Here is a 143394-nt window from a genome sequence, read left to right on the forward strand (position 1 = left end):
CACCCCAGACCCACACAATCTCGCTCTACAGGGGTGGGCCTGAGTACCCGCATTTAACATGCTCCACAGGAGATTCTTACGATCCCGATCCCGGAAGTTAGGTGTTTCCCTTGCATGGGGCCTTCTGAGGTCATCTGGGGCAAACTCAAGGCTTGGGGTTCTCAACCTGGCTTGCCAGAAGTCACTTGGAAGCTGAAATACCTTGATGCCTTGCTGGACCAGCGAATCAGCATCACTGGAGGTGGGCCCATGAACTGGTGTTTGTACAAACCTCCCCAGGTGATTGGGAACACTCAGGATGAGAGGTAGAGGTGGTGGACACTGCACTCTGCCCTCCCCACCCCTCACCCTCACAGGCTGGTCTCTGCCAAAGTCACGTGTGGGGGGTCTCCCGTCAAGGTAGAGGCCCTCTTGTCTCCACCAGTCTCACAGGCTGAATGCACCAGGATTCTTCCCCTTTGTGGAGCAAAGGTGGAGGGCAATAAAGCCCAGGGGATGGTCAGTGGGAGATGGGGAATAGAGGCCAGGCTGTGTCATTTCCTCCCTGGGGTCACTTTCTGCTACTAGAAGATGAGTCTCTCACTCATCCCCCTCCTCATGCTAAAGGAAGATGCTGAGTGCAGAAAGCCCTCTGTGGAGACGTACATATATCAATGGAATCATTCAAGGGCACAAGCCCCAGATGGGTCAGGTTCAGAGGTCTGCTGGTCTGGGAGAGGGGAACAGACCAGATCAGGGCCCCTGACAAGGCAGCAATGAAGCTTTAATGATTGGGGAAGGGTGCCCTTGGCACCGCTTCTAAGGAGTCACTTCTAAAGTGTTCACCTGGACCAACTGTATCAGCGCTGCAAAACCAGCCGATGTGTGTGCCAAGAAGGGGTGAAGCCGGGCTGAGCCCAGGGGACTTGGGGGGCAAAGGCAGGGCTGCGAGGGCAGAGGCTCGGCGGCTGCGGGGTCTTCGGGGGCACACCACCCCCAGGTGTGGGCTGGGTGCAGCTCTGCCTTCAAGGAGGAGGTGAAGGCGGGGCCAGGGGGGGTGTCACCAGTTGCTTACACTGAGCACCCCTCAGGGGTCCCCTTTCATTCCCGCGATGCTGACGGGGCTCACAGGAGCCGGGTCATTAGTGGCGGCAGCTGACAGAAATGGTACATGAAGAGCAGGCAGCCCTCCCCTCCTCCCGCCAGCTCCAAGGCTGCTCCCCTCTGGCCCCGTAATGATGTGACATCTACACGCTGAGAACAATGAGGGGGAAGCAAAAGAAACTGCTCCCGGCTGTCTGCTTTGCCAAAAAGTGTAATTGGCACGGCTGGGTGGGAAGTGAACGAGCTCCGGCCACAGTGCTCCCCGGAGGTGAGAGCAGGCCTGGGAGCAAGAGCGCAGCCTCAGCCGGGCTGGCTGCCTGACACCCCCCAATGTCCTCAGGGCCCAGCGACAGATGAGCGGATGTGGGGCACCCCAGCCACCAGCTAGGCAAAGCCCAGTCCTGTCCGCCACCTCCAACTTCTCCAGGCCGAGGAGCTCAGAGCTCAGTGTCCTGGAGCAGCAGAAACAAGCAGTTTCCTCTGGAAAGGATGGCAGATTTGCGATCAAGACAGAACCCCCCCACCCCAGCCTGCAGTGGGGGGGAGGGACGGGGGACACACATGTGCTCAAAGCCTCACCAGGAAGCGTGCTTGATCTCTTCCAGTTTCCTTTCCCCTCCCTCCCCGCTTGCTTCCTTCCTTCCTTCCTTCCTTCCTTCCTTCCTTCCTTCCTTCCTTTCCTCTCTCCCTCCGTGGCTCCTCTTCCTTTTTCTCTCTCTTCTTCCTGCAACTTCTAACTATTCGCTACAACTTCCTTGAGCAGTCCTTTAAGATCTAGCAGCACTGACGTCGCCCAGGCTCTTGAGCTGAGCCCGTCTGTGCTGGCACTGTCCCTCTTGCTCCTGCTGCCGGGCACTGGGACCGGCCGCTCGCCAGGCCCCCCAGGGCCCCGTGTCTGGCCCGGCCTGGGCTGAGACCCACAGGCACGGCAGGAGGGGCTGCGGCAAGTCGGCAAGTCGGCAAGTCGGTGACAGCACCAGCCTCCGAGCAAGAGAAGGCTGCGCAGCTGTTGGAGGGAAGGGGGCCGCGCTCCAGAGCCGCGGGGGCAAGCTCTCCAAATGCATTAGGTCACAGAGTGAAGGCCTGAGTATGAATACTATGTTACTCCTTGGGTAAAAATAAAAAAGTGGGGGTGGCAAGGGGATTAAGCAGCCAAGGCAGTGTTTTCTTTCTTAAAAATAGATCTGAAATAAATATTGTAAACTGTCAGCGTTTGTCAAACTCGGGCTGTGAGTTCACAGTTACTGTTACGGTTTCCTGTTTCAAACCTTGTTTGAAATATTGGATAAAATAACAAAACGGGCCAGGGGAGCGAGGAATGGGTGGAGCACAGAAGATTTTTAGGGCAGTGCAAATACTTTGTATGATATTATAACGATGGGTATGTCGTTAGCTATTTGCCCAAACACATAGAATGTCCAACACCAAGAGGGAACCTTGAGGCAAACTATGGACTTTGGGTCATTACAATGGGTTCCCCCACAGGTTCACCCTTGGCAAAAAATGGTACCATTCTGCTGAGATGTTGATGATGGGGGAGGCTGTGCATGCATGGGGTGAGGAGTGTGTGGGAAATCTCTGTATCTTCCCCCCGATTTTGTTGTAAACCTAAAACTGCTCTGAAACAAGCCTTTTCAAAGAATTCAAAATTTAAGCAGGGAGGAATCTTACAGACATGCACTTATTCCTATAAATAATGGCAGCTACCATTTCTGTGGTGCTCCCCTGGTCTGGGCATATGTTAACTCAGCAACAACCCTATGGGGTAGGTCTCTTATGATCCCTCTTTACAAAGGGGAAACAGAGATTTGAGAAGTTCCACGTATCCCTTGGAGCACAGAGCACTGAGGAAGTCGGAATTTGAACCCAGGCAGCCTGGGCCCAAAGTCTGTGCTCACAACCACCGAGCCTCACCGGATGGCCCGGGAGGGGGTCAGGGAAGGCTAGAGTCTGGGGATTCCAGAAGAAAGCGTACTTCTTCCTGCATGCCCATTCTGTATTCTCTGAATCTTTAACATGTGCACAGGCTACGATTTTTCAAAATGGTATTTTAAATAAATCCCAGTCCCTAAGAAATAACTGCATCCCGGCAGACGTGGGGTGGGAGGGATGGCCTGGGACCCCCTCTCAGAGGCTGAGGGGATGCTCTAAAGCCACAGCAGAGAGACTCCCTGTGTGGACCCAATCCCTGGTTCCTTTCCACCTTGCAGCAATTCTAGTCCTGGCTTCCGGCCCCTTTCTTCCCGCAGACTCTGCCCCCTTGCCACCCCTAGCAGAAGACCTTTTCCTGTCTGGCCGTGGGGCTCAGAGAGTCAGCAGCACCCATAGAGTGGCGGAGCTCCTGGAGGTAGAAGCATAAACCCAGAGAGGGAGAGGCAGCACCCCGCACGTCTCCGCTTCATTCACACCCTGGCTCCTAGCCTCTCAAAGCCAGCTCCCTCCTGCCTTGGTTACATTCCCAGCCGTTTGAGTTGGATGCTGAGTGATAGAAACCCACAGCTCAAAACAAGGGAAGTGCTGACTGAGTGGTGAAGCCCTCCAGGGATTAAGGGGGTCACAGGGAAGACTAGAATCCCAGCTCTGCACCTGCTGTGTGATCTCAAGCGAATTAGCTAACCTCTCTGAGCTAGATGCATTTCCTGAGCTCACTATCAGAAAAAACTCCTTACCAGCCATATTAGACCCAAACCAGAGGCTCTGCCAAAGGGGATGCCAGCTGGCAGCCAGGCAGCAGAGAGGCAGGCAGTTGGCCACTCCTTCTTGTGTCCCGCCACTCACTCTCTGCCTGAAAGAACAGCCATGTGGCCCTCAACAACAGCTCCCTGGCCCTGTGGCTCCCTCTGGCTCCCAGGGGCTCCAGCCAATGGGGTCTCAGCAGGATGCAGGGCAGGAAGGAATGAGGGCAGGATATGGATTTCCCTGTAGGGTCCCCACAAGGCTGGATGCATCCCCGCGTGACGGCCACTCACAGCCCCTTCAGGTGGCTCCCCTAGCCCCACCACTCTGTCTGCTGAAGATGACTCCCACCCTCTTTGCACCACACACCGCTAGCCCCAGATCCTGTATTCTTGCGGAGGCTTTGCCCACACTTTGTAAGCATTCCCTCAAATTACCCAACTGCAGTGTGTGTTAAGTTTTTCATGGGACCCCGCCTGGTGGACAGTGGTCCTTTTCCTAGTCTCCCCAGGCCTCCATCAGATAAAATCGCACTCTGTGGAGGACGCTGCTCCGGGGCCCCACCTCTGGCCACTGTCCCCATGGCCCTCCTAGCTTCTAGACTCCAGCAGGTCTCTCCAAATCTGTCAGACCCTAAGTCCCAAAAAAGAGGTTTGAAAAAAACTGCCAATGAGAGGCAAGTGCCTATTCGCATCTGATGGACCGTGGTCTGAACAGGAGGCACACAAGGTGACATCTGGGCTCAGGAAGTGTCTAGAGAAGCAAGCCACTGACTTCTGTACACTGGAAAAAGTACCTGAGAGTGTATATTTATAGAAAGATACATCGAAACGGACAGCTGGCGCCTAGCTATAGATACAGGAAGCTCTGTTAGAGAACCATGTAGGTACGTATATATTTGCCAACGGTAGAGAACAGGAGGTTTCCACATCTTCGGCCACAACCAACAACACACGAATGCCCGTTCTTGGAAAACCACGCTTGTTTGTGTGGTTGGGTTCCCTCTCCAGAGGTTTCCCAAAATGAGAAGGCTGGTTTCAGGGGGCAGTCCTTAAATATGTGTGTGTCTTTCTAAAAAGAGAGAAAAAGGGAAGGGAGGAGGAGAAGCGTATTTTCATGTGGTGCACGGCAGAAAAGATGGGACTGGCTTTGGGCAGGGACGTGATCCCACTGGAAAGGCCTGAAGGGGAACTCCAGAAGGAACAGGGGTTTCGAGGTTGGGACATGAAAACACAACAGCCAGGAAGGTCACGCGTCCGCAGTCCGCTGAAATCCCTTGTAGCACATTACAATCAGTTAAGGGCAAAACAAAATCAGAATAATACTAAGAGGTAGCAGCTGTTTATCTTCTCGGAGATTTTCGAGGGTCTCTGGAAGCGGGCCAGGTAAGGGTGTTCTCCTGGAAGAGACTAGGGGTAGGGCACAGTTCTGGCCGAGGGCTCCCCCAGAGCCGGCAAGGGTGCGGACCAGCCTGCGTGGAAACTGCAGCTCGGGAGCCCGAGCGAGCCTCCACCGTCAACAGGCCACTTCCAAACCCAGAGTCATTTCTTGGGTAAGTTATGCAGTCCTCACAACATATAAATAAAAGTTTAGTTCTGTGTTTCCATATATCTTCTACATGGAGGCTAGCTGAATATTAGTGGAGTAACAATAATTATTAATAACAATAATCGTCATAATAACAATAATTAATAGAATAATAATGCCTTGGGGGCGCGGGGGAGGAGGGGTCCTTCATATGGCAGGGCTGGGGGTTTCTGGGGAGGGGTCTATGTCTGGTAGAAGTGGTGGTAATGGTGGTGGTGTTCGTGATGGTGGTGGTGTTCGTGTCTCTGGACCGCCTGGCCGGCCGGGCTCTCATACACCACCACAGCGGGCAGGTCCCTCCCGCGGTCCCGCCCCACGACACTGCCGCCCACCGCCAGGGGCGCCTGCAGACCCCGGCCCCCCTGCTGGCTCTCCTTGGCTCGGTGCTTCTGCTTCTTGTGCCCGAGGGGCGCCAGCGTGGGGAGGAGGGCGGGGCTGGCGGCCAGGTGGGCGGCCGGGGACACCGCGGGGACGGCGGGTCCCACGGGGGGTTTGCTTCTTGCCCCTCTGGCCACGTGGCCCACACCCACGCTCTTGCCCTGGGCCTTGGGGGACCTCACAAAGTGCTTGCTCCCGTCCTGGGTGCCCCGGAGCCGCTGCTGGACCTCCGAGACCTTGGCGAATGGGGTGTCAAGGAAGTGGAAGGAGCCCGGGTCCGCGCCTTGGGGCTTTCGGTGTGGGACGTGGATGGCTTCTGGCTCATGGGAGCGAGACCGAGTGGGGTTGGAGGTGCGGGGGGGCAGCTCTGACTTCTGGGCCACTGATGGGGAGCCTAGGAACCAATTTAACAGATATTTAATGAGCACCTACTGTGTGCCCGTGCTGCCCTGTGCCCCAGAAACCACCTCCACCCCCCGGGCTCCGAGTGGTAACTGTTCTTTCTCCCCACCCCGACGGCTGCTCCCCACTGCCTCGGAGGAACCTCTCTGGAAGGGAACGTGGCCATATACGAAGGGGGAAGATCTGCTTCCTTGTTAGGTCCTTAAAAATAAGTAATTGCCTTTCCAGGAGAGAGAGGAGGAAGAGAGAGAGGCGGGTAGCTGTCTGAGGTCATGGGATCGGAAGGAAATCTAGAGGTGCGCTCCTTCACTTTGGAGGTAACCAGCACGCGAGGTAGGAGGAGGCGGAGGAAGGAGTTGGGCGTGTGAAATTAAGTAGGCTACCTCTTCATTTATCTCAGCCAGGGGTCAACAGAGGTCAGCAGCTGATGAGGGCAGAGAGCGGTATTTTGCTTGGAACAGGGGAGCGGGCAGGAGCGGCCTGGGGGTGGGGGGCGCAGAGCTGTTGTTCTCACTGTATGATAGACCCTATTGATACTATTTGATTTTGTTCAACCTGGGGCATGTTAGTTTTTAAAACGTTTTTAACGTCATCTCTTCCGAGAAGTCACTTTAACCCATCCAATGAAAGCTGTACCTTCTCCCAGCCCGGGGTGGGGATGCAGTGAAAGCCACCCCGCATGGCCCACCCAGCTGTCCCCTCGCCCCCCCTCCCAGATGTAGGAGCTCCCTTACCAGGCCCAAACTGGGACGTGTAGTTCTCTATCCCGGCGAGATCTAAGTAGTGGTTTCTCCTCTCAATATTCTCATCCACGCAGTGGTGGTAGCAGCCAGACTGTTCCAGACGGCTGTCACCCTGGAACCTAGGGCAAGAAGGCAAGTGAGTGGGTGGGCCCTGGCCCTCTGTGGGGGTAGCCCCATGTCTACCGGGAAGCCACTAGGACAAAGCCTTCTGGACCCTTCATTCATTTCCTTCTGGGTCTTTGGAAGGGGCTGGGGTGGGGGAGGGTGGGGAGAGGGAGTGGTCATCTCAGCCACCTGTGTTTCCAGTTCCTTCCCTGACAGCAGAGATGCAGACCTTTGCTGGCCTCCCTGGGCCTTCTGGGGAGGACTGGAGAGGCATTTGCTTTGGACAGGTCCAAAGTAAAGTTGAGAGGTTACTGGTCAAAACTTAGGGAACCTCAAAGTCAGGCTTCAAACCACGTGTGCCCACGGTGGACAGGACACCTAAGCCCTGGGCTGGTTCCCCAGAGAGCATGGGCAGCAGAAGACCCCAGGCCACTGCGGCTGAAGGGGGCAGGCTCTGTAACCTGCCCCAAAGCGAAGAACGGGCCTTACGAATGTGTATGTAAGGAGGGAGTCTGAGCTTCCTGCTTCTCCCTTGCAAGGCTCTCCCATCTGCCAGTCCCACCTCCCTCATTACTCCCCGACCCCCTGCTCCCTGCACCTTCACACACCAAGCTGGGGCCCCTGCTGGGACCACCTCCCAGCTTGCCCCTATGGGTGGGTGCTTCCCACAATCCAGTTATGTCCTTTCCCTTCCATGCAGGTATTCCCATCTCCCCCCTGACTTCAGGGCCGCTAATGCCTCCTACGTCCTCCTGCCTCCTAGGCTGCTGTTACTTTATATTCCTGTTTACTCAGTGACTCAATGTTTTTCTTTAAACACACTCTCTCTTTGCGTCCCTCCCTCCATCCCCCCTTGCAGTTAAAAGAAATAACAGGTGGAAGAGAACCGCAGCCTCACGATCCCTTAGCCACAATTCTGACACCCAAAAAAGCCTGAAGACAAAGATTTTCTCATTACCTATGGGGCAGCCCAGACTGCCCTAAATGGATGTGATGGGAGCTACAGCCTTTATATCACTTTGTGTGGATATTCATATGTCTCCGTGCAGAAATTTCAGTGTGCTAAATCCCAGGGTGCTGCCCAGATGCCAAATAGAATACATGAGAAATACACCAGGAACATCTTTTCTAAAATCCAACAGATGCTGGATTCCAAAACATTTCTGGCCCAAAGAGTTTTGGACAAAGGAATGTGGACCTACATTTAGTTATTTTTTTAAAAATTGATTTGTGAGCCTATCCTCCGAAATCACTTGCCTCCAGCTCAGTCCCTCAGGTGCAGGTACACAGCTGGTGTTCAATATGTGGTCAGGTGCATTGGGCTGCTAGCCACCCCCCCCACACACACACACTTTACCTGAGTGGGGCTCGCTGCTTCTTCTCCCAGCTTCGGAGCTCCTCGGCAGGCTTGGTCTCCGCTCTGGGCCTCGTGCCCTGCAGGTCTGAGTCCCACCCGAGAAACAGTCAGGTGAGCGGCTTGCACCTGTGCCCACCAGCTTCCTGGCTTTGCTGAGGTTTTCTGAGCTCCCTGGCATGTCGCCCTTGATAAATGGTCCACAACTGCTCACAATGGCTCTGTGGTAAGGGTTCTCCAAGCCAGGACCCGACAGAGGGGTCTCACATCTACATGGCCCCTTACCTCCTGCCCCCCCACCCTCCCAGACTCACCTCCTCCCCAGACTCCTTGGCTAGCCTGCATTATAGCTGCATCCATGCCCATGCCCACCTCCAGCTTTGCCTACCCAGGGTCTCCCACCCGCAATTCCTTTCTTATCCAAATCCTGCTTTTTCAAGGATCTGCTCAAATTCCACCTGTCCACAAAGTCACTCCCAGTCAAAGGGGCTCCTTTCCACTCCTCCCAGGTAGGGTGGTGATCCTTCCTGAGATCTGGGAGTGGACTGGCCCCTGTGGCCTGGGCAGCCCTCCAGCCCCTCACCAGGGTGATTGAGAAGGATGCCCTTCTTGCCCTGGCTTCCATCAGGGGCCACTGTGAGCTTCACCCGCAGCGTCTTGCTCGAGGTCGGGGAATGGTTGACAGAGGAGTCAACCACCTCGTAGATGGTGTGCAGCAGGCTGGTGATGTCCTGTAGGGGAGCAAAGCAGAAACCCACAGGGGGCCTTTAGCCACCATGCATGCACAATACAGGAATCAGAGGGCTTATGAAACCTGAGAAAGCGAAAACCCCCTGGCTCCCTCTCTTCTGCCCTTGAGCTTCTCTGCACCCACCCCCAGTTTGCCCCCTCCTCTTTCCATCTTAGGAAGCCCATGAAGGAGGTGCCAGTATACCCATTTTACAGATAAGTAAAGTCAGGTCCACTAACATCATCCACCCAAGTGTCTTCTCCCAAGCTGGGGGGGGGGGGCTTCCAGCTCTAAATGATGTAGGAAACCTGTGGAAAAGGTATTTGCTCTTTATAGGTCGGGGCCCCAGATAGCCAATTACCCACCCTTATGGCTCTTCCTACACAGATAGAGCCCTCACCTTACTCCCCACCCACAAGCCCTTCAGGCAGAGGTAGCAGAGGTGACACCAAGCACTGCCATGGCTAGGCAGGGATATGGATGAGTGACTTGGAGTGGGGAAGCACCCACAGATGTAGCACCCACTCAGCACAGCTGATATGCCCTGTGGCAATGGGGACAGGCATCTCAGAAATCCAGAATCTTCTGCTAAATCTTCAGAACCTTTGATACTGGAAACTCATCTAATTTTTGTCAACTCCCCATTTCTCCGTCTCCCCAGCCGCTGGCACTCTACTTTCTATGTCTACAAATCTGACTATTCCAGGGACCTCAAAGAAGTATTATCGCACAGCATCTGCCTTTTTGTGACCGGCTTGTTTCACTCAGCACAACATCCTGGAGGTTCATCCATATTGTGGCACCTGTTAAAATTTCCTTTCTTGGGGTCCCTGGGTGGCTCAGTGGTTGAGTGTCTGCCTTCAGCTCTGGTCATAATCCCAGGGTCCTGGGATTGAGTTCCACATCAGGCTCCCTGCAGGAAGCCTGCTTTTCCCTCTGCCTGTGTCTCTGCCTCTCTCTGTGTGTCTCATGAATAAATAAATATCTTTAAAAAAAAAAAAAAGAATTTCCTTTCTTTTCAAAGCTAATACCACACTGTATGTCTATGTTTATCCACTCATCTGCTGACGGACACTTGGGTGGCTTCTGTCTTTTGGCTCTTGGGAGAAATGCTGCCGTGAATGTGGGTGTACAAGTATCTTGAGACTCTGCTTCGGGGGGTACATACTCAGCAGTGGAGATCATATGGTAATTCTGTTTAGCTTTCTGAGGGCCCTCCATGCTGTCTTCCACAGCAGCCACACCATCTGACATCCCCACTGATAGTGCAGGGGTTCTGATTTTATCACTTCCTTGGGGACACTTGTCATTGTTGGTCAGTTTGGTTTTTTTGTTTGTTTTTTTGTTTTTAGTAGCCATCTTACGGCATATAAGGTAGGATCCCCACTGTGGTTTGGATTTGCATTTCCTAAGTGATGTTTAGCACCTCTTCCTATGCTTATTGGCCATTAATTTATGTATCTTCTTTGGAGAAATTATCAAGTTCTTTGACCATTTTTTAACTGGGTTGTTTGTTTTCCCGCTGTTGAGTTGCAGTTCTTTTTTATATTCTGTATATTAATCTTTCATCAGATACGTGATTTGCAAATATTTTCTCCCATTCTGTAGGTTGCCTTCCACTCTGCTGTGTCCTTTGATGCACAGAACTTTTTAATTTTGATGTAGTCAATTCATCTATTTTTGCTTTTGCTGCCTGTGATAATTTTTAACAAAAACTTCTGGGGGGCTGGGTTGGAACATCTCGGGGCTACATCAGGAGTGTGGAGGCTGCCAGTTTGAGACTCAGGCTCTCTGGCTCACTCAGCAATCTAGCTCCTCTGGCAGGGCCCACAGAGGACTCCTTTTCTCCTCTCTTCTGCCCTTGAGCTTCTCTGCACCCACCCCCAGTTTGCCCCCTCCTCTTTCCATCTTAGGAAGCCCATGAAGGAGGTGCCAGTATATACATTTTACAGATAAGTAAAGTCAGGTCCACTAACATCATCCACCCAAGTGTCCTCTCCCAAGCTGGGGGGGGGGGGGTAGGCGGGGGCAGTGATTTGGGGTCTAGGAACAGGCATGCTCCTGCAATCCCAGCTGAAGAATCAACTCCTGCCTGTGCATGGCCCAGCATACAGAAGTGGGTGCCTGTGAATATTTATTGCACAAATGAACAGGTACTTTCTTCTGAGTTGGGAAGTGAGCCCAGAGCCGGCTCTGGGCTGTAGCTGCAGCGAGGAGGGAGCCTGTCTGCCCTAGCACAGAGAAACATGCCCGCAGACGGCCGGGAGCATGGAGGGGACTGGTATTTATAGCCAACTTTGAGGAGTGGCCTTGAGGCTAAAAATAGACCAAGGGGAAACACGAGGCTGGGTTCTCCCTGGACTGGAAGCCAGCCTCCTTGCTCCTCCTCGGCAGGAGGAAGACACAATGCAGGGATGGCCTTCTGTAGGCCAGGCTGCGGCACCCTCCTTGGGAAATCTCCCTTCCCGGCTCTTCCTCTTGTAAAGGAAAGCAAGATGCAGAGCCAGATGGCAGTGTCTGGCCGCGGGTTTCTGCAAGGCCTCCGAGGTGGGGGGCAAGCCCTCTCCTGGTCAGCCTTTCTGAACCAGCAAGGAATGAAGAGGGCAGCTAGCAGGGGCAGGCGGCAAGCAGGGGCAGCATGGTCTTCGTCCCCACATGCATCAGAAGAGAAGGCAATGCCACCGAGAAGCCCAGGCTGGCTGCCTGCGTGGCCTGGACAGCCAGCCAGGGCCACGGCCATTCAGCTCAGTGACCAGGCATCCAGGCTGCAGTGTGCTGCCCCGTGAAGGTAATTACACCGCAGCTGCCATTCCCAAACAGGACTGGGAGGAAAGGCGGCTCTCGCTCCAGGAAAACCATAACCCCTCACACAAAACATCCCAGCTGGAGGGACGGGGGTTCACCTAAGCCCTCCCCTTGGCCTTCCACAAGATCTCCAACCAGGAAGCATTTCCACTGCTTCCCAAGTCCCCAGGCCCCTTCTCAGGGCTTTGCCTGCCCAGAATCCATTCCCCCACCCCCTGAGGACAATACCTTGATTTTATTTTGGGAGCCATTTTACACGCCCCCCTCTCACTTTTAGTCTTTGTGGCTCATGCATCGAATAACATCCTCCGGCTCCAGGATGTGGAACAGGGCCATCTGAAGCATTGCAAACCCACAGCAAAAATGACTGGATCAGGGCCATTCATGTGAGGCCGTGGGAGCCAGTGAGGTTCGGTTCTGGAATTTCTGAACTGGAAGGGTTGCTGAAAGCCCCGGACAGAGGAGGAAAAATATTAGCCATCACCTTGCTCCTGGCCAGAGGGAACTCTACCATGGAGCCTCTGGATCCAGCCATGCCTGAAGTCAGGCTCCTGGACCACATTTCAATTACATGAACCAATATATTCCTTTTTTTTTTTTTTTTTTTTTACCTATAGCAGTTTGCTGGGAGTCTGTCACTTATATGCCAAGGAGTCCTGAAGGACTGAGAGTCACTCACAGCTTCTTCCTCTACCCTGTTCTAATATTCCTTAAGCCACAGGCTGAGGAAGAGGTGCCCTATTTTCACCCAGGTGTCCCCTCTGGCAGCTTCTCCTGTACCAGCCACAGAGAAGAAAATCCATAGCTCTGAATCAGGCAGGGAGAGAAGACAGCAAAGCTTCCCTGGGAACACACCTGGCACCCTTGAGAGCCAGATGGCAGGCACGTGTGGCCCCCGCCAAGCTACTCTCAGAGCCCTAGGCAGATCTGTAGTAGGTCACACATCTGAAAACCAGGGCCTCCAGGGGAGGGGGAGGATGTTGCAGAGGGTCAGTGGGGAGAGAAAGGAGCCGGATGGGATAAGGGTGAGGCCCAGGGTACGCGGGAGGCAGAGACCCTGCAGTAGTTCAGACCAGTTCATGCCCCTGCTTAAACCAGCCCACCACCAGTGCTTCCCCGAGCACCAGGAACCAAAGCCAGGGCCTGCCCTGCTGGCTCCGGCCAAAGCCACGTCTCCTGTGAGCAGCCACACCAGTCTCCTCCAGTGCCTTGAACACCAGAGCGCCCGGCATCTGTCTCCCGGCTCCGCACGTCATGCTTGGCTCCACATCACCTCCTGCAGGAGGCTTCCCTAGACACGGGGACCCTTCCCTTCACTGGACCCATCAGACTGTGCAATTGTCCCATAATTGTTTGGGATTTGCCCCCTCAGGTGGCTGGATGCTGTGTCTGTGCTGTCCTTCGCCTTGTCCCCACACCTAGGGCATAGTGAATGCACACAGTGGGTGCTCAGTATTCAGACAGATGCAGGGAAGGAGGGTGAGGGGCACATGGAGGAGAGAGAGAGGTGTGGCAGGACGGCCGAGGGGAGAGACGCAGGTGTTCAGAGGGAGAAGGGCGGTGAAGAGCAGGCTGGGACAAGGCCATGCGTAGAGCCACTGGCAGAGCTCTCAGGGCCCGGGGGTGCTCATTTCGGGATCGGCAGAGGGAGGCACCGCCTGGCCTTCATGTGCCCACCCGGCCCCAGCTCCTGGGCAGCCTGGCTGAGGTGGGAAGCGGCCTGGGTGGTCCCAAGCCTGCCCCAGCCAGAGCTCCCCAATCTCAGAGTGGAGGACGCAGGACAGGTCTCTGTGGGGACTCGGGGTCCTCCTCTGGGGAGACCTCGGGGCTCCACGCCTGCCTCCCACCCTCCCCCTTCCCCAGTGGGAGCAGTGCCTCACCTGGGTGCAGGGAGCCCAGCTGTCCCTTCCTCTGTTGCCACTGCCCACTCACCAGGCAGCTCTGGGATACTCTTCCAGGTCCCCCTGGAGCTCCAGCAGCCTTGCTCCCCCTGACACACCTCCCTGCCACCTGTTAGCCTGCCCTCAGGAGGAGGACCAACACGGAAGGTGCAGAAGTGCCCAAGGAGGTGGCCCGTGGCAGCAGGTCTGGCGGGTGCACTCACCTCACGGGTGACCTTGCCATTGTTGTCAAAGTCATACAGGGTGAAGGTCCACTCCTGCCGGCTATCCTCCTCCACAGACACGTCACATTGGAGCTCCTAGACATGAACATACAACACACAGGCATGGCTGGAGTACCCAGAGGCCAGGTCGCAGGCCTGCTGCCTTCCCACTGCCCTCCCCAGACCTTGTGCAAAGGGAGAGCACGATGACCACAACATGGAGGGCCAGGGGAGTGGGGGGAGAGGTCCGCCGGGCAGGGGAGGTCCAGGGAGAGATGCCGGCAGGGGTGCCAGACAGCCTCTGGACCTTTGAGGGCAAAGGAAACACTAGAGGCATGAATTGGAGGTTGGAGGAGAGGCTTTGTGAGCCTGGATGGAGGGACAGAAGTTACTAGAAGACACAGGGAGCAGTAATAAGGAGCAGGCAGGACTCCTTGGCAGGACTCCCAAGGTGGCCACCTGGCCTGGGAGGCAGGAGAGGGTGAGCAAGCATTAAAAGGTAAAGCTCAAGGGCAACCTGGGTGGCTCAGTGGTTTAGCGCCGCCTTCGGCCCAGGATGTAATCCTGGAGACCCGGGATCGAGTCCCACGTCGGGCTCCCTGCATGGAGCCCGCTTCTCCCTCTGCCTGTGTCTCTGCCTCTCTCTCTCTCTCTCTCTCTCTCTCTCTCTCTGTGTGTGTCTTATGAATAAATAAATAAAATCTTAAAAAAAAAAAAAAAAAAAAAGGTAAGGCTCCAGGTACCTGGCCCTTCAGAGCTGTGTGGCCCTAGGCATGGCTGCTCTGTGCCTTGGTTTCCCCCCATATAAATTATGGAAAAGACCAGTACTGATCTCCTAAGGCTATTGGGAGCATGAACTGCCCCCTGCCCGTGTCCCCTCAGTGCTCCTGGGCCAGTTCCTGACCTCCCACCTTGAGCATCCAGCTCCTATGTCCACGAAGACCTGAAAAGCCGGGGATTGTAAGCCCAGGACACCCCAAGGCGTTCGGCATGGCCCTTCTTGGGGGAAGGGGGTTCCCAGTGGGACTGAGCCCCCGCTGCCCTGGCAGTGATCCTGTTAACCTACTGGTTTGGGCTTCCCTCCTTTGCTGCTCCCTGGGATCACCTGCCAAGTCCTTGCCTCTGGCTCTGCGATGGGGAAACTGGAAAAAGCGTGGAACTGTTTGGCACTGAGAGAAGTCCAATTAATAATAGTAACTGCCATTGTCTTTGCTGCAATGTTAACATATGAGGTACGTAATGTTAACAATGGCTTCATTATCATCACTCACAGGACCCGACATGTCTAACCACAGGAACCTGCACTGGGAAGTGATGAGCTCTGTCCCTGGCAGTGTGTGTGCAGGAGCCAGCAGAACACCAGAAAGTTCTAGAAAGGCTGGCTGTTTTGGGAAAGAGATTCACAAGATTCTATAAAAACAAGCAAAGATGCTTCCAGGCCATTCTGTTTCACGTCTTGCCTCAGGTCCCCTCTCCTTTTGCAGGAAGACAGGTTCAGCCCCCGAGAGAGGGGTGGTACCTGGCCTCTGAACGCTGGCAGGGATGTGCCCGAGCGCGGCGTCCCTGCCCCCAGCCTCTGCAGCTCGAAGCCAGTTCCCTCCAGCAGTCCTCGGGCGGCCCACGCGGAGTTCAAAGTCAGCCTTCCCTCAGTTGTGACATGCCCGTCTGATACCTGCCAAGTGCCCGCTCTGCTCTGCAAGGCACCGTTTCATGTAGCACAGCACTCGCCCCGCACACATGTGCGCGCACACACACACACACACACACACACACACACACACACACACTCAGAGCGTTTACCCGATTCCTTCTCTCTGGCCCTTCTGCTCGGCTCCAAAGACAGCTAAAGCCTCAGTAACTATCCCTCCCTCTCTCAACTTCTGTCATATGTGTCTTCTGTCCGCCCCCACCCCTCACCTGGACTTCTCAGGTGAGTCGTCCTCATGGGCCATGGACGAGTCCCAGGCATTAGCCAGGCCCTTTCCAGAAATCAGCCCACTCAGGCCTCCAGGGAAGTGAGACATCTAGGTCTGAGGCTTCCCTCTGCTGCTGCACTTGGCCCTCAGCTCGGCCAGCCACCCCAGAAGACATGCAGGGACCCCAGCGCACTCCAGGAAGAAGCTAGCAACCCCAGCTCCCCAGGTGCATGCTGCCTGCACCCCTCAGCTCGTGCATTCAGGGCCCAGTGTGACCATCTCACACCCTTTCCCGAGTCATCTTCCCGCACCACCGCCATCCCTCTGCAATATAATGCAGCTTGTTTGCACAGAACGGGCGGCACTGGCAGGCCTCTGGGCCTTGCTCCTACTGTTCCCTCCACCTAAAGTGCTCCTTATCCCAAAGGCTCCATGTCATCACCTCTCCCAACTCCTAGTCCCACACTCAGAGGCTCACTTCAGACTCACTCATCCTCCCAACCTCCGCTTGCAGCCACGGCACTGCATGTAGTCTGGAACCGCCACATGTCCGTCACTCTGCAGGCCTCCAGACTCGGGTGGCCACCCCCTCCGCATACTTCCAGATCTCCCTCACATCCCCAACAGTGCAGTTACTGGGTCTGGGTCACTCTCCCAGGCTCCTCACCACACTGTGGTCCATGAGGCAGGAGCCATGCCCAGTTCACTTGGGGTCCCCAGGGAACCAGCAGGTGTGTCGATCAAGTGTGGTTGGAAGGGAGAGGAAAGTGCTTACGTGATAGTGGACAGGCACCCCTTTGAGCACGTTAGATGTATTAACTCCTCATGCTTACAATACCCAAAACAAGATAGATGCTGTTGCTATCCCCATTTCCCAGGTGAGGCCAGCAGGGCTGTGGCAGAGCTAGGACTTGAACCCTAGCCTGCTGGTTCCAGAGTGATGGCCTAGTGGTCTCACGGAGGGAAGCAGAGAAGGAAGGAGAGTGAGGGCAGGGCAGAAAGAGCGTAAGCTCCATGCCAGATAGGCTGGGTTCTGCTCTCCCGGCAGGGAAGGCCATCACCCGGTACAGTGATAGCAGCGCCAGGGCCAGCCGTCACTCCTCTCATGTCCTCTCCCAGACCTCTGGGCCACAGCCCAGTGGCCACAGCCCAGCTGCCACCCCACATTGCAAGGCTGGGTAGCCCGGGCCAAGAGGGGTGGCTGCACACGTCCTTAGGACCTGCATGGAGCTGGGGCAGCCCCAGACATGACGGGACTGTACTGTCATGCCCCACTGCAGGCAGCTGTTCACACAGGAGGTATAAGGCCCTCACATCTGCATAGGCCTCAGTTTACCTCCTAGAAGAGCACTGCTAGGGGGACAGAAACCCTCCTCTCTAGAGCCCAGTGCCAGGAAAGGGAACTTACTTCAAATTTCAGCTGCTTTTTGGAGCCAGGGCAAGATTCGCTCGCCTTCTCCCTCCTCTTATCATCTCCGCTGGTCAGCCCATCTGTCTTCTCTGGAGGCAGGGCCACTGCAGGGAGGACAAGTGAGACAGCATGAGGACAGTCCCCAGCTGGGCCTCGGGGCCACCACACCCACTGTGGCTTTGTTCTGGGGACCGTGTGGAGGAGCGCTGGGGTGCTAGGCCTCTTTCTTCCCTGTGTGCTCAAGTCAAAATCACTTCGCTCGGGGCCTCTGGGTAGCTCAGGGGTTGAGCATCTGCCTTCAGCTCAGAGTGTAATCCTGGGGTCTTGGGATCAAGTCCCACATCGGGCTCCCTGCAGGGAGCCTGCTTCTCCCTCTGCCTATGTCTCTCATGAATAAATAAATAACATCTTAAAAAATTGCTTCACTCTCTGGCCTTTGGTAATGTCCAGGGTTCACATGTGCTGGCCACTCAACTTACCTCCAGGGTGCATCTGAGGCCTCAGAGGCCTCCATTCTCCGCCCCTTATAAGTTCGGACAAGCAGCCTGTGGCCAGCCAGGGCTATGTCAGACCAGGGGCAGGTGGCCAGGGAGCTTGTGGCCCGTGACCATGGTTGGCACAGCCTCACTGCCTTTCCTGCTGACATTTGGGCTTCCTCCAAGATGCCGCCAGCCCGGGGCCCAGCATACGGCACACTGGTGGGTGGTCAGGAGGACTGAGGGAAACGGAGGCGTGGTACCTCTCTCAGCTAGCCTGGGAAGGTTTAGTTTCTGCTTGGATCCGGATCCTTCTGATACTGTGTGTTACCCAGGGTGGGGCATGTAACTTCTCCAGATATCTCAACTAGTTTCTGCAGTGATAAAACAAGGATCAGAACAGCCCCCTCCCCACAGGATCCTTGTGTGGATTCAGTGAGCTACGACCGACTGTCAAGGCCAAGAGCCCAGGGCCAGCACACAGGGTCCCCACCATTGGTAGTCACAGTCAGGGGAATGATGTCCCCTCCCCACTCAATCTTGGGCATCAGCATAGTTGGTAGCTAAGTTTTCTCAAAACGAAGGCTTCGGGGATACAAAAGGGACACGCAAGGATCATATCAAACACAGGCAGTCCAGGATAGGGAACAGGACGGGGAGGGAAGAGCTGAAGATAAGGATGCTCCGGTCACCAGCCCAGACGGGTGAGGACAGGAAGGCCACGGTGGCAACAGACTGACCTGGCTCCTTCCACAGCTCCCCTCCCAGCTGGGCCTGAGTGCCCCCTTCTTTCTCTTCACCCCGGGTACACCCAGAGGGATGCAGAGGGGTAGGGAGGGCCCCACCCTCGATGCCCACATCTCAAGGCAACAACTCCCTAGGGATCCAGCTGGAGACCCTGTCTCAGCCACAGATCCCAGTTCCCTCCCAGTGCTTTCACAGGGAGGCAGATAAGGACAAACCTCAAAGGAGATCCAGCTCCTTGGAGGCCATGGGGCGGGGGCGGGGGGCAGGGACTGATGCTGACCACTTCTGATATAGTGGATAAATCCAGGTCCTGCCTTCCCTGCTCCTCCAAAGCAAACAGTGTAATGGCCAGGAGGTGCGCCACTCCCATGCAATGCTGAGCCCTGGGGCAGGTAAGCGGGCGATTAGCCAGTGACCCAAGGACAGCTGAGCACACAGCCTGGGCCACCCCGATCCCCCACCCCAAATCTGCTGGCATCCTGCTAGTCCGGACCAGCTGCCATCATGGGACCAGACAGGGTGCAATGCAAAGCCACTTTTATCCAGGCCACAAAGCGGTGGGTGCTGCTGTCACCCCATTTAGAAGAAAGCAAAAAGGTCTGGAGGCTTAACAGAGCGAGTGAGGGAACAGGGGCTCTCTCCATTCCCAGCCCTCAGCTGTAGGAACCCCCAGCATCCAGTGGGTGCAGCTGAGCTTGGCGAGAGTGTCCTAATTAAGACAGTCTGGTCTGGGTCCATCTCCTGGTCCTGCTGCTGACTGGCCTGGGCAACCTTGGGTAAGGCACTACTGATATAGGCACTAGACTTCTCTGGATCTCAGTCTCCTCCTGTGGAATATGGGGATGAAATGGGTTCTTCTTCACAGGGTTACTGGAGTGGTGGGGGGAGGCAATGAGGAAGGTACCTACTTAGCACTGTGGCCTACATGTAATAGGTACTCGATAAATGCTGGCTTTGCAAAAGATGGTCCATGGTCCCAGCTGATAGCCCAGATCGAGGTGATGCCTGTCACCCCCAAACCGCCCCACTGGAGAAACCAGGGTGCTCTCCTGGCCTGCAATACTCTCTATTCAGCCCCCCTGTGGGGTGTGGGGAGTCGGGTGGGAGCGGAGAAGAAAGGAAAACAAAGCCCAGCTCCATCTTCAAAGCTGCAGCCTCCCTCCACAGAGGTCCTGGCTGGAGATGTAAGCCAGCCAGGCTTATCGAAACCAAACTTCAAGTTCAAAGAGAAGTTATCAGAAAACCACCTTCAGGTTCAACATTGCCTTTCAAGTTCCACTTGATAAAACCCAAAGAAAAGAAAGCTCTGTCCCTGTTCCCTCCTTCTCTGGAGCACCCCTCCCCACATGTGGGTCCTCCCTACGTAGCTCCCCTCCTTTCTCCTCACCCACGGCAGGTGGAAAACATCCCCCTCGACCACTCACCCTCATCCTGTGTCTTCTCCAAAGGCCAGCGTGGTCTGGATTGCCTTCTCTTCACCAAGGGGTCCCTCATCACCACCCCATCCCCATTCAGAAAACCGCCCCAGGCACCTGTGGCACTGGCCACTGATGGGTCATAGGACTGGGAGCCCTCCTGCCCCAGAGCCCTGGGGGCCAGAAACAGGGAAAGTCAGCACCTTCTGCCCCCGCCAAAGTCCCTTCACCCTGTCACTGTCCCTTCTGCTCCCCAGTGACCAGAGGAGATGTCACAGAGCTGATGGGAAAGCCTAGCAGGCCCTGAGTGCCAGGGGCAGGGGCCGGGACACAGGGCCCTGCTCCTACACCCACATGTGAACCCTCTCAAACCAGACATTAACCAATTCCGGCCCCACCACCCCTGCACAGAACAAACCTCTCTCCCTCCATCCATCATTGGGCTCGTGGGCAGGCATACGAAGGGTAAAGGGTGCTCACTTGGGACACCAAGGTCCCACCAACCAGCAAAGAGAATGGCATGTTTGTCACAATGGGCTTTGGGGTCAGATTCCGAGCCCAATCTCTGTCCATTCTCTGTCTCCTACTCCTGCTCAACCCAGAGATTTTTTTCTCCCAGAGATGATCTTCTGGGGGGGGAGGGGGAGGCGGTACATAATGTCAAAGGGACTCTGATCACTCTTTAATCACTCATGGTAACAACAGGAGATACTGCTAATTTGAAAGAAGAAAGGAAAGCTGGAGCAAAGGTAGGAAAAGGAAGGGAAGAGATGGAGTAAGGAGGAAGCAAAGCCTTCAAATTCAAAGACTCGTATTCTGGGTTTACGTCCTGCGTTCACATCACTGTGACGTACCTTTGGATGACTAAGAGCAGGGGCTGGCAAGCTACGCCCTGTCCACCCACCGCCTGCTTTTGTAAATAAAGTTTTATTGGGACACAGTCATGCTCATAGGCACTGTGTATGGCTGCTTGGCTCTACACTGGCAAAGTTCGGTCGTCACAACAGAGACTATATGGCCCACAAGGCCTAAATGATGCACTCTCCTGGCCCTTTGTAGAAAAGTTTATGAACTGCTCTTAGGTAAATGCAGCCCTCCCTTCCCGCCAGGGTACCCTGATAAGCAGGATGCAGGCTGGATTTCACCTTACTGCTCACCTGCTTCACTGGAAACTCTTGTGCAGTACACAACCTGCCCAACCATGCACAGTACACATGGAAGAAAGAAAACATCAACTCTGCTTTCTTGAAACCAATTCTCAGCTCAGATGAGTCTGGGGGCGGTGTGTGGAGCTCCTTCTCTTTGGAAACTGCTCCCTGTCGCTCCTCACACCACGGCTGCAAGGAGCCTGCTGGCTGTGTTTACCAGATGATGGATCTCTCCCACATTAGCTCCCAACCTGGCATCTCTCCACCCCCAGCAACTGCCAGATTAAATGCATTACTTGACCATCTTCACCGGGCTCCCTTTGATGTTCCCTTCTCAAGCTTCAAAATACCTTTTGGAGGGAGATCAGACAGCATTAAACAGAATTACTAATTAATTAAGCAAAGTTAAATTTTAAACACTGTTTGTTGTGTTCGCCAAAAGCCTGAACAGAACAGACTTTTTTCCTCCACTGAGATCAAAGACAGTCTCTTCCCTGTCCCTCCCCCAGTTTAAAAGAAGAGGGGGCTGGGGAGGGAGAGAGGGAAAGGAGAAAGTCAGAGGAGCACCAGCGAGTGAGGAAAGACCCGAGTGGGGATGGTTGTTGGCGATGATCATGGGGCCAGCTCCCGGCCCCCACCCCACAGCCACAGCCCCAACAGAAGGTATCAACAGCTCATTTGGGACCACATGCTGGGAGAGCCCCGGTCACCTTCTCCAGCCTCTTTAGCCTGGCAAATAGCAGTGACCCCAGGAGCAGGATGGCACAGCCCACCCAGCCCGAGCTGCTGACAGCTGGCACCACCCAAACAGCATGAGAAGACGGCTACGAAATAAAACAGATCCGCCCTCTCGCAGCCCCACCTTCCCTGGCACCCAGGCAGGACCAGCACCTCAGGGCTCTTCCCTGCAGTGGGGGTGGCTGGGGGGGGGTTGGGGGTGGTGGTGGTACTCGGGGTCATCTGGGAAACAGGTTGGGTTGTGCCGTGTAGCACTCTAGGGGGCGCCATTCATAGTCTGGGCCTCATTTTGGACAGATGGCAGAAAGGTGTCTTGCGGGGGTGTGTGGGGGGGTGCTCCTTCCTCTAATTTGCACAAATGAATTTGTCGTGAGCAGAGCGTGGTCTATCCCCATCCGGCCCAGCACTTCATTCTGAGCAATCTGATCTGGGATCTTCCGATTCCTTCACAAGAGCCTGCCACATCCTGGCAGCCAGACTGCAAGTCTCATGGGAGTCCGGACCCTGCCGGCTAGTGCCCCTGGGATGCCCACAGTGCACAGCATGCAGCACGTACCACGCACATGCACGGAGCACTGTTCCAGCCCAGAATGTTAAACTGCACCAAATCCCATAGGCGGACACAAGGAAGGCACATAACGAATGCACCACAAATTCTGGCTTGATGGAGTTTGGGAACCGGCGTGAGAAAGGGGGTGTGCGAAAGAGGTAGGTCTGTTCTTGAACCCCATACTTAGGCTAAAATCCAAACCCTGGATGATAGCAGCAAACGCCAGCTTATTTTAACACAATCCAGAAAGGCCTGGTTGATAATAAACTTAGGAAGTAGGGACAAATTTGAAACACCATTACAACTATTATCAGCCCCCTCCTGCTCTGCCCAGAGACCAGAAATTACTAACACTCAGACAGGCTCTCTCTGTCCGGTTACCTACCACGTTCTCAGTTGATACGACATAAGATCTAACACAAGCCAGAGCTTCCTTGCTGGAGTTTGGACGCCCGCCCTGATGTCCCCACAGGCCCTTCTCAATTGTCCACGTACAGATTATCTGCTGCAAATATTTTAGTGGCCCTGAGGGTGGCTGGCCAGGATGTTTCTGACTCCCCAATCCTCCAGCAGCAGCTGTTAGAGGGAATGCAGATGAATTTTAATATTAGCCTATGCCAAATATAATTAGGCGGGTAAATCTGCTGCCAGTAAAAAGAGAAAGATATCATATGTGCATTCCAGGCCAAATGGTTTCTCGCATCATTTGTGCGAGACTCTCCTCAGGGAGCCAGGGTCCGAAAGACACGCAAATCTGTTTGTCAACGAGCACAAGGGCAGGCTGGTGAAGGTAGTAGGTACGTGAAGTATTCTATTAGGGCCTCTCAAGAGCACCAGGTTGGGTAGGCTACTGTTTGCATTTTACCAAAGAGGAAACCAAACTTGAGAAGTGAAATGGATCAAGCCATTTATTTCTCCGCTGAAAATGATCTCTGGGCTCTGTATCTCCCCGGAACTGCTTTTCAGGTTTTGACTCAGCGGTGCTCTCATGCTGTTATCCCTGCCAAGAACACTTGTCCTGGCTCTCCAGCTCCAGCTCATCCTTCAGGTCCTCAGCTTAGGCCCTCCACCCTCTGAGCAGGTGCCCGCACACCCCCAGGGGCAAGACTAGGGTTCTCTGCTCAGGGAGTCTGTCTTATAACTGCTATTATCACTACTTGGTTTATTCCATCTTCTTACTATAGCCCCAACATATAGCATAGTGCCCATCACACCCCATTGAGGCACATCGATACTGTCACCATCATCATCATCATCATCACCGTCATCATCAACAACAAAAAAAACAACAACAGTAAGTCACACTACCAGGATTTGAACCCAGAAGGTGGAGATATAGAACAAAAATCCCCTTTTCCTGACTCCCCCCACATACACTGATCTCTCTATTCTGTCACACAATAGTTGACACCTGCTCCTGCATGTTCTACGACCATCCTCCCTCTTCTGAGAATAGCATCTGGGTTTCCTCTGACAGGCCACCCCTCTCCCATCTCAATCCACATGGTTTAAGGAGAGCTGATCCCATGCCAGCTTCCGGGATGCACCCAGAACCTAGACCCGACACCATGAATTTCAGCCTGACGGCCAATGTGGCTGCTCCTAGGTCAGTACCAAGGGACAGGTCATCCTGAAGTCAGCAAAGCTGAGCCTGTGAGCCTCTCACTTGCACGGACCCTAGCAATGTGTTCACATGGTCATTCTGTTTCCAGATACTCTCAAAATTAGCTATTTTAACCTCAATTGGCTACAAACACTGTCTCTTTCCATTCTGACTCCCATAGGTCCTCTTGTGTCATGTGATGTCAGAGTGAACACAGGTATTTCTGGAATTGAGCTAAGGGAAAAGATGAGTTGACAGTATAGTTATTAATGTTTAGCAGAATAGACCTATCATCTGGTTCAAAGTTATAAAAGAATGGCATAAAACATAGATTAATAAAAGGATCCTATATTCTTCTTAAAGATGGCCCCAAAACTGGATAAACTTCAGGTGCCACACAACCTAGATCCACCTGGGCCAGTAAAGTGAGACCCAAACTTTTGCAAGAAGTAGTGAGACTTTGCATGGGGGGCAGGAGGCTCTTTCACTTGAGGTGGCTGAGCTCATAGGATGTGAGCGCCCAGAGCTGGGTAGCCACCCTTGCCATTTTAGTGGGAGAGACCAACACAGGGGCATAGGGAGAGGTGACTGGAGAGTCAGGGAGAGAGGGAGGGAGCAGGAGAGGGAGCATGTGTGTGTGTGGATGACGTGGTTTGAGCTCCTGGATCCAGCTGGCCCCTTTTAGGCAAGATCCACCCTAGATTTTTCAATATTGTCAGCCAAAGCTTCAGTAATTTCTATTGAGTGTCAAAAAGAACCTAAAGCATCCCAACTTAACTCTGAGCCCCTGCTTATCAGGAAAAAACCACCACCACCAAAAGAGGCATGGACCCAATGCAGGATTCTCCAAAGCAGTTTCTGGCACTTTCCACTGGTGGGTGTCTACCCCTTCCTGAAACCAGAAATGCCAGCCTTGGTCTTTTGCTCCAAAACCATGCCTCCCTGGACTGTGTCTTACTATAGGGAGATTTTCTTTAAGGACAAGTTGTAGGGGCAGCCTGGGTGGCTCAGTAGTTTGGCGCCTGCCTTCAGCCCAGGGCAGGATCCTGGAAACCCAGGATCAAATCCCACGTCAGGCTCCATGCATGGAGCCTGCTCCTCCCTCTGCCTGTGTGTCTGCCTCTCTCTCTCTCTCTCTCTCTCTCTCTCTCTCTGTGTGTGTGTGTGTGTGTGTGTGTGTCTCACGAATAAATAAATAAAATCTTTAAAAAAAAAAAAAAGGACATATTGTGACTGAGGGGAAAGAGGACAGGAAAAAAGAGAAAGAAAGAAAGAAAGAAAGAAAGAAATCTCCCCAACAAATAGCGTTCTGGCCTTTTCCGTCATCAGAGCAGAAGGTTGATGGCCACTCTGCTTTGAGGTCTGAATAGGGTTGAGACGAGAAACATCTGTTCGGGGAGGGAGGGGAGAATGCTGAGAGAGGGAGAGGGAAAGAGAAAAAAGCCTTTTTGGGCTAAAAATACCATGTCCCTTCCACTCTTCCTCCATCCCCACCCAAGTTAAAACATGTGATGAAATTCAACTTTTAAAATCTAACCCCGAGCTACTTGAAACTACTAAAGCCTCCTCGGTATCTGACACAAGTCAGAATTTCCACTGTTCCAGCTGAGCTTTTATGAAGAACAGACTCGAGAGAAGCTGCTGTCACCCGGGCTTCTGGGGAGGACTGCCGCCGAGCGGAGTCGGGCCTCACTGACACTCACAGGAGGGCAGGCTCTGAACTGAGAGAGCACAGCCAGCGGGGTGTGGCCCGCCTGCCCTCCGTCGGGGGGGTCCCCGCGGCTCCCCAGTCATCTCCTCCTCCTCTCGGACTTGCAGGGAACCACCGGCCAGCCCCCGTGATTGACCGGCCTGTGTCGGGGAGGTGTGCAGGGCCATCTGCAGAGACGCCCTCAGAAGTCCTCCCTCTCTCCCCCTCTCTGGCTGTCTCCCCCTTAGCTGCTCCCTGACCTCCAGACTCCGTGTCCAACTGTCTGTCTACTTGGCAGCTCTACTTGGATGTCCAACAGCCATCTGGAGCCCACCATGCCCCCCAACAAGCAGCCCTCACCATCACCTGCCCAAAGCTCCGCCTCAGAGGTGACCCCACCCTGGGGCACTGGGTGGCTCAGTGATTGAGCATCTGCCTTCGGCTCAGGGTGTGATCCTGGGGTCCTGGGATCAAGTCCTGCATGGAGCTCCCTGCAGGGAGCCTGCTTCTCCCTCTGCCTGTGTCTCTGCCTCCCTCTCTCTCTCTCTGTCTCTCTCTCTCTCTGTCTCTCATGAATGGATAAATAAAATCTTTAAAAAAAAAAAAAAAAGATGGGGCCCCACCCTTGCCTTTGGTCTTATGCCAGAAGTCCAAGGTGGGGCCCCAGGATCCCTCTCTTTCCCTCATCCACCTCCTCACCCCACCTCCCTCTTCCCACCCTACCCCCAGGCCCTCCCACTTATCTCCAACCCCACAGCCCCCACATTAGGCTCACCCATCACCCTTGCCCACACTACTGGAATCATGTCCCATCATTGTCATTGTCTCCTGCCTCCCCCCACGTGGCCCATCCTTCCCAGAAGCTACAAGCACCTGGTTAAAATGGAAGTCAGAAGCTGGCACTCACCTGCCTAAAATTTTCCAATGCTTTCTCTTCAAAAGCAGCATAAAAGCCAAGCACGAGGTCTCACCCTTGTCCCTGGTATCTCCTCCTGCTGCATGGGGCTCCCTTTGGTTCTTCCCTAAACCCCAAGTTCCTTCCACCTTGGGGTTCTGCTTGCTTCTCCTGGCTGCTCTCCCTTTACATCCTCCCATGGCCAGCTCCTTCCTGGCACCTGCATCTCAGCTGAGATGTCACCTCCTCTGAGAGGCTTGGCACACTCTACCCTTCACTGGCTTTCACCTCTTGGCAGGGCACCACTACTGGAAACTTGCATGGTTATCCCCACATCCCTCGTGTGAACACCCTGCCAGCGGGGCCCCATACCTGCAGCAGGTGCTCAGTAAATACTTCCTGAATGAGAAGGCCTTGGAGGCCTGACTTCCATTCTCAGTGTGCTGTGTGGCCTTGGACACTCTCTGGGCCTTGGCTTCCCAACCCAAATGAAGGGGACCAATGGCCCCCGGGTCTGTGAGTGGCCCCGGGCTCCTCGGGTCTGTGAGTGGCTGCCATGTCACACCTGGGTGCTGGGACAAACCGACCAGGGCCGAGGGGGAGTACACGGGACCTGCCTGGGTGGCCCAAGGGAGGGGGCCACCTGACTTCAGTGATTTCATGCTGTTGACGTCATCTTCCAGTGAGTATTTATTGAGCACTTATAGCATGCCAGACTCTATGTCATGCACTGGGAGTAGAAGGAGAAATTCTAATAGGATTAAAGAAGCTTTGAAAATAGGTCTTCTTTGATCTGGACTAGTAAATAATTATAAACACCAGTTGGCTCCTCTTCAAGAAAGGACCCATGAAACAATAAGACTCCTAACAGCTCACATACACTGGGCACTTACTCTGTACCGGGGCTGTTCTCCATGCTTACGTTAATGACCTCACTGTCATCATGGGAACCCTACAGAAGCACTCTGATTACCCCCAACAAGGAAAATGAAAAACAGAGACATGATGTGAATGCACCCAAGGTCACCCAGAGAGTTGTGGTAGAGCCAGGCTGGATCTGGCTTGCAAATTCCCAAAAGAGCCCGAGTAAAGGTAAGAAGGTGCCTCTCACAGATTCTGAGGCAGTGGCGGTGAGACAAGTTTCAGAGTTCATGCGGAGTCAGGTCCTGAGCTCGTAGTGGGGCTACTAAGACCCCCAGGGCCTCAGGCCCAACACCACTGCCCTGCATGGCAGGACCAGCTAGTCTAACACATCCATCCTTGGGCCAGGGAAGCAGGGACCCTGGAGGCCCTGTCAAGCCAAACCTTGGGGGCTTGGAGGGAGGGCCTGGGCCCCCAAGGGGAGGGTCCGCCTGACTTCAACCTTTCTAAGGGTTCCTTTATGGGCGTTCTGTGGCGTCCACTTTTTAGAGATGCCAGGCAGACTGTACTATGCCTGCTTTCAGCCCCGAGTGGAGGTCAGAAGACGGGACACAGACACGGTGTTGGGGGTCAGTGGGCAAGGCTGGAAGTCAAATCACTGGGAGGGATGGGACATCCCTAGGTGGAAGGGAGAGAGGGGACCCAGAGAGAAGGCGCCCGTGACCATTTATAGGTCTTTCCCTTCTGAAGGGCACAGAGCAGAAGTAGCACCCCATGCCCAGTGGGGATGAGGCCCCCAAACACAGTGCTCTGAGAGGCCATTCAGGGCGATGGGGGTCTGCCAAACAGGTGTGGCACCAATTTGCAACTCAGGCCACAAGCCACAGGCTGCCACCACCTGTCGTGTGGCCCAACAGAGCTAAGGAGGTGGGGCAGCCAGGTGGGGACAGGAGTAAAGTGTGGGGTTGGGCCTCCCCTGCGCTCAGACCCCTGCGGGGTCAGCAGACGGAGGGTCCCTGTCCCCTTCTCCCCTGGAAAGCCAGCCCTGTATCCCGCCCCTGCCACGCCCAGCCAGCTCATGGAGCTTGGGACTTTTGATGTTTACTTTGTTCTCGCCACAGTTCAAAAGGAGCTCCGCAGCCCTCGCAGCCCTCGCACCAAGCCCAGACTTAATCTGCCATCCCGCGAGCTCCCAGCTGGCCAGTTAAGGCGGTTAAGATGCTGGATTAGGGCCGGCTTTACATAACAACGCAAGAGCTAAAGCCGTCCTCTCCTGGGATGGCTAAAAGACTTCTTTTTATCTTCACGCCTCAGATGGCCTTTTTTCTCCCTTAAACAGCCCTCCAACCCGCCAAGAGGCAATGAACTTGGCCAACAGGAAGACAAAGGAGAGATTCAGGATTCGGCTGCTCGCCCTGGGCCGGGAGCACAGAGGGACGCTGGCCCAGCGCCCGCCCGCCCCCGCCAGGTGGATGCTCCCCCAGGGGCTGCGGCGCACCAGTAGGGGACCAGGGAGCCACAGACTGTCACGGGTCCAGCATACCCCCGGAGTGTCAGGACCATGCAGGCCGGCCAGCGGTGGCGGGGGGGGGAGGGGGGACCAGAGCAGCCTCAATCTTCCAGCCCCGTCTACGCATGGTTTTCACTTTCTTAATTCTGCTGTGAGTCTTTCCATTCACTCTTCTTGTGAAAGTTAAAACATTCATCCCAGTTAATACTACAGTCCTCTTGGTGAGCTCTTTCAAGTTTTAGTAGCCTCCTCCTAGGTCCAAGAGGAGCGTGTGTTTTTGACCATCAAGGCCTCCGGCTACACAGCAATACACACATGGTCTGTACTCACACAAGCAAGGAACTACGGGGCAGCGTCTCATGCCCCTTTTAACATAAAACACACCGGCCATGACGTACTGCATCTCTCTACAACCTGATCTGTTTTATATTTTCTACTTCTGTGTAAGCTTTTGTTTGAAGAAGGAGGCTGAAAAGCTGGACCACCAACAATGTAGTCCAACCCCTAGTTGGGAAACTGAGGCAGGACAGTGATTCCCAACCCCCTCTCTCATGAGTGGTGGTGCCGACGTGCCTGGACATTGCCAGCATCTAGCAAGGTGCTAGGGCTGCCCTTCAAGTCCAGCATGAAGCTGGTGGGCCATGGGGTCAGATCGAGTGCTGCCAACCTGACACCCTCTCCCCAACAGGAGCCAGGACCCTCGGGCACCTCGTCTTCATCTCCCATCCATCAGCCAACGTCAGTAAGTGCTGCCTGGCCCGGGCCACAGGGCTTCATTCTCCCTGCAAGGAGCCCACATCCTCTGAGCACCACTGGGTCCAGCTCCATGTCCCCACTCATCAGGTTACAGGGGGCAAAGGGACCCAGAGTCTATGGGACCTAGCCGTGATCCACAGCGGGTGGCTACCAGAGCCAGGAGGGGAGCTAGTCTATGTGCTCCTCGGCCAGCATTCCTTCTGTTCATTACAACATGATTCATGCTCTGAAGGGAGACACTGAACAAAGTAACCCTCCCCTCCAGAGGGAAGTGGATTCCATGAGTAGGCTGTTTCGTGTCTCTTTGCAGGGAAAGACATCTCATTTGAAATCAATTATGTGGTTTTAAACTGAGCCTCAATGGACAGAGGAGTGCCTCGTTTAGGAAAAATAACTAGGAGTTTAAAACATGATGGATAGACAGATGGTGATTGGAAGATGGGGTCAATGGATGAAGGGATGAAGGATGGGTGATGAACACATGGGTAGACAATGAAGTATGTGCAGGCTGCCGGTAGATGGGTGGCAGGAGGGTAGGGAGAACAATGGATGGGATGGATGGATGGATGGATGGATAGAGCACGGCCAGTGGGTGGCTGGGTGATGGGATGATAAGGAGTGAGGGATCAGTGAATGAAGGGACACTCAGAGGAGTGGACTGGTGGGTGGCTGGATGGAGCAGGTGGAAGGATGGACAAATGGAAGGATAGACAAACAAGAGAATGGCCTTGCTAATGGGCTACAGGGCGACTGAGTGGGAAATGAATACATAGCTGGAATGAGAGCCAAAGCCTATGGAACCGATGTCTGGGGTCACTCAATCCCCAGGATTTACATCCTGCACATCTTTACCTGACTTCCCAGATCTCAAATCACCAACTCCTGGCATCTCTCCCTGAAGCCAAAGATGACAGCTGACGCTTGGGGGAGCCCAGGGGAATAAAGAATCAAAGTTGCAGAGCCCCTGAGTGCCATCACCAGTTCTGCAGGCAAACATGCTCAAGGAAAACAGGCTGCACAAAGCCTTCCATCCATGGGACTCCATACTTGATTTAGGACCTATTTGAGCAAAGTTTGATAGATCCTTGGGTCCCAACCCACCTCTAACTCCTGGGCTACCAAGTGAATCTCTTAAAACAGGGCTTCTCAAAGTGCGGTGGGCACACAAGCCACCAGGGGAGCCTCTCAAAGTGCAGATGGCCTGGGGCTGAGCAGGACCCAATGTTTCTGACAGCTCTCAGGCTGGATGTGGCCATAGCCGTCAGGTCTGGCCCATGCATCCCTCGAGAAACTCTTGGCACTGTCTGGTCTCCTCTCAAAGCCCCAAGGCCTAGATCCCCTGAGACCCTTGGCCCTCTGGCTGTCCTGCAAGCTGCCTGTCCTCAACTCAACAGCAAGGTCCCTACTATCCTAAGCTCCCGCAGTTCAGTGATTTTCTTCTCTGAGTATAAAATGGGAAACATGATCCCACATAGCAAATGCTTTCCAATGCCATCTGTGCTTTGTGCCAACTCAGAGAGTCAAGCAGGGGGAGGGCTCTCATTCCCATTCTGTAAGTGTGGAAACTAAGGCTCTTCTAGAAAGGTGGTGTGCCCTGCCCGAAGTCAGGTGAGGGCACCAGTGGCCAGCCGGCCCTCTACTCCGGCGTCCTCATCCTTCCTACAACAGGTGCCTCCCCTCAAACAAAGGCAAGAGTGAGAGCTACAGAAGCGAGAACAGAAGAGCCAGTGGGGGGGGGGGGGGCTATTTGGAGGTGTGCTTGGGCTCCAGATGAGTTCCATGTGAACAGCTAAATGGGGAAATACAACAGCTACTTTATATAGTGCTTACTACAGGCCTAACACAGTTTGCAGGGGGCTAGGAGCTCCTATGGTCACCCCCAAGTGGAAACAGTGAACTTAAACAACCTGTCCAACGTTCCCCAGCCAATATAGAGCAGGGCTAGGACACGAGCCTCAGGACCCTAGCTCCACTCTGGGCTTGGACTATGAAACGCTACACTCCCTGCTCCCTTCTGGCTTCTCACCCCTACCCCCATTCCCATCGACAGTCAGGGTCCTGTCATCCACCTGGCCTGCAGATTTTCTGGAGGGTACACAGAGCACATGGTAGACCCAATGCCCCTTCCCCATCTCACTGCACCCTGGGAAGAGGGTGATGGATTCCCATACCTTCTAGCCGAAAGTCTTCCTCTTCCTCCTCACTGAGTGTTTCTCTGAAAACTTCCCCCACGAGCTCCTAGAGGAAGACAAAGCAGGGATGTTAAGGAAGTATTGGACAAAGTCAGGTAGGCAACCGGCATCTAGACGTAAAGGCGGTGTCACGAACACATGCCTGGCTGGTCACAAGGATGCAGGGATCCTGGTCTGGTTCTTCTGATGGGAATTTAGATCAATTAAGGTGGATCCTATGACTTGAAAAGTGAATTGTCACCATGCTTTTTAGGAAGTAACTTTTTCTCAGTTACAGCCCACTGTCAAATACTGCACTCCTCTCCCTCAGAAAGGAAATTCCACCCTCTGCCCCTGAAAAGAGAGACAAGATGAGAAAATGTCCCTCATCTATCCCTTGGAGTCAGCTTGATGGACTCAGGACCTCCCAGGTGGGCTTCAGGAAAGGATCTCAGTGTGAATCCTTCCTCCAGCAGGGGAGCGCAGGTGGGCTGGCTCCATGGGTTTACAAAGAGTGCCTGGTGTGCACGAGATTAGGTCTCTCCTGCCCTAACATAAACCCCCAACTCTTCAGCATAACATTCAGAAACCTGCATGCTCTGGCTCCGCTGATCTTCAAACACGCCTGCCGCCTCTCCCCAGCGCACACACCTTCCGGAAACTAGCCTGATCCTTACACATGCCTGGCCTGGTGCCCCATGTGTGGATTCAGGATGCCTGGTGGCTTATCCCATTTGGCAGAGCTGTTCCCAACCAGCCTGGTCAGGCTGCCCCTCGGGTGTTGTCAGGTTGGCAAGGGGAGTTTGGTTGGCCCACAGGCTGGGAAATTTCTGGAACGTCACCAAAGCTACCACCTATCCCGCCCCACCCCAGCAGGATGACTCTAGATATGGAAGAAGCAAGACCAGCACTCGTCAGACTGGCTTCTGCATTTATCGGTTTTCCGCCAATAAGAGTTCTGTGATCAAAAGAGATTGTTTTCAAGTTAGACAAGATCCCTTACTGAAGAACTGACTATGGTAACAGCAGACACTGTGAATATCCAAGTAGTAACTTAGGCTGCATTCCTCAAACCTATTGAGACCACGGAGTTTTGTGTTTAGAAAGCAACACATGAGATTCATATTCTGAGGAACCCACTTTGGGAAATGCTCCTTTTCTGGGAGAGAGACAAAGTTTGGGAGTGTTACATCGCCTTATCGCTTTTGATGCCACAACAGTGCTGTGGCAGCGCTTCTCGAACCACAAAATGACAAGCAATAAAAAAGCCCAAACTCAGCAGCTGTCACCAACTTCTCTTTTTGAAAAAAAAAAAGTGCAAAGCGAAAGAAAAAGAGAATGCACCCTCTCCTTGAAACATTAGAAAGGAAGAAAAAAATCCCACACCTCAGATACTTAACAGAAACACCAGTGCTTGTCTTGATTAACAAAACAAACTCATGTTTTCTAGATCTGATCTTATGAACTGGACACAGCTGGAGAGAAGTCTCTTGTTTTTTTATTGTTTTGTTTTGAAAAGATCAACAGCTAGCATTTTATGGATTAGGGCTGGTGTTCTCCATCCTCCCTCTTCTTCAAATCGTCCTGGGGCATCATCATACACGCTTTCCCTGCTTGTTGTGAAAATGTGGTCATTCAGACTCCTAGCGTCCCACTGACTTCAAAACCAGGCTTCTCCATTCCTGGAGTCAGGACGGCTTCTCCTTCCTCCTCTGCCAATTATCATAATCACCGAACACTTCCTGCACTTGTAAACTGGCTGTTTGTGTTAACAGGGCTGGAGTTGACAGGGAAGCCGGGAGCTGGTGACAGGGAAGGCGCACACTCAGGCGGCATCATTAGATGGCTGGGACACTCCGGCAGCCAATTAGAGCCCATCTTTCATGCCAGAGGAAGACGGATGCCGCCTCCCCCAGACAGGCTGGCAGGCAGCACTTCCTCACAGAGCAGGCGACCAGCTTCAAGGGATCACGCTGAGGTCTTCTGGAAAGCGGGCGCTCAGTGCTGACCTCGGCCCACCACCCTGACCGCTCCCGGCCAGGCAGCCAGGACCTGCCAGGCACATACTTTTGAGCGCTCGCATCTTCTTGCTGGCACACTTGGAGCAGTTTAGAGACTGCAAGTGTCACCCCCAACAAAGCAGCCGTCTGGAACCCCGAGAACAATGCCTCACAGTGTGTATCACACACTCTGAGAACTGTCTGTGGGGAGGACCAAGCTCCCTGACACAGTAAAGACATGTCTCTGCATATTAAAGCAGAGTTCTGGCAAGTTCTGGGGTTGGCCTCTTCGTGCTAAACCTTACCCTGCTGTGTAGAACTGTGAAGGCTCCCCAGCACCACGGTCCGCTGACACGCTGGGTGGCACAAGTGCTTGATGCTGGCAAAAACCCATTTCATCTGGGGCACCTGGGTGGCTCAAGTCAGTTGAGCATCCAACTCTTGGTTTCAGCTCAGGTCGTGATCTCATAGGTCATGAGCCCAGCATTGGGCTCTGTGCTCAGCAGAAAATCTACCTGAGATTCTCTCTCTCCTGGTGCCCCTCCCCCAACTTGCTCACTCACTTGCTCTCTCACTCTCTCCCTCTAAAATAAATAAATAAATCTTAAAAAAATTTCATTTCATCAGTCAAGCTAGGGTGGCCCAGGGCATGGAGTGCAGTGTCTGTGGTCCTCAAGCTTTGAATCACCTAAACAAGAGGCAATGCAGTGTTGAACCAAACACAGGATCACATCCTGGCTCCAGAGCCCCCCTGCCCCTTGGACACGGGGTCAGCCACCACTTTCTTGGGGTCCTCAGTCTATCTCTCTATAAAATGGGCATGATCACAAACCACAGCAATGACAGGACAGCTGACCTTACTGGGCATCTCCTAAGTGCCAGGCACCATGCCAGGAGCCCTGTAAGTATATTTATTATCTCCCTCCATCTTCACCATAGCCCCACGTGTTCCATCTCTCCAGGAATAAACGCTCATAAAAATGATCTGCAATTTGTAAAGTAAGTTATAACTGTTAACCCTTTTTTTTCCCTACAAAGAAAGTGTTGTCAGTCCTCAAGGGATATAGGAGGCAGGAAATAATGGTACCAACTGCCACTTGCATCATTGACCAAGTGCCTGTGGTACACGAGGTACTGACCAAGGGAATCCCCATAAGAATTTCTGGGGAATGAGGTTCCCAAGCCCTGTATTTAAATGAGGAGGAGGCTTTAAGAGGCCAGGCAACAGCTGGGTTGTCAACAGAGCCAAGATTTGAGCCGTTTCTTGCAGAAGCCTGACCTGAGCTTGTACAGTAGAATCAAGGCTCCTGTGGGCATGGGGACAGGGACAACCAAGAGTCCTGGCACACCTGCCGGGAACCGGGGATCACAGAGAAGTGCAAGAAGAACAGGCCTGCCAACAGCTCCAGGGGTGGGGGTCAAGTACTCCAGCTTCTGTGACAGGACTCAAGGGGCCCACAGCCTCTCCCCACTAGGCTGGGGACTCAGCAGAGCCCTGCTGGGAGGCCCACGGGCAAGGTCTGGGGACCTTGGGCTCTCAGTACCATCCTGCAGGTAGAGGCTCAGACCCCTTGACAGCTGCAAGTCCCTCCATGAGGAGCCTCATGCACAAGGTTTGGGGCACAGAACTGGAATGGGCCAGACCTTGGTTCAAATCCCAGCTCTGCTTCATATATGCATCACGTGGGTGAAGGAACTTTCTCAGCCTCCCATCTGCATATAGGGACGATAGTATGCATGTCTCAGGGTGGCTGTGAAGATTAAGGAAGTCGTTGCATGAACAGTGCTTAATATTACACCTGATACCACGGCTGGGGCTTCAAAGACCAGTAGTTACTGTTTATTATTTCTTCCACTCTGGCTACTAGGTGACTCCTAGGTGACTACTAGAACATTGCTTGGAGAAGCTCAAAGGTTCACCAGCCCCAAGGCGCCGTCAAAGACACTCTCTTACCTGGCACGATGTTTTTAATGCTTCATATTTAATCCTCATGGCAATCCTTTGAGGTAGTGCCACTATTAGCAGTTTATCATCAGTTTGCAGATGAGCAAACTGAGGCACAGAGAGATTAAGTGACTTGCCTAAGGTCACACAGCCAGTGAGTGCCAGAGCCAGGCTAGAAAGCAGGCTCCTGGCTCCAGAGTGCGTATCCTTCACCACTGCCCTGTAAGAAGCTCAAGTGTGGAGCTTGGTATGACTGCCCTTCACTGCTCCTTTACTCAGCCATCACTCTGGCCCCGGTCCCAGGCCCCCTCTCCTCTGGCCTTCAGGATAGTTGGCCTCAGACTAGGCTGTAAGTTGTAATCAAAGCCTTCCTGGATCCCCAGACTTCTTGCTGCCCCCAGCCTGATGCCCAGTGGCCAGGCTCAGCAGCCTCTCAGGCCACAGGGCCCGGGCCTCCCTGCCTCCCTCCCTGCCTTCCTCCCATGTCCCGGCACTGCCGCTCCTCTGCCCCACGCTGGGCCCCAGGAAGAGAGGCCAGCTCCTCCGGGCGCTGAGTGTGCAGCCAGCGCCAACCCAGAGCACAGAATTGCAGGCATAAGGCCTTATAAGGCCTCCGGGGACGGGAAACCACATCAAAGCGGGGCTTGGGAGCGGGCTGGAGTTCGGTTAGGGTTTTTCCTCTTTGTCTTTGAGACTCCTACTCCTGAGCTTAATATCTTCCCCCCACCGCCTGCCCAGCAGTTCTTTGTCAATGTCTCTGTTCTCTAAGAGCTAACAGATGTTGGTGCCACGGGGTTTCAAAGAACACTCCTGGTGCCCATAGAACACGGCACAACTCGCAGATTCCAAGAATGCACAGGGCTGGGGACACGCTGGGGAAAGAGAGGGTGGGAGGCACAACCGAGCCACCCTGTCACCCTTAGATGCAAGCAGGCTGCCCCTGGAGCCGCCCCAGGAAATTCCTGGCGAGCTCCCTCTTCCCAGCGCACTGTGCAGAGCAGCCGGGCCGGGCGTGCCTGGGGAACCGGCGCCGCTGTGGGCAGGCCCCGCCGAGAGCAAGCTCTGGCTGTTCCGGGCAGGGATGCTCCATTCCCATTCCCAACACCCGGCCGGACCCGGGAGTCAGGTGCCCGCCCTTGGCTGCTGAGTGACAGCAGACGCCTTACTTAACCATCCCAGCTCCCGTTTTGCTCTGCTGTGACACGGAGATTTCAATGTCAAGAAAGAGTGAGAAAACATAGACAAAATACACATCATGAGAAACACCGAGTATGAGCTTCTGTCCTTCTGGAGCGCCCTGCTTCTGCCGCGTGCTTGGAACATTCTCACATCCTATTCCTGCAAAAACCTAACGTCCAGTGATTTAACACCTCCGTGTCCGTAGCACCAGGGAGGCATGTTCAAGTTCACCAACAGTCGGAAACAGGCGAAATGCCCAGGAAAGGAAAGTGTGCTGGTTCCACACTGTGAAATGCTACACAGTGACTCTGAAGAACAGGGCAGATCCATAAAATCTGTAAATCCCAGCAGGAGGAGCGCCACGCCACATGGAAGACACAAGTAGAGCATGACTTGTACATCTAAGAAAACACCAGACACACACATACCGTGAGCGCACCCAACGTACAGGTGTCCCCCTGGTTACCGCCAGGGAGATGAAGGACAAGAGAGGTGGATGGGAAGTGAGAAACTTCAACTCTCTCTGAAGTGTTCTAGTACATTCATGTCTCACTTGGGCCACTGAAATCTAGTTTCATAAAAACCCACACAATAACCTACTTTATGAGAGGAACCTGAGGCTCAGCCAAAAGGTTAAGTGACTGGCCTTAAGATCGCTCAAGGAGAACAAGTAGCAGAGCTGGGTTAGAACCACCCAGGCTCTGGGGTTCCTTGCCTCTAGAATGGGGCGGCGGGCCAGGATGATACTCCTGGTCCCCTTGATAAGAGGCCTTCTGGGGCTTCAGCTCCCTGACCCAGCAAAAACCAAGAGTGGGAGGAGAGTCAGGGCCATTCACCTTCCGGGCCTCAAAGTCCCCATCTCCAATGTGTACCTCAACCTGGGGCTTTTGTGACTTCTGCTCCTGAGAACCACTCTACGCATGCATGTGGCAGGCCAAAAGTGCAAGGAATTACCCATTCCACCCCCAAACTGTGCAACATGAAAGTCAGGGCTGAAAGACAGCCACTGGCAAAGGGCCGGGGTGGGGAGGCTCCTGGGGGCCCTGGCTCTAGTGACAGTCCAGGAGGGGCTGGGGACTCCCTTCTTCCCGGGGGGTGGGAGAGAAACAGACTCATTCCTCCTGGATGTCAGCAGACCTTACATCTGGTTCCAGAAAAAAATGTCCCCTCTTCTCAAACAAGTGATGCATGGGGCAGATGCCTCAGATACTCCCATGAGGCCACTGCAGCCTCCTCTGGCCATGCAGCCCGCAGGGAGGGCCACGGGTTCTGCTTACCCAGCATCTGCCCCACCCCCTCCGCTAATAAGCAAATTGGAGTCCTCCCTCAATCGTCCTCACAGGAGCTGGCAAGGGAGGTGTCTTCTTCGTGCCAAGGCTGTGTCCAATCCCATCCACAGCTGCTTGAGACCCCACACCCCAGGTAAGTCCAATCCCATCCACAGCTGCTTGAGACCCCACACCCCAGGTAAGAGCTCACAAACAGATGGAGACACAAGCCAGTGCCCAGGAGAGCATGACCATTCGACGAGGCCTTGGACCAACTGGTTTCTAGAAGTCAGCTCCTGAGGGCAGGCACCTGGGTCTGTTCTGCTCTAGAATAGTGTCTGATATATAGTAAATAATAAGTGTCTGTTGGATGAACCTTGGAGCCAGACCCACCCTCACCTGCCTTTCCTGGGGATGGGACAGTTATGGAAGCCACTTGACTGCCCTCTTGGTTTCTGGCAATTTGTGTTGGGCTTCTCCTACTTGCAGCTGAAAGCTCTGACAACCTCCCCTCCCCCCGCCACAGAACCTTCAGAACCAAGTTATAGTCCCCTAAAACCAGAGCCAAGATTCCAGCCAACTTGGAAGCCAGAGGGAGGAAGCTGCTGCCACCTGCTAAGCAGTGGGCACCTCCACAGGTATCCCCCTTGCTGGAGGAGGGGGGACGCTGAGCAGAAGAGGGAAGGCGGCTCTGAGGGCTTCAGTTTGCAGAGCTGGCCTGCGTGTCTGGCCTACGAGGACCAGGCCTTCAGGACTCCAAAGATGTGTAGCAGTAATTAAAATTCCTTGGATTTCTCCCCGACTGTTTTTATCTGCTCAAGATGTAATCCCTCTGCTCCCATTGGCACTTCCCAGCCTCTGCCCCCCACATCTCGGGGCTCCAGCCTGAGTTGACTTTCTGGATTTGAGGTAATGTTTATCAGGCAGGTATACTTTAGCAGGATCCAGAGCCACCACATACCCTTCCTCCAACCCTCAGGCCTTCCACCCTCCAGGGTGTAAATAACTCCCGAAGATGGCTTTGCCCAGTCCTAGAGACACAGCCGGCCATTGGCAGCAGTGGGCCAGAAGAGTCCACTTCCTGGGCTGTTGTCACCCCAAACCAGCTGCTGGTATCCACATACCATCGTCCCAACTACCCCCAGAACTGGCTCTCAATTGGGCTGCCATGAGTAATTCACATTTTTCTTTAAATTGGCTCTCTTTCCCTTTTTCTTTCTGTTTAAAATCTGGTCTTGCCAATAATATCAGTGAAATCATGGGTGTGATGTCCTAGTTACCATTGGGGTTCTCAAAAAATATAATTCAAATGAAACAAAGGCAGAACCATTAAAATACAAGCTGTCCACCACTTATCTCAAGCCCCACCTCTAGCTCCAGCAGAATGTATGGATCATGCTTTGGGAACTGCAAGGTTTAAAGAGCTCAAGCTGCAAGCGCCTGGGTGGCTCAGTGGTTGAGCCTCTGCCTTTGACTCAGGTCCTGATCCTGGGGTCTTAGGACCGAGTCCTGCATCGGGCTCCCTGCATGGAACCTGCTTCTCCTTCTGCCTGTGTCTCTGCCTCTCTCTGTGTCTCCCATGAATAAATAAATAAATAAATAAATAAATAAATAAATAAATAAATAAATAAATAAATAAATAAAATCTTTTATAAATAAATAGCCTGAGCTAGGGGCACCTGAGTGGCTCAGTCAGTTGGGCTGCCTTCAGCTCAGGTCATGATTTTGGAGTCCCAGGATCAAGCCCTACATCGGGCTCTCCGCAGAATGGGGAGCCTGCTTTTCCCGCTCCCTCTGCCCCTCCCCCTGCTTCTTCTCTTCTTCTCTCTCTCTCTCTAATAAATAAATAAAATCTTTAAAAAAATACAAAAGAGACCAAGCTGAAGTCCTCTGCTCCCTCCTCCACCTGGAGGATCCCTCGGACAGGTGGGAAAGGGTGTGAAGGGGAAGAAGGAAGACACCAGGGAAGCAGCTCAGTGGATGCTCCTCCCACCCGGTCACAGGCCCTCCTCTAGGGCTCATGCTTTGGGAATAGGGATCCCAGGCTTGGGGAAAAACCGCTAATGCCAAGAGAAAACAGCAGAGTTGGGCATTACCCAGACCCTGCCTTCATCTCCAGCCTTCGGGACTTGAGAGCTCGCAGGAGGATGACCCAACACAAGGCAGGTTGTCCGGGGCTGGGTGGGACACGGGGCCCGAGGGCTGCTCTGCCGGCGTGATGGGAACTTTCCTACTAGACGGCAGTTCAAAGGAGTTTCTACAGTGGAAACCAGGATCCAATGGGCTTGTCGGGGCGTGGGAGTAACTGAGGTCACGCACACAGAGGACTCAGTGATAATAATTACCAGCATTTCTTTTGCAAGCGCCTAACGTGGGCCAAGTGCTCTGTTGAGCACGGTAGGTGCCCAGCTAAAGGCTCCGAGCAGCCCTGTGAGCCTGGCGCCGCCGCTGTCACCCCGTAGCCAGGAGGGAGCTGAGGCTTAGGGAAGTAAGTGATTCCCACGAGGGTCCGCCCTGAGCCCTGGCTCCTCCGCTCTATGCCGTGCCACCATGTACAAATGATTTCCCTGTTTGTGCCTCAGTTTCTTCACCTGAACATGGGAATGACAGCTGCCGCCTGGCAGGCCCACTCGGAAGGAGAAATGAGACTGGATGTCAAGTGCCCAGCACACCCAGCAGGCAGTCAGCAGGCCATAATGCAGCCGGTCCCTCTCTGCTGTGCGTGAGGGGGGTGCCCTGTCTGTCACCCTCTGCCATCTCGTCTCCTCGCCGACGCCCCCGCTGCCTTCAGAGATGCCCCACAGCTGATCAGAGCTGGACCCAGGAGCACCCTGGGTCCAGCCATCCCACAGGCCCCAAGCTCCAGAAGGCCACCAGCCCTCAGTGCCCCTCCCGCCTGGCCCGAGGCCTGCCTCCCTGCTGACCCTGCTACGCCATGGACCCGCCACGCCACCAGCCTGCCACACCGCATGCTGATAACGGCAGAGGCCACAGGGGCGGTGGTGTGCCTCTGATCACTGGGCAGCTGGGGCTGCCTCTGCCAGCAGCTCCTGGCTCTGGGACAGGCCCCGGTCCATTGGCAGGTCCAGCGGGTGTGCCCTGTGGAGCGGGGTGGCTGTGAGCCAGGCTGCTCATGACTGACAACACGTCACCCATCAGCCAGAGAACTGTGCTCCCGTAGCCCAGGGGCCATCTTGTTGGGGGGAAAGGAGGTGCTCCCTGCCCAGGGCAGAGGCTAGCCCAGCGGGGGACCCTGTGTGGTCTGGGGAGCCAGGGGAGCATGATGTTCCTCTCAGCCTCAGGCCTCCTGTTTGTCCTCACCTAACTAAACAGACAGAATAAGGTGCTCTCATTTTGTATATCCAAGGAGTCTTCATTTTTATGAGAGAATAAGAGACCAATGGTTTGGACCAGATTCTGGGACCCTCCTCCTAGACAGGCAGACACACACACACACACACACACACACACACACACACACACACACACACGTACACACTCGGTCCACCCCATCTGGCCCTAAAGCTCTTAAAAAGGCCATCTTCCTGCCTCTCCGATGCCTGTCCATGCCGGGCCTGCCTCTGTCCCGGCCTCCTTTTCCTGCCCTATAGGCCAGCTCCCAGAACCTCTCTCCAGCCCCCTCACTGGCCAGGCCCCACCTCAGGGCCTCCCAACAGCCCCCCCACAAACACCCCCCCGCCCCGGTGCTGCTTCCTCTGCCTGGAGAGCCCTTTGCCCTCAACAGCTGACTGCCTGCTGCTAAAGTCTTGTGCCCCCCACTGCCGACAAGTGTGACTACTGACTTCCAACATCCTCACCTCATTGCATTTGGGCAGAATCAAGGGTGGCACATCTGGACTCCCAGATGACTCAGTTCCGAATCTTAGCCATTTATGAGCCACCAGATCTGTGCCTGTAAGTCTCAGTGTCCACACCTACCAAATGGGCCTGTGACACAGGCATGCCTTGAGGTCACATAAAAAGGCAGACACGGATGAACAGAAGGGTTAGCAGCACTGCTCACGAACCGGGGCTCCCAGGGTCCCAGGTGCCCACAGGGGGATAGCAGGTGAGGACAGCCTAGAGGCCGGTCCCCGTTGTGCTCATAAACAAGAGGCTTCCTCTCCAGAACGTTTCTGGAAGGGCACACTACCTGTCGGTAATAGTGCTGCTCCCCTTGGGGAGCGGGGATGGGCCACAGGGACTTGTCCCCTTCAGCTGCCCAGCTTTCTGTGCAATCTGGATTTGTGCTGTCTCTCCCCCCCCTCCCCTCATTCTCTCCGTCTTTTAAAACCCAGAACACACAATGCTTTTATGCTCAAACGACACTACGCTTTCTTAAGCACTGTTCCATTAAAGGCAGTGCTGTGGCTCCCCACGCACTGGCCATATGCACCGAGCTTCTGCGGGCCTCTGTGACTTCATGCATCCAAACAGACTCCCATTTGCCCCAAACCCGTCTTCCCAGATTGCCTCCCTGCACCCAACCAGGGCTGTTCCCTCCTTCCTGTCCCTCAGGCCAGCAACCCGGGAGTCAGTCTACCACTGCCCTGTCAACGCTTCCAACCAATCCCACTACATCCTGCTGGCTCATACCTCCAAAATGTACCTCAAAACCAGCACGTCCTCACCTCCTCCACACCCACAGTGCGCTCCAGGACGCCAAGAGAGGTCATCCTCTCCCATCAGGGCAATGCCTACCATCTCCTTTTCTCTGTCCTGGTACTCTCTAGTCCATTCTCCAAAGTCCTATGAATGCCCTACAGAGCCCCACCCGGCCCGTCTGCCCCATCATTGTCCTGCCCTGCTGTTACTCCCCTGCACATACTCTGCCCTGGCCACCCTCACCTCACCCCCTCATCTCCTGATTACAAACACACTGCCACCTCAGGGCCTTTGTACATGCTGTTCCTGCTGCCTAAAACTCTCTCCATATATCCCCTCCACTTCCCCTCCTTCAAGCTTTGGCTCACCTCATCACCTGGGTGATGATCTAAACCCATTTATCTATCTATCTATCTAAAGATTTTATTTATTTATTCATGAGAGACACAGAGAGAGAGGCAGAGACACAGGCAGAAGGAGAAGCAGGCTTCATGCAGGGAGCCTGATGCATGACTCGATCCCAGGACCCCGGGATCACGCCCTGAGCCAAAGGCTGACACTCAACCACTGAGCTACCCAGGCATCCCTAAACACTTCTATTTAAACTACAGCACTGATCCCACCCCCCCTCACCCCTTCTCTGCCTCAGTTTCTTCTATGGCACTCAGCACCATCTGACACACCACATATTGCCTGACAGAGGAGGCACTCGATGAACACGTGCTAAACAACTAAATGCAGCTCTGACTAAATTTACAGACTCAGAAAAACATTCTCCGTATTTTCCTCAAAGAGAAAAGCAAGTCGCCAGAGAACAGAGAGAAGCGATTACATCTGCTAAAATTATCTACACGTGTTTCCGTGCACTGTGGTCAGAGAGGCCTGTCTGGAGAGGGCGGCCGCAAAATGCTCCCAGAGGTGGTGCCTGGGCGCCGGAGCCAGGGGTGTCAGACGGCTTGCTGTGAACACGCACGATTCCTTCCACGATCAGAAATAATGGCAAAGCATTTTGAAGAAAACATGAAAACACACAGCCACAGGCCACGTTGATTCGAGATCTCACCCACAGAAGTCTGCTAGAAGGGTCTTGGCCCTAGCAGGTGGTGTGGTCTGCAACTTTCCAGTGAAATGGGGTGGTTTTCAGATCCCACCTGGGAGGGAAGGAGGCGGCAAGGGGCCTTTCTGCACCCCAGAGCCCTGCTCCCTCCCATGCCCTGCACACAGGCCACAAAGAGAACCCACCAGAACCTGCCTGCTCCCCAGTGCTCCTGGCTGTGGGTGCAGAGGAAGCCGGAGAGGGAGGCTGGCAAGACCCCCCTTTGTGGTCATGTAACGCAGACAGACTTGGCTTCCAGAAATGGCATGAGGCCAGCTGAGCATGTGAACAGGGGCTATCGCTGGGAGTGGAGGAGGGTGGTAGCTCTCTCGCCCGACCTCAGACCCCATTGGCTGCACATCAAATTTTCATTCTTGGGCAAACCAAAAATCCTTGTTTTTGTTTTGTCTTTTTAGTTGGGGAGGGGGAGCATTGTAAGAATCTGAAAGGTGGCTGCCGGCCCCCACAGGTCCTGCCGGGACCCCTGTTGCAACCATGATCCCCTGGGAAGCCCACGGAGGCCTACAAGATGCTGCGTGGCTGGCACCCAAGGTCAGAGGACATACCTGGTCTGAGGGCAAGAAGGCATTAATAGCAGCGCCCCGTGTCTGTCAGTCCCTGGGTCGTCTGACTCACCCACAATCCTAGAGGTCAAGAGGGAATCCTCACCCACTCCTAAACACAAGGAGGGAGGCTCTGAGCAGGGAGGCAGGAACACACGGTGTAGTTGGGAGGGACCGAGCCCCCCACCCCACCCCAAGAGAAGGCCAGGGCTCCTGAGACACGACCCCGGCATGTTTCTGGATGTTGAGGAAGAAAAGCCTGCAGACACGCAGTCCTCCAGGCACAGGCATCCAGGCCAGAGCAGAGCCCTCAGGCAGAGGTTCTGACCTGGGGGAAGGCCCAGAACCCCCTGAGAATGTGTCCCGGTAAAATGCCACACAAATAAGACTGTACGTCGAACCCTTTCTGTGGACTTCAGGTTAAGGCCCTCTTGGAGAACAGATGGGGAGACTAAGGCCCCAAGAAGAGACTCCACTCCACCAGAAGCCAGGGAGCAGGTGCTCCGCTGAGTCAGCAAGCTCACTCTCAGACCTGTGTCCCCACAAGCAGGGTTCTGTGGCCCGTGCAGTTTGGAGAAGATGCCAGGTTCTTCACTGTGGGACTTTTCGAACCTTATTGTTGATCTCCATCAGGAGCCCCTGAAAGTGCTCACAGCATATGCAGGTTTCTCCGACTTCTCTAGGCCCTTTGCTAACAGCTTTCACTTCCATCTCTTGCCGTTTCTGCAGGGCCCTCGCCCCCACCTTTGGTAAGCTTTCCACACCAGCAGCCCACACTTGTGAGGTGTCTTCAGAGGCCTTCAGACAACTGCAAGCCTCCCCTCCCCACCCTCTGCCAGGTGGTCCTGAGCCCAGCTTCCTCGCCTCCCATGGGGACCAATCCTGAGACAGAAGTCATACTCCAGAGCTCCTGCAGGGAGCTTCCCTTCCTGTCTGTTCTGGAAGACTGTCCTTCATGGATCACTTGTACATAATCCTTGTCTCAGGCACTGCTTCTGTGGTATACAGGATGGCTCTCCCCTGAATACCTGGTTTGTTAGAGGAATCCCAACACATTTTGGTAAATTCACATGGGGCAGACAGGCTGACCAGCAAGCTGGCTAGTCTCAGACAAAGGTATGGGTCACCCCAAGGCCAGTCCAGAAAGGTGACAGGCCAGGGGCCCTATGCCAGGGTTCAGGTCTGATTGGCAGACAGAAATGGACATTTTCTCCCACCTATCACTCACCCCACCCCCATTTCAATATATGCCTCTCCCCATCTCTGGGGCCTAATTCAAGTACAGGGAGCACCTCATGGTCCAGTGACTTCTCTCACTGAATATCCACAACTCTCAGGGCTGACTTCATAGACTGTACCTTCAGGAGGAATTCAAGGCTGAAGGAAAGCTTTTTATCCCTCCCCCTGCCTCTGTAGTGGGCACCTCCTGTGATCTGGAAAAACAACTCCCTACCCCACAGCATCCATTCCTCCTTCTTCTGGTAACATTTTGATTTTCCCTGCAGAGCCACCCCTCTGGCTTGCCAGACTTCACAAATAAAAACACAGGACACTCCATTAAATGTGGATCTCAGATTTAATCACCGCTTAATCGAAGTGTCTCACACAGTATTTGGGATATACTTATAGAAAAAATATGTGTTATTTATCTGAAATAAAATGGGCTGTCCTGTATGGTATCTAGAAACCCTATGCCTCTACCACTTTCATCCATGAGGCATGGACAGGGCTGATTTCTGCCCCATAACCACAAGGGTGGGCACATATTCCAGGCCTGACCAGTGAGAATTTTTCACATCCCTGGCCACAGGGATTAGTCACGGCTGGGCACATGACCCAAGCCTGGGCCAAAGAGATGCAATCCCAGGACATTTGCTCTTTTTCTGCTGACATTAATGAAATGTGAGGGGTGGAAATCTGACACTGAAGAAAATATTTTACCTCTTTATAGGGAGACTCTGTCAAAAAGAAAAGCCAACATGAAGAAAAACAGATCCAGGAGTTGAAACAATAGAAAATGGGTCCTGAGAATGCTGAACACCTGGATCAAACTATACCTGAAACTGGTACTTCCCCTAGACTTTTCAATGACATGAACCACTAAATCACCCATTTTTACTTAGACCAGTTTGAGCTTGTTTACATGCCATTCAACCACTGAATGAGTGCTGCTTAATCCAGCTTCCCCTGACTCCACGCAGCCCTGGCACGATGCCATGCAGGGTCATGCTCAGTGAATATTTAAGTTACCTATGTCTCTGACTTTGCACTTTACTGTGGGAGGCAGCATAGGATTATGGGAAAGCCTGGGCTTTCAAGTCAGACAGGCCCGGTTCCCATCCCAGCTCCACTCCTGTCCTCTTTCCAGGGCCTGACCTAAACTTGAGTCTCTCTGACCCTCAGTTCCCCATTGGTAAAACGAGGACACTACTGCCTATATTCTGGGGTGCCCATATAATTTTACTGCTCAAACCAGGTCACTTTTGAGGGTGAAAGGGGAGTGCTATGAATAACAGGGCCAGGACAGCAGGAGTGACTGGCACTGTCATGGGTCCATGGGCCAGTGGTAGCCCTCCCTACAACTGACCCTGCACCTGCCCCCATGGTCAGTGCCTTCCATGCTGCCCACCCCCCTGTCCTCATCACTGCCCTCTTCCCAGGCCACTCCCACTATTGTCTCCTGGCTGCCACCTAATTCCTTGTCCCAGTGCACCTATAATGTTCTCTCCTGGAGAAGCCAGCCCAGGACACCCAGGCTCAGCAGGGCCCCCCCCACTTGCTGTCAACCCCCCGCCCCAACCTGTGAAGGCCTCATTGTGCTCCTTAGTGCTCTAGAGGACTACTGTTTGTGGATCGCCAGTCTCCCCACCTGGCGAGATAAACTCATTGAGGACAGGGACCCTACACGTCCTCCTCATGACTGAAGGCCCCACAGACCTGGAACGGAGCCCAAATTGCATCGAACAGCAGCCAAGAAGGTAAACAGCTGCCCTCCCCGGCCTCCTCTCCACAGGTCCCGTGTTCGCTCCGTGTGTCCATGGAAGCATCCTGGGGGAGACGTCAAGCAGAGGTGGATGGGGCTCTGAATCGCGGAGCAGGGAGAGCGTGGGGCAGGGGTAACTGCGCCTGCCAGGCCAGGACTGCGCTGATTGCGGAGCCCGGGACTCTGGGGACAGGGCCCGGGGAGGCCCCGCCCATCTCAGCAGCCGCAGGCGGCGGTGGCGGCAATGCGCTGGCCGAGCGACAGTTTTCATTGATCAGAGGCCAATGTGGACTGTGCCTGGGCCGGTTGCCTATTCTAGAATCCAGCCCTGGCTCCTGCTCAAAACACAGGCCCGGCGTCTCCCTGCAGTCGCGGCCAGCTCCGTCCTCGGCGGCAGCCAAGTCACTGCCCAGGACGCAAATTGGGCAGGTGCAAAGGGCCTCTCCAACCCGAAACCAAGGCCATGACATCCCACACACAGCCCGGGTTGTTCCACTCATGAGCAGACAGCGTCCCCTTGGGCTGCCTGGCCCCCTCCCACACGGCTCTTCTGGCCCACCCCAGGGCAGCCTCACCCGCCCCATTTCTTGGTTCAGCCAGACTCCTAGGCTGAGGTCAGCTACCTGGAAAATGCTTTGCCGACCAGCTCCTTGGCTCACACCCCAATCCACACGGCACACTACTTCTTTATTTCCACAGGCTCCCTCCCCTGCTCTACGGCCCTGTACGGCTCCCTATTACCAACCAACTCAGATCCTTCTGTAGGCTTACCCTGCCTTCCCAGTGCTGCTCACCAAGAGACAAGTGGTTATGGCAGGAAAAAAACACTGGCCTGGGAACCTCACATTCTGCCTCAGTTTCCCCATTTGTATAAAGGGAGGAGGGAAGATGGTATCTCTGAAAGCCGTCCTGCTACAACAGGCCATGATTCCAGGGGCTCATGAGGGGGTCGAGTCAGCCAGGCCCTGACCTCCACCCTTCCTCTGTTGTCTCCAGGCCACCTCGCTACCCACTCACAAAGCCACCAGTCAGTCTCTCAGGACTGTCTCAGGAGTGAAAGTGCTTTTGGACAAAGAAGAGATCTGTAAGATTTGAACGTGCCCCTCAATCAGATTCCGGTTCAGTCCCACACGTCTCCTGGCCCCAACACCCTGCTCCAGGGGCACTGCCGTGACCAGACAGCAAGGGATGAGTGGCTCACAGACTAAGAAACAGCAAATGCATACCCACGGTAAACCGCCCAGGAAGGACCAGGCAGCCTCAGCCTGACAATGCGCACCTCCAAAGGTGAGGATCATCAGGTTAATCTTACAATAGGTTGAGTCCTAATGGCTGTGAACTCATAACAGCCCACAAAGGAGTCTGTAGCATCGCTGAGTAGTTAATGAAATGATTCTACCGCAGACCACCTGGGCTATCACCTTCCAGTTGAGAGAAGGTAACTTCCCTGTGCCTCAGTTTCCTCCTTCGTAACACAGGGAAATTATAATATCTACTTCATGGAACTGTTGTGATGATCAAAGTAAGTGATATTTGCAAAGCACTTAATCCCTGGCTTATCGGAAGCTCTACGTAAATGTTTATTTAATAAATAAAAATAAGAGTTACCATAAAGTGTATAAAGACATATGTATTACAGAAAGGAAGGATCACCTCTCCTCCCTCCAAAAAAGGATACTGTCTTGTGAATATCTTTTTATGAACAACTGTTGGTTCTGACACATAGGAGGGTATGAAGGCATGTGGGTGTTTTTGCTTCTTCCGTTGGGCATATGATAGTCTTATATGAGGGACTGTTACATTCCTGTATTATCTGCGCAAGTACAGGAGGATCAATATGGGGAGATGAAGTTGAGCCCAGCAGTCCTGAAAAGGACTGGGCCTCTTCCAAGGCTGGACTGGCAGAAGAGGTCACCATAATGCCAAGGTCAAAAGAGCACTTGACAGAGGGCTCCCACATGATCTGTTTGTGTGATACCATCATAGAGGAGCAGGAACTGCCCAGACTTGAACCACCTCGGAGGAGGAAGAGGAGCCACGCTTGGTGGGGGGATGGTCCCTCTAATTATAAGATGGTACAAGTGAGGCACAGCCCTGTCCTAACAGTGCCCCCCACTGGGCTGACTTTTCACGGGGCCAGGGGAGTGAGCTGTGAGCACTGGCCACTTGGGGCTTCCATATGGAACATGCTGGACTGCAGAAACACAAACCCAAACAAACCTCAGTTTTTTGCACATCATCAGGTTATTTTTAAAAATCCATTTAGCCGCTCTACCTTTTGATGCGACAGTTTATTTATATTTAAAATAATTATTGGGGGCACCTGGGTAGCTCAGTCAGTTAAGCATCTGCCTTAGCTCAGATCATGATCCAGGAGTCCTGGGATCCAGCCCTGCATCAGGCTCCCTGCTCAGAGTGGAGTCACCTTCTCTCTCTCTCTCTCTCTCTCTCTCTCTTACTCTGAACCCCTCCCCTTGTGCACACACACACACTCTCTCTCTCAAATAAATAAATAAAAGCTTAAAAAATAAAGTACATATTGACAGGGAAGGATTCACTATTATCATATTTTTCATTGTTCTCTGTTAGAGATTTTTCTTCTATATTCCCTCTCTTGCTGTCTTCCACTGTATTTTGTTGATTCTTTTTTTTTTTTTTTTAAGATTTTATTTATTTGTTCATGAGAGACACAGAGAGAGAGGCAGAGACACAGGCAGAAGGAGAAGCAGGCTCCATACAGGGAGCCCGATGTGGGACTTGATCCCAGCACTGCAGGATCACACCCTGAGCAGGAAGGCAGATGCTCAACCGCTGAGCCACCCAAGCATCCCTGTTTTGTTGATTCTTCATAGAACTTATGTGCCTTGATCCCTTTCTCTTTCTCTTTAGTATAATTTTAAAATTTTCTCTGTGGTTGCCATGGGGCTTACATGAAACATCTCATAGTTCTGGGGCACTTGGGTGGCTCAGTTGGTGAAGTGTCCAACTCTTAATTTCAGCTCAGGTCATGATCTCAGGGTTTTGAGATGAAGCCCAATGTATGCCCCTGCACTGGGCATGGAGCCTGCTTGAGATTTTCTCTCTCCCTCTCCCTCTGCCCCTCCCCCACTCAACCTGGTTTTATTAAAACAGGGGGACAGGGCCCATGGACAGAAAGAGCTACTGTCTACCCCTCCCCCACTCTAAATAAATAGATAAATTTAAAAAAAATCTTGTAGTTCTAACAGCATCTGTGGTTTGAACTGCAAACAGAAATTCCCCACTTCTTCCCCTCCCAGCCACACTTTATGTGACTGCTGTCACAATTTACATCTCTCTGTATTGTGTCTATTAACACGTTTTTATGGTTATTGTTAATATTTTTGTCTTAATAGAATTCAAAGTGATTTACCGACTGCCATTAAAATATTCTGTATTTGTCTATATCTTTGGAGTTTAATGCTTTCTTATGCTATCACATTGCTATTGAATGCAACTTGAAGAACTCCCTTCAGCATTCTTTTAAGGCAGGAATGGTGCTCCCCACCCTAGCTATTATTTTTCTGTGAAAGGCTTCATCTCTCCTTCGTTTCTAAAGGACAGTCTTGCTGGGTATAGTAATCTTGGTTGGCAGTTTTCTTCTTCAAGCACTTGTATCAAGGTCTTGAAGATATATTAGCACTCCCATTTTCATTGCAATACTATGCATAGTAGCCAAGATATGGAAACAACTTAAATTTTCATCAATGAAAGGATAAAGAAAATGTAGTGTATATATACAATAGAATATTATTCAGCCAAAAAAGGAAGGAAACTCTGCAATATCCAGCAACATGGATGAACCCTGAGGGCATTATGCTATGTGAAATAAGCCAGTCACAGAAGGACAAGTACTGCATGATTCTACTTATGTGAGGTATCAAAAATAGGCAAATTTGTAGAATCAAAGAGCAGAATGGCGCTCACCAGGGGCTGAGGAACGAACTTATAGGAAGTTGCTACTCAACTGCTGTTAAGTGTCAGTTAAACCAGATGAATAGGCTTACGGATCTGTCTTACAACATTGGATCAATGGTCAACAGTATTGTATTGTACCCATGAAAATTTAAGAGGTATGATCTCATATTAAGTGTTCTTATCACAATAAAATGAAAGTTAAAAATGTTTCTATGTATACGTAAATAAAGAAGAAAACCTACAAGGACAACACAGGCTGAGAAGGCTCTATTATGACACAAGTAGAGTTTAATCCTTAAAAAAGAAGTCAAGAAAAAAAATAAGTAGAAGTCAAGAAAGTTGACTGGCATCTGGGCAATTGCTTTCGGGGGATTCATTTCCATATTCTCTCTACTTTTGTGTAGGATTGAAATTTTCTATAGGAACTACTTTTTTTAAAAAAAAGATTTTATTTATTTATTCATAAGAGAGAGAGAGAGGAAGAAGCAGGCTCCCTGTGGGGAGCCTGACATGGGATTCAGTCCTGGGACCCAGGATCATGACCTGAGCCAAAGGCAGACACTCAGCCACCACCGAGCCACCCAGGCATCCCAGTAACTACTTTTTAAAGTGGCAGGGGTGGGGTATGCAGCAGGGCGAGGGTAGCTTAGCCGGAAGAACAAGAGTTTGACTTTGAATCAGCAGATCCAACACTCATAAGCTGGTGAACAACCAGGATCCTGTGATGTCAGGTTCTGGGAAGATGCTAAATTTCTTTCAGCCACAATGAGATCACAACATAACGGGGGAAAGGGCCAGATGTAATGTGGCACTGTGGGCCAGACACCCTCCTAAGCATTTTGTGTTTATGAACTCACTTCATAGTGAAAACTATGGGGTAAACACTATTTTCCTCATTTTTTAAAAGATTTTATTTATTTATTAGAGAGAGAGAGAGTACACGTGTTTGCCTGTGAGCACACAGTGGGGAGGGAGCAGGGCAGAGGGAGAGGGAGAAGCAGACTCCCCACCGATCAGGGAGCCCAATGTAGGGCTTGACCTCAGGACCCTGAGATCATGACCTAAGCTAAAGGCAGATGCTTAACCATCTGAGCCACCCAGGCACCCCAGATTTTCCCCATTCTGCAGATAAGTAAACTGAGGCACATAGTGGCTAAAACATTTGAGTAAGTGGCACTGGGATTTAACCTGAGCCACCTGGTGCCAGAGGCTGTGCTGGGTCTAACCACCTTGCTGAGCAGCCACTCCCTTTCCACCCAAAGCAGATCACAGCCCAGCAGAGTCAGATAAGGAACAAAGAAACGCTGGTTAAAGCTACAGCATCACCACACCTTTGGAACAGGTTGAATCAGAAGTGCAGCGTTAGGTCAGTAACCACTGTAGCTGTTGTGAGCGGGTTTGATCTGTCATTCTCAAGTCATCTTCTCGTCCCACTGGTTTATGGCAATGCAACTTGAAATGAGTATTTAAATCTTTTCAGAAGAATCGGTTTTCTCCATTACGTAAGTTGAATGAATGGAGCCATGAAAGTGCAAACAGGCATCAGTGGCCCTCTCGGTGCACAGAAGTCACTGGGACGTGAGGGAGTCCTACTAGCAGCAGGGCACTGACCCATCGCCCACACCAGGCTGCTTCAGCCTCTACCTGCCTGTGTCAGCCACCCCTGCCGTGAGGAACTCTGCTCCACAGGACCCAGAGGGACTCCCTTCACTGATCAAGCTTTGGTTAGTCATATGATACACCCAACGGTCTGGAACAGAGGGAATTCCAGAGGCAAGGCATGTCCCTCAAAGATCCTCAGGTTCTTTCAGATCCATGAAAGATCCATGTAAACTACAGGCCAATTTCTCCATAAATCACTAGGTCAGGCTCAGAAGCCAGAGGACAAAAGTTACCTTGACACCCAAGATACTACCTTTGTCTCCTTTGGGTAATGCAATATTAGGCTGCATGACCACAAGTGTTACATCTTGTATCATGGGACATGATGATTCTACTATCACTGGAACAAGATAAACCCTACCTGGAAAATGAAGTTTCATTCGTAAAAACATGGCTACACTAGCCTTGCCATTCCAAGTGTGGGCTGAGGGCCAGCAGTCTCCACACAGCCTGAGAAGTTGTGAGACATGCAGAGTCCCCGGCCTCACCTGATCTTCTCAGTCTGAATGGGTATATTTACACGAAACCCGTGTAATTCATATACACACACATTCAAGTCTGAGAAGCCTTCGTCTAGGGATGACCAGAAAGATGACTGCGTAATTAGAGCTGATATTTATTTACTTAGCAAACCCTGTGTGAAATCCTTTACAGGCATTCACTCACTTAACTCTCCCTCACAAAAAGTCTGAATAAGGACTAGGGCCATCTCCATTTTATATTGTGATAAAATGACTCAGACTAAGACAGAGACTCAGACTCAGAGAGGCTAAGTCACTTACTCCAGGGCACAAAGCCTCAGAGCAGAAGAACTGGTAAAGTGATGGTAGAGGTTGAGAACATTGAGGGTGGAAGAGGCAGCCAATTCTGGGTGTCTCTTGAATGCAGAGCAGGACTCATGGCAGGGAGGGCCAAAATTCTCTATCCTTCCAGGAACTGAAGCCATCCAACAAAGGAAGAGGCCACTCAGAATAGTGAGCTCCCTGTCACAGGGGGTATTCAAGCAGAGGCTGGGTGGCCTTCTGTACGGGCTATACTGGAGATGATTTCTACTTTAAGAAGGAGTCGGGCTTGATGGGTGGGGCTTTCCTCTTTAATCATGGGGTTCTGGGAGGACCAGGAAGTGAGAATTTCCCCCTTTTCCACCAGGGGGTGGCTGTGGATAGAACAATGGCCCATGGGAGCCTAGCAAGTCTCTCTGGCCTTAAGAGTCTGAACAGAGAATGGAGCCTATTTTTAACCCCCCAGCTCAAACACCATCCTGGAGCCGGGACACGTGGCACCCGTGGTCCACAAAGAGGATGCAGAGCGAGCTGACCCCCAGCTGGGGACAGGTGGGGAGGTGGGCAGACACCCCTCACTCCCTCTGAAGCAAGGACACACCTGTGTGCCTCCATGATCCAAGCTTCCACAAGCAGGAAAAGCCCCCTGAAGGAGATCCTCATTCATTCATCCAAGGGCCCAGTCCTTGACTAGGCAGCCTCTACTAGCCAGCATCTTCCAGGAACTGTAATTTCCAGGTGGCTCACAGAACAGGGTGCAGAAGGAACACTCTGATGGGGACTTGTCTTCTTTTTTTTTTTTTTTTTAAGAGTTTATCTATTCATGAGAGACACAGAGAGGCAGAGACACAGGCAGAGGGAGAAGCAGGCTCCCTGCAGGGAGCCCGATGTGGGACTCAATCCCAGGACCCCAGGATCACGCCCTGGGCCGAAGGCAGACACTCAACCACTGAGCCACCCAGGCGCTTGTCTTCTAAAATGTCAGACCACGGGAGTACCTGGGTGGCTCAGTCTGTTAAGCGTCTGGATTTCAGCTCAGGTCATGATCCCTGGGTCCTGGGATCAAGCCCTTCATCAGGCTCTGCACTGGATGTGGAGCCCACTTGAGGTTCTCCCCTCTGCCCCTCCCCACCATCCCCTTCCCCTCTCACAGGTGCTCTCTCTGTCTGAAATAAATAAATAGATCTTAAAAAAAAAAAAAAAGTCAGGCCACATTAATCCTTCAGACGGACACAGCCTGGCAGAGGGTGAGCGCCTGCCCACTAGCGTTGAAATCACAGCTCTGCATGTGAACTGACCACTCGTTCCTCAGACCCTCTTCTGGGATGTGCAGAGAAGAGCGGTGCCTAACTTACTACATGTACCTAGAACCACGCAGGCCCACGGTGAGCACAGCTCATGGGTAAACACAACCCGTGGACAGAAACATCCTTACAATTCCAAAGCAGGGCAAGCTTTATGATGATGTCCACTAAGTAGCACAAAGACCACGAATTACTAAGCACAGCGCATTTGGCATGGCCATGGCACATGGAAGGCTCTCGATAAATGGTGGTGGGTATCACTGCTGATTATGCTACTATCATCCTTCTTACTACTACCAGTGTCTAACCGGAGAGAAGAGAAGAAAATCAGCACAGAGCACACAGTGCAGCCTGGGGGGTGGGGGGTGCTGAGGCGTGGAGGGAGGCCGCGGAGGGCAGCATGGGGAGGCAGGGAAGGCCCTGCCTGGGGAAGAGCTTGGCGGCTGGATCTTGGAGGCAGCGAGGCCTCTGGAGAGCCAGCTCCATGAGCCTCAGAAGTCAGGCCAGCTTTCAGTTCCCGGCATTCCGGCCCCAAGTCCCCAGTCGGGCCCGCTGCCCAGGGCACTCAGAGTCTTCCAGGGCCTGGGATGTGCTTCCAAAGTGGCCTCATCTCCGACTCAGACCCAGAATTCCTTGGCCAGCAGGGACCATGTCTCTGCGAAGCTGACACAGCCCAGCTGCTGGGACACTCTCTCCTCCACACCCACCAAGGCCCCAGCTAGCTCCAGAGTGGACTGAACAGGAACTGCTGGTGTCCCCAGGCCCTGCGCCAGCCACATGTTTGGTACAAACACCAGTGAGGCATTTGTACCAGTGTGGCCACCCCTCTTGGACCCTCGGTGCCTGGGTTATGGCAGGTACTTCATGGTCAAAATCTGAATCTAATGACAGGCTTCCCCTGCAACAAAATGCCATGACACCCCAAGTTTTGAGAGAAAAAAAGAAACAAAAGAGAATCCTCTCTTTACTACAGAGCAGCACACCCTGAATCTAGCAGCTTCCATGATTCTCAGGGGAGCCGGGGGACATGCCACCACCTGGGCCCCCCAGCAGGTCACTTCCTCTGTGCAGTCAGCCTGGGCACCCCTGTTCCTAGGATCTGGGACTCACTACCATCTACAGATGACAGGCTGGAGCCCTCGGGGACACAGGTGCTGCAGGATAGGGCTAGGTGTCCCAAGGCCCTGCTGCCCATAGTCAGGGAGAGCTGGGCTCCACAGGGGCCATCCTGGATGGAATAGACCCCTTGGTTATACAGAGGCCAAAGAAGAGACACCAACCAGCCCGAGGAGCTCCCAGTTTCCATGTGCCTGTGATGTAGGGTCACTTATAAGTTGGCTGATAATTATAATCGCTAATATTTACCAAATGCTTACTCAGTGCCAGACATCATGGTTTACATTTATCTTCTTTTTAAATCCTTGCAACAGTCCTTATATTATTATGCTCATTTTATAGATTGGAAAAATGAGGCAAGGGCTGAAAAATGACTAAATTACCCATTTGGAAAGCCATAATTCTGGGACCTATGGGAAGGAAACAGACCCCTCAGCCCAGTTATATCAAGCCGATTGTATTAATGGCCCTGATTTGTCCAGGCTTCCCTGCACCTAGGACCCTTTGGTGGTATCCTCCCACACTGACTCTGGGCTTAGCTGTGTGACTTGTTTCAGCCAGTGGGACTGTAGCCAATGAGAGGCAGGCAGAGACCTGATACGACACTTGAGATTTCCACTTTCTCTCTTAGACATCGGCCGCTATGATGAGAGGTGCCTGGGCTCACTTGCTGGAGGGATGTGAAATGCACATGAAGGAGAGTCGCCTTGTCCCAGCCAATTCTTTCCCAGACCAGGCAGCTGCCAGCTGACCTGCCAAGTGTCCTCAGAAGCATGAGCAAGCCCAACCCAGGTCAGTAAAACTGCTCCAACCAAACCGTGAGGAGTAATTAATGGGTAAGTCACTAAGTCTAGGGTCGTTTGTTACACAGCAAGAGCTAACCATATATATATTTGGTTACACACACAGTTACAGTTATATGTAGTTATATATAGTACATATATAGTAATGTGCACACATATAGTTATATACTAAAAATGCATGTATCTATATGTATATATAGACACTCTGTCTTATTGCCCATTCTCTTCTGACAAAGGAAATAAGCCTCCTGAGATTAATAGAGTGAAGAGTGATACTGTTTTGAATGAGAAGCCCATTAAATCAAGGGGTTTGCTTTAAATGAGAAATTCTCCAAGAATTTCTGTACTTAAATGAAGCTTTGAATCCTGGAACTCTTGACAACACCCAGGAAGGGATAGAGCCACACCTGCAGTCGTGATGGCCCTGGTCACTCCACCATACTTGTCCACCGTGGCCCTAAAGGGAGATCATTTATCCTTCTGCCCTTCTCTCTGATACTTAGGAGGTGATGCTCCACAGCATGCCAGCGGGAATCTTATCTTTCTTCCATGCAAGCTGACATCAAGCTACCCGTCTGTTTTTTGGTTTTTGTTTTTAAAGATATTATTTATTTATTTGAGAGAAAGAGCACAAGCAGAGGGGAGAGACAAAGGGAGAGGGAGAAGTTGGCTCCTGGCTGAGCAGGGAGCCCGACCCCAGTACTCTGAGATCATAACCTGAGCTGATGCAGACACTTCAACAGCTTCAGCCCATCAGCCACCCAGATGCCCCACTCCTCTGTTTTGACTTTCTCCTGTTGTGCCATAAACCATCCCCAAACTTAGTGGCTTCAAACTACCACCTTCTAATCTCTTGTGATGCTATGGATTGACTGGGCCTAGCCAGGCAGCTCTGCTGGTTACTGTGAAATCTCTCCCATGGCTGCTGGAGGCCAGGGTTGCAGTCATCGAGAACATGTCTGGGCTGGAACACCCAAAACAGTTCACCCCAGACGTGATTCTAGGACAAACACCAAAATGAAAGCAGCAGCCCGGGGACCCCAGGGTCCCTGCTGGCTCCCCAGAACCCTGAGGCCCCCTCCAGAATGAATGTGTGAAATGACTGGTGAGTGGCACTGTTCCTATTCCTGTGCCTACACGAAGATGTCTGGAAGGTGTGAGGCCACCATGCTCTCTGCAAAGACCTCAGTCTGGAAATGAGCACCTACAAGATCTAGCCTCCCTCAGGCCCTGGGAGCGAGATACTCTCCTGGGACAAAAAAGAATCCTATCTTGGCAAGAGCACTAGGCAGAGGCCGAGGGGACTGCTGTAGGGAGGGCAGTCCTGGGAGAGCCCTTAATCATTTAACTAAAATCACATTCGAGGCATAATTAGCAGACAGCTCCAAATTCATGATCTGAGGCCCATCGGCTCTAATGGACTAATTAGTTGAGACATCCTTGGGCGGGCAACACACTCTGGCCTTCTCAGAAACATCCCAGGGAGCTCAGCAGATCAAGGCTGGCATCTGGTCCAGGAGCTGCCTTACTGTGGCCAGGCAAAGAGACAAACGCATTATTGGGCACGAAATACACCTTACGGCACATGCAGCTCAGGGAGACAAAGCAGAGCATCTCCCCTGCACACAGTTCTGCCCTCCTCCCCGGATCCCACTCGTCGAGCCCCTGTAGCCTCGCAGCAACTGAGAGCTATTGCAAAATAGCCCAACAACATCCTGGATCAGAAAACAAGTCACCAGCTCTGTGGAAGCCCACAAAATACCCAGAGCCGCAAGCTGACCACGGAGAGAGGGCACTGGCTGTTCAGCCAACCCTCTCAATCCAAGTCGTTTCTAAGCACGTGGCAGGCACCCCACACGGCAAGGAGGACTCGAAATCTCAGCGGGCGGCTGGCAGAAGACAACTTTGCAAAAGCGAAGTTTGCATCTTTGGGAGGCCCTTGGTGCATCTAGTGTAAGGGCAGGTACACCTGGGGGATGCAGGTCACACCCTGGGTGATGTCAGAGACAGTGCTTCACAGCATGAGAGCACTCAAATCTATGGCCCTGGGAAGATGGGGAAACTGGCCACCAAACTGAAAGAACACTAAGTTATACTAAAGCCTCATTTTGAGATTCAGAGTGTACCTCAGCACAATAAAGGCACTGAGAATTCCTGCAGTAACAGAACTTATTAATTTGGTTATTAGATCTATTTTTTTTTTCCCTAAACCTATTTTAGCACAGAATCTTTGACACTCCTCTCCCCAGAATTCCTAGTGGGATACTATATTCGGGAAATATTATCCTATGGGAAGCAATACATCAGTGAGGTCAGATGTCACAAGTTCGATCCTATTGGAGCTAGGTTATTTAAATAAATAAAGTGGGCCATGTTTAATACTCACATAGGAAACATACAGAATCTTTTGTCCCCATGAAGAAATACACTCTCATTTTTCTTAAAACAAAGAACCATTTTGGCTCATCTTTCCCACCCTCACCTTTGATAGCAATTATTTTCTTTGCAAGAACTAGAGAAACTTATTAAAAAGAAACATATCTCAGGGTGCCTGGGTGGCTCAGTCAGTTGGGCTTCTGACTCTTAGTTTCAGCTCAGGTTGTGATCTCATGAGTCATGGGATCGAGCCCCATGTCTGTCAGAGGAGAGTCTGCTTAAAGATCCTCTCGCTCTGCCCCTCCCCCTGTGCACTCTCTTTTGCAAATAAATCTGTTTTGTTTTGTTTTTTAAGAAAAGAAACATTATAAGAAAGCATGTGCAAGAGCAATAGAGCAATGATGAAGGGCCACACAGAGAGAAACAGGATTGATGGGTGTCACAGGGCTTCTGGGAGGTGTATACCGTGTCCAAAGGCACAGCCTCACTCAGCTCCAGCTGAATGTTGCCAGGCTACGAAGCTGATGCCACTATTACCAGCTTTTCCAATTTTCAAAAAGCAGTCAGAAATCTGGACTTCTAAGTAAAATCCTCCATTTTAAAGCACTGATCCTTTTTTTTTTTTTTCCGCAATTGAGTTGATCAAATAAAATATGCCAGGGGCTAGATTCAGTCTACCCTTTTGCAATCTCTGCCAAAAGGAAGGGCATAAAAAATACTAACTAAACTGGTGCTGTTGGCTTTTCCCAATCTTGTAACTTCTCCAGGGTGACACAGCAACACTTGCATTCTCAGAGAAAAAAGCCACCTCTGATGATAAGATGAGGCATCATGAAAGCAATGATCCAGACACAGCCCACCCTAAAACCCAACCAGATCCCTAGCTACCCAGGAGGAACACAGGCTTGCAGGAGACTTCCTGGGCATTTTCAGAACCATGAGGCATGGCTCTCAGAATGTGACAGACAATCACAGCAGTGCAAGAAGTGCATGCAGTGTGGGCATCCAATCAGAACCTGGGTGTGAATCTCCCAGCAAGGCACCAGCAGTCCCCCAGGGGCTACACATTCCACATGGAACAGAGGTCGAAGCTTCTGCAACATGGAGCTAGACATGGCCGCTGAGAAAATCAGCAGAAAAGGAGGCCCAGGCAAAAAGAGACCCTGCAAGGGACACAAACGACACAACGACACAAGCAGGGGCTGTGAGTCATGCTCCCGCGTCCCTTCCAGGGTGTGGGGTTGCCACTGGGAGGTGACTGCCCAGAAAGAACTACATCTCCCAGCATCCTTTGCATCGGGTGAGGTCCTGTGATCTCACAGCCAGGGATCTTAAGAAGTGGTAGTTTTTTCCTTCTTTTATTCCCCTTTTGCCAGCTGGAAGCAGATTTGGAGAACCTGAGCTACAAGATGGAAGGAGCCAGGGCCACTAAATCACTACCTGGGCAAGGACACCTTCCAAACAAGATCCCTGTCTTACACTGGTACGTGAATGATAAATAAAATGCTAGCATCATGAGCCACTCCAACATCAAGGTTTATGCGCTCCTACCACTGGGGTCACCCCATCTAAAACAGGAAAAGAAAGAAAAATGGGTCAGGAAACAAACCCTCATCAGAGTGAGCAGCTCAAGGCAAAACCAAAGCAGGAAAAACTCACCTTGCTAAGTCACATCAGCTACCACCTCCTACATGCAGCCTACCTGAATGGCCCCACGTAGAGGTGAACTTTAAGACCCCCCAGATGCCCGTTATGCCTACTACCTTGATCAAGAATGACTTATGAAAACTTATTTTGCAAAAAAAAAAAAAAAGGTTCTTTTTGCCCACTTAGCAACCTTCTAGAAAGGTATTCCTATGCCCATAGGCAGCCACTCTCAGGCCAAATTCTAGTGTCTCAAATCTAGCTCTCCAGCCCAGCTCTCTCAACAAAGAACAACCAGAAATGTGATGGTGGCCAGGCACTGCTTCCACGCCAGACCACCACTTGATCGCAGCAATTTAGCTGTAGATCGATAATCTTATTAACCACTTGTCATCGATACTTAAACCAGGAATCACTACCTCTGAGGGGTCTGCATCTTTGCTGCCTGGGGAGGGGTCGGGGACAGGAGGGAGTGGCCAAATGCCTTCCTAGAACATGGCAGTAGGGGCAGCTGCTCCTCTAAGCTCTATTCGGGGGCTTGCCCAGCGGTCAGTACACACACCAGCCACCAAGCACCCATTCGTCCGGGACCCAGGCAGAGCCCTGGGAGGAGTGAGGGCAAATTAGCATAAAGTCCCAACTTTGAACAAAAGGTGGGAATAAGCTGAGAAGCTAGCAACCAATCTCGGGAACTCAGAACCTTCTAGAAGACAGGAGTGGACTTGGTGGGCCCTGTGGATGCTCTGCCCCAGCAGAGTTTGTCAACCGCGGCTCTGTTGGGGCCAGATAATTCTTCGCTGAGAGGCTGTCCAGTGCATGTAGGGTATCTAACAGCATCGCGGGCCTCACCCACCAGATGCCGGCAGCAGCATCGCCCCGGCGTGATGACCGAGAGTGCCTGCAGACCTTGCCAAACTGTCTCTGCTCCGGTGAGAAGCCTTGCTCTCAAGCGCTCGGCCAACGGTGACCACGCTGAAATCTAGGCCTGGTGTTTTGAGGGCCCGGTCCCCCCTTCCCTAAGCTGGAGCCCCCGAGCTCCTCCGTACCACTGAGGCAGAGGCAGATCAGGAATCTGCCTTATTTCTCGAGGAATACCATCATGACATCACTGTCTTCCCAAACACCCCCTCCCAGAAATACAGGCTGGCAAAACCTGTCCCTCGAAGCCCAGAGCAAGTCCCTCTGCAGGAAAGCTGATTCCCCCCGCCCAAGCACATCCCATGCCCACACTTCACCCCTTCCTCCCAAAACACAATTACCCTCCTGCTGATGCTCCTAACGCCCAGGCCCCGAGCGGGTCTGGTCTGGGAAGCGGGCACCTGTGACCCGCCTGCCTGTAAAAACCCGGCCTCTGCTCGGGTCAATGTTTCAGCACCGAGTCCCCCCAGAGGACGGGTCTCCGCATCTTCTAGCCCCTAGTTAAAGAACTTGTTCTGAGCAAGTTTCCTTTACTTCTAGCAAAAATCTGGGTTACTAGGGGGAGGGCAGTGGAGAATCTAATAAATCTTAGAATATACTTCTTGGCTAAAGGGAAGAAAAAAAAAAGCCTACTTACTGGTGTCATGAAACACCTTTCCTGCTCTCTGAAGAGAGCCCCGTTCAGAAGTTACTATTGTATTCAAGCTGTATTAAATCAAGCTGTGAGCAGCACCAGGGTTATGCTTTTAAAGAATGCCCTGAGCCAATTCTGATGTTTAAAGGGAAAAGGAAAAGTTTCCAAGGCTTCCATAAATTCCAGCGAGAGGAAGTTTCAAACTTGGGTGTTCACAGTCCGTGGCCCCCACATGGAAACAGCTTGGTTTCATGTATTTGGTTTTACTGTTCAAACTTGAGGGTCTTTTAACTTTTTATTTTTACAGGGCTCAGAAGAAAAGGGAGAGGGAGCCATTTGCTCACCAAGTGCCAAAGAAAACCCCAGAGCCTCCCTCCAGAGGGCCTCTGCCTGAGGCGGCAGCGAGCAGGGGTGTGGGGCGGGGACCCCCTGGCTCCTGGCACACCCCCAGCCGGCTCCTCCCGCCTGCCGGAGGCCAGGCCTGCAGGACCAGCTGCTAATTAACTCCGACAAGATCAATTCAGGCCAGAGCGTGAGTGCGGCGCGGGCAGGCCAGTCATCTGGCTGGGGCTGGGCTTCGGCCGCCCGCAGGCAGCAGGAGGAACAAAGTGGAGACTTTCCAAAAACAAGAGGAGGCCCAGCCTAGAGCCGAGGAATCCTAAATTTAGTCCCTGGGGGGAGACGGCTGGGTCTGCTCGGCCAGGGGCACCAGTGAGGCCCGGCATCTCTCGGAAATGTCAACCAAACCAAACAGGCCCTCCCAGGCCACCTCAGCCCCAAGCCCTGACTCGGAGGAGCTCACCCCTCACTCGGGAGGGGTGACTCACACGCGGCTTCCCAATCCTCAGTCCGGCTCTCCAAGCGAGCGCTGTGTGCCCAGGAGGTGGCCGAGGTAAGTGGAGTGCGCCCATTCGACAGGCAGGAACACGGGGGCCGAAGAGAGGCAGCGGGGAGGCAGGATGAGCACGGCAGTCCTGAGTTTGGGTCCTAGGCCAAGCTCTGCTGCTCGATCCTGACCTGGAAGAAGGGACCCTGTAGCTCAGAACCTCAGTTTTGCCATCTGTAAAATGGGAGTAAAGAACGCCGACTTCAAACAAAAATCTAGAAATGCGTATGTGTCGACGTGCATGTATTATATATACACATACCTATGTGTGTGGGTTTTTTTTTAAAGATTTTATTTATTCATGAGAGACACACAGAGGAAGAGGCAGAGACCTAGGCAGAGGGAGAAGTAGGCTCCCCTCCCTGGGGGGAGCCTGATGAGGGACTCGATCAGAGGACCCCAGGATCTCACCCTGAGCCAAGGGAAGATGCTCAACCGCTGAGCCAACCCACATAGGTACCCCTATATGTGTGTTTCAAGAAGAGACTGCTGGGCTGCCCCCCCCCCAACATACAGAGTCAATAGCTGTCACTCAGGGGGCCAGGCACCCCTCCTGTGGGTAACAGTACCCTGATCCTCCTGGGGTCGCCACCTCTCCCCTCTCTCAGGCCCTGTGGCAGATATGTGAACCTGACCTGTTGCCACAAAGGTTCTCAAATACCTACCGAATCAGACTCGCCAGGGGTTGAACCCAGAAGTTATTTTTCATTTAATTTCCCCAGGTTATTCTGATACACACAAGGCCGGCTTAGGAACAGCTGCCAGGAAACCTCTAGAGGGCTCAGAGCCTGTGCTCAGAGAGGGTGTTAATCCCCCAGGAAGTTGCACATCTGCAAAGGGTCTCAGGTTCCAAAGGGCTGTGAGGATGGGACCCTCTCCCAGTCCTGAGCCAAGATGAGCTTCCAAGAGGGTAGATCCCATTGGGGCAGAGAGGAGGCAGCCTGCTGATCTGACCCCAGAAAGCACTCGCTGCCCCCACCCCCAGCAGCCACCTTCATGCTGCAGGGCAGATTAAGGGGAGGATGGATGCTCAGAGTCTCCAAACTGAACCTCCCTCCCCTAGTCCCTTGACTGTCACAGCCTCAGGCCCTAGGCAGGGATCACAGGATGCCCACCCAGCCACAGGGCAATTTCAGCATCAGGGGATCTCCATAGCAACCATCTAGTTGCAGTAATTAATGAGTCACTGGGTGACCAGACAGGGTGCAGGGGGACAATGGAGGGACAGGGACAGGGTGATGCTGAAGGGCAGGGGTGAGGGTTTTCCAGCAAGGAAGGAAATAGACCTTTCCATGGGGTAAAGACCTTTCCAAGGGGTAAAGAAATCTCCAGAAAGACTTTTCCTTTTTCTGTTTCCTTCTCCCTCACAAGAAGTAATTCTTAAAAGGAACACTTATTAATCATAATAAAAGCAGGTTTACTGAGCAACTGGCCTACACCAGGCCACAGAGTTTCATGTAAAAGATCTTACTGAACTCATTACACCAACCTCAAGGGGGAGTTCAACAGGGAGTCCCATTTAACAGATGAGGAGACTAAAGCCTCAGAAGGATCAGGAAAACTGCTTAAGGCCATATAATGGGTCAGAAGCAGGCCCAGGATTCAAATTTCTCTGATCCCAGAGCCCATTCTCCTACCCGCTTCTGAACTGCCCATTAGCACCCCCTCTAACTTCAGCATTCTCTGGGCTGGGCAGAGACTGGCTTTGGATCCAGTTCTGCCCGACTCGGAGGTTCACTCAAGCGCCAATGCCACGTTGCCTCTAAGCTGGTTAAAAAGAACTATAGCAGTGGTGACAAGCACCCATTTTTATGAATGAGCTACTTGGCACACACAGGATTTCTTTCTCCCAGAGTCCCACAGTCAACCCCTTGAGCCCCAGCCTGACTAGAGTACAAAGGAAGGAGGCAGGGCACATGACCCTGCAATACCCAGCCTTCCAGCCAGCCCCAAGTACCATGTGGGGTCTTAGACAAAGCACTGGTTAATTCAAAAAAAATATCCAAGATGGAAGCAACTTGGAAGTGACTGAGTCCAGCTACTGCCACCCACATTTACATACTGGGTCGCTGAAGCCCAGAGGGGAAGGGATGCGTCCAAAGCACACAGCAAAGCGATTCCATTTTGCAAACTTTTTGTTTGTTTGCTTTTGTTTAAGTATACTCCATGCTTAGCGTGGAGCCCAATGTGGGGCTTAAATGCATGACCCTGAGATCAAGACCTGAGCTGAGATCAAGAGTCAGATGCTAACCCAATGAGCCACCCAGGCACAGAACCCACATTCTACGCTGTGCAAGGGCTAGAGCTGCAGAGGTTAATACTGGTAACTGTCCCAGACACCACACAGCTGATGTCCTGTGGGAGGTGAGCCAGAACTCAATCACCACATGAATAAATTGCTAATGCCTAATGGTGATAAGCATCCCAAGAAGTGGAAGGAGCTGGGTGTGTTAGGAGAAGGAACGGCAGTGAGAAAGGAAACTCACGGTAAGTAGGGCCTCGGGGAAGGCTGCTCCAAGGCAGTGACATGGAAGTTGAGACCTGAAGGGTGAGTCAGGAAGAGCGTCTCAAGTAGGGAGGGCAGGATGTGCAAAGGGCCTGAGGTCAGAGCATGATAGATGTGTTCAGAAAGGACCAGCATGGCTGGGACCGAGGGAGTGAGGGAGTGAGGGGAAGGCAAAAGAAGGAGACGAGAGGTAGGAAAGGGGCAAATCGTACTCAGTCTTGTAGACTACAAGAACTATCTGACAGGGGAACCCTGGGTGGCTCAGCAGTTTGGTGCCTGCCTTCAGCCCAGAGTGTGATCCTGGAGTCCCAGGATCGAGTCCCACATCAGGCTCCTTGCATGGAGCCTGCTTCTCCCTCTGCCTGTGTCCCTGCCTCTCTCTCTCTCTCTCTCTCTCTCTCTCTCTGTGTGTGTGTCTCATGAATAAATGAATAAAATCTTTAAAAAGAAAAGGAAAGATCTGACATTCTTCTAAAGACTATAGAAAAACACAGTAGGGATTTAAGGAGGGGCACAATTCTATAAAATCCCAAAGTGTCCTATAAGGTCAGCCTGGCTGAACTACAGAAGGTAACATCAGAGGCTTTGGAATCCTCCAGGAGGGATGTGATGGTGACCTAGACCAGACAGGGACAGTGACGAGCAGTGAACAAATAAATCTAAGATGCATTTAGTTAGAGAACTGACAAAAGTTATCCAACTGCCAGCCATTCAGTTAAGGGTTGAGAGGAAGAGTCAGAAATGACCTCCAGCTTCCAAATGGATCAACAGGTGGATGGAGGGCCAGGCATGGGCTTCACAGGAAGACAGAGAGAGCCGTACTGGACGGGTTAGGTTTGGGTGTGTGCACGGCATCAAGAGCAGGTGCCAGGGGGTGGACTGCCGGAAATGCCCCAGGCCCCCACTTGCTCCTCAAAACCATCATGTACAGAAACTCCGGGGTCGGGGTGGGGGTGGGGGGTCCAGCAGGCTGAGCAGCTAGCAAGTCATCCTCACTCTAGCCACGCTGCTGAGCGGCCTCCCTGCCTCCTCGCACAGAAGGCAGGCCCCCGGCATCTGTGATCTCAGAAGAGGGAATTTGGTTCTGTTATTAAAAGGCAGCAGTCCCCAGGCCAGGGTCCGTGTCACTAACAATTTCCAAGGTCTTGAAAGGGACCTTTAATCCAATTGTCTGTGTCGGGCAGTCAATGGGGCAGCCCCTCCTTCCCCCTCCACCTTCCTCCCAGCTCTCCCTTTGAAGGCGACCCCAGGGAGGAGATGCCCAGCTCAGCCCGGGCCTGGCCCTGACAGCTGGACGCCCGCCTGGCCAGGAGGGGCTGCCATGAGCCTGACAGAGGCCACCAATGAACAGCCCTCAGTGTGGAGCACCCCCCCACCCCACTGCACCCAGTGAGGTGCTGGTCCAGTTGAGGATGTGCTCAAACACCCTCCAGCCACATTCCACACTCGGTCAAAGTGCTGCACAGACATTAAGGTCTTCCCAGGAACGCATTTCCAGGCAGAAAAACAGGCCAACAGGCGTGATGTCACTCTGTAAGTTCTGGAAGTGCAAGTCCCCCCTGCTCTGCCTCCGGAGCCTCACTTAACACACACGAATAAGAACTGACAATAATAACCGCCCTCTTTATTGGGTACTGGGCAAAGTGTTTCACCTTTCATCTACCCAACAGCTCTGCAGGATAAGTACCATTTCTCCTCCCATTTTACATGAGGAAACAGAGGCCCAGAGCTTAAGGAACTCACCTGAGGTCACACAGCTAGTAAGAGGCAAAGCCAGTGTGTGACTCAGGTCTGGCTGCCCCTGGAGCCACATTTCTCAGGCTTTGTTATCTGCCCCCTGCCCCATTCAGAGCCTACATAGATTTCCTTTCCTAATTCCTTGAAATTTTGATACTGCAAATATACTATGTATCTATTTATGTAGATCTATATGTATATAGATCTAAAACAGGTAAGAACTTGTTGCCTCCCCCCTCCCCCCTCCCCCCTCCCCGCCTCCCCACCAGCCCCAAGAATGAACTTTTGCCTACTTGGGCACAGTACCATCATCAAGAACGGTCTAGAATCTAGACTAAAGCTGCTCAAAAGGAATCAGATGCAAGCCCTATATGTAGTTTTAAATGTTCTAGTAGCCACATCAAAGAAAAAGAAACAGATTAACTTAATTTTAATGATGTAATTTAGCCAATGTATCTAAAACATTGCCATTTCAAAGTATTATCATTACACATAATCAATGTAAAAATCATTAATGAGAAACTCTACATCCTTTGTTATCATGCTGAGCCTTTGAAATCTGCGCAGCCTTCACAATCCAGGGCAGCTTCAACAGCCGCGTGAAGCTCGTGGCGACCACAGTGGGCAGTATTCTAATCACCCTGCTGAGGCAATATCGTTTCTCGTCCCCAGAACCTTGAAAATCAAGCTCTAAGAGATTTTCTCCATCCAAGGAACCCGTAGGAGAATCACTGCCTCTCCTAACTGGTGGGTTCCACCTACTATGTTCGCAGGGCTGACTACGGATGAGACACCTGCTAAGCTACAAAGATGAGTAAGAACTGGCTTCTACTCGGGCAGCTCACAATCTAAAGTGGGGACCAGAGGCAAGTGAAAAATGTGCCAGACCCTCCTGCACACCTCGCTTCCCACCCATTTCCTATTCATCCTCATGCTCACCTAGAAGAGGGGGTGGGGGATGGGGTCCTATTATTTCAAGCCCATTTTATGGATGAAGAAACTGAGGCTGGAGAGACTATGGATCTTGCCCAGAGCCCATCTATGTGCCTTGGCTAACTCAGGTCGGAACACAGGAGATGTTGGCAAAGCGACAGGAAGGCTTTTAGCAAAGAAGGGGGCAGACTTGGGGAATGGCTTTCGGGGGGATGGTGAATGAATGTCGGAGGTTTACGGGCAGGAAGGACATGAGGATGCCAAGGATGAAGAAAGGCGGTGTGTATCTGCGGGGAGTGAATGAGCCATGCGAGGATTCCTGGCAGAAGGCGCAGCACAGTGGACGGTGAACGCACAGGGATGTGGGGTGCTGAGATGCCTCAGCACGTGGCCCGTGTGTGGGGCATCATAGGGGAAGGATCCGAGTCCCATCGTCTAGCCATGGAAAAGCACCCAATGCCCAAGCCCATGGGCCCTAATGCCAGCGGAATCCAACTTCCCAAAATATTTACCAGAAGGCTCTAGGCACCAGACTCCATTCTGTAAACTTGGATGCCATTCCAAAGCTGAACTGATAGATCTCCTGGAGAACAAGATAAACTCTCCCTCACATTCTAAATAACGAAAGGGAGGTGAGGAAGAGAAGGACATAAATCAACCCTCTCCAACCGCCCAACTTAAAAGGGATTACGGTCAGCAGCAAGAAGGGGGCAAGGATGCCGTCTCCTTATCAGGCGCATGGCTGCTCCAGACACAAACAAAACTTTTGGCCGGCATTCTTCTTCCACGTCAAGGGGGGAAGTGGGGGACAGTCTCGCTCCACAAAAGTCAAACCCATTCTCCTTGAGTACAATCATCTCGCTTCCCCTGATTGCCAGGCAAGAACAGTTCCTTCCATGAACTGAAATACTGACCAGCTCAAGGAATGAGGTCCATAAATCTCCAACCAGCTGGGGTGGCCCAGAGCTCAAATCCCTCATGACTGCATTATCAGACCAGAAGTCCTCGTTCGGGACTCAGGAAACAGGCCCGAGGCACTTGAGAGCACGAGCAAAGCAAAGCGCACGATGAGCTGCTTCTGGAATGTGGACTAAAGGAACGAAGGCCAGCCTCCCTGCCTCCAGTGATCATTGCGGACGCTATGGATTGAATAAACGAGTGAATGCTGGGTGTGGGCAATCCCACTCTATCCTCACAAGCCCAGGTGCCGGATAACTGGTAGCCCCATGTCACACACGGAAAAATGACACTCCAATTGCTGAGGATCCAGAGTCACACACCTGACAAATGGCACAGACTGCTCTGACCTCGGCCTGCTGTCTCTCCAGCAGTGGGAGGGCCTCACACACGGGCATGACACCCACCCCAGTGTCTTCCCCTCTCTGCCACGTACCCTCAGGCCCAAGCCCAGGTTTGACCACCACCTATCCCTGTTCTGTGACCTTAGGCTTCCTTCTGCCCACATGACAAGCCCAGAATCCCCAGGGAGGGGTAAGAGAAGGTGACTACATGCCCAGGAGCCCCCCAAGCCCCCTGTACCATCTCTGTCACCCACTCCCAATTCCAGAAATGCGACCCAGCCTCTTAAATGGCCCATCCAAGAAGCGGGCTTCCTAGCATAATATTTCCTCCCACAGAACGTGAGAATAAAGGGCTCTTTGCTTGTCTCCTGAAATAACTGGCTCGCACCATAAAGCAATCTTCTGCCCAGTAAAAATATTTCTGTAAAACTTGGTAACTCTATCTGTGGTTCCTTTTCTGAAAGTCAAAAATCTTGGAGAGTGAAACATGGCAGGGGCAGACTTTATGACAAGCTCATGAAGTCATGTCTACCCAGACATTCCCTCCTTAATACTGTGATTAATTTGCTGTTAACCACAGGGACTTTGTGTCTTAATACTCTCAAAGCAAAGCACCAGTTTGCATTTCTACAGAACAATACCTACCTCCCCCCAGGCCTGGTGTCCAGCCAGGCAGGCTACTGGCTGGCGCTTTGCTGAGATTGGCAAGTCCCGATCCCAAGCCCCGTAATACACAGGTGAGCCATCACCTGTGGCGTGTCCTTGGTCAGGCAGGAGACACAGTTTTGAAAATAAGCAGAGGGGTGTCCTAAGATCAGAACATAAAGATACCCACAACTAACCCAAACTAACCCTAAGACACCTGGATGAGTCACAGGAGCCTCTTGGGCCTTAGTTTTCCCAAATGGAAATAAAGATGAATCACCCAGCAACCCCTCAACAAACACAGAAGTTCTCTCTAATCCTCTCTGGTTGCCACCAAACGGCAACCAAGCCCCTTCCAGGTGCTGTGTTGGGCTCCCAACTGATGAAGCGGGTTTCCCAGGAATCTTCCAGAACCTGCCAGCAGCTCTGGAGGTCTTACTGAGCTACCAGCATGTTTACTGAGTGCTTACTGCAGGTGAAGCCTTAAGTTGGTACATGCATTATTTTAGTTAATCCTCAAAACACCTCCAAGATGTGGAACTTTTTTCCTTCATTTTACAAGTGAAGAAATTAAGACCCAATGTCAAAACAGTCAACACAGTTCCCTATAAACCTAGATCCAAAGCCCAGGACCAAAGCTCTGTGGCTCCTGGAATGAGGAGAAGACCCACATGAGAAATTAATAATAATAATAATAATAATAATAATAATAATAATAATAGTGAGGTTTAAAACAAGAAAACATGCAAACTAAGACAGAGGTTCTTAATAGGGAGGTTATGGGTGCCCTGAAATTGGAGTTAAAGGGGTGAGACCATTTATTTGAAGAGAGACACCAGCAGATTTAGCAGTTTCCCAAAAGAATCTTGTTACCCACTCCCTGAAGGGTAAGATCATTATCACTGGAAGCTAGGAGCTTGAAAGGAAGGCTATGACCCATGTGAGCTGCATGGAGAAGGTGACAAACTACCAGGGCTCTTCTAAGATCCAATGGCAAGGAGTAGTCCTCCCCAGATAGTCAGCTCATTGTCGGCTGCTCTGGCCACCCACGCTAGCCAGCTGCTGACAGGAGTGGCAGTCAGTGGGTTTTACTCCAGGGGCCAGGCAGCACACAGATGTTGGTTCCAACCATCCAGGGTGCATTCTGCAGCTTTCTCTCACAGGTGCTTCTTCTCTGGGGAACCGCCCACCCTCTCCCTCTCTGCCCTAGAGGTTTGGGGCTGATCCCAGCCCTAATCCAGGATGACCCAGGATCATCAGAGGCAGAGAGACTGAGTCCGTGACAGGCATGTGACCCAAGTCAAAACAATGGGAGCCCAGCTTGGGATCTGTCTACAATACTCCCTTCCGGCCTGGCATGGCAGCCCGACCACTGGGTGCCAAGCTGCCACTACCTGGGGAGAGCCTGCCTGAGAATGAAGCCAACCCCAAAGAAAGCGGCGCTAAAGGCACAGACCACTGACCTGGGACAGAATCGAAGCTCTCAGATCCAACGTATCTGAATTTGATTCACTCTCAGAACTTCCTGGTTACACAGGCCAATAACACGCCTTTGTAGGACACAGTGGGGATGGGTAGAAAACCCAAGAGATCTTGACTAATCCACACCAAGAAAGGTCACGCTTACTTAACCACAACACCCACCCCAAACTCGACACCCTCCTGAATTCTGAAGACACAGGCCCTCGGGAGAAACTCTGGCTTTGGCAGAAAAGTAATAGAGCCACACCTGGAGATCACATCAGGGTGTGCGGTGTGTGTGTGTGTGTGTGTGTGTGTGTGTGTGTGTGTGTGTCGGAGCAGGGGCATGCGTGTAGGAGTAGAGCTATAGAAATGCACGCCATTGATCTCGGGTAGACCGCAGGCACAAGCCCCTAAGTCACCTGGCTGCCTAACAACAGGGAATCAGTGCAATCAATTATGGCCCATCCTTCGTCCTTCGAATGGAAGGCTTGAGAGCCATGAAGAGCAATAAGATTAAATGTACTGATATGGACTGATTTCCAAGATGCGCTGTTAACAAAGCAAGGTGCAGAACCAGATGATGACGGTCAAGGGAAACAGTCTCTAACACTTTTTCATGATTCCCACCTTACATCCATTTTTCAATTAACCTGCAAATACCAATGCTTCCCAGTCCTATCGGTCAAGAGGGCTTGTGCTGTCTGCACACAGAGAAGGGTGCATTTGCACAGAGCAAGTTGGGAAGCATGTCGAGGAACTGGAAACAGCAAGTGCCTGGGGAGAGGGCCACTGGGAGGCAGCGGGAGAGGTGGCAAGGAGGCTTCCTTTTCATCACATAACCTTTAGTAGTATTTTAAATTTATTTTCATCTTTTACCATATGCATTCCTTCTTTAAGAAAAGAAGAAAGGTGAGGACTCTTTCGAAAAGGCAGGGGAGATGCCAGCAGAGGCTCTCTTCAAGGACGAGGAGCAGCATGGCTCTGTATAAGGAGGTGGGATGGGGAGGGACAGGGCCTGACTTCCTGCCCCTGTAGGGCCGTGTGCCCTCTCACCAAGCTGCTAGCCCCTCTGAGCCTTGTCGCCCCAGAAAGTGCCCCTTCAGCCTCTGCCATGTGCAAGCAGGGCAAAAGACTCCGAGGACGCAGCGGTGAGCCACAGAGAACCAGCCCTATGGACTCTGCCATCTGGCCTCAGTTCCCCCATGGTATTAATGCCAACGCTGGGCAGCTCTCTGTAAGTTTTAAATGCCTGACCAATGACTGGGAGGAGGGCTTTGCAGACCATCAAGCTCTGGCTGTTCCTCCTGGAGAAAACCTGGCCCCTCTCAGCACTGCCCCAGGGGTGGGTTATACCTCCTGGCTCTGCACACCAGGGCCAAGGGGACAGGTCTTCAGCCACAAACCCCAGAAGCAAGATGGTATACGTGCTGCCGAAGCGAGCACTCCAGAAGCAAGATGGCAAGCAGGTCCTCCAAAGTTAAGGAGGCCGGGAAGGCCTGATTGGTGACAGCAGGAGAAGGTGCTCCAATCTGCCCACCTGGAAGGACGCCACGATCCTTCCCATCCCTGATGTAGCAGTGGCCAGTGGGGCCGACTGCCTCCACACTTAAGGGAAGCCACACCTCCAGGGAGCCGGGTCTGGAAAGACCCTGGGAAGGGTTTCACCAGAGCTTTCTGGAGGCAAAACTCTCTTTCCACCACCACCTGCTGCAAATAACTCCTTAGATCCCCCTAAGGTGGGGGTTAGTCTGATGTTCCGCAGCATTGGATCTTCTCTACTGGTCCTGAGCCGTGGTCTCTGTGAGGGAGGAGCTAGCGTCATGCAACTATTTAAATTAATTCAAATACAATATGTTTAAATTTCAGTGCCTCAGTCACAGAAGCCCCATCCCAAGTGCTCAGCCGCTGGTGGCTAACGATTCCCCTACTGGACAGTGCGGACACAGAGCACTGCCATCATCACAGATAGTTCTATGGGACAGCGCCAGTCCTGAGGTCCTTTTAACATCGCCTCCCTTCCAGTTATAAAACAAGGGTCTTGACAGGTCTTGAAAGAAAGACCAGGTATCCACAACTACAAAACCCACTTGTAGGCTTAAGAAGCCATGGCCATGAGGAAATGCACAGGAGACAGAATCACTGCCTGAGCTGGGCGTGAGTCAGGGACTCTGCCAGCTTCTCCATGGGGCCGCTCATGCGGTCCCGATGGCCCTACACATGGGCCATGCCCTCCTGCTCTGGCCCCTCCCCGACGGCCTTTCCCACAGAGGTCCAGGCAGGACAGGCATCATCTGATAGAGAGGCTCCAATTCAGAGAGCATCTGGCAGAGAGGGGGCCCCAAGGTCTCTGCATCTGAGATGGCTCACAGGAGGTTCTGATGCAGGTGGTCCTCACTGGACCCTGCGTCCTTCCCAACCCCACACTCCCCTCTGGCCACTGTCTTCCCTCTCTGCCCCCTCCAGCAAAGCCTCTCCATCGGCTTCCTGCACATGTGATTCACTTCTTGTCTCTCATTCTCTTCTAAAATGTATGGGCTTTTTGAAAAATACAAAAGTAGCCCATGCTCATTGGACAGAAAAAAAAAAGTCAAACAATGTGGAAACACATAATGTGAAAAGTGAAACTCCTTCTCTCCTCACCACCTCCCACCACTCCAATCCTCAGGGAAGCAGCCTTTGACAGTATATCCTTCCAGATCTTTCTCTGTGCACCTGCAAATATATAGACATGGGCCTGAATAGACTTTTGTATCCTGTGAAAACGGGACCACGTTATACTTCTGTTTTGCTCTCGCTTTGCTCATTCAATAGCATATCAGGGCTTCCTTCCCGTCAGCCCGCTGCCCACCCTCACTCATCCTGGTTTCACAAGTCGCAGAGAGATCCATGACACGGCTATCCCATTGTTTGTTAGCTGTCTCCTAGTGATGGATATTTGAGTTGTGACACATTTTTCATCCTTCCAAATAACACAGCCATGGATGTTCTTGCAAGTACATGCTCTGCTCACATGCAAGGCTTCCTCAGACCCCTCGTGACCCAGGCTGGCCCCGCCTCTGCTGTCATCCCACCAAGACAACTCCTGCCACACCCAGCTGTAAGCACTAGAATCCTAAATCCAACTGACACCTTGCACTCCTTTTGCCAACTCAGTCCCTGGGCAGTTTCTCTCCAGGAGACCATCCTCTCTGCTAGACCACCTTGATGGGCCCCCAGTGAATGCCATCTCCCAGTATTTATGCCCCTAGGTAGTCCCTTCCCCTGGCTAGACCTGAGCTAGACTGGTGACCTGATTTAAACAAAGGGAATGTGGCATTGCCAATCCCAGGATTAAGCCTTCAGAAGGCCTGGCAGTTTCCACTGCCGCACTCCCAAGAAGCCAAACACCAAGTAGTGAGTCAGCTTAGCCTGAGACCACCATACTATGAGGAAGCCCAAGCTCGCTGTGTGGTGAGGCCATGTGGAAGAGGACCAAGGCCCCAGACATACGACCCAAGTAAAATTGGTGGCCTCTGGCTGTTCAAGCCACCCAACTCTACCACATAGAGCCACAGACAAGCTGCCCCTGCCAAGCCCAGCCCAATTGCGTAACATTAAGCAAATCACAAAAGGATTAAGTCACTACATTTGGAGTAATTTGTTATGCAGCAAAAGGGAACCCAAACACCCTCCTTTTCTTCAGCATATTTGGAGATGCAGAGGTGAAGGCCAGGAGAGTGCACATTAGCTACCTAAGAGCCAAACTGGGGGCGCTCCGGGCTTGGGATTCCCAGCGCAGTACCCTGTCCTGTCCCCAAAGATTCAGCCATGTGTTCTTCCAGGAGGCAGCTGCTGCTCAGAGGTTGGTTCTCAGGTGAGAGAACATGGGGGCTGACAAGGAACTCCTCATTCTCTTCATGCTCAAAGCAAAGGGAGTGACTGGGCAAGAAAGCACCCCCAGCGATCTTGGGAAAATCTGTCGTGACCAAATAGTCAGCAAAGCAAAAGGCTCTAATATTAAGAAAGAAAACTTTGGCACAGAGAGGTTAGGGAAAGTGCCCAAGGTCACACAGCTAGTAGGAAGCAGAGCTGGGGCTTGACACAGCCAGCGACCAAATATCAGTGTTTTCCAACACCTCAACCCACAGCAATAATTACATTCCAGAGGGCCTCTGTATATGTGGATTTGGGTGCAGATGTGTGTGTAGGTATCCATAGATCTAGATTGATCTGTCTATCCATCTATCTGTTATCTATAGACTTGAATATCCATGTCTCTAAATTAAACAAAAGTTCAGGCAGATATGTATTTCCTCTTACTTTAAGCATTGTTCTCTTGTTTTTATTCTTTTTTTTTTTTTTTAAATGCCGATCGCTAAACTGATTTCATGAGCCACGAAGGGGATTATAACAAGTGGTTGAAGGGGGAAAAAGTCTCATCTATAATGATGGAAGATAGCTCTAAAATCAGATTAACCTGAATTTGAATCTTGCTGGAACAAGAGCCCACTTTGAAGTCAACCAAGTGAGTTTGGGCAAGGAGGTAGGCTCCTGTAGTGCCTCAGTTTCCCCATCAGTAAAACGATAGCAACAGCGCCCCCAAACCTGCTCAGTGGAGCCGCTGCAAGCCTAAGCCTCTGTGTGAGCAGCCTGCCAGCCTGTGTGGCCTTCTGGAATGAGAAAAACATCCTTGGGCCTGAGCCCACTGGGGAGGCTCTGGTCTTCCCCAGCCCTCACCTGTGGCCTGAGGGTAGACAGGCCGGCCCTGCTAACAGGGCCCCTTTATGCTCTGCCCCTCTCCAGAGCCCCAGATCAGCACACGACGCCAGGGGGTTCGGGCAGCACTCGGCAGGCCGGCCGATCAGCTCCACAGGCTCTCCCGCTACCTCCCATCCAGCCAGAAAGGAGGGAAGCCAGAGTGGCCGGATGTCAAGAAAAAAATCCCATCACCTGCAGGGGGTGGACCAGGGCTCATGACAGGTTGTGACCTGTCACAGACCCCTGTCCCCACAACCCCAGGCAATGCCTACCCACTCTGCTGAAGAATGTGTCTCTGTCCTAACATCTCAGAGATGAGAATCTGGTCCTGGGCCAGACGCTCAGGAGAGAGTTGAAGACTATCTGCAGCGATCACATCCTTTGCACCTCCCTCTGTCTGAGATGACCCTTTCCTCAGCCAGCTCTTTATTCTTTGGGCCCCAGCAACTTAAATGTCACACCCCCACCCACCCACCCCCGCCAGTCCACAGCAGAAGCCCCCTTACTCTCCCACCACAGCCTGCTCCTTTCCTCTTCACATTTAGCACACATCAGCATGACCATTAGCAAGACCATTAGCAAGCCAATCTGAAAAGCTGGAAGGGGAGAGGCATCTGCTTTACTCACCCAGAGCAGCCAGGAGGAAACTCATTTTGCTCTCAGAGCACCCTGGTGAGCTAGCAACTAGGGCTCTACCCACTCCACAGATGTGCAAACTGAGGATCAGAGCCGAGCCAGCCGGCTGGGGACACCTGCAACTGGGAGTCAGGTTCTGCAAGCTACACCTCTGACACCTGCCACATGGTGTGTAGCGGGGCGGGACCAGGGGCTGAGCACTACGAGGCCAGAACCGAAGGCGGGTCTAATGGAGGGTAAGAGAACCAATGCGAGACGCTAGACACGAGCTTGAAATGTGGCCTAGAGCCGTCCACAGAGGGGCCCAAGAGCATCTCCCTGTGCCTACCCCACCCGGCCCTCCCACAGTGTTCTGCGGGACTGAGACACTGTCCCTGCTTCCCAGCTCTCCCTCGCCAGCCCCACCGTTGGATTTGCTGAGCCCATCTCTCGTTGGCATAATAACCGGGGAACGGCACACGGAAAAACCACGTGGAAAGCACGAGGCAGCCTTCACGCTCACGTGTACGCACAATCACCACTAACACACTCCTACCCACCAAAGTCTCGTCTCATGAGCCAGGGCATAACAGGCCAAATCTAGCTGCCTGGCTCCACCCAAAGAAACTATTTTCTAAAAATTGTATTTGGTTGATGATTTTTTTTTTTTTTTTTAATTAGAATGACTTCACACAAAAACCCAGATGGCTGGATTCTCTTAATGATCAAATGTGGTAACACCAGGGCCGCATTCCCACATGGTAACAATTGGCTGGGGCTGAGGGGTGCTGCCCCCTTGAGATAGGATGGGTGCCCTCCAGGGGCCCCCAGTCCCCACCCCCTCCTGAGTGTCTCCTGCCCAGCCTGCTGTGCTCATTAATAGGACTTCTCTGGCCCTTTAAACTTGGATCATCCTTTAGAGCTTCCTCACATGCCACCTCCTTCAGGAAGCATTCCCTGAATCTTCATAGTGTGGTGTTTCTTACGGCTTTATAAGGTCAATAGTTAACTTGAATTGAGCACTTACTTCTGTGCTAGGCAGTTATAACCATTTTACAGTTTGAGTCCCCATAACTGCTCATCCCCACTTTATAGATGAGGGAACCGAGGCCCAGAGTTGATTCTTCCATCACCCTCCACACCCCCATCCACCCCACCCCCCATGCTGCTCTGTGCCCCCAGAAGCTGACTCCTTTAGACCAATCTGCTGAAGCTTCCTGGTCTCTGGCTTCCAGCTTCAGCCAATAGGAGGCCCTAGCAGGAAACCAGAGGATACAAGGAGAGAAAGGTCGGGGTATTTCTCCCATCCCCGCTACGTTTGCACCATGTCTCTGACTATGGTTCATCTTCCATATCTACAGCTCCTGCCTGACCTTTTCACTTCCTCAGCTACAGTTCCTACAGGGATCCAAACCAAAAATATCCAACATTTCCTCCCCTGCCCTTTCTGCCCTGGGACGGTAACACCTCCCTGCCTCTGCCAGGGGCCAAGCAGTCGTTGGGTGCCTCAATACCCCATGAAGATTCTGTTAACCCTTCCCACACCTTTAGAAGTTATTTTAAACAATCTGGAGTACACTTGTTTCCTGCCAGACCCCTGGCTGACACAGAGGTTAGATACTATGCCCAAGGTCCCACAGTCAGAAAATTGAGCCACCAGGATTTGAACCTAGGATATTAGGCTCCAGAGTCCTTACTCATTAAGAATCACGCTACACTGCCTTATGTACTTTTCTCCTTCTGGTCCTTTACCTGCTGGTGGCCTCCTCAAAGATCCCTTGGATGACCCCCAAGAGCCATATTGCTATGTGTGGATCAATGCAGACATTCCAGAATCTCTCACTGAGCCCAGAAGATACAGTCACTTGATTCCTCTTTATCCTCCAAAGTATTTTTACAACTGAGATCCCGTCCCCACATTCCTTCTTCCCAGGCACAAGAGCTACCCCACTTCTGTCCTGCTGGCCCCTCCCATAGGGCCTGCTACTTGTCTTCCCTCTAGACCAAGACAGAGGCCCATAGCATGGCCGAGAAGGCCCCCCAGGCCCAAACTGTGACCCCTTAGCCAAATGAACTTCAACCAGCATCTCAAACAAACTGCCCCCTTCATTACAGGGCTCTTTCACACACTGCTGGCCCATACAGCAGACACTCATAGTGCTATTACATGCCTCCCTCTCTGGCCTCCCTGCCACCCCTTCCCCAATTCACCTTTGGACTGAAATCACAGCTCCTCCAAGACCACCTCTGACCCAAAGCCAGTTGGCACTCCCTGCCCTAGATTCTCAGAGTCACCTGAGTGTCCTCCAACATTCCCCTAACATTGTATTCATTGTTCAGTATCCACCTGCCCAAACTATGAGCCAATCTAACGTGAATATCTATGCAAAAATCCAAAGTGTGAAAGATTGGCAAAACAAATAAAAGCAACCTTTTTAAACAGCAGTGTCTTGTGACAAAGGAGGACTGAGATTAGGAATACAAAGAAGTTGAACACTAGGAAATCTAATGATGTAAATCATGCATATAAATCATTTATTATATTAGCAAAAGATGACAACACCCCAACAGCATTTGACAAAACTCAATATTTATTCCTGCCTTCAAAAATATTAGCAAGCCAGGGGCTGGAAGAAGCTTTCTTAACTAGTTAAACAACAAACAGTTATTAAATAGTATGGGAGGTTCTAACCAATGCAATAAGATAAGAAAACAGAATGAGAGGCAAAGATGAACATTTAGTTCCATTAAACTCTTAAGTTTGGTGAGGGGGGAACTGTGCCAGATGGTTCACAGTTTCTACACCATCCTAAACACATGCAAATATCTGTGGAATGCACAGCCACCCAGATTATATCCATTCAATGTTCGCAAAGCACCCAGGACTCCTCCTTTGAGGTACGTATCACAACTTAAATTGCATCATTTGTTTTTAAAAATACTTCTCTTTTCCTACTAGAGTATAAACTCCATGAACACAGATACCATGCTCTACTGGCAGAGCAAATGTATACATGGCCTAAAATAGGTTCTCAATATCTATTGCACAGACATAGGAATGACTTGAATAAAATGCACCAATAGTTGCTAAATTATGATAAATCTTCTTCTCAGCTGGAAAACCCGAGGCCCAGAGAAGGGAAATGATGCCACACCACTGGGAAGCCCCCGCCAGGATCCCTGGGCTCTCTGAAAGGCCTCAGCCACACACAGGGCCACGCACACAGGGCACCGCCCACGTGGCTCAACAAGTAAGGAAAGTGAAGCTCAGACCAATTCCTCTAAACAAACTCACACCCAGGGCACACCCGGGTGGGCAGAGCCGCCTCTCTGGGGCTAGGGATGACCCGTGGAGAGACCTGAGCTTTCCTTGCAAAGCCCTGTGACTGCTGCCCACATGGATAAACAGCCCCCTCGGCTTTCCCGTGAAGTTATCAAAGAATTACTTATGTCTCTGGAAATGCTTGTTTGGAAAAGGTTCTCCACCCCACCTGGGCTTGGCAGGAGGGGCAGCATCCTCAGGCCTGCCCTTCGGGGAGTGATCAGGCTTTTCCTCCGGCCCCTGAAGGCTCTCGGCCATTCTTCATGTGGAGAGTCTGAAGCCAGCCATAAAGAAGCAGGCAGCCTCCCAGGATAAACGGAGCCCGGTGACATCAAAGACCGCCTTCCAGATTAAACAACTGAGGCCTTCAGCTCTCTCTGGCGTTTCTTCCAGGATATTCTGGGCTCCTGCCTCAGTTCTCCCTCAGATGGAATGGCAGATATTTTGTTTGTGAGAGTCTGAATTTTTTCCTTCCTCGGGGAGAGGGGGAGAGGGAGGAGGAGAGGGGAAGGAGGGGGGGGGGAGAGAGAAAGAGAGAGAGAGAGAGAGAGGAAGAGAAAGAATGTCTGAGAGACAAGAGCCACAAAAAGAACATGTGTGAGTGAAAAAGAAAGGAGAGTGAGGGAGCAGCCGGAAGCGCCTGCTTTGGAATCCAACAAGCAACCTAAAAATTCTAAAAGTTTCTAAACCAAAGCACACTGTGAACCTACAGCCAGAGAACGAGGCTGCAGGAACCCCCAAGCTGGGAGCTGAGGGGTGCCTGGCTCGCCGGTGCTAGCAGATCCCTTGGTGGGCCAGGGCCCTGGCCCCTTGACTAGAGGGTCCCTTGGTGCTCCCTTTGCTCAGACACATCAGGTAACCCAAGGCAAGGGACCCTCTTCCCTCAGGCACAGGCTCACAACAGTTCTCTGGGACTGGCTTGTCACTGCCTCTTACCCCCTAGCCCTTGAGGTTCCTCTTTCTGCCTTGAGCAACCAATTCCATCCCACCCCTCAGGGCCCCCCCCCCAGACCCCAGCACAGCTGGGACCCTCCTCTCCCCCGAGGGTAGCCATCCCAACAGCCGTCCACGACCCTCCACATGAATCAGCTCTAAGGGACATGCTGCTGGCTGAGGTGGCACACTGACTACCCACCCTGCTCCTCCACCACCCCACACACCTGTCCAGGGGGACAGGTAGCTCAAACATGCCAAGAGCCACTAACACACAGGGCTTCTCAGAAAGCCTAAAGCACCAGGAGAGCTTTGTAGTCCCCACAGGCTGCAAGCCACCTGGGAGTCCATGCTCCCAACCCAACCAGCACCCAGTTCCCAAGGACGATGGCAAGGCTGGGGCCTCCATCAGCTCTTCCAGGCATGGATGCCAGCCTTCTCCTCCCACATCCTCTTCCTCATGGCCTGTCAAGTTCCTGCTTCAGTGCCACCTTCATGCAGCTTCTCCCAAGGCCGGTAATGTGCCTATTTATGTGCTGGTTCCTTTGTCTCCTTTATTAGGCTAGGAGCCACAGGAGGATGGGGACCACAACCCCTTTATTTGTCACTGTATCCTCGATGCCTGATACAGCTAGGGAGTTAATGATGAGTAACAACTCATTTTTGTCATAACTAACAACAGAGTGCCTGAGAGAAAAGCCCTACTCCCACTCTTCCACCTGCCTGAGGAAAAGGATCTGGGAGAGAATGAGGCAGGGATGGTGGCCTAAGCTAGCTTCATTCATTCACTCACTCATTCAGGCAGCAAACACATCCTGAGTGCCCACTACGTGCCCCGGGCTACCACAAGAAGAGATGTATTACTCAGAAAGTGATTCTTTTATTGCTGATGTGCCGGGTAGCTGTTTGAAGCCCTCAGAGGGATAGTCTGTCCCTGAGGATGGTACTGGAGCTTCCCAGTGCTAGGAGCATCGTGGCCCACCCTCTCACCTCACTCTAGCCATCCCCACTAGGTGAGGGGAAGCAACATTCCCCTGAATTCTGGGACCCCGGGAAACATGCCATGCTTGCTTCCTGGTTCAGCCTCTCCCCAGGCTTACTACAGTTTGTAGTAAATGTGGAGGGGCTGTTTCTGAACGAGGGACTAGAACATGCATCGGCCTGACCCAGGGGAACTTCTGTCTCAGGGAAGAAAAGTTTCAAAGGCAGGATGAGATGCTCCTCGAGGCCTCCCAGAGACCACATCACAGAGATCCATTAAAGCCTTCAGAATATGACACCCTTGCCCACCACCCGCCCTCCTGAGAGACCCAACCCTATTGGAAGCCAGAAGCCCCACCTGGCACTTTGCCCCGCTCCCCACCCCACCCCACCCCCCGCACCCAGGCTCTCCTCCCCACTCCCCCAGGATAAAGAAAGCTGCCGGGTAGGGCTAAGAGGCTGGCCCTGGGTGCCACAGGCAGAGACCCTCCATGGAGAACCCAAAGATGCCAGCAAGTGGAGGCCCAGATGCCTCCACCAGCCTCAAAGCAAATCATCTTTTAATTCTGAAAACACCAAATATTTAATTTATGCTTTACCTCAAATGTCAAGTCTACCTCCCGGCACATAGCTTCGAAACCACGTAAGGAGGCCTAACGCTTTCCATATGGTGAAGACATGGGGCCTTTTAATTGTGCCAACTGGTATCATTCAAGGGTGATTCCCCTGGAATCCGGCAACTCGGGCAGCAGCCGGGCCCAGAGCCAGCCTCCAATCTCATCGCCCCAGACCACACGTCCTCGCGGGCTCTGACCCAGGCTGCGCCCTCCCAATCTTCCCCAAATGTCAAAATGCACTAGGTGCCCCCTAATCAATAAGCAACCCGCCTGGCGGCCACCATCAACCCACAGGCTTGCCGGCACCACAGCTCTCAGCCCGACTCTTAAGGCAGCCCTGCCATAAAAGAACAGAAAAGCCAAACTGCAGGGATGGAGTGGGGTTGGGGGATTGGCCTTAAACCTGGTCCCACACATTCATGTAAGCACACGCAGGTACACACCATGCGAGCACACAGGCACCCGGGTTCTGCTTCTCCAAGGGCTAGGCCATCAGGCTCTCCCTGTCTACTCCACGGCTCCATTCCTCGACAAGCTTTTTTATTTCACCCATCCTATTACATGACATTTTTGTAGACCTGGTATTTCTAACTGGTTTTCTTTTGTAACTGCCGTTACAGCTTCATGTTTACCTCTCCTCCTGCATCCCTTTGAGATGATTATGCTTTATTCAAACTTCTAAGTGTTTAGCACACTGTTGTCTGATGTTTAAATCGTTCGCTTTACTGTTCTTCTCTCATAGTACTTGGACACGTCACATTTCTCATGAGTTTTCTCCTCTGAACACATGACTCCTTGAAGTTCCATCACACCCCACGGGGGGAGAGCAGAAGCCCTTAGCCTGTGTCCCTCCAAGCACGTCTATAGCATATGGAAGGGCAGGCGAAGGCGGGAAGCCTCTGGATTCATAATCTGGGCTCCTATCTCCCCCAGCCACCTCGGTAAACCTCCCAGTACCTTTCCCACTTCTGAACTCTTTTTGAAGAATCATGTGCCATAACCCTGCCAGGGATGAGAATGTTACTATACCCGCCTCTCAGATGAGCTTAGGTACAATGGCTTATGCAAGGTGACAAGCTATAGTGCCAGAGCCTGACCTCATTTATTTTTGTACTCAGGATGGCAGGTGTAGGTTAGTGCCAGCAAGGTCACCCTCTCACAACCCAGGACCTTCCAAGCAACTGGAACCCACCCTGGACATTTACTAAGCTACTCAGGCCCAGTCAGGAAGGAAGAAGGCAAGCAGGGGCCCTTTCTGCTCCTGCCTGGCCCACCACCCACCTCTTCCCCAAGTGCTCAGCAGCTGGTCAGCATGCCGCCTCTCTGGAAATTAGTAAGGGAGGCACCCTCTGGGCATATGGTCTAGCACAGGGCTTTGCTACACATGGCCCCCATTGTCTAGAAAGTGCTCCAGAGAAAGACAGAGTCCACACCAACCGGCTGACAACTTTATAGGGCTATGAAGAGGAGTAAGATCATGTAAGCAAAGTGCTTGACATATACAGGCACTTAATATATAGCAATGTTCATCACAATAATAATAATGCCAGTTGGATGAACCCCTAATGTGCTTCTAGCCACTTTGGTGAAAGGCCAGGTGAAGAAGTAAAGACAGAGACCATCCTGGGCCTGGGGCTGGAGGGGGGCCCTGTCTGCCAGCCCCCAGAATCCAGCTGACTTTGGAGCCCACACCGTACATCCTGATGATCTATTGGAAGAGCCTGCAGCCACCCTTTCTGTGCTGCTGGGAATCACGGAAATTAAACTAGACAGGAGATTGCCCACTGCTGTCTCATTCACTATTTCTCCAGGTTTCCCAAACTGTGGACATTCCATTTCCACAGTCACAAATTTGACCACTTGTACTTAATGTTTTTCTCAGAATCAACTTTCAACACTCTCTTCCAATTTAGCTCCATCCTAAGTGATAATATCCGTGAAATCGTGGGCTTGATGTCCTAGTTACTATCTTTCCTGGTAAAAGACATGCTTGACTATTAAGATAACAAACATTCCTCCAGGCAACACCTGAAATCGGTGCACATGTCCCCACCAAGCAGCGCCACACCCTGGGCTTCCCCTGACCTCTCCCAGGGCCAACTGCCATCCCCACCCCTGTGGGTTTGGTGGCTGGGCCAGAGCTGGTAGAAACTTGGGTGCCTGGGTCCCAGTCACCAAGCAGAACTCCCCAAGGAGCAGAGGGCCCCTCCTCTTACTACCTTGGATGGCAGGGCCCACCCTCCACCACCTAACATATGTCACACTGATGGCTCCGTGTCTCACATCTTCAAAAGTGCTTTGAACAAAGGTTAATGAACCCTCAGTGTTTCTCTGAGAGACGAGTTGAGGAAGCGAGGCAAGCACCACCCCATGCTGTCCTCAGCTGGGGGAAGAAACTAAGCAACAAGATTCCATGACTTCACCAAAGCCACAGACTTAAGCTGGGGCCCCCTCCCCACCCTCCCTCATTTCCCCCAATGGCAACTTTTACTGGCTCACATTCCTCTTGCTGGGAATACTACTATTTAATTAAAAACGACAGACTTTTGTTTTCCTCTCCTTCCTTCCTCCTCCCTCCCATCCTCCAGGACTGGATGCCAAGGAGACCCACCAAAAACATGCGGGTAACATTTGTTATGGCTTTGAAGATAAAAGTCAATTGAAGTAAGCCCTCGCTTGTATTTCAAGTTTCCCCTAAAGCATGGAGCAAGCTGCCTGGCAGTTGAGGAAAGGAAAAAAAAAAAAAAAGGAAAAAAAAAGAAGGGACTGCAAATAAATGTCATTCTGCAGGAATACTTTGTAAAAATAAACAGGCTGAAAAAACCCAAAACTTGATTAATGGAAATCCACTCAGTTGGCCTCTGTCTTGAGCTGCAAATGCATTTGTTCATATGGCTAAATCGGATCATTTTCACTGGGCTTTAAATAAGTAAGTAGATCAAAAACTATAAATGGTGGGGGAAGAAAGGGAAGTTTATAGTTCTCTTTCTAAAGGGCCCCAACCGTAGTGCCCCCCACCCACCAAGGTTTGACCTTTACAAGGGGACAGCAGCTCCAATTCCAGCCCAGCCAACAGATGAAGAAAAATGAAGAGAAAGCCCCCAGCTAAGGGAGGCGGTGGAGGAGGAGATGGGGGCTTCTCCCAGATGCGGAGATTATTTCATACACGCACAAGAGTGCACGTTAGTCACAGGCCCACCTCCCAACTGCAACCAACCCAGGTGCCACCTCCCAAACACACACACACACACACACACACACACACACACATCTGAAAACTCCACAGGCCCCTCCCTCCCTAGCCCATGGATAAGACCAAAGAACTAACCAGACCTGAGACTCAGTCCGTTCCCCTCGAAGTTAAAAAAAAAAAAAAATTAAATGTCACATCAAAAAGTTGATTCATCCTTTGATCCTTGGCTTGCTCGAGTTCCACGCAGACCATCTGAAAGCCCCGTGCAGAGTTCCAGAGCTCATTGGACATCTGTGAGCACCAGTCCCAGGCCAAGAGCTAGGGCTGGACTCACTCCCCTGTCGCATCTACTGCTCCCCCCACCCCACCCCCAGGAACAACTCCAATCTCAGTGACCCACTGGGGTAAGGCTCAGGGCAGGCCCTGGCTACAGCAGCAGGAGACCCTCTCTCTCCCTGTGGGCCCAGTGAAGGGCTCTACCAGATTTCAGAGTCCCCCAGGATCTGCTACCCACATCACAGCCCCTTCTACTAGGGTTGCTGGGCAGATGGTACCGATGAATGCCACAGACACTTGGAACACATGTGGAGGCCAGTACAGTCCCACCCTCCACCCAGACACCCCTACATGCTTTCCCTGTCTTCCTGGCACCCCCCTCCAAACCCACCCTTTAATGCTGGCCACAGAAACAAGGTAGAAATCAGAGCAGGCCCCCAAATCCCTCCAGCACAGACGAGCTTCCCCACAGACTGGGGCTGCACCACCGCCTCATCTAGGACCTTTCCCTCCCCAGACAGCCCTCTACCCCCAGCTGGACGGGAGACTGACACCTGAGCCACCTCTAAGGCTCCCCAAGACAGGGGGGGTACCTAGGGGTGGGGCAGGGGCGGCTAAGAAGGGACTTCAGGACTTAGAAGCTGTGCCAAGAGGGTGCTAAAAGTTGGGGCGGGTGGGTAGGGAGACCCGCCTCTGGGGCTGAAAGGAAGGTGGGGAGCGTACCCGGGTTCCTCTGCCAACGGTGCCCGCTGCCCGCAGCTGTCGGGGTCCAGAGCTCCCGCCCGGGCAGCGCTGCCTCCCGATCCACTCCTCGATGCCTTTCCGAGCCCAGGCGGCGCTCACCGCGAAGCTGTCACCTGGGGCGGGGAAGACAAGACGCCCCTGAGTCTGGCCCCTGGGCCGAAAGTTACCCGAGAGGGGAGGGAGAGCGGGCGCGGCGGAGGCAGCGGGGCACCATCCGAGATAGGGACGCGGGTCGTCGGGAGAGGGGCTCAGCGGAGACCCAGGGGGCGCGCGAAGGGGGGCAGCACCCCGGAGGAGGGGAGGGAGGAAGGGAGGGAGGGAGGGAGGGAGGGAGGCCTGCCGGCCAGAGGAGCAGGAGCCGGGGGCAGGGCTGCGGAGGTCAGGGGTGAGGGTCCGAGGACCGGTGCAGTGAGCACGGGATGAGGGCAAGAGGCGCGCAGTGGGCGCCGGAGCCCAGGTCTCGGGAGACGGGGTGAGGGCCGGGAAGCCTGGGGCAAGCTCTCGGGGAGGGGGTAGGGGTCTGAGGAGGGGGCGCAGCGAGCGCGGAGGGCGGGGCCGCGGAGGGAGCGGGTGAGGGCCGGGAGGGAGCCCCGGCCGGCGAGGAGGGGCAGGTGGGCAGGAAGGGGCGCGAAGGCTGCCCCGCGGCGGGTCTGCGGACCCGGGGCCGGAGTTGGGGGCGGGGGGCGGGGGCCTGGGGGATGCGCGCCCGCGGGCGAGGCCAGTCCGCCGCGGCCCGCGGGGCTTCGCCGTCCTTCCCCCCGCGTGCCCCGCGCGCCCCTACCTTCCGGGCTCTCCCTGCGCTTGCACACGGCGGCTGCAGGCACATCGCGCGCGGCGGCGGCGGCGGCGGCGGCGGCGGCGGGAGCCGGAAAGAAAGGAGAGGCAGAGAGTTAGCGGTCGCGGGGGCGAGGGCGAGGGCGGGGGCGGGGGCGGGGGCGGCCGGGGCCAGGGGCCGGCGCGGGAGGGGACACTGACCCGGCTTGGAGTGAAGTTTCCCCATGCTGGGGCGCGGCGGGCGGCGGCGTCCCTAAGCCATGCGCCCGGCCCGCGGCTCCCCCGGCGCCCCCGGCGCCCCCGGCGCCCCCGGCGCCCCCGGCTCCCCCGGCGCCCCCGGCGCCCCCGGCTCCCGAGCCGCGCCTGGCTCTCCTCCCCCGGAGCAGCCCCGCGCCGAGCCGAGCCCGAGGCGGCGCCGGGACGCGCTCCTGCCGCCGTCGCCGCGGCCCGACTGACGCCGGGGCGCGCCGAGCCCCCAGCCCGCCGCCGCGGCCCGCGCCTCCCCGCGCGCCCATTGGCCGGGCGCGGCGCATCAAAGGCGAGGCGGGCCGCGGAGGGGGCGGGGCGGGGGCGGGGCGGGGCGGGGCGGGGCCGCGGGGCGGGGCCGGGCGCCCAGGGGCAGGCACAGCGCCCCCCTGCAGGCCGCGGGCTCCAGTCCCGCGCGGGGCGCTGCGGGGCCGGGGGGTGGCCGCGAGGTCGGGGCCGGGGGGTGGCCGCGAGGTCGGGGCCGGGGGGCCGCGAGGGGAGGGCCCTTGGGCAGTCGGCGTACTGGGAGGACACGCCCCGGGCCCCGTCTTCTCCGGACCGGCCTCTGCTCCCGCTAACAGCACTGCACCTTCCCTCCGCTCGGCTTCCTCGAAGAGCGCTGGGCAGGACTCGGGCTCCAGCTCACAGGTGACGGGACTGAGGTCGAGCGAGGAGACGCGGGGGGGCGCTGGGGTCGGCTGCGCTGCCCCTTCCCGATCCTACCAGGACCTGACTTTCGCAGAAAGTGTTCGCTGGTTACTCGCCGCGTGCCCCCGCCCCCGCCCCACCCCCACCGCCCACTGCACCCCCCGCTCCGCCCCTCTGCGTTTTGATTTGGGAGTCCCGAGGAGCCCGCACCGCGCCTCCAGCCGTTCCTGGGCCCAGCCCACTCCCGGCGGCTGCAAGCGTCCGAAAGCCACGAGTTGCCAGCCAATGGCTCGCAGGCCTCACGCCGGGGGCCCGTGGGTGCCCTCCCGGGGTCGGGGCGCGCTGCCAGCTGCGCGGCCCGGAAGGGGGTAACCGCTGGGTCTTTGATCTTCCTCGGTTTCCGCTCCCCGCTGCAGCTCGCCAGACCCAAGGGCTTGTTTGTTTTGTCTGGGGAAGTCTCTGCGGAGGGGAGGGCGACATCAAGGGGTTCCACCCCACCTTTGTGGATCTCAAGGAGAATGCCTGCTCTGCTGGGACACCGTGGGCCTGTTAAGTTCGGCCTGGTACCCAGCAGCCCGGGCGTGGGAAAAGAAAACCCTGTGCTAAGAGTGAGGACACGGCTATTACCCTGGGACTGAGTTCTCTGCAAGCCTCAGTTTTGTGGTCTGTAAAATGGAGGCTCAAGTCTGCCCTTCCTGCCAGCTCCTTGCAGCAGCATTGCCCAAGAAAGACAATGTGAGCGACATGCACAAGCCTAAATTTGCTAGTAGCCACATTTTTTTTAAGTAAAAAGAAACAGGGATTAGAGTAAGACTCATCAAGATGAGCACTGAGTAGTGAATAGAAGTGTTGAATCACTGTATTGTACACCTGAAACTAATACAGCACTGTGTGTTAATTATACCTCAATAAAGAAATTTAAACGAAAACTAAAAAATTTTAGAAGCTTATAAGAACACTAAAAGAAATGATATATAGGCCATCTCCCTCTTCAACATAGAAAAAAAGTAAGAAGAAACAGATGAAATGAATAATATATTTTATTTAACCAAAACACCAAAAACATTATAATTTCAACATATAATGAGATATTTTACATTCTTTGTGTTGCACTAATTGTTTGAAATCTGGTGTGTACTTGACACTTAGTGCACATCTCCACCCAGACTAGCCACATCACAAGAGATCAATAGCCGTGTGTGGCTGGTGGCCACTGCGTTGGGCATCAACATGCCTCAAAAGGACATTGGGAGCTGCAGGGGCCTCGAGCCGTCAATGTCTTACAATGTCTTACTCAACAATGTCTCAACAGTGCCTTACTTCCATTGTCCAAACTTTGTTTCTCACACACCCTCTCCAGTGAAAATGAAGGCTAATCTTATAAGCAGGTATATTGATGCCAGTAACAGGCTGGTTTCATTTGAGGAGTGCTGGGACTCCCCCAGAATATTGTTATTGTCCATTTTATGTTGCACTCCTTTAACCAGGACCTGCTACATGCCAGGCATCATCCTAAAGGGTGGCTAGCCCTCACAACCACTCTCTGATGCAGGCTTGTACTTGTTTTACAAAGAAAGGAAACCACCATGCTCAGAAAGGTGAAGTCACTTGTCCAAGGTCACACAGCTAGCCAGTGGCCTGGTAAGAAACTGAACCCAAGCCTGTTGATCCTATCGGCCGGGCTGCTTTAATGGCGTGAGGCTGCCGCCCAACACAGTCTCAAACCCACATCCCACCATTAGAGAGAGTCCCTCATCTGGAAACAGATATTGAGGAAGTGCCAGTTCTGTGACAAACACTGTTTTAGGGACTTACAATACATCAGGGAACAAAGCAGTCCCCATTCTCACTGAGCTCCCCACTCTACCAGGAGGAAGTCAGACAAGAAACAATACACTCAGCAAATGGGCCCATAGTGCACCAAGTCAGAAGGCAACACAAGCTATGCCCTGGCTCTTAACCGAGGGCAGTTGGTACCCTCATGGGACATCTGACAATGTCTGAGGGTCGCAAGTAGAGGGCTGTCACTAAACATCCTACAATGCACAGGACAGCCCTCCAAAACAAAACATTATCCAGCCAAAACGTCAATACCACCAAAGTGAGGCCACTACCACCCACCGTCCCCCCTCCAAGCTGTAGGAAAATGAAAAGACAGAGCAGGATAACGGGAGTCAGGAGTAGGAGGGAGGTGGGGGCAGCGGTTTGAGAGTCTGATTCAGAGCAGGAGCTCTCCTGCAACCCCTCCAAAGGAAATGGCATTCAGTCGGGGTTGCTGTTGGTCTGTCTCACCCGCTAGCCCCCACCGGTGCTAGGGTGCCTCAAAATCAAAGCAAAACTCTGAGCGCTCTTTCTCACAGTACTCAAAAAGTTGGTTACTTCCTTAAACCGGTCATGGCTTTCTTCTTTCATGAGAAAAAAGTATCCCCTCTTCCCCTTGGGAATTTCTTTTTACAGTTCAAAAAGAGATAAAAGCAAGAACTAAAACTCCGCAGTTACCAGTTTGAGTCTTGAGGGAAGTAAATCCCAAATGTCCAGCCCAGACACAAAGGCCCCCCTTCACCTTCAGCCTGGCCCCTTCCCAGCCGGGCAGGCGCCGGGGACTTCGCTGCTGTTGGAATCGTGACACCCCCGCCCCCACCGACCTGGCCCTGGGGCGAGAAACCAGAGAGGTGGGCCTTGTGGTGAAACCTTAGCCTGCCCAGGACTCCGAGGAGGGGCTCCGTGGGCGCCACCAGCCCACCGTCCACCTGGGGTGGCTATTCGGCTTGTGCCGGCTCCCCGCCCCACGACTCACTGTCTTTTTATGTGTTTTAATAATTTATCTGGCCCACTTCTTGGGCTGAATACTTACAGTGACACATCTTTTTCTTTGAAGATTTCCCATCCTTTGGGGGAGGAGAATGAGAAAGGATGGGAAGGAAGAGATAAGAGAGAGAGATTATAACAGAAACGGGTTTCATGGGGCTTGAGATTTAGCAAGGCTGGTTTAGGTGAAATGTGTTAGACGTGGAGCTGGGAGGTTTTTTCTTTTAAAGACTGCATCAGCCTGGTTGGCCCACCCCCACGCTGGTCCCCAGGTGAAAGCCATCTGCATTGGCTCCCTTCAAATGCCACCTCCTAGAGGAAGCCCTCCTGATCTTCCAGCCTGAAGAGCTCTGACCACTCTGATTAGCCCGGGTCCGCTCCCCTGCCTCTGGGCCTGGCACTCCTTATTTTATAATGATGGCACTAAATTTTCCTCCTGGAATCTGGGCTCCTTAAAAGAGAGGCGGTTCTTGCCTGAGTGGCATCTCTAGATGCAGTACGCAGCACTGCCCATAGGAGGTGCTCTAGACAGAATGAGGAGAGCCCACCCAGTCCCACAGACACACCACTCCCCCACCCCCCACCCTGGGTGTGTGGGTGTGTTGTCAGTGAGAGAGTGAGACGATGCCAAGAATATGCTCTGGGATATACTGAAGAGAAAATTAATGCCCAACCATGCTGGCTCCCCCTTGGTCCCTGGGTTCCTTCATTCTGTAACCCCCCCCAACACACACACACACACACACACTGAGATTTGGCATTGCTAAATGTCCTGAAAACCCGATTTGGGTGAGGAAGGGAAAGTTGAACTAGTCTGCATGAGACAGTCACAGGAACTTGGGAGATGGCAACCAGCAGAGGGAAGAAAAGCGTGTCAAGGGGACCAGAGAGTATGAGAGGAGTTCACTGCGCCAGGGCCTAAGGAAAGGCAATCCCATGAGGAAGGCAGCAGTCAATTAATTTTCAGGACAGTGAGGTGTATTGTGTGATTGGCAGTTGTCACCTGCTCTGCTCTGTGGCAGGATCACCCTCCATTACTCCAAACCTCTGCCAAAGCCTAACCACGTCTCCGGGTTCAGCACAGGACAGAAGAAAGGAATGAGCCCAACATAGAACATCATAGGGCCACAGGCCACAGGCAGCCTTCAGAGTGGAAGTGTTTGTCAGCGGGGAAGATGGGAGCCAGACCAGCCCCAGCTTCAGTCCTTGGAGATGAGACAGAAGAGGCTGGGCTTCGCCCGGAACAAGGAGTGAGATCTCTAAGCCATTCTAGTCAAGTCTTACATGGGAGAGCCCCCAAAGACAGCGACTTGGGCCTAAGAATTGGTTGAACTGAATTGTATTTTGTGCCACCAGCTTCTCCCAAGTTCAGAGCATGGGCTCCCAGGGAGGAGGAGAGAGCGAGGGAGCCAGCCTGGCCTCGTCATGCTGCTCCTTGGTGAGACCCTGCTCTCTCCCCTGCAGTCCCTGCCACTCGGCCCTTGTCTTGCGCATCTGTGAAGCCATCCGGGTTACGGTGCCCATCTGTCTACTTTCCAACTCCTTTCACAAAAGGTAGAGAGAAATTTCCACTTTCCTGAGCCTTTGTTTTTCAGTGACACGCGGTCCACCTGGGGCCTCATCACCACACTTGGTCTGGCCCATCCACATAACAGGAGGAGGGGGTCTGACCAATCAGCGTTTCCCAAAGCAGGTTCCGTGAGGAACACCAGCATTGTGCAATGCTATTATTATGTGAGAGAAAGGTCTCCATGGGCCTGGGGAACCTGTTTTAGGAAGTTTGAGTAAAGAGAAATGAATGCACTTTGGAAAATGCCAGACTAGATGGCTTCTGAGGTTCCTTCCAATCTGAGATTCCAAGTCCTAATCCAGGGACCTAGCCTAAAAGGGTGGCAGGAAGTAAAGTCAGTGAGGACAGGGCCAGTGCAGTTGGGCCCAATAAAGGCATGCACCCACATATGTCTATAGTGGGCACTGAACATGTCTCAGCATGTATATGTCCACCTCCAGGCCTCTGAGCAATCAGACACCACTATGCATGAGGCTCCGTAGCCACAGCTTGAGGCAAGAAGGAAACACATCACTATAGGAAAGCTGCTGGTCAATGTGCCTGCCTCCCTGGCTTTCTCTTCTAGGTTAGGCTCCTCCCTCTCTTCCTCCCTCCCCCACCTCTTCCCCTCCTCCTACTCCATTGCCTTTGCCACCACCTTCTTTCGTCTCCTGCCATCTCCTTCCATCTCCTGCCATCACCTTCTCCTTCCATGCCACCGAGCACAGCTCCACAGTGGCCAGCTGTCCTATCAGGACCACATGACCCCTTGGCTCCTTGGTCACAGCTGGCTGGGGGTCTGACCCATGAGCCTGCTCAGTCAGGGTCTCTTCTCAGAATTTAAACAAAGGGACGCCTGGGTGGCTCAGTGGTTGAGCATCTACCTTCGGCTCAGGGCATGATTCTGGGATCCCCAGATTGAGTCCCACATCATGCCCCCTGCAAGGAGCCTGCTTCCCCCTCTGCCTATGTCTCTGCCTCTCTCTGTGTCTCTCATGAATAAACAAATAAAATCTTTAAAAAAAAAAAAAGAATTTGAACAGAGAGGCCCAGGGTCTGGGATCCACTTGCTGGCAATCCAAAACCAAAGGGCTCCATAGTTCCAGGGGCCAGAGTAGCTGCTTGGGGTCCATGTGGTCTTAGAAATGAACAAAAAGAAAAAAAAAAAAAGGAATGAACAAAAAGAAGCAGGAGTAGAAGCAGTCAGAGAGAAGCAGAGGAGGGAGACAGACTGTGCTGGTCCCTGCTGTTGCCTGTTCCCAGCTCCTGACCTGGTTAGCTCTGCCTGTGTGCTCTGACCTTGGGTCCCTAACAGACCCTTGTTCCCAATTTCCCGGGCCCAGGGTCAAATAGCCTTGCTGAGGGTTCCTTGGAATTTAACATGCATAGGAATTCCCCGAGATGGTGTGAAAATACAGTCTGGGGTGGGACCTGGGAATCTGCATTTCTAACCAGCTCCCAGATGAGACCTCTGCCGCTGGTCTGTAGACCACATTTGAAGCTCAGGAGAGTTACACCTTCCCAGCAGCTGCCAGGTTTATAACTTGCTTCTTCACTGACTAAGTAGCGTACTGAGAGAAGGAGGGACCGAAGCCAGGGGGGAGGAACCCGAGAAATAAAGGTGTTCCTCTTTCATTAATTAAGTCAGTCAACAAAAATCTGTACCAGGCTCTTATATTAACAAAATAGACAAAAATAAGTCAGTGAAATAGATGGTATGTCTATGGGGGGAAAAATAGTGATGTGTCTATGGAGGGAAAAATCAAGAAGAAATATCAAGGAAGGGGTTGCAATCTTAGGTAGAGGGGTCAGAGGGTAGTCTTTGAGTGAAGACTTGGAAACAAAAAAGGAAGCCATAAAGATGCATAAGGAAGCCAGAGGGAAAGCAGGTCTAGGCAGGGAAGAGTGAGTGCAAACGTCCTGAGCAGGGACATGATATAGATGCTTTGGGAACAAGTGGAGCTGTCGCTCTGAAGCATGGTGGGGGAGTGGGAATAGGGTGTGCAAGGGGGAGGAGAAGATGAGATTGAAAGATGGCAGGGCTCATTACAAGAATCTTGTGGGCCTTGCCCAGGGCTTTAGCTCAACTCGAGGGAGACAGGGGTCATTAGAGAATTGTGACTTGGAGTACCCAGGCTGCTGCGTTGCAAGCAGAATGTGGGTTAGGGGGTGGCAGCATGAGACCTGGCAGAAACAAGGCCAGTGACAAGGTGATTGCAGCAATGCTGTTGTGACATCATGATGGTTTACACCTGAGTGATAGCAGCCAAGGAGGTGAGAAGTCAGATGTGACCATATTTGGAAGTCGGAGGCGATGAGGTTAGCTAATACAATGGACTTGGGGTGGGAGAGAGGGGGGAGTTACGGAAGATGCCAGAATTTTTTCCCTAATCCACAGGAAGGAGGGAGCCTGCAGGTGGAGCTGTGTGCAGCGCGGGGGAGCTCCCGGGCTCAGTCTGAGCACCTTACTGAGAGGCCTGTTGCATGGCGAAGCAGCAAGGTCAAGTCGACAAGTGGATCCGTGAGCCTAGGGTCCAGAAGCAGGCTGCAGGCTGCAGAGATACACCTGGCTGTCAAGAGCCTACAGACCGACAGCGGCCAAGAGGTCACTGCCCCCCTATGGCCTGACAGCAGATGCGATCCCTTGGCGAGTGAGTGTAGCCCAGGAACGGAATGGAGCCCTGGGGCCCTGACAAATTTAGGGGTCGGCAGGTATCTCCTTAGAATCCTGCTCCCCCGGGACCTCCTGACCTCTCCTCGTCCTCACGGGCTGCACTCCTAGACAACCCGCTTCTCTTCTCCGCCATCCTTCTCATACCTGCTCCCCACCGCCTGCACCGCCCCCCCAAGCTGGCAGATTCCTGGCGCGGTGTCTGAACTCTCAAAGCACTTCTTTGTTCAGACCAGCCCCGGGAGATAAATGAGACAATGTGTGTGGACCGCTCAGGGCGCCCAGCGCGGACCCGGCGGCCGTCCCAGCACGGCACCCCGCCCTCCACTCGGCACCTGCCTGGGTGCCGGCCTCACCGCCCCGTGCCTGGCGCACAGTAGGGGCTTCAGAAGTGTTTGCTGCAGGCAGGAATGACAGCACGGGACCCATCTGACCAGAGGTGACACTGCCCCCCGCGGCCTCTGCTGGCCCTCCCCAAGCCCCTCCCACATCATTTGTGTTTCTTCTGACTCTGTGGCCAAGAGGTCACTGCCCCCCTATGGCTCCAAGCGGCTTCCACTCCCAGCCCGGGCAGGGGACAGATGGAGGCCGCTGCCCCCACACCCGGCTGCCACCGTGGTCCCCGCCCTCTGAAACCACAGGGATGAGTGTTTTTTCCTCCATTTGCATCTTCCCACAGTGGCTGGCGGGGTACATCCTCCACCTGGCGCCTCTTTTAACATCGTGATCTGCCGGACTTCTCTGGGTGACAAGTATCTTTGTGCTGAGCACCCCCTCCCCAGCCCGTCCCTCCGTCCCTGCGTTCTGACTCTGGCCAGCTTCCGTCTGCACAAAGGGACCATTGAGAGGCAGGCGGTGGGACGCCGCCTTTGATCTGGGGTTCTAATAACGTGTGTATGTTTGTGTCTCCAAACAATGCAGCAACCTCGCAGGATGGACAGAGGGGGTGGGGGAGGAAGAGAAGGTCAGCAGGATGGTTACACCGGAGGCTTGCTTGCGAGCCTTGGCCTCGTTGGCCGGCACATCTGAGAGCGCCTCCATAGATTCTCCCTGGAAAGGTGTGTCATCACACAGAGGAGGGCCCTGGCCCGGTTCAGTCTGGCAGGCCAAGCTCTGAGAGGTCACTGGAACGATGGCACAGGAGCGCCATGGAACCGGGCTTCACAGGTTCACAGAGGAAGGCGAGCAGCATAAGGAAGGGGCCTGGACCAGGAAGGCCCAGCCTACAGGCACCGCTACAGCTCAACACCAGCTCCCTCTCCAAGGCCCAGAGTTGCCAGATCTTTTGATTTTTCAAGAGTAGCTGGAAAGCCATGTCTCTAAGTGAAATTTTCACATATTTTTTAAGCTGGCAACTAATTGTGAAAATTTTAAGTATGGTGGCAGGCCTTGTGAAGCATGCCTCCCTGCTGGACCCAGCCTGGGGCCAATGGTCTCGCCCTCTGCCTGGGTAAGGGCACCCAGAGAAAATGAACACCAGAGACAGGGAGGCATCTGGTGGAAGGTCATCGTTCAGACCAGGCCCTAGGCTCTCTCCAAAAGGGAAGAATTGCGGTGGAGGTGCCAGCCCCTTGCCTGCTGCTTCAGTGTCCCCCAAATACCTTCACCATCCTTAATGTTATTCCTTCAGTTCCTTGGCAAATAGGTAGTAAGTTCCCCCAGTGTGCCAGGACAGGGCCGGGCAGGAAGGATGCAGGAATTAACCAGATAAGGCTCCTGCCTGCCCTCCAGACCAGGCCAGGAGACAGGTGTGAGAAGTAAAACTGTACTGTGGATTCACAGTTGCCAGGCTCTGTGCAAAGGGCTATTTGTGTTTGGTTATCTCACATCATCCCTACAAATGCCTTGGAAATGAAGGGACTATGATGGTCATTTCCACTTTATAGATGAGGAAGTGGGCTCAGGGAGAATGAGAGAGCTTCTCCACAAAGTTAGAGAGACTAGCTCCCCCATTGCCTGCCAGCCAAGCCCTTATATGCAGCCACTACTGTACATTGGCTCATGGGCTGTGTGATGGGTCACCCAGGTTGATGCCACATAACAAACACCTGGAGTTGTGCAGTGTGTAAGCTGCAATTGTACATGCCAACCCCATGGTAGAAAAAATTACAACCAATTAAGTGTTCTTCAAGGTATATGTAGAGCCCTGGGGCTCAGCCAAGGAATGTTGAGTCTGGGACCTCCCCTTGAGATCCTTCTTTCCAGTGTAAATCTTGCTTCTGGTGAAGAAAGAAGTTCCTCCTTTGCCCAGACCTTCTGCCTTCCGTGGGTACCTGAGAGAAACAAAGACCATGCAGAACATTAGCACTTCCTGTCTCCCATATCTGCCCTCAGCAATCTCATCTGTAAATGGGGATTGTAGCTAGGAAATGAGCATGCCAGAAACTATTGAGAGGGATCCTAGGCTATCCAAGGTGGCTTGCCTTACTCACCTGCCAGCTGGGTGACCTGCCAGTTACTTGGCCTTGCTGTCTCCATCTGCAAAATGGTATGCAGAGTATAGCTGTCAGGAGGCACTGGCCAGCACTGATGCTGCCTGGTCATGGTCATCACCTCTATGACCTCCCACCGTGGGACCATGTTCAGGAGGGGCCGGGCCTCCCTGCTGCACAGACACTTCGATGGCTCCCACTTCCATCTGGCATCAGGTCACCTTCCAAGAACTCACTAGGCTGCACATCACAGCTGACCTTTCGTGTTTGCAGCATAGGAGGTAGGTGACAGAGCTTCCACACCACCTGCCACCCTCCAACCTCAGATGAGCGGGGATAGGTGGGGCGCGGGGCAAGGGCCAAGGCTCCTCCATCATGGCCTCGGATGTCTCCAGGGAGGGCCCTGGACATAACACATTGCCCAGGGCTGGCCGGTCCAGCCCTAGGAGAATGGAACTGACCCCAGCAAGAAAAGTGGAGAGGAAGAAGGGGCTGAGAATGGAGCCTAGGAGTCCCTACCCTCTCTTGTTCTGTTCCTCCCCTAAATTAACCTGCCTTTGTAAGAGCACGCTATCGGCCACCCAGATGGGCCAGGACGTACAGAGGACTAGCAAACTTCCGAAAAGTTCTTTGGCCTCACTAAAAACCCAAACAATAGTCACAAAACAGCAATAAATAAGGGTGTGAAACGGAGGAGAGCTGTGGTGCCTCCCAAAACCAATGCCCCTTCCACACAACTTAGTATTTCAGTGCACAAGTAACATTCTGGATATCTCTAACACCGGGTCAAAATCATTCTGATTTCAAAAAAAATGTTAATGCCAATAAAAATGCCAGCTTTTCTGTTCTTAAAAATTAGCAACCTGTGCTGGAGAGCCAGTGTCAGGGTGTCCACTCTCCCCCCATCTCCCACCCAAGCCCCCTTGAGCACTACCATCGGGCCGGTTCTGTGGATGCCCAAGCAGCCCCCCGAGGCTGTGACCTCTCTCTGCTGTTCTGCTCCCTACTCTCAGCGCTCCAGGCTCCAGCTAGTCCTTCAACACCAGCATAGATGCCACCTCCTCCACAAGCCAGCTGCTGGCCATCACGTTTACTCCCAGTTGGATCCCCAGGGAGGTCTCACCTCCAGCCCAAGGGAAACAGTTCCTTACAGTTCCTCACTGCCCTCAGAAGGAAGTCGAGAGCCAGCTGTCAACAAACTGATAGGGAAGGAGGAATTGAGGCCTCGGTTTGCAGGATGAGCAGGAGCAGGTCCTTCCCACTTTTAGGCAGCCACTTTTGGAAGAGCAGTCCCCAGACAACTTCTGGCTGGAGGCTCAGCCCCATGTGGCCAGTGGAATCTGTGTGATAACAGACTGTCCGCACAGGCCACCTCCTTTACGTCACACCGAATGCCAAGTCCAAGGTGACCCACCGAGGGACCGGCACCAGGCTGCCCTCCACCTCGTGCAGGACAGACACCAAGCTGAGTGCTCTGCACGGTATTGGGACAAATCCAATGTCAAGGAGATGAGATACATGGGAAGTGTCACCTCGCATACAAACAACCGGAGACCAAGGTGAGTCATGAGCCAGTATGTGGAAACACTTGGCGCAGAGCCTGGCAAAGAGACATGTGATAAAAGGGGCTCTCATTATTATTATTATTATTATGAAAGTACCAAAAAATAATGTTTTCTTCAGCTCTTTTTGGTTGTAAATGATTGGAAGTGACAAAACCCAACCAAAACCAGCCTAAGCAGAAAGCAACTTGATGGGCTCACATAACCCAGGTACTGGGAAGACAGATCATGAGCCGCTTCAGACTCACAACCTCATAAACTTGTGCTCTGAGTGGAAACAGAAATATTCTTCTCCCGCTCAGGAGAGACAAATCCTGGGCAATGACTCTGATTGGCCCAGCATGGGTCACGTGCACACTTCTTAACCAATCACTACAGGAGTTTGGTTGGCCCAACCTGAGTCAGATGCCAACCCTGTGGCCGGAGGGAGTTGATTGATGGCTCTGCCCCCCCCACCATAGTATTGGATGGGAAGAACAGGTCCCCCAAGGGAAGGGGGAGACAGGTGTCATCAGCTTACCTGAGGAAGGCAGAATGTCCTTTTAACTCCACACTCCAATGGGCAAAACTCAGGGCCTGTCAGAGAAGTATTGGCCCCACTTTATGGACGGGAAGAGTGAGTCTCGAATCTGTGAAATAACTTGCCAAGGTCATGTAATCTATAAGTGGTGGCCCTGGGACTCAGTCTAGGAGTGTCGACCTCCTTCTGTCTATTCCTCTATTCCCTATGGGTCTGGTATGAGGACGAGAAAGACTGATCATGAGTAGGCATTGGTGTCTCCCGGCTACTGCCTGGGCCAGTTCCTTCCACATCCAGAATGGAGCTTGGTCTTTGGAGATGTCTTCAAATGAGTGGGCTTGACCTCTCAAAGTTGACCCCTGGAAAGAAAAATAGGAGACAGGAGGGACAGAGGAATGAGAGACTAAACAATCCGAGGGTCAAATTAGCAACTGTCCTTGGTGACATGGGTGACATGGAGACCAGAAACCACAGGTCTGAAAGAAAGCTGGCTTGGTGAGGGAGCCAGAGGATGAGAAAGGAAAAGAAAAGTCTGTCTCATACTCTAACCCAGGGCTGCCTCCCAAGGCCTAGTCTCAGTGATCCAGAAGATGATTTTTCGGTTTTCTCCTGATGCATGGAACCAGATGACATCCTTCTTCAGATGGCCTTGGGCCTTCAAGGACAGAGAGAAACCATGATGGGGGCATTGCCATCAGGACTGGCCACCTGGATCGATGAGCACCATTGGGAAGAGGCTGGTGCTGCCCTTGAGGGGATATCACTCAGTCTCCGATGGCATCTGCAAATGCCATCAAGATAATGACAGGCCACTTTTTTCCATCTCCCGGTCCCGCCCATGCTACCTCCTACTCTGGCTTCTACAACCCTCCTCTTCTAGGAGCATCCAATATTTCTTTCTTCCCACCTCCCCACTATCCAAACTTGCCTGTCCCATGTCCTCTTCATTTGGTGCTCATGAGAAGCCCAGCTCATCTGACTGACCGATGCCCATCAGAGAGATTAGAGGTGTCCCTGGTGAAGGTGCCAATCACCTTTCCCTCCCAGGGAACACACTTCATACATGACAATGTGGCCAGTCCATGTGGGAACCCCACAGCTGATGCCAGGGTTTGAAGTAGCCACCATGACAAACCCTCAGGGCAAGGCTTCCTGGGCATCTCAGTTCTTCCTTCTATGACCTAAAAGGTGCCACATTCTGATAATTCTTCCTAAATGTCTCTTAGATCTGCATTCCCCTCCCTCCACTCCATTCCCCTCCCTCCCTCCCTCCATTCCCCACACTGCCACTGCCCAGGTGTGATAGATCAAAGATGTATGCAGACTATGTATTTTCCCCAAGTCTGGGCTGCCCTGTGACCACTGAACCAAGAGAATATGGTGGAAGGATTCTGTACAAGTGCTAGGCCTTTAAGAGGAGGAGCAGCTTTGGTTTTCTCCCACTTGGAATGTTTGCTTCTGGAACATTCTCTCTCAGAACCTGACTGCATTGCTGGAAGCCCCAGCCACATGGAGAGGTCATGCATGTGTGCTCGTAGACAGCCCTAGCCTAGCTTCTAGCAGATAGCCAGCAACTACTGCCATTTTGGATGCCTCACAGAAGAAAGTCCCCAGGCGACTGAGGTCCCTGTTGACATCACATAGAGCAGAACTACCCCGCTGAGCCCGGTCAACCCCCCAAATCACAAGAGACCATTTAAATGGTGGCTGTGTTGAGCCACTGAGTTTTATGGTGGCTTGTGACACAGCAAAAGTGTCTGAACACCAGGCTCACGCTTTCATCATCTCTTCTGGTTCAGTTGTAACCAGACGCTCCCTGACTGATCTCCCGGCCTCCACATCCGTCTATCGCTCAAAGCTGTTTTCCAAGTACAGGACTGATAATGTCCTGCTTCTGCTCAAAGCCTTCCATGGCTTCTCATTGTCCGTAGCAGGAGGACTTATCCCCTAGGAGTGCACAGGAGAATGACCAGGGCAGCCTTTTAGAAATACAGATATTGCACTCAAAGGCTTGGAATCAGGGCTTCAGACTGTGGAAACACTCCTGGTGTGGTAGATGAAATGACATCAGACATTTATTCCATGTCCACTTCTACATGATTCATGGTGAGCAGAGGAGGCTCCCCCATACCCAGGAGGTTGGACTTGGCCATGCGATTTCTTTTGCCCAATTGAACATGGGCAGGGATGACCCTGTGCCAGCTCCAAGGAAAGACCTTAAGAGGCATTTCATATTTCCACTCCTCCTCCTCACACTTCTCCTATTCACCATGAATGACTTTGCCCCAGATAGCCTGTCAACCTGGCTCCCAAAATGAGAGATGTGCAGAACAGATACAAACTCAATGCACAGCCTGGCTCAGCCAATTCTAGTCAAGTTCATCAGAGTCACTCCAGCTGGTTTTCAGACCAGTAGTGAGAAAAATATATCTTTGTTGCCATATCCCGCACAGGGTCACTTGTTACACAGCACCACCGCAGCAACAGCTGACTAATATATCAGGTGATTGTAAAGCTCATTCTCAATTAAGAACCACTGGCCAGAAGGATAAAGTCGCAAATGCTTCGCCTGGCGCTCAAGACCTTTCTCAGTTCCCCCTCCCCCCACCTCTCTCTCTGGCCTCATTGCCTCACTTCCTCCTTTGAACAAGTCAAGACTCTGAGTGCTAAAACAGAATCTGACCAGGACTAATCCTACCAGAAAAGGGACTCACAGGGATCTGTAAGATCAGGCTGAGAAAATGGGCAGAAAGCAAGAAATGTCAGGCGGCTGGAACCAGGCCCAGAAGACACAGAGCTAAAGAACAGGCCACCACTGGCTACCTGGACTCTGGGCACTGGATCCTCAGGCCACTGCTTTGCAGAGTGGAATCTATGGCTCCCCCTGTTTCTTTGAAGAGAGAAGCATCCCACTGGCCCAGCCATACCCTAGGCATTAGAGGAGAAAGAACCCATATATGACTCCTAACGAGAATAGGGTCAGATGCAAGGCGGCCCAAATCCCCATTATCCCTTGAATCTTCATAGTCTTTTCAAAGATGAAAACTCTTGAGCTTTTCCTAGTACATAGTAAGTGCCACATGAATGTTTCTCAATAAATATTAACATATTCTAGAATATTCCAAAAGTTTTTCTGGGCCATGAACTAACTTGGGCCCTTTTGATTTCCCTTTCCCAATATGGTAAGTTCAGATCCTTTCTTGGCCAGCTCAAAATCTGCCCCTTCCCTGAGGCCTTCCTTGATCTTCAGGTGGGAAGCAGTGTCTCTTTTTCTCAGCACTCTAACACACATGGTCTGCCTGTCTTTTCTGATCCTGAGCAGCAGCTCGAGTCATTAGTGAGTTTGTGAGGCCCAAGATCTTCTCAGTGCTGAGGCCAATGCCTGGTGCCTGGTAGGTGCTTAGGAGGCCCCAGGCGAACAGCTGAGCAAGAGGCCTTCTCCCAGCTCTGAAACTCCAGCCTGCCTCTACTCCCTAAAAATGCGAGCAGTGGGAGCCAGAGCCTTCTCTAGCCCGGGCCTCACCATTAAAATCATTTCCAGCTTCCAGTCTCCTGGGGGATATGAAAGAGCCTACTGGGGATCGGGGGTTCACCCGCATCTCTTTGGATCCCTCTACCTGACCCCTGGTGTACTTGGACTCCCAATAGCCAGCACCTGGGTCTCATTGTTGACAAGCTACCTTCAAGTGACTGGAGAACTCAGCCAAAGCCCAGAAGTGATGAAGTCACTCTCCCAGTCCTGCTGTTCCTCTGCAGGTCTGAGGCATAACTCACACATCTCCAGAGCACCCCATGTGGGGTGAGCCATATTACCTTCTGGGGGCCTCTGCCTGATAGCTCATCCTTGATTATTATCATATTCTTGATATCACATCCTTGTTTGCTGGGCATCACATCCCTGATATTACATCCTTGCTTTGTTTGTTATCACATCCCTGATATCACGTCCTTGTTTGCTGGTTATCACATCCCTTATATCAAATCCTTATTTGCTGAATATCACACCCTGATATCACATCCTTGCTTTGCTGGGCATCACATCCCTGATATCACATCCTTGCTTTGCTGGGCATCATATCCCTGCTTGAGTATCTGTGCCCTGTTGCTTTCTCTTCCTGGCCCTACTTTCCCACGTCCTGCACATTCCATCCTCTTTGGAGCTGCTTCTGGGAACCCAACCTAAGAGAGTAGAGAGTGGGGGAAGCTACAGTGATAAACACAGCCACCATTTATTGAATACCACTCTACTTCAAGATCCTTTCATGCCTTACTTCTTCCATTATCTCAACAGCAAAGAATTTTTATCCCTATTTGAAAAAAGAAATGGAATCTCAGAGAAGGTAAATAACTTGCCCAAGGTTATGTAGTTACTAAATGTTGGACCAAGATGCTCTCACTACTCTATACACTACTGCCTCCCATTAGAACGATGCCACCAATAAGGTCTACACATATATCTATCTATAAGTTAAAACTTGAGAATAAATTTAACTAATCCACTAAATAAACATGGATAATGACAGTGTCCATCTATGTGGAGATTAAAGTTGTGACAGTGATGTTTTTATCTATCAGAGTATACATCCCCTCTTCACCCCATCTTTTCTGGTATCAGACAGAGGTGAGCATGCAATCCGAATTTGTTTCCCCAGACCTAGCCCTTGAACTTAGGGGTGGATGTTGGCTGCAACCAAACCATCAGGTGACTGATCCCTTGTTCTGACATCCTCTGAGATGTAACCTCCACATCCAGTCACTCAACCCTTTCTCCAATCCTCTGAGCTACCCTGAAGCATCCCAATAAAAGCCCAAATGCCTCAAGTGACCTGAGGCAGTCACTTGTCAACAAACCACCTCAAGTGATACAGAAATTGGTACCAGGAGTGGGGTGTTGAAAGTGACCTACCCTAAAATACAAAATTGTCGAATATGATATTAGCCAAAACACTCCCCCTTAGTTGTGTAAGCAGGCTTTTTGCCCCTACCACCAAAAGGATATGGGGGCAGAATGAGTGGTATATAAATGCAAAGGGATGGAACAGCCCCTTCCATAGATGAGCTTCCTTCATCTGTATCCTTGTGTTCATTCTTCCCTCTGACTGTGTGTTACAAGTTTGCTTAATTTCTTTCCTATTTAAACTCAGCCAGTGCTTTCCCAGGTAACGCAGGAGAAGGAGCTGGGTGGTCAGCTCAGATAGGGGGTCACCTGTCATGTCAAGCAGGCTGGGTACATCGTGGCACAGAGGAAAGACCATGGGCCACGACGAAGAGAGTCACTTTGGTGCTGTCCTTGAATCACTGTGTGCCACTGGGTGAGAGTCTTCCCTCTCTGGGGCTCAGCTCCCCTTTATAGAATGAGGGGGCATCTCTATGATCCCTTCTAGATCTAAGAGGTTCAGATGTTTGGGTTACACATGAGGCCATGTGGCCTACATCATGCATACATACTGACAGGCTGGGAAGAGGCAGCAATGCCAGAGTGCTGAGTCAGTCCAGGCATCTCTGGACTTTCTTCTGAGAACCTCTCTGAAGTTGGGAGCCTAGAGGTGCCACATTTTCCTCTCTGGCTCCTGTCTCCTGCCCACTGTAGCAGAAAGAGTTATCTGTGCCCCCACATCTCTGCTCATACTTGTTTTATTTTTTTTAAGATTTTATTTATGTATTTATTTGAGAGAGAGCAAGAGAGAGAATGAGCAGAGGAAGGGGCAGAGGCAGAGGGAGAAGCAGACTCCCTGCTGAAGCTGAGCAGGGTGCCCAATGTGGAGCTCGATCCCAGGACCCCGAGATCAAGACCTGAGCCAAAGGCAGATGCTTAACTCACCGAGCCCCACTTCCCGTATTTGGTTTAGAGATAGAATGGCCACACGACTAGAGGCTCTGTTGTCCAGCCTCCCTTGCAGCTAAGTGCGGCCATGTGTGATGCGGATGTGAGCAGAGGAGACGTGTGCCTGACCTTCATCTCGTCCTTCCCTCTCGTGCTGGGCTGGAGCACAACATGGTGCCGAGATCCACCTTCAGCCATGGGGGGGCGGGCAGAGAAGCAGATGGCAGTTGCCTGGGCTCCTGACCCACTTGGTGGAGTCCACCTGCCACCTCCCCCCCAAAGAACCCCCCCATCTCGGCATTTTAGGGGAGAGAACCAACCTTCTGCCTTGTCTATGTCGTTGTACCTGGGGGCAAGATTCTTCTGGCAGTTTACCTGCCTGCTCCCCGTGTCCTAAGTGATACCTCCTCTCCCAGTTCCCCCCAAAGTCTCAGAGGCCTGCCATCCTGGGCCAAAGAGCTAATCTCCGCCAAGAAGAGAGGGAAAGGAGGGAGACAGGGCTGGGCAGGAAAGGGGCGGATGATATTTTTCAAACACTCATTCTGCTCCAGGTATTTATTGCCAGTATCTATAAAGCTTGGATTTTATCATTGGCAACAAACACTCCCCATTATTTTCCTCGACATGACAGGCATGTTTCATTCATTTGCAAGAAAATGTCTGCCAGCACTCAAGTCTGATGAACCATAACTTCCCTGTGAGTTGTTTAGTTTTTTTCAAGGTATAAGTGGTGTTCAGTGGGTGAGGCCAGCTCACAACTCAAACTACTGCACAAATATGTCTCCTAAAGACAACTGTTATGGGAAGCCTGAGAGGTTCAGTGGCTGAGCGTACACCTTCAGCCCAGGACGTGATCCTGGAGTCCTGGGATCGAGTCCCACATGGGGCTCCCTGCGTGGAGCCTGCTTCTCCCTCTGCCTGTGTCTCTGCCTCTCTCTCTGTGTGTCTCTCGTGAATAAATAAATAAATAGGCTCTTAAAAAAAAAAAAGACAACGGTTGCATATCAGTCTGCAGGAGAAACGCTGGATGGGTTTGGGAGCAGAGAATATTAAATTGACTGTATCAAGTGTTGTGAAATTAATGCATTAATACATTTTCCTGCTTCGAGGACATTCCCCAGTGATACTGTCTCTTTCTGTGTTTCATCTTAACTGTGAAAGCATGGTGCTCCAGCATTATTGGTTTACCCACCATTGCACTGGCACCTCCAGTGTGAAAAGGGCAAATAACATCTCGGTATTATTGTGAAAATAGTCCTGACCTTGTAGCCCCCCTGAAAGGGTCTTAGGGACCCCTGGGCATTCGCAGGCCATGCTTTGACACACATTACCTTTATATATATATATATATACACACACACACACACACACACATGCCCGTACACACGTGCCCACACACTCAGCATCTATCATTTGAGTTTTAAAAGGGCATTTAAATATCAGAAAGAAGAAAGACGTCATCTCATAAGAAAGGAAAGTCCATTAGACTGAATGCATTTAGATTTATGAACAACCCTCTGCATTGTTCTTACTTTTCGGGTTTGCCAAGGCCAGGGGGCAGATGTTGGCAGGGAAGACTGTTTGGAAACCGCCTCCAGCCTGACACACCCCTTCATGTACAGATGAGAGAAATTCTGCCCTGAAGGGCCACGCGCTAGCGGGTGGGCTCACAGTTAGAAATGGTTCAAGGGGCCTGGACCCTGGCTTTGCCTTTGGCCAGGATACCAGCTGGCAGGAGGACCCCAGGTGAGCTTTCACCCCTATTCACCCGTCCCAGGAGAGCTGAAAGCAGAGCAGTCCCCGTGCAAGGCCCCCGGGGATGTATGCATGGGAGTGGGCTGTATCTCAAGCAGGTGCCGCTCTCCCTCCCCTACTGAGGATCCTGGAGGATCAGTTTTATTCCTCAGCAAGGCACCATTGCCCAGCTCCTTTGTCCCTACCCCACAATCCAGCGCCCATTTCCCGGGGTTGTTCCCTAGGAGACATGCATACTCACATATCTGTGCACAGCACAGCGCACCCCTATCTGCCCCACACCCACAACTCACTCTCACTCTAGGGCTCTGGGACAAAGGAGAGCATTTCAAGAGCCACCCACCCCCACAGCCGGGTGAGCGGGTGTCAGCCATGAGGTATGGGTAGCTGGGACCCAGGACTGAATGTGACATTAAAGGAGAAAATTTGGAGGTGGTGGGCCTAGGCGGTGGGTGTGAACGTGCAGTTGCGGGGGGCAGGGGGGCTGGTTACTAAGGGCTCATCAGCCAGGATGGTGAGACCCGAGTAGAGTCAGATTTTCCCCTGGAAAACCCCTAGTGTGGCCCATAGAGTGGCATATGTCTTTCTGTGGGCACAAGCCTTTCCCCCAGGATACCAAGCCAGTGGGCAGAGAGGCAGATCTCCACCCCTTCTTCAAGGAATCAACTTCTGTGGGAGGTGGCAATTGTGAATTTTATGTCAGTTTGACTCAGCCACAGAGTGCCTAGACATGTGGTCAAGTCATCCAGGGTGTGTCTGTGAAGGGGTTTCTGGGTGAGATTAGCCCTCGAATCAGTAGGCAGAGTAAAGCAGATCGCCCTCCCTAAGGTGGGTGGAAATGCCAGCTGACCTTTGCCAACAAAGGGAGCCTTAAGCACCCCAGAATTTCTGCAAAGGGCGGGGAGCCCCTGCAATGGGCTTTGGGCCCCACTTAGATTTGCAATTCAGCAGTGTGGTTGGCCTGTTAGTGGGGCCGAGGTATGACTTTGTGAATCTAACTCAAAAGTTTCAAAGGTTTGATGGATTTTAAGTCTGTTGGCCAGTGAGGAGAAAAATACACAAGGGTGGCTCTAAAGACTAGTATTCTGGATTTGCTTGTCCTTGCTCAGAGGGGAACTGCAGGCCTGGGGACCTAGATCCAAATCACAGCACTGGAGCCGCTGCCTTGGGTCCTCTCCCTTGGAACCACCAGGAGGCTGGAGCCTGCTGCCTCCCTGGGGGCCTCCCTGTCTTATTAAAAAGTCACTTATCGTGTCACCGGATACACAAGAGCCAGGTTCATGTCCCTCTGACATCTACTCACTGGTAATTCAGGAGCGACCATGTCAAGTCACACCACATTGGCTGAAACTACTAATTAGAAAGAGAAAAAAATAAAAGCTAAAGGAATTCCATGTCAAGGGAAGAACTGCACTCTGTTTCATACACAGAAGACAAATCCAGACTGTCCTTGGGCAGTTTCCCCAGAAGCAGGACCCCCCTACCCTGCAGGGAGGAAGGGGAGTGGGGGTGAGCTCTGCTACCTTGGCACAGAGCAGGGAGAGGTGTGCTGGATGATGTGGGTGCCAAGAAGGAGGAAGACCCCGTCACCCAAGGAAATTTCTGCTCAGGGATCCCTGCCACATGGAGGGGACCAGTGTGGTCAGGGGTGGAATTAATATTCTCCCCACAGGCTTTCGCAGATGAACGGAGCCACCAATTTAAGGGGAGAGAAACCACATGTAACCAGAAATGGGGCAGTGATGATGACAAGATGGTACAGCAGGTAACATCACTGGCTTTGACCACCCAGCTCCTTGCCTTCAAATACCCACAACTCTGGGGTGCCTGGGTGGCTCAGTTGGTTGAACGTCTGACTCTTGATTTTGGCTCAGGTCAGGATCTCAGGGACGTGAGATCGAGCCCCACATCAGGCTCTGAGCTTAGTGTGGAGCCTGCTTAAGATTCTCCCTCTGCCCCTCCCCTGCTCACTTGCTCTCTCTCGATCTCTCTCTATCAAACACAAAACAGAACAAAGCAAATACACACAACTCTGCTTACCAATGTCCTTGGGCAAGCTACTTCCAGTTCACCCTTCACCTCAGCTTCATTTGTGAAATGGAGATGATGATCGCCCTGCCACCGCATCAGGATGTGTAAGGATTCAAGGAATTAATAAAGATACAGCCCTAGGAGAGCGCCTACTGAATACCTATTCCAGGCTGTCACCTTCAGTGCCATATCCTAATGTGGTAATACAGGGGCTTCATTGGCCAGCAGGACCCACATTCCCAGCTTACTTATATCACCTAGAGAATATCATGCAACCTCTCTGAGCTTCATTTTCCTCACCTGAGAACCCAAATGACTGCCTTGAGTGTTACCACAAAGAAAAAATGGAATTATGGAAATAATAACTCCCTAAACTCTAAATGGCATCCTGTAGGATTGTGCAGTGCACAATCTGAGCAACTGTACATAGCAGCCCTAATGACGAAGGTAAAGCAGTCGGTGTGTTGGAGATACCAACCCTGTGCCTCTGTCTGTATAAGCTTACATATCAGACCACTGACTTGAGCTCAGTCTTTTCCACGCACCTTCCTCCATACTGAGTATGTCAGGTGTCAACGCTGGGGAAGAACTGCCATCCCCAATGTGCAAGTGCCTCTGCCCTCAAGGAAAAAAGTTTCTAGCAAGAAGTAGCCCAAGCCCTGCTGTCTTGCAGGACCAAACTCCACGGATCAGGCTCCAGAGAGTGAAGCAACCAGCAACCCACAGCAGAGCCCTGGGAGCAAAGGCCAGAATAGCAGAGGCTTCTTCCTTGTGGGAAGGTCACTGGGGAAAGTCTTGACTCACATGGCTTGAGGGTGGCCACCCCTGGGTGACAGTGGCAATGTCTGCAAAGGTGAAGGGGGGAACACTTCTGAAAATGTGGTCAGGCTGTCTCTCCTGGGGGCCCTTCTAGGTGCACCCAGAGTGGGGGGGTGAGGGCGAAGACTGGGCGGGGCTTGCGAACTGGCCCCTGCACCAGTTAATTCACTTCAAATGGGACAGCTCAGGGGAAATCCTGAGTGACACCATTTTTCTATTATCCTTCATTACCACCACTTAGATCTTTTATTTTATTACAAACATTCTTTAGCCCGGGCACGGGCTGATCTCCTAATTGGAGCTGCTGCCTCCACCCCCACCCAGATCAAAGCCGCCCTGTTTGTTTGTGGAGGATGGAGGATGAACCGTCTTGCCGGCCTTTGAACATGAAGGCCCCTTTGTCTTCCAGCTGAAGTCATCCCTGGCCCCAGGCAGGGAGGAGGCTGGGGGTACAGGGGGAGGCGGTGTCTGCAGCCTGGCCAGAGGCTTGGACCCGGCTCCACTTGAGGAGGGGACAGCTTTCCCAGCAGGAACCCGCCCTGCCTGCCTCCAAGGAGGGATCTCAAAGTGGCAGCCCCAGGCTGTGTTATTTGACCCCTGTGATGACTTTTGATATGAATATTAATTCAAATATTAAATGACTTTTTAGAATATATCAGCAATGTAAGCATTTCTTAAAGAAATCTAGTATTTCCTTTCTAATTTCTCCTTAAACATCAGATTACCTGACAATCCTGGGCTTCTATAAAGGAAATGACATAACCGGTTTTCTGAAGGTTTTTCTGGATCCTTGGAGCAAAGGAGTTTTCAACTCTATTCACATATCTTAAAAAACAAAACAAACAAACAAAAACTATTGCTGTAAACTATTGTTCCCCCTGAAGCTCCTTCTTGTATATCCCTGGGTCCACCAGAACCTCTGCCCTGCTGTTGGAGATGGTAGGGGGTGGCAGGGAAATTATTGTGCCCATTTTGCAGATGAGAACCCAGAGGCCCGGTGGCATTCAAATAACCAGCCTGAGGTCACCCAGAGGTTAATGATAGGTTCCAGAAGTAAGAATTACAAGACAAAGGGAATTAGCACTTATCTGTCCTCTCCTATTTTTTTTTATTTTAATTTTATTTTTATTAATGATTTTATGTATTTATTCATGAGAGACACACAGAGAGAGGCAGAGACATAGGCAGAGGGAGAAGCAGACTCCCTGCGGGGGAATCTGAGGCAGGACTCGGTCCCAGGACCCCGGGATCACAACCTGAGCCGAAGGTAGATGCTCAACTACTGAGCCACCCAGGTGCCCCTGTCCTCTCCTATTTGATATTATGGTCAATATAGCTATTTTGGAAAAGAAAGAGCAACAAAGGTGCCTTCCTATATGTAGGGATGCTTGATGTTAACGCTAAAGGATCTATTAAGTGCAAGGAGCTAGACTACTCTTCACAACAATCCTATGAGACAGGTTACAGTTCCTACATTTTGCAATTAAGAAAACCAAGGCTTTGGGGGGCTCAAGGACTTGCCCGAGTTTATACAGTGAGGCCAAAAGTTCCATGCAGGTCTGCCTGCCTCAAAACCCAGGTAAGCAGTTTCATTCTGGGGTTCATCGTAAGCTGGGTGATGGCTTCTCAGAGCCTTGGGTTTTCCTACACAACATGGGGACCACCTGGCTTAGTGGACACCTGTTCTGCTCTGGACTAGACCTCCCCACCCCCACCCCACCCCCACCCCTCCCTTGAAACAGTCAGGAACACCTGACCCAAGTTGGTTCCATCAGATCCTTCCTCCTGGAGAGGCAGGAATGGGATCCAGTCCATCAAATTGTGTTGGAGATGACCAAAACTGGACCACAGGCAAGCCCGATGATGAAGTGTTTGAAGGGAAAGATGGATGAAACTGATGTGTGCAAATAGACACGCAGGCCGAATGGCCCCAGGGAGCCAGGGTTGGGAGGGGGAGAGGCTTCTGAGGTCCAGTCCACCCCGGCCCTTGCCCTTCGCCATCACCCGTATCCTTCCTTGAGGCACCACGTTACATTTAAGGTGATTTGAGAGATTATCTGTTCTTACAGCCGCATAATCCACAAGGTAAGTAGAGAAACAGATCTGGGTTCTAATTCTGCCTTTGTCTCTGGCTGTGTGCTTTCAGGCATAGGGAGAAAAGCAGTTTATTTTATTTTATTTTATTTTATTTTATTTTATTTTATTTTATTTTATTATTTATTTTATTTTATTTTTTGAAGCAGTCATTTTAACCTCCTCTTGACTATTCCACTTTTGCAGGTTATTCACAAACTGATTTTCATCGTCCGCTGACTTCTTCCCATTGGTTTCTGCATGTTTATGAAAGGCAGAATTATTTTATCTTTGGCTAAAATCCCCTGCAAGCTGTGAAGGCAGAGGTGCTTACAACTAAAACCATGGATGGAGGATATAAATTGTACTCCGTGATCCAGGTGTGTAAAATAAAGACCCTATTTTATTTTTCTAAAATCAAATTAAACAAGATTCCAAGGACCCTCCCAGCAGCCTGACTAGGAATGTGCTTCTGGCCAATGCTGATGGGTCTCCAACCCAAGGCAGAGCTAGACGATCCCGTAGGGCACCCCCTGCACATACACCCCTGGAGGCTGCAGCTCTGAGGCCTCCAGCCTCACCTGGGCATGGGACCTTTGCAAAGCCATTCCCCTCGGAGGCACTGCCAACCCCTACTCCTTGGGTTCTGTCCCTTAGGGGCCTGAGGATACCACACACCCTTCTCCTCTCTCGGGGAATTTTGTTTTCCTCTCATTACCTCCTCTCCCTAAATCAACCTCCTCCACTCAGAATCGTTCTTCTCGGGATGCCTGGGTGGCCCAGTGGTTGAGCGTCTGCCTTCCGCTCAGGGTGTGATCCCGGGGTCTGGGATTGAGTCCCACATTGGGTTCCTTGTGGGGACCTTGCTTCTCCCTCTGCCTGTGTCTCTGTATCTCTCATGAATAAATAAATAAAATCGTTTTTTAAAAATCACTCTTCTCTCTCTCTTTCCCTCTGGAATGATCTAGAACAGTGGTTCCCAAGGTGGAGTCCTGGACCAGTAGTATCCTCATCACCTGGGAATTGGTTAGAAATGCAAATTCTTGGGCATCCCCCAACAAGACCTATTACTGAATCGGGTGCTTCTGAGGTTTGGAGCTTGGTAATGCATCTATTAACAAGTCTTCCAAGTAGTTCTAGTGCATGTTAAAATTTGAGGACCCCCAGTCCCGGATAATCCTCACGGTGGTTTATAAGTTTAAAACCAAAGGCCAAGAAAGTAAGATGTCTTGAGACAACTGCAGGTTCCAATCTCTGCTACATAGCATCCTCCCACCTGGTGAGCAAACAATAAACATCTGACAAAGGGACAAAGGACTCCCCTAGCATGTATGGCAGTGTGGGTTGTGCACTGCACAACTCCAGGGGGCACCAATCACATAAACTATCGCGTGAGTGGCACCACATGGTGACCGTAGGAGAACATCAAGGAACCAAGAAACGTAAGGAGGGGTCTTGTGGTCTATTGAAAAAGTGGATTTTGGAGATTCAGTCCCAGACGTGGGGGCATTGGGAAGATGAGAAGAAAAACAGTGCAAAACCTGAACTCAGCTCTAGGGGGCGCTGTCTATGTGGACAACCCACATCACAGGACAAACATCACACGTTATTCAGAGGGTCTCAAACTCCAAGGCCTGCAGGAGCCAGGCTGGCACATAAATGGGCAAGAAGCTGGAGAATAGGGTGAACACAGAGAGGCAGGAGCTACCCAGCCTCAACCACTACTGTCACATGGGATACTTGGCTCAATCTTGTCAGACCCTCCCCTCCCCTTTTCTTTCTTTTTTTTTTTTTCCCTCCCCTTTTCTTAACCAGAAATCCATCTTTTACACGAAATCTCTTGGCATCTCTTTAAATATTATAAACAGATTCTGATTTTTAAGATCACTTTATATTGTATCCAGAATATATAAATTACTCTCAAAACCTAATTAAAAACAAAGCTAAACAAAAGATTTGGACACATCACCAAAGAAAATATACAGATGGCAAATAAGTACACGAAAAGATGTTCCACATCATTAGTCATTAGGGAAATGTAAATTAAAACCACACTATGATAAAACCATGTGTCTATTAGAATGGCTAAATTCCTTTTTTTAAAAACTGATAATACCAAGTGCTGATGAATATGCAGAGCAACTAGAACTCTCTTGCATTGCTGGTGGGAGTACAAAATGGGACGGCGACACTGGAAACCATTTGGCAGTTTCTTTTAAAATTAAACATACACTTCCTATCCAACCTAACAATCCCAGGAGAAGTGAAAATTTATGTTCACACAAAAGTCTGTAAGTATATGTTTATGACAGCTTTATCTGTAATCACCAAATGCTGGACATAATCCAAGGGTCCTTCAAGTGGGTAATGGATAAACAAATTGTGGTATATCCACGTAATGGAATGCTAATCAGCAATAAAAGGCATAAACCACTTACAAGTGCAACAAAATTGCCACATCTCATATGCATTCTGCTAAATTTTGGAGCTCTGAATCAAAAGACACTTTAGTGTGGGGTCCCATGTCTATGATATTCTGGAAAAGGCAAAACTATAGAGATACAAACAATAGGCTCAGTGGTTGCCAGAGGTTGAGGATGGGGACAAGGATAGACCTAGAAGGCATTTGGGGTATTTTGAGAAATGAAGGAGATTGTCTGTATGTTGCTTATGGTGATGGTTTGTCAAAATTCACAGGACTAAATACCAAAAAGGGTGATTTTTACTATAGGTAAGTTGTACGCTAAGATTATACCTTCTAAAAAAGCATTACCTTGATAAAACATGAAAAATAAAACAAAAATCACTTTGGGGACCAAACAAACCAGCCTTATGAGTGGAATCTGTGAACTTTAGCCTGTGGCCTGGCCTGTGCTGAGCTGAGCAGATGCTAGGAAGAGATTTGGAAGACCCAGCTGCCTCAAGGAGCAAGCTGCAGAGGTGAGACCTGAGACCATGCTCCTCAGTGATGGGTCTCTTCCCTGTCTTCTACCTGGGGTTACATGTAAGATCTCAAAAAAGACTTCCTTACCTAAGATTTTTGGGGAACTATCAGTGTCTGGGAAACAGAGGAGGATCTAGGGATAAAGACCCCAATGTACGTTCTCACCTCTACCTCTCGTCCTCCCTCAGTCTTACTGTCCATTTGCCCAAAATGAGAAATGGGATCCCTCTTGCTATCTGTTTCCTGAGGCCTCTAGGAGACCCAGTGAGATGGGATTATGAATGGGCTCTGGCTCTGAAGGAGAAGATGGGCAAGAGTATGGGGAAGGAAATCATATAATTGTCTTTCTCTGATTGACTTATTTCATTCAGTATTATACCCTCCAGTTCCATCCACATCATTGCAAATGGCAAGATTTCATTCTTTTGGATGGCTGACTATATTCCATTGTGTATATATACCAGATCTTCTTTATCCGTTCATCTCTTGGTGGACATCTGGGCTCCTTCCATAGTTTGGCTATTGTGGACTTTGCTGCTATCGTGATTTCACTCATATGTGGAATTTAAGAAATGAAAGAGAGGAGCATAGGGGAAAGGAGGGAAAATTAAATCAAGATGAAATCAGAGAGGGTGACAAACCATAAGAGACTCTTAATCAGAGGACACAAACTAAAGGTCCCTGGAGGGGAGGGGGTCAGGGAATGGGGTACCTGGGTGATGGACATTAAGGAGGACAAGTGATGTGATAAGCACTGGGTGTTACATACAACTGATGAGTTACTGAACTCTGCTTCTGAAACTAATAATACACTATATGTTAATTAATTGAATGTAAATAAGTAAAAATAAACAAAAAAGAAGAGTATGGGGAAGGAATCACAGCATAGGGAGCACTGATGGATCATTAGTATTCCAGAAGATGCCCAGCCTCAGGAGTAACCAGGGGAAATGCCAGCGAAAACAGCAGGGAGGGACAGTTTCTTGTTTCTCGGATGGGCGAAAATGAAGCTAATCCTGAGAGCTGGCTGTGGGGGCAGCGAGAATGTAAACCAGCCTGAGAACTTTCCGTTCAGTCCTCAGCCCGAGTGCGCTGCGTTGTGTGTTGGAATCTCCTGGGCAACCGCCAGCAATCCCGAAGCCCAGGTGAGACCTGACCAACTAAATGCAATCTCAGCAGTAGCACCAGCATCAGGATTTTAAAATACTGTTAAAGTAGGTGCTTTAAAAATGAAACAAACGTCAGTGCGTGTGTGTACATATACAAACACGCATTTACGTAGAGTGATTACGTAGAGTGATTAAGGGAGATGTGTCTGATGGCCTGTTCCCAGCATTCACATTTTGCTCAGATCCAAGGTAATATTTAGAGGTAGTCTGGATTCCATCCCGGGGATGAATCCTGACTGATCAAAACTCCTCTCACCAACCACTGGTGTAGAACCAGTGTAGAGTCAGTTTGGGGCAGTGAGAGGTAAGGGGCGAGCCGCAGGTACTTCCAGCAGAGAGTCTATTGCCCTCAAAGAGAGACACATGAGAGCAAGCCAGCTGTCTCCTCCCCACTGGATGATGTCACATGAGCATGCGATCTTGCAGCCATCTTGAGGCCATGAGGATGGACAAGCCAAGAGGTCACACTGATGCTAAGAACAGTGGAGGGAACAAAGGGACAAACGTGAATGCCCAAGGGGCGCCTTCGTGGCTCAGTTGGTTAAGTGTCTGACTTCAGCTCAGGTCATGATCTTGGAGTCCTGGGATCGAGCCCCAAGTTGGGCTCCTCACTCAGCAGGGAGTCAGCTTCTCCCTCTCCCTCCTCTACTGCCCCTCCACCTGCCCATGCTCTCTTTCTCAAGTAAATAAACAAAATCTTGAAGAAGGAGGAGGAGGAGGAGGAGAAAATGCCCAAGAGACTGTAGAACCAAGATGGAGCTACCCTGTTCCTGCATTTCTCTCACGTCACACAGTAAATGGCCTAGTGGTCGAAATCACCACTTGTTGGGATCTCTGTGCCTTAAAACTGACAGCATCTCCATGACCTTCCAGAGAGAGGCCCAAGAAAGTCCAGTAGTCAGACTGCAGCAGGTGACAGGCTGCTACGGGTACTGGTGGAGCAGGACTTCCAAGCCCCTTGTGGACTTGGCCTGGCCTCCCAACTTCCCAGGACCCAAGGCCTCTGGCTGCAGGAGCCTCCCTAGTCTGTCTGGCTCAGTTGGAACCTGTCCCCATAGGGGGATGGGTGGGCGTGTGGAGTCAGGGCTTCCGGGAGCTCACAGGTGAGAGAAGCGCCAGAGCTCTCTGAGGCCTCAGCTTCTTGAGGGTGAGGCAAGAACAGTTTGCGTTTCCTCTGCCCTCACAGACCTGGCAGGGAGGCAGGAGACATCGGAAGGGTGATTTCGAGGCCCGGGCTCCACAAGGAAACTGAGGGCAGAGCTGCGATGGAAACAGAGTAAAGTGCCCCAGCAACGGCGTGCCTTCACTTTCCCAGCCTCCGGCCTCTACATGCGGAGGCTAGAGTGTGTACCAAGGAAATGCCCTGGCCTCCCGGTCCCCTTCTACCCAGGGACCAGCCGTACTGGCTGCCCAGCCCCCAGGCCAGAGGGCACCCAGCCCTGCCCCGAGGCACCCTAAGTCCACAGTCACAGTGAGAAACAGGACAGAGCCCTAGTTCCTGGCCTGGAGGACTGATGCCAGGCAGATGCAGAACATCCAAAGCAAGGTGGTTCTGGCAAATCGGACCTCGGTCTCCTCATCTGTAAAATGGTGATAAATAACATTAACATCACAGGTGTTTTGTGGGGTTTAAAATGACTGTACCATATCAGGCCCATGGTTGGTGCCCAGAGACGCTGGTCTCCTTGCAGAGACCACCCCCATTCTTGGCAGCCACTAACCCAGGTGACGCATCACCCAGATTCCCGGGAAGCTGTGCTCATCTCTCCTTAGCCGATCAGCCATGCCCAGAACTAGAAGAAAGGCCTTTGTTCCAGTGCCCTGTTCTGAGAGGAAAACCACAAGGAATGCAGGAGAGATGAGGACCCGCTCCTCCTCCTCTGAGAACCAGGGGACCAAACAGAGAACAGAGAAAGAGCAGGTGTCCCCAAGTAGCTGAACGGAGGAGAGAGGTGGTGGTGAGGAGTCTTGAGGGTCCAGCAGGAGCGCAGAGACTAGATTTAAGAGTTGGTTGTAAATAGCAGCGGAAAAAAGTGTCCTTGCCCCTGTTAGCCTGTGGGGCCCTGTATTTATCTCCATTATGCAGATGGAGAAGCTGAGGCCCGGGAGCTCACACACGCACCTGCTAGGCAAGCCCACCTGGGACTCAAACCCGAGTCCCTAGAATCATCTGGTTTAAGGTCCCAGCTCTACAACCAACTCATTCAGGGGCCTCAGGGGAGTCCTTGATCCCCTCTGGGCCTTGGTTTCCCCACATTGTTGATGACTAGAAGGCCTTCCCCATCCTAAAGCCCCAGATCCCAGACCAGCACGATGGGCCCGCACCAGCTCTCCCTCCACATCAGGACTGGCCGCTCCTATGGGACATCCTCCCGCCCCACCAGGCATACTCTGGCACCAAGCCCCAGACTGCCCTGCCCTGGGCAAACAGTGGCCAGGACCCCCTGCCCCCAGGGAGTTACCCCAGCTCTGAGCACTTTCTGGAAGAATGACCCCATTCTTCTCACTCATTGCTGTCCCCAGCTACCCCAGGCCACTTCCTCCTCCCTGCCCCCTGCAGACAATGCCCCAGGCCCAAGCTAGACCCCTGCTCCCAGCCCAGCCCCCCACTCCACACCCCAGCGCACACACACACTCACTCTCCCCAGCCCGTCGGCATCAGGCATCTGCTGCCCTTCTGGAATCTGTGTCAGGCAGAGCAGGGGCAGGCAGGCCTCCAGCCCCAGAGGCCCAGGGCCCCTGCACGCCCTCTGGACCCCCCAGGGTCTGCCCAGGTTGCTTGGGAAACCATTTCAGGTCATTTGAGATGATTAGGAGTCTTAACTCTGTTTTGAGCTAAACAACATGAAGAAACAAACCCCTGTCTGTCAAAGTCCTTCAGAGCTCTCCCGGGGGGCCCGGGAGCGCGGCCCACCTCTCAGGGGCTGACTATTCTCCGCGGCCTTTTCATTCAGCTCTGCAAACATCTATAGGGGAGCTCCTACTGGGCTGGCATCAGTGTCTGGGAGGTTAGAGAGGATGGATGGGTGGTGTGGAAGAGAGGAACCCCAAGAGGAAGCACACTTGGTTTCTGCCCTCCCAGAGCAGAGGCGTTTGACATCTGTGCCACACGGCCTTCCATAGAACAGCCAATGGGGTCCTCCGTTTCTACATGGTCCTGGGGATGGAAAGGAAAGACCCAAAATGCTGGCCATCACTTTCTCATGGGAGGGAGACATTCTCATTGTCCTTCCCTGGGTGTTCCAATTTAGCGCCATGAGCAATCACGACTTAAAACCAGAGGACAAAGGTTTGTGGGCTTAAATTCTTTTAAGGCAGAAATGATTCATTGAAGGTGGCATTAAAAGTAATTCTACTCACTGTGAAAATTTAGACAATAGCAGAAATCATAAGGAAAGTGAACCGTCATAACTGATTGGCCAGGAGAAATCTTGTCCTGCTTTTTAGGACCCACAGCAACGAGAAGGCCCTAGGAACCAAAGTTGGCAGGGGCCTGACTGTGAACTCCCTCCCACAGTGGGGCTCAGGCCTGGGCCAGTGGGGGCTGTGAGCACTGGCTTCCCTAAGCCTGTGCTCCTGGGAACTACATTCCAGGGGAGGTAGGGAGCACCCCGCCAGGAGAGGAGTTCAGCAAATGCTGGTCGGTGCCTTCTTCTCAGTGTGCTGCGAGGCACCTGTTCCCAGACATTGGCTATTGGACAGGAGTCAAATCTCACCCAAATTTGGCTTATCCATTTGATTTTGCCAGTTTTTAGAATCTATGTCTTATGCCAAGCAAAGCTATTTAGGAAAGGAAATCAGGGGAAAAAAAGTAAATAAAAGTAAAATAAAATAAATGAATGAATAAAATAAAAAGGAAATTGGCAATTATTCAGTATCACCAAAATTTCATAAAATTGTGAACATTTAGGGGCTCCTGAGTGACTTAGTCAGTTAAGTATCTGATTCTTGGTCTCAGCTCAGGTCTTGATCTCAGGGTCATGAGGTCAAGCCCTACGCCAGGCTCCATACTGGGCGTGGAGCCTGCATAAAAGGAAAAAACAAAAAAAGAACGGACATTTAAACAAGAAAAATAGGAAGGACTGTCAGAAGAAAAAGCTTTATGAAAAACTCAGTGAACTTCCCTTGCTTGCTTTATCCTGCTGTGGGGGATACAAGGCCTAGATGAAGGGCTGCAGCCTACAGCCTAGGGGCCAGGCTGGGAGACATGGTTCCATCCTCTCTCTGGGCCTCAGTTTCTTCATTTGCCCAGCATTCTTTTTGCTTACATTTCCTGAGTCCCCTTCCACCCCCTTTTTATTTCTCTCCCTTTTTATATTTTTCAGTGACAAACGCTTTGTCCTGATGATCACCCTCCAACATACCATACCTAGCAGGTTGTTTTCAAAGTGCAAACACCTGGATGGACCAGTAGAGTGACAACCGGACAGAAGCAGAGGGGAATGGGCTCACCCACAGGAAGGGGCAGGGAGGCAAGGCCACAGGGGCAGGGAGAGCTGGGAGGCAGGGAGGGAGAAGGGGATCGGCAGAGGGAAAGGCAAGAACTCACTGGGAGCTCGGGGCTGTTCCAGAACAGGGTGTAAGATGTCGAGGAGGGGGATCCCTGGGTGGCTCAGCAGTTTGGTGCCTGCCTTCGGCCCAGGGTGTGATCCTGGAGTCCTGGATCAAGTCCCACATCAGGCTCCCTGCATGGAGCCTGCTTCTTCCTCTGCCTGTGTCTCTGCCTCTCTCTCTCTCTCTCTTTCTCTCTCTGTGTGTCTCTCATGAATAAATAAATAAATAATCTTTAAAAAAAAAAAAAAAAAAGATGCCAAAGAGGCCATGAGAACATTTCCAGAGGTAGAGTCATTTTCAAGACAGTCTTTCTGAGCATAGAAGTCGTATCCCTGTCAGCCAGTGGGGTTGGTTCACTGGAAGGGCCCCATTAGGAACCCCACATGGAGGATGGAAGGAGAGAGCCAACTCCAGCCTGCCCTGCCCTGCACTGTTGCTCCTCCGGGAACCCCCGTGAGACGTGCCATCCTCCTGGGGCTGAGGTCTCACTAGGAACACACGATGGGAGCAAAGAAGTTTCCAGTGCCTACTTGTGCCTTCGTGCACCCTGTTCCCAGGGTGAAAAATCTGGCCACACAAATCAAGCAGGAGCCGTGGGCAATGGAAGTCAGGGCCAAGGCGAGTTTGGATGGTCTCATTTACTCCTCACGGCCCAGAGGGGAAACTGAGGCCAAAGATGCAGCTGAATCAAAACAACAACAACAACAATTCTCTCCATCATGATAACAATTATAAATGTTCGTTGAATTCCAGCGTCCCTGTCCCGCTCCAGGACTGAAGCCGCAGGAAGGGACACGGGAGCTGCTGGACTTCCAGATGCCGAGGCCGAGGGGCTGTACCTGGGAGGAGAGGGGCCCCGGGTGCCCCTCTGATCGTCCCTCGTGGGCGCCCCGGCAGGCAGGCGAAGCGGCTCCCGTTGTGGACATTTTGAAGCGGTTAGATTTTCTCCTCTCCCCGACCCTCGGCCCCACCCCCACCCCTCCCAGCAAACGGATAACAGGAAACAGCCAAAGCTTCTTAACTTTTCTTTAATCTTCCCCTCTCTGGCAAACTGAAAAATCAAACGATAATTGTCTGGGTGATCTCATTATTGTCAACAAAATCCAAGCCTTGAAGTCAGAATCCACTGAAACGCTGACACATTAAACACAAAAGGAAACTGTGCTTGCATGTTGTTCAATAAATAAATAAGGCTGGCGGGAGCTCGGCGCAGGCCTGGCACGCGGACGGCCGGGCTGGAGGGCGGCGGGCTGGCGGGCCGGGAAGCGTGGCCTCTGGCAGGACCAGGTCCGAGCACGATGTCCCACCCTTTCTGTTTGTATCAGCCCGGGCCCTGGAGATGAGGGAGCACCCTGAGATGCGGGAGCACCCCTGGTGACTGCTTGCCCCCCAGAGGCCTAAAAGGACTGGGACTTGGAGCAGGTACCGGAACCCAGAGGGGGTGACTTCGGGAAAGGCCACCAGGTGGGAGCTGTGGCCTGGCAGGGAGAGGAGCTGGGAGTGAACAGCTTGACTGGCCTGTGGTGGTGCCTTCTGTTAGCCAAACACAAGCCAGAGCCAGGGGGAGACACAGATGGAAAGATGAAAGCCCTGGAGCGCAGAGGGGTGTCCGGAGGGGCGGCCCATCAGGCCCCTGCAAGGCACACCTGTGCCAACCTCAGCTTGTGTGCTCCCAGAGACGGGGAGCTCGCCCGGCCTCCACCTGCCGGCAGCCTCCACCTGCGAGCAGCCTGCCCATGTCTGAACATTCCAAGTCTCGGTTCTTGGTGAAACCATGTTCTGGGTTTGGGGAGCAAGGTGCACCCATGCTAGCGAGCAGGCTGTAGTTTAACTGCCAGGAGGGGGAGCCTGGGGAGAGCCAGGGCAGAGCCGGCTAGAAGGCCTGCTTCGTGGGTGCCTTGGTTTTGGTAAACACAGAAAGAAAGGGTGCCCCCATTTGATTGCCTTCTCCTTATGCCTCTGGTCTGGATTTTTCTGCCATCTTATCAGAATCCTAAAAAATGTCACGATGACATATTGTGGATCAGGCTTAGGGAAAAGGGGTTACTTTAAGGAACTGAAGTATGCTGGGGATATCATCACTACCTGCTCCCTTCCTGTCTTCGATGTTGTAGGCTCCTGGAGACAGACCAGGCCCCGGGGGAGGGTGGGGGTGGCGTGAGCACTGCCTGCACACAGGGCTTGGTCCTGACTCTGTTCCCTCTGGCCTCCCTGTCCTTCCGCCCCAGGTGGCTGTGGAGGGGCTGGAGGGAGGGACAGGTGTCATCCGGGGAGGCCAGAGTCCTCACCTGCCTCAGCCACTTCCTGGTTGTGTGGCCCTGAGCAAAGCCTTCCCTGCTCTGGGTCTCCATTTCCCCATCTTACAAGGGGAGGACACTTTGATTTTTATTTCCGCCAGCCTGAGACCCTAACGAGGAAAAGAATGCTCTCCCTCACGCAGCAGAATCCTCCTCCCTCAGGGCACCTGGGTGGCTAGGTGATTGAGCATCTGCCTTTGGCTCAGGTCAGATCTCGGGGTCCTGGGATCCAGTCCTACATCGGGCTCCCTGCAAGGAGTCTGCTTCTCCCTCTATGTCTCTGCCTCTTTCTGTGTATCTCACGAATAAATAAATAAAATCTTTAAAAAAAAAAAATCCTCCTCCCTCCCCAACTCCCTTCTAGCCAAAAGGAGCAACTGGCTGCTTCTACCCTGAAAAGTTCCATCTTATGTTTTATTTGTGAAAATTTCCCGTGAGCACCTAGGATCTTTGCAAAGAGCCTCTTGTGTGTCTTCACATTTGGTGTTTTGCAAACAACTCCCCCTCTCTTAAATGTTGGGGCATAGCAGGAGCAGAAACAATGAGTGGAGACCCAGGCATCCATGACATCCTCCTCAAGCCAGAGATGGTCCCAACTCGCCCCACTTCCTTGTGCCATCACTGCATGCCTTTGGCAGGAGAGTTCACGTCCCTGAACCTCAGTTTCCTTATCTGTAAATTCAGGGTGCTAATAACTACATGACTATTGCACAGATAGCATTGGTTTGATGCCCGGCACATGGTCTGTCCTTCTTTCTGTCCACAAAGAACTACTGAGTTATGGACCTCCTGTTCTGCCCTCCTGGGAGGCCTGGTGCAGTTGGATTTCCTCTACAAAGCTAGATGGTTCTGACACTCGCCCGTCCAGTCACTGCATCGGTCCTCCACACTCCATTCCCTGTCTTCCTTCTTGTATGCCGGCAGGAAAAATCCTCCCCGGGAGACTATGGAAATGAGGCTGAACAGCCTTCTACAAAATGCAAAGGACTGCATGCTTCTAAGGAACTAAGAAAATATGTTTATCTTTTCATCTATCTATGCCTTGTCACCTTGAACAGGTTCTAAACTCTTTGAGGGTAGATAATAAAGGCAGGAAACTAATGTTTATTGAAGACTGTAGGAGACATTAAGTTCTCCCCAATATCTGGTCCACGTTTCCTCCCTGGATCTGTAGAAAGCCATATATCCCAACACCCTTGCTGCTAGATGAAGCCATGTAACGAGTTCTGTCCAATTAATTGAGACCAAAGGGGCTCTGCCCAATTCTCTAGCTAATCTCTTCCTCTGCCACAGTGAACATAGGCCCTTCTTGCTGAAATGGTGGAACTCGAATTTGATCTTCTGGATTGTGTACCACACGAGGGGGTAAAGCTGCCCTAGGGAGTGGCCTAGGCCTACAGCAAATTTTATAAGAGTAAAAAATCAGGGCACCGAGGTGGCTCAGTTGTTTAAGTGTCTGCCTCAGCTCAGTGTCCTGGGATCGAGCCCTGCATCAGGCTCCCTGCTCAGCGGGGAGTCTGCTTCTCCCTCTGCCATTCCCTCTCTCGTGCACACATGTGCACAGGCATGCATGCTCTCTCTCTCTCTCAAACAAATAAAATATTTATTTTTAAAAGGTGAAAAATAAACTTCTGTTGTGTTAAGCCACTGAGCTTTGGGGGATGTTTGTTACTGCAGCATAACCTCACCTAAACTGACCGATATAAACACTATCCTGTGTGTATCTGTTCATATATATTATTACCTCTCTTAATCCTCACCACCCCTCAGGTAGGGATTATATTATCTCTATTTTCTGGATGAGGAGACAAACAGAGTCAGACATATTAGGTCATTGGCCCAAAGTCTGTAAGAAGTAGACCCAGGGGTAGAACCCAGGTTTATTTGCTTCCTGAGCTCTGGGTCTTAACCAACAGGCTCCACCACCCAGGAAGGGGAAATTGGGGAGGCAGGCATGGAAATGCCCCTGATCAGTTTGGGGTCTTTGTTGAGTAAATCATAACCCTTCAAGTGTGGCCTTCCAAAGTCTGGGAAAAAAATGTTCCCAGCTAAAAGTAGCTACAGCAGAGGGTCCCAGCCAAAGTCCAATGAGAGGCTGGCAGACTTCTCCAATGGCTTGGAATTCCTGCTGGCCAGGGTTCCACTGGCATGGAAGTGTTTACGCTTGCCTCAAATTAGTTCTCCCACGCCTTCCAGGGCCCTAGCCCTTATTTGGGATGGAAAAGGGAAAATGATTCCCAGTGGGGATTCAAAGGCATCAGAAAAATTCCACAGGGGCCGCCGCCTCCCTCCATGGGACCAGGGCTCAGAGCCGTCGTATCTCTTGGTTCTTCACACCTGGACCCCATGCCCAGCAGGGCAGCCAGAGCAGCAGGACAGGAGGCCCCTCACACACTAGTTCAGAAGAAAGGCATCTCTGGAAGGACCCCCACGAGGCCTAGTACACCTCCGCAGCCAAATTAAGGCAAGAATCGAGAAAGAAGAAAAGATCTAACTCATGTTTCTTGTCTGTCAAAAGTGGGTTTTTCTTTCTCCCTTTAGGAGGGTGCTTGGGGATTGGATTCCTTGGGCTGTGAGGAGCAGAAACCCCAAATAAAAGTGTCTTTGTGGAAAGCAAAACTCCCAGAAGACCATGCAGCACATGCCCTCTTTGTAATGCTCAAAAGCAGGCAAAAAAAAATAACATGTTTAACATGTTGTTTGGGCGTACATTTCTATCTGACAAAACTACCCACACGTACACACACACGGAAATAATAAACATAAAATTCAGGGCAGTATTCAACTGGGGGGCCTTCAGGGATGGGGTGATCAGGGGGCCAGTTCGGGAGAAACCCATACAAGGGAGTAACTACAGTGGTCGAGATTCTAGTTCTTGAGTTTTGAGTTGAGTGATGGTTTCACAGGTGTCCGTCACATTAACAAGTATACCAGTGGCACATCACAAACCAAGGCTTGTGATTCATCCAATTCCGTCTATCTGTAAACTTAGATCTGTCTTTAAATGGGGCCTCAGTTAACAGCCAACACTGGAGATACCATTTCCTGAGTGCCAGACGCTGTTATGTGTCTTCACACATACAGACACATTTACAGCTCACAGCAGCCTTACGAAGTGGATCTTCTTTCATGTCCATTCTACAGATGAGGAAACTGAGGCAAGAGAGATTAAGCATCCTGCCCAGGGTCACACAGCTAATGAGTGGTAGGTAGCCAGGCTTCAGAGACCTTGCTCTCGATCGCAGCTAATAAGGATGCTAACACATTGTGGAACTACACGCCCGGAGTGGGGCCAGGTCGGTTCTGTGGCTCAACGACATCATCAGAGATGCTGCCCTCACCACATCCACCCCGTCTCCCCACTCCCACAGCCACATTGTACTTGCATTTTCAGACAATCACGGGCAGTTAGGCAGAAAGAGGAAGTTCCACTGATGAGGAAATCCTTTTCCAAATCTTCCTTCTGAGACTTCCCTTCAGACCCACTGACCACACTGAGTCCCATGCCCAGACTCAAACCAATCACGGGCCAGCATAATGGGGTTAGAACATCCACAGTTTGTCCCCTGGGACTGCCAGGGTAGGTGGGAGGGGCTGATGGGGGGCAGCCAAGAGCTTTTGCCTCCACCTCCATGTGGGGCTCCCCTGCAAGGAATTGCTCTGAGAGGAACACCACCTAGGACCGTAGGAACTCCCGGGACAGCAACTGTGTCTGCCACTCTGCTCTGCCTGTGTCCTGCCTCGTCAAGGCCCATTAAACAGAAGGCACCCAGTCCTGGAGACTGTTGGACTCACAGTCCCCTGCTAGGGGAAGAGGAGACAGACTGTCCCTGGAGCCCAGATGGCTGATGTCTGTGTCATCCTGCCTCTGACCAGAGACGACTGGTCAAGACTCAATCCCCTGACTAAGGAAAGCTATACCACAGGCTAGCCGATAGTCCATGGTACATCTCAACAAAAGATCTCCCTGGAAGGAGTGTTGGTGGTTTAGTGGGTGTCTTAACCCAGACTCCTAAGAAGGCAGAGCCTGGGTCAAAACTTATCTGCTAACATGTTACCTGTAGATACAACCCCAAGGAAGCAGGAATAAGGGGAAAGGGACATGAGGCAGGGAAAAGGGGTGACTGGATCCCCTTCAGACATGGCAACTTATCCCCCCAGCTCCCGGGAGTGCTGCTGGCAGGTGGCTCCCTGCTGCCCACTCTCTTTGGAATTGGTCTCCTGAAGTCACCGGGCCCCAGGTGACTGTTCCTTCCCAGAGCAGCCCATCGATGGCTGATAGCATAGGGGCATAGAGGCCCTATCCCTCGCTCACCCCAACTCAGGACCACTCTGAAGGGCCCCACTGGCCTCGGTACTCCCACTGAGACTACATCACAACTCGATTCTCCCTCTGTCCAGCGCTGATTCCAACCTGCCTGTCCAGAGGCAGTGACCCCCAAGAGCATGCCAGTGAACTCCAGGCACTGCCTCCTGGGGAACCCAGAGGGACAGAAGGAAAGCAAAATTCAAATATGAGCATGATTTAGCTGGTCTCGGCTTCTGCAGAAATCCAGTGGGCTGGCCTGCTCTGTGGAGATGTGACCACCTCCACAGAGGACCCATGGAAGCATTGCATCTAGAAGAGTCTGCCTAAGGGAGAATAGTGAGAAACCTCCACCTCCTAACTCTCAGTTGTCCAGGCTTCTTTCACAGGGTGGTTACTCTTCTTTCATGCGTTATTTGGCCCCTCCAGGCAACTGCCGGGGCCTCCAAGGGTCCAGAGGGACCCATCCCAAAGGCTGGAGCTGCTCCATCCCCCACCTGGGCAGGTCCAGTGGAGGCCCTGTTGGAGCCTGAGCTTTGCCCCCAGGGGAGCTGAGAGAACCAGCAGTGCTAAGAGCTGCCAGAACAGGGATGGTGGCCAGGGCGTTCCACGTGTAAGAGCAGCACAAGCCACTGCATGGGCCACTCCAGACGGAGCACCAAGAGCAGACAGGTCGTATGGATCCGGTGCAGGTCTAGTGCCCTGAGCCAATCTGAGTCCCTCCTCTGGACTGGGAGGCATGGAAGCGAGTCTGTGAGGAGCCGGAGCAGACACTGGGAGGATGGGAGAGAGAAGGAGTCATGGGACCCTTGAGAGCAGAGGCCTTGAGTGAACAGAAGCCAGGTGGAGAGAAAACCAGCACAGTGCGGGGGCCGCCTGGCAGCAGGAGAGTCACCTTCACGTATGTCCTCAGAGCTGAGGAGCCTGAGTTCCACACTGAGGGGACAGAGAGACAGCCCCGTGGGACAGACAGATGGACCAGTGACCACCTTCATTCCTTGGGTCTCATGTGATTTTATTGAAATAATTTGAGGGGCCCTAGCTCTTGTGGCCTGAGCAGCCTCATGTGAGGGGCAGGGAGTCCTGAGTCTCCAGCCCCTGCTTCTAGATGAGTCCAGGGAGAACAAGGCCCCAGGTTAAAGATGGACGGTTGGGGAAAGAGACTCGCTCTGCAGAGTGTGGTGTGAAGATTTTCGCCCAAGTGCCGCACTATCTATCCTGGCACCCAGGAGGAGGCCCTGGAGCAACTGGAGTTGGGTGGGAGAGGAGACCACTGGAAATCCAGAGAGGAAGCTGACGTCAATAGCAGATTGAATGAAGGGGCCACTGGAGAAAGAAACCAGGTGAAGAGAGAAACCAGACTTAGTACAGAGATTCCCCCACTCCTTATCCACAGAAGGCGTGTTTGAAGACCCCCAGTGGATGCCTGAAACTGTGGATAGTACCGAGCCCTATATATTCTGTTTTTCCTATACATACGTGTCTAAGAAAAAAATTTATGAATTAGGCACAGGAAGAGATTAACAACAACAATGATAAAATAGAACAATGATAACAACACATTGTAAAAAGTTGTGTGAATGTGGTCTCTATCTCTCTCTAAATATCTATTGCCCTATGCTGTTCTCACCCTTCTTGTGATGATATCAATGATAAAATGCTTACTGATGAGATGAAGAGAGGTGAATGGCGTAGGCACCCTTACCTAGCGTTGGGCTACTAGTGACATTCCAATGAATTGTCAGGAGGATCATCTGCTTCCAGATTGTGGTTGACCGTGAGTAACTGAAGCCACAGAATTCAGAACAGCAGATAAGGAGGGGACTATAGGACATGTTTCAGCCTTGGGCCTTTTCATCTGCATTCCTTCTACCATCAGAAATCACCCTTCCTCACCCTTCTGCACTGTTAGTAAGAATGTAAATTGGTGCAGCCACTATGGAAAACAGTATGAAGTTTCCCCAAGCAATTACAAACAGAACTACCCTATAATCCAGCAATCTCACTTCTGGGTACCTACCCAAAGGAAATGAAATCACATCTTGAAGAGATATCTGCATTCCCATGTTCACTGAAGCATTATTCACACTAGTGAAGACATGGAAACAACCTAAGTGTCAGCCCATGGATGAATGGATAAAGAAAACATGAATTTTTTTTAAAGATTTATTTATTTATTTGAGAGAGATCAGTGGGGGAAGAGCAGAGGGAGGGAAGGAGAGAATCTTCGAGCGGACTCCTCAAAGAGCGCAAGCCCAACGCGGGGCTCGATCCCTTGACCCTGAGATCATGACCTAAGCTGAAACCAAGAGTTGGACACCCAACCCACTGAGCCACTCAGGCACCCCAAGAAAACATGAATGTTGGTAAAAAGAGTATAAACTTTTGGTTGTAAGTTCTATAAATAAGTTCTGAGAATCTAATGTATAGCATAGTGTCTTTAGTTGATCAAACTATAACATACTTGAAATTTGCTAAGAAAGTAGATCTTAAGCATTCTTATACACACACACACACACACACACACAGAGGTAACCATGTGAGGGGATGGATATATTAATTAACTTGGTGGTGGGGATCCCTTCACAGTGTATAAATGCATGAAATCATCCTGTTTTACACTTTAAATATCTTACATTTTTTGTCAATTATACCTCAGTAAAGCTGAACAAAATCACCCTTCCTTAGTACCTGTCTTTCAGGGCCCTGGGAAATCAAAACCAAACTAGGAATAAGTAAACAATCTAATTTATTTTTTTAAACAACCCAATTTAAAAGTGAGTAAAAGGCTTAAATACACATTTCCCCAAAGAAGATATACAAATAGCCAAAAAGCACACAGAAAGATGCTCAACAGCACTATTCATTAGGGAAATGCAAATCAAAACCACAGTGACATACCGTGCAGTATCATTAGGATGGCTGTTATCAAAAACATAAACAAAAACAAAAAATAAAACAAGTGTGGTGGGGATGTGGCGAAATCAGAACACTTGAGCGTTGCCATTGGCAATGTAACATAGTGCAGCTGTTTTGAAAGATGGTATGAAAATTCCTCAAAAATTAAACATAGAGTTACCATGCAATCCAGCACTTCTACTTCTGGTTATATACCCAAGAGAAATGAACACAGAGACTCTAACAGGTGTTTGGACCCCCGTGTTCATGGCAGAAGCAGAAGTATTTCCGATAGCAAAATGTAGAAGGGACCCAAGTGTCCTTCTCCCAGACAAGTAGATAAACAAAATGGGGAACGTACATCCAATGGAATACTGGCCAACCTTAAAAGAGAAATTCTGGGGGCACCTGGGTGGCTCAGCGGTTGAGCGTCTGCCTTTGGCTCAGGGCATGATCCCGAGGTCCTGGGATCGAGTCCCGCATCAGGACCCCCTCACAGGGAGCCTGCTTCTTTCTCTGCCTATGTCTCTGCCTCTCTCTCTGTGTCTCTCATGAATAAATAAATAAAATCTTTAAAAAATAAATAAATAATAAAAAAGAAATTCTGACACCTGCTATGACATGAATGAAACTTGAAGACACAGACCCTATGCTAGGTAAAATTAGTGAGTCACAAAAAGACAAATACTTTAGGTTTCTCCTCATATGAGGCACCGAGAGTAGTCAAGTTCACAGAGATGAAAGAATGGTGGTTTCCAGGAGACGAGGAGCAGGAGGGGAGAATGCGAATGCGGAGCTCCTGGGTAATGGGGACAGAGTTGCAGTTGGACATGGTTGGTGGGGATGGCGTCACAACCATGTGAATGTATTGAAGACCCCAGAACTATACACTGAGACATGGTTGCATGGTATATTTTGTTATGTGCCTTTTACCACACACACTAAAAAAGTAGACCATTTGGTCAAGTGTGAGAGCTTGAAAGAATCCATAAGCCCGCTATGACTTCATTCATCGTGTAGATGAGGCTCAGCAGAGAAAGAGGCTTGTTCCGGAAATAGCCGTGACACTAGAGGCAGGGAAAGAACCTAGGTGTTCTGATCCTCAGGCCTTCAGCACCGGCCCTTCCATTCAAGCTTCTGTACTCCGTGGCCAGCATCCCAGACCTGTCTCTCCACACAAGGCCCAGCCCTTTCAAGGGTCTGGAGATCTACCACCTGGATTATTGACCCCTATTCCCTTAAGGAAAGGGACAGGTATAGAAGATTCACAGCTCTGGGAAGTAGTTAGGGCTGCAGAGACAATTCTGATAACCCAAGCTTTATCAGAATATTCTTTAAAGTGAAACACCTTGGAAATTCCCCTTTTGCAATCCTGACCACAAATCCTGCATGGCAACTTGATGGCAATTCATTGAGGCACTTCATGGATTTCACATCTCTCTCACCAAACCTGTCCTGACTTTCGACTTCTCTATCCAGCCAGAACCCTCCAAGATCGCCTGCTTTCAGGGCCTATCTCAGAGAATCCCCCCGACATCTAGATTGGGGTGGCAATTACTTGGCACATGTACCACTCTGCCCCCCTCCAGTGCCCACGGTAGGCATCACTAAGCAATCAAGAGTCTGTTCCCCACTGAGAAAGATAAAGGCCTCAGAATCATATCATCATAGCCTCTAGCTGTCCAATCATTCAGCGCTGCCACTTCAGGTAGGATCGTGTTGCCAGCTATCACCTACGTCAATTCAGCACATTCTGGGCTCTTGGGAAAATCATTTCTATCTTGGCCTCAATTTCTTCACCTAGAATGTGAGATGATTTTTATGCCCTGCCAGCTCTGTGATCCAATGAGTTCTGTAATAATGGACTGGACAATTCAGTATTGTGCGTAGCAGACAGAAATTCTATAGGTTTTCAAATGAAATTCTCTGGTGTTTTAAATTCATTTTATCTCTTTTTTATTTTTTAATTTTTTTTGGCAGTGGATCTGCCCTCCCCATTTTATTTGCTGCAGAGGAGATCATGAAGCCAGACATCAGGACCTGATTGTGCTCCTAGCCAACAAGGTCGCCAGTGCTTTCTGGGAGCCGTTTCCCACTTCCTTGGCCCCAGAGCCAAGATTGTCCTAACACTTCTCCTGGAAGGGGGATACTCCCACCCACCCATGCCCTTCCAGAAGGAGTTAGGATTAACATCTCTGCCCCTCACACTGCCCCCCCGCCCTCACTTGCCCTGTCCCCTGTCCTGGGAGGGCAGGTATGACCCTGAAATGGAGCACAGATAGCTTTTCTCATCTGCTTGCCTGCCAGCCAGCCTGGCGGCCCTCTCCACCCAGCCCCTGGCCAGCCAGACAGGATGCATTAGAGGGAGGGGAGAGGACGGGGCCGCCCTCTTGCCACCACGCACTATAAAAGAGAGAGCATTAAATCTTGGCCCCCATCAGAGAACTGCCTTAATTAGGGTGGCGCCGAGCAGGACGCTGTAATTAACTGTGTGTCTGCATTTCCATCTGAAACATCCATTTCCAGAGCTTTGTGATCCAGTCTTCCAAGAGAAGCTCAGCCAGAAATTCGGCACCGGCAGCCCCAGAGGGGAGGGATGGCCAGTTTCCCCTGCTCCTTTCCTCACAGCCCTACTCAGGGTGAGTCTCTGGAGCTGGGAGCCCAGGGTCCTTCTGATAAGGGTGTCAGTTATGGGCTCAGAGCTACTGGCTGCCAAGGCCAGGGAAACCCAAAAGCGTGGCATCAGTGCAGGTGGATACCTGTTAGGTTTCCTTGGACAACAACCACTATTCCAGGGACTGATATCTTGGAGGAAACAGCCCAGCCACCTGCAGCTCTGGATGATGCAGGCTGGCCAAGCGGAGTGTACAGCCCCTGGCCACGGACTGGTTCAGGGTCGGTCATGTGACGGATGCTGGGCCAAAGAGCAGCAGCTTTTGCAGGCCTCTGGTTGGAATTGATGGAATTGATGGGAACCGGGTATTGGCTCGTGAAGGCAGGCAGTAGGATGTCTAGCCTGGAGCTGCGGAGGCTGGGTTTGGGAGAGCCTCATTGGGAGAGTGTGCCCAAGAATAAGGCCAAATTGAAGAAGGTATTTTTAAAAGGTAGGAGGGAGATGGAGAGACATGATGACATCTTTTTAAATAATGAAATTCAGCCATACCTGAAGCAAAAAACTCCCGCAGGCTTGTAATCGTGTGAGAGGCCACACCATTCCCCACTCCTGTTTATGTCGATTTGAATAGTGTCACTTGCAACGTCCAGAGATTTGGTGAAAGCAGAGGTCGCTACATGGATCCCAAGGATGCAATCAGCTCCCTCATACTATAAAGATCCATGGTGTGCCAGGTGGCGTGGACAAGAACGTGTCCCCAGCCTTCGCGAGCTCCTGGCCTCATGGGGAAGAGGAGCCCTAAGGGTAAACTTGGTGTCCTAGTGCACCCCATACACTGAAGGCCGTCCTCCTTCTGTGCAGCTTGCAGCCTCACCTCTGCTGGAGAGTGCCATGCCTTTATTGGACAAGCTGCTGCTGTGCCTACCCAGAGCGCAGGCCCTCTTCATCCTATTGCAGTTCCTAGTGCCCGAGTGACTGGTGGGAAGTCACTTGTGTGAACCAGCCCCTGGTTTCAAAAGTGGCCACATAACCAGGCCTGAATCCTTAAGACACTATGCCTCCAGCCACAGCGACTGGTGTAGGAACGAGCACGTGAATCAGGGTAAACTAGCAATCATCCACCCTGGAGCTTTTGCAGGAATTAATAGGGAAAAGATACTGCTTTCCCTGGAGCTGCTGAGTAGGATGTGGGTCTGATGCTGCTGGTAGGGAGTAGGATTTCTGCAACTACGAACCTAAAGAATGTTGACCAATTCCCTAGGACTGAGGCCCTTCCTATCAAATTCCAACCAACCTTTCATTCTTGTCCCTAATGATGAGCTTCATACTCCAACCAACTGAGCTGCTCCTCAAGCTGCAATACATCTAGCATTTTGTAGAGCTTTTTGCTCCGCAGAGAAACTCTTTTCTCCCCTAACTGCCCATGAAAATCCTACTCATCATTCAAGGCTCACCTCATGCCTTCCTCCTCTGAGAAGCCCTCTGAGTCTCTCCTTCTTCTGCCCCATATAGTAGCTCTGCTTACTTGGACCTATGGATAGACACCTCTGGCTCTCACCTTTCCTATTGGCCAGTGAACTCCAAGAGGACTAAGAAACGGGGTGGGACGATTTCCCCACGACCTCATTTGAGCCTGGTTCCAGGTCTGAAACCAAATCCATTGTCAAATTTCACATGCCAATTAATTACATTTTTTCCTTTTATAAGATTGAGTTAGGTTTCTGACTCCTACAAACAAGAGTCCTAATGTTGGACATGTTTTTCCCTAATTACAAAAGTAATACCTACTCATTGAAGACAAGCAGAAAATATTGATACACACACAAAGGGAAATAAAAATGACTCATAATCCTCCCACCCAGAAACAACTTTGTAGGCAATAGAGTAAATGTCCCTTTAGACTTGTTTCCATACACATACATGTCTGCATTTATTTAGATGAGACCATACTCCAGTACTGGCGGGTGCTTTTTACTCTTTATTGAAATAGAACATATATACAGAAAAGGGCCCGAATCACAAGGATACAGCTTCATAAATTTCACAAAGCGAACACATCTATGACTACTGTCCAGATCAAAAGAACAGTGTTGGCCAAGGACCTTCAGCTCTTTCCCCGGTTCATCCTACAATTGCAGAGGGCATTGACCTCCTGGAATTTGCCTCCTTCCTTTTCTTGATGCACAATCCATTTGTTTCCAGTGTTCGGCTATTGAAAACGATGCTGCAGGGAACATCTCCTGTACACACATCGTTTTGCACATGGGAGCTTAATATCCTAGGATAAATTGCTAATAATAGCTAACATTTCTCAAACCCTTTCTTGCCAGGCACTGTGTTAAATGCCTTTTATGGCTTAGCTCACTTGAGCCTTTTCACAATTAACTGAAATTGGGAGTCTTATTGTCCCCATTTTACAGAAGTGGGACCTCCGGGTCAAAGGGCAGGCACATTTTGCATTTTGATTCACATTTTCTAGCTGCCCTCCATACGACTGTACCAATTAATTCTCCCTCCAGCAGCGCAAAGGGTCAATTTTCCTTCCACACTTGCCAAAGCTGGATGCTATCAATTATTTTAATTGCCAGTTGTAGCCAAACAGATAGGTGAAAAATTATAGCTCATTATAGACATTTGTTCATTTCTTTCTTTTTTTTTTTAGTGAGACTGAACATCTTGCCTCGTATTAGCCATCTATACTTTTCAAAATTGCCTGTTTGTCTTTTGCCTATTTTTCTGCTGAGGGTACTCGCTTTATTTTTGCATATTAGAGATACTCACCTTTCACCTTTCATAGATGTTGCAGGTATTTTCAGTTTTGATGGTTTTTTTTTTCCATTCCTAATATGATTTTTGTGACATAAAAAGTGTAGGGTTTTTGTGGAGGGTTGGTTGTTTTGGTTTTGTTTGGGGTTTTTTTTTTTTTTTTTGCATTTGTATGATGGAATGATCATCAACCATTTTCTTTATGATTTCCCATTTGTAAAATGAGCAGGGAGAGATTAATCTGTTTCAAATGTGATCCACTTGCCTGAGTGGTTCTGGGGCTCCTCAGGGGCCCCTTGGGGAAGTGGCACCTGTGAAGGGGTGTGACCTGTCCGTTTACTCGGTCCCTGGTCCCACTCAGCCAGATAACTTGGGTATTAGTTAAGGGTACCTGTCCTTTGAGTTTCAAGGCTCATGTGCTTTTGCCCACCAATCAGCAAGGCTGCTCCCTCCCACAGCCTCCAGGATGGGAACCCCTATCTCTCACAATCTCTGGGGGGAGGGGGGGCTCTGAGGTTTTCTCTGTCACCTGCACCTTCCACCTTCTCATGTGACCTGGTCATTGACAGGTTGTGTCATCATCCTGTCTGCCACATCCTGTCTTGTCCCTGCCTCAGACAGGAGCTCCAGCGCTACTTCCCTTGACCATCTCTCTCTCCGCCAGCATCATTCACATAGAGTGCTTGGTCAACATCGGCCTGGATCAGTTTTCAGCTGGCAGAGGGGGTCACTGGTGCCACACAGCGAACAACCCCAAACTAAGCATTCCTGTACTTAGAAGCCCTTCACCTGCCATCTTCCTCCTCAACCTTCAGTCTTCCATTGGCCCTGGTCCTCTCTCAGACACTGGGCACCTTTCATTCTCCTTTGCTGGAACCCTTCCTCTCGGACTCTCTCTAGAAAATTTATTTTCACTGGATTATTAGGCTAAGCATATCTGGTTCTCCTTCCATTGTTTGCCTACTTATGTGTGTGTGGAAGTCATCAAACTAGATCCCTGGTTTTCAAAGTGTGACCCCAGAGTCCCCAAGACTCTTTCATGGGTTCCACAGGCTGAATTATTTTTATAATAATACTGTAGTGGGTTAAATGGTGGTCCCCAGGGATGTCTGGGTGGCTCAGTGGTTGAGCATCTGCCTATGACTCAAGTCGTGATCCCAGGGTCCTGGGGTCAAGTCCTACATTAGGCTCCCCACAGGGAACCTGCTTCTCCCTCTGCCTATGTCTCTGCCTGTCTCTGTCTGTCTCTCATGATAAATAAATATCAAAAGATAAAAATAAATCATGGTCCCCAAAAAGACAGGCCCATGTCCTCATTCCCAGAGACTATGAATGGAAACTTATTTGGGATAAAAGGCCTTTACAGATGGAACTAAGAGTTTTGAGATGAGGCCATAAGCCAGATGATCTGGGTGGGTCCTACATTAAATGATAAGTGTTGTCATATGACAAACACAGCACAGCAGGTGCTATGACAATGAAGGCTGAGATTGAAAAGACTCAACCACAAGCCTCAGAACACAGACAGCCACCAGAAGCTGGAAGAGGCAAGGGACAGATTCACCCCCATAGTCTCTGGGAGCACCATGACCCTGCTAACTCTTAGATGTCAGGCTTGTGGCCTCCAGAACTGCAAGAATAAATTTCTGCTGTATGTCACCAAGTTTGTGGTCATTTGTTACAGCAGCCACAGAAAACTAATACAAACCTGAGATGGCATTTGCTCACTCACTCTCATTCCCCCAGGATTTGTACAGTGGAGTCTTCCAGAGGCTTCATGATATGAGCTATTGGAACAAATTGAATGCAGAAGCAGATAGGAGAATCCAGCTGCCTCCTATTAAGCAAGACATTAGGAGATCGGCAAAAACAAAAAACAATGCCACTCTCCTTACCAAATCTTTTTTGTTTTGGAAAATCTAGTTCCTTTTCACTTAAAAAAAAGTTACTTATGTTAACATAAAACAGTTCTAAAAATTAATGAATCTTTTTAAACTTTCTCTGTTTTAGTTTCTAATATAGTAAATATTGATAGCTATATGCCACTTAAACAAAAGTTCTTTAGAGCCCTGGGTAATTTAAGAGTGCAAAGTGGGGGGCACCAGGGTGGCTCTGTCAGTTATGCACCCAACTCTTGATTTCAGTGCAGGTCGTGATCTCAGGGTCACAAGATTGAGCCCTGCATTGAGCCCCGTGACAGGCTCCTCACTCAGTGGGGAGTCTGCTTAAGATTCTCTCTCCCCCTCTGCCCCTCCCCATGCTGGTGCATACAAGCCCTCTCTCTCTAAAATAGATAAATAAAATCTTAAAAAAAAAAAAAAGAGTGCAAAGGTCCTACAATTAAAGCATTTGATCACTTAACTAGATCATATCTCCCTCACCTTTCCACTCTGACTCTCCAGTCCTACCCCTGCAGAACGTACAAAGATACTTGCACTTGACTACAATTGACAGAACCCTCAATTCAAAATGACTTAAAAAAAGTGTCATCTCACAAAACAATGGGTCCAAAGGTTGGGCCTTCTGGGTTTGGTCAGTTCATTGATTCAATTGCATCACCACCCCCCAATCACCACGTTTCTGTTGATTCTACTCTGTCACCCTCAGAGAGCTGGTCCTTCTCCTCATGGTTACAGGATGGCTGCAGCTGTGCCAAGCATTGCAACCTCACACAATAATCGCCAATGCTGGAAAAAGGTGATACCCTGTTAACCTTAAAAATAAAACTGCCTGTTATTTTACCAGCAAAAAATGGGTTTATTTAGGGATAGCAGAGAACAGCAATTTGGGACAAGGAAGCACTAGCAAAATCATAGAAGTGTCCAGAGAACTAAGGAAAGGTATGCTCAAAGGAGAACAAAGGGGGTTGGAAGTTGGGGCACCTGGGTGGTTCAGCAGTTGAGCATCTGCCTTCGGCTCAGATCATGATCCCGGGGTTCCAGAATCGAGTCCCACATTGGGCTTCCTCCATGGAGCCTGCTTCTGCCTCTGCCTGTGTCTCTGCCAATCTCTCTCTGTGTCTCTCATGAATAAATAAAAATCTTTTTTAAAAGAGGGGTTTGGAAGTAGGGAGGATCATTATAAACAAAAAGTCTATTGGAGTGAACTGGGAGTTCAAAGTCTAGTGGCTCTTCATTGGCTGAGCTGTGGCAGTCTCTCATTGGCTGGACTGTTGTCAGGAGAAGAGGAAACCTTTCTTCCTGCTGCTGGGAGAGTAAAGAAGTAGCTAGAACAATTTTGGCCTTCAGGGTCCTTCTCGGTGGGCTGAGTCTGCAAATGGCCTGCACGGCAGACATGAGAGCTCCCCCTACTGGCCTCCCAGTTCCATTTTAAATGAGGTTTCCTTTCTTCTTTTTCACAATCCTTACCTTAAGCCTCAGTTTATTTTTTTAATTTTTATTTATTTATGATAGGCACACAGTGAGAGAGAGAGAGGCAGAGACACAGGCAGAGGGAGAAGCAGGCTCCATGCACCGGGAGCCCGACGTGGGATTCGATCCCGGGTCTCCAGGATCGCGCCCTAGGCCAAAGGCAGGCGCTAAACCACTGCGCCACCCAGGGATCCCGAGCCTCAGTTTAGAAGCCAAGTAGGGCCCCTCCCATGACTTCTGCTTCAGTGACCAGAATTGCAACACAGGCCGGTCCCTGCCAGGAAAAAGGCATTACTGTAATTGGCTTAGCCAAGACTTTGGGCAAATAGCCAGCCTCCCCTCAAGACATGGTCACCTGACTGGGGTTCTACTAGCAGAGAAAGGGGTGTCAGGCTGTGGAAGGTGATCACGACATCTGCCATTGCAACACAGGGATTTCGAGTCTGTGGAAATGGGCAGCAACATTCATGCCAACCTGACTCTCCCCCATCAGGTATTTAGGTCACAGCCCAAGGTGAGCCCCACTAAGCCCAAACCCTCAGCCCGTGAGCCCCAAACCCATGGGGACTTAGTGCCTCCCACAGCACCTTAGCTCTCTGCATCCTCAGCAGGCAACCGGCCCTTTGGGCCTGCCCCCTTCCTCTTGGCACAATTTTGTATCAGAGGCCTCATGCCTGGCCCCAGTCTTGCTTAGAGCCCACCCTTGTCCATTTTGACAGGTTTCAATAACTGAGTGTCAGGAAGGTGGCCCTCCCAGGAAACACCCAGAGTGTTTTATAAGATTTCCCATGCTTTTCACACTAATCTTTAAGCTCTGCAAGTTCTCCTTGCCAGCCTCTCTCTCTCTCTCTCTCTCTCTCTCACACACACACACACACACACACACACACACACACCAGAGTTAGAAATGACTCAAATCCTGGCATCTTTACTTCTCAACTTACCTGCTCTGCATCTTGGGCATGTAACTTATCCACTCTAAGTCTGTTTCTTTATTTCTCAAAAAGAAGGTTATCATGAAGATTAAATGAGACAATGTATGTAAAGTCGCTCACTGTCAAGACTCAGAAATTGTCAGCTACCACATTGATGTGGAGCAAATGGTCAAGAAAGAATTCTTGAGATGTCATTGGTGCAAAAAAGTGGTTTTACTGGGGCACCTAGGTGGCTCAGTCAGTTAAGCATCTGATTCTTGATTTAAGCTCATGTCATGATCTCAGTGTTGTGAGATCCAGCCCTGTAAGCTCCCTGCTGGGTGTGGAGGCTACTTAAGATTCTCTCTCTCTCTCTGCCCCTTCTCCCCCAAACATGGTTTTATTAAAGCATGAGGACAGGACCTGTGGGCAGAAAGAGCTGCTCCAGAGTCATAAGGAGTGGCCCATTATATACTTTCAAGTTGGAAGAGGGTTAGGGATAGTGTCTCTAAGGAATTTGGAAGCAAGGTTTCTAGGACCTTGAGGGTCTAGCTATTGTTAGGAAAAGGTCATTTACTATTGTCTAGTAAAACCCAAGTCATGAAACCCTTTAGATGTGTATCAGGGGGCCATATGCTTGGAGGATGATTACTAACATATATCTTGGGGGGTAGAGATAAAAGAAGTTTTCAAAGGAAGTTCTGTATGTTAAAGGAGACTTATAGGATCCTAGAAGTCAGGTTAATGTTAAGCTAAGGTTGCCTTTTGCCCTTAGCAAAGTATTAACATTAAGAAAGTTGAGTTCCTAGAGCAAGGTCACTCCTCCTGTCTCAAGGAGTTGTCAATGGGCTTAAGTTGTAACTAAATTTAATTTTTTATTTTGCCTTTGTTCCCCACATCAGCATTATCATTGCAACTCAACATCTGGGTTGCAAAGCCTATAGGGTCCTCAGCTCCATTCTATTATCTGAGATTCAAAGCACTCTAGGAAGTCAGCAGGGCAAGGGTTATGCCCCACATTACAGGTGGGGTGACTGAGGGCCACAGAGGCCAAGTGATTCAGCCAAGGCCACACAGGCAACTGGAAACCAATTCGAGTAGCCAGGCTCTGATTCCAAGCCCAAGGCCCCTCCCAGACCTCCATCTGTGTGACCTGGATTGCTCAGCTACCAAAGGCCTGAAAAGTTTTGTAGGAATCAAGTCTGAGCGCTTGGCACTCATGTGGCCAGAAGTAGCAGGGGTGGTTGTAATTCCTAGGAGAGGGGAGGAGGGAAGTCTCTTCCAGTTCACAGCCCATGAAGGGTGAGCAGTATTTTAAAGGACCCGAGTAAAGAGAGACCTTCCAAGAATGCAAACCCAGAATATAGACATTAAAAAGACAGACACATGTGACAACATAAAAATATTAATCTCTTATAAGGCAAAAGATACCATAAGCAAAGTTAATAGATAAACAATAAATTTGGAAAAATATTTGAGATGCAGAGGACAAAGGGTCACCAGCTATAATATACAAAGAGCTCTTACAAATTGAAGAGAAAAGGGCAAACAACCCAAAAGAAATTATGGCAAAGGACATGAATAGGCAATTCACAAAAGAATGAAGCCAAATGGCCACAAACAAATGAAAAGATGCTCACACTCATTAGTGGTCGGGGGAAATACAAATTAAGCTGACAATGAGATATCACAGAGGCAAATTTAAAGGAACAATAACGCAATTGCTGGCAGGGATTTGGGGGAAAAGTGACATTCCCTTCATATGTTTTTAGTGAAAATGTAAATTATTACAATCTTTTTAGGAAGAGAGCCGGCTACAAGAATTAAAACATCCAGAGTTACACTGAAATTTGGCATTAAAAAAGAGATATCTATGTCCTTTGACCCAGCAATCCTTATCCTAGAAATCTGATAGAAATGTCTTAAGGATAAATAACAAAAGACGTTTGCTGAATTATTATTCGTAATGGAAAAAAAAAAAAAAACAACCACCTCGAAACAAAGCATGGCAGAGACTGGCACGCAGGGAAGACCTTGTTTTCCAGCCTCCCTGGCATTTTGGTTGGGACCACGTGACCAGGTCCTGGCTGGTGGGCTGAGGGGGGAAAAGTGATGTGTGGCCATAAAGCCCGCCATGCAACCCCCTCCTCTGTCTCCCTGCTTTTGCCCTCGACGGCTGAGACCCCACATTTGGCCATGGAAGGAGGCCGATCCCTGAGTCCCTGTTTGGAGAACACTGCCCTGCACCCCAAGGGCTTCCCGGCCACACTGTCCTGGGACAGAACAAGAAA

General features: G+C 51.6%; 1 protein-coding gene across 1 annotated transcript; it reads right to left on the bottom strand.

The window, feature by feature from the left end:
* Window positions 1–4629: 4629 nt before the first annotated feature.
* Window positions 4630–88761, bottom strand: NKD1 (NKD inhibitor of WNT signaling pathway 1). Its single transcript, XM_041768029.1, has 10 exons — window positions 88534–88761; window positions 88340–88372; window positions 87538–87671; window positions 31855–31921; window positions 17292–17398; window positions 13968–14063; window positions 8912–9059; window positions 8332–8416; window positions 6861–6988; window positions 4630–6118 (listed from the first exon to the last, which is right to left on the bottom strand). Exons 1-10 carry the CDS (start codon window positions 88556–88558, stop codon window positions 5529–5531), a joined length of 1413 nt encoding a protein of 470 aa, XP_041623963.1. The 5' UTR covers window positions 88559–88761; the 3' UTR covers window positions 4630–5528.
* Between the last annotated feature and the right edge of the window lie 54633 nt (window positions 88762–143394).

The sequence above is a fragment of the Vulpes lagopus genome, chromosome 8, assembly GCF_018345385.1.
Source record: "Vulpes lagopus strain Blue_001 chromosome 8, ASM1834538v1, whole genome shotgun sequence".
NCBI lineage: Eukaryota > Metazoa > Chordata > Mammalia > Carnivora > Canidae > Vulpes > Vulpes lagopus.

Bases quoted from the DNA above. Each gene is read 5' to 3' on its own strand.
- NKD1 (XM_041768029.1), bottom strand. From the start codon at position 88,558: ATGGGGAAACTTCACTCCAAGCCGG. The intron at 88,373-88,533 runs GTCAGTGTCCCC...ATGTGCCTGCAG, and splicing joins GAAACTTCACTCCAAGCCGG to CCGCCGTGTGCAAGCGCAGG. The intron at 9,060-13,967 runs GTGAGTGCACCC...GCTCCCCTACAG, and splicing joins ATGGCAAGGTCACCCGTGAG to GACATCACCAGCCTGCTGCA.